This window comes from Sminthopsis crassicaudata, chromosome 6 (assembly GCF_048593235.1).
Source record: "Sminthopsis crassicaudata isolate SCR6 chromosome 6, ASM4859323v1, whole genome shotgun sequence".
Lineage (NCBI taxonomy): Eukaryota > Metazoa > Chordata > Mammalia > Dasyuromorphia > Dasyuridae > Sminthopsis > Sminthopsis crassicaudata.
Genome location: NC_133622.1, coordinates 180,745,027 through 180,847,537, shown reverse-complemented (window position 1 = coordinate 180,847,537; position 102,511 = coordinate 180,745,027). Strand labels below are relative to the sequence as shown.

At 41.6% G+C, this 102,511-nt stretch overlaps 1 protein-coding gene across 7 annotated transcripts; it reads left to right on the top strand.

Annotated features, from left to right (window-relative positions):
* The first annotated feature begins 37,660 nt into the window (after nt 1–37,660).
* Nucleotides 37,661–102,006, top strand: SLC7A2 (solute carrier family 7 member 2). 7 transcript variants are annotated; one of them, XM_074275709.1, is made up of 12 exons: nt 37,661–38,024; nt 78,989–79,379; nt 79,780–79,935; nt 80,466–80,631; nt 81,965–82,092; nt 82,378–82,600; nt 85,810–85,949; nt 91,489–91,591; nt 92,026–92,207; nt 93,725–93,891; nt 97,472–97,580; nt 98,574–102,006. In XM_074275709.1, the coding sequence occupies exons 2-12, from the start codon at nt 79,004–79,006 to the stop codon at nt 98,711–98,713; spliced, it is 1,890 nt and encodes a 629-aa protein (XP_074131810.1). In that variant the 5' UTR covers nt 37,661–38,024; nt 78,989–79,003; the 3' UTR covers nt 98,714–102,006. The 7 variants fall into 7 exon arrangements, with proteins under 7 accessions (XP_074131810.1, XP_074131814.1, XP_074131812.1 ...); XM_074275713.1 differs by lacking the exon at nt 85,810–85,949 and adding an exon at nt 86,210–86,346 and having other exon boundaries at nt 37,850–38,024; XM_074275711.1 differs by lacking the exon at nt 37,661–38,024 and adding an exon at nt 68,261–68,279.
* Nucleotides 102,007–102,511: the final 505 nt, after the last annotated feature.

Here is a 102,511-nt window from a genome sequence, read left to right as displayed (position 1 = left end):
GCCAAAACACAATGTCAGCATTCACACTTGCTCCCCAGTGAACTCTTCTGAATGTTTCCTGGGCCCATAAAAATGGAAAGATCTACAGGCATCTAGTCTAGCACATACTTGAGCCAGGATTCCTTCTACAAGATAGAACAAAACTACTGGTTGCCCTGGCTTGGTTTGAGGATATCCATAGTCCCCATGGGGAGCTTACTATGTACCACTCATCCCATTAGACTTGGTCTAGAAGTCTTTCTTCATCCATATCATTCTCTATCTTTTTTCTTCTGAGTCCAAGTCACCAAAAATCAGCTCTTTATTCTCAGAAGAAAGCTATCCTGTCCTTCTCTTCTCCAAGTTCAAAAAATAAGACTATATAGATGTGCATTTCTAGTCACTTTACTTTTATGATCCCTCTCCTAAACATTGCTTGGCTTCTCAATGTCCATTCTGAAAAGTGACTCTTCAGATGGGAAACAATTCAAATGAGGTCTGGGTATGGAGTAAGTGAGCAAGATTCTGGCTTCTCTTGTTCTAAACCCTTTGCCTTCTTTAGTGGAACTTAGTATCACTTTCGAGTTTAGTTTGTGGTTACCATATAACATAACAGAATCCTATTGAGTAGGCAATTTAATAAAACCCAAGATCTTTCCTTCCCCCTTAAACTGAAACTATTGTCAGTTATTACCATTAATTCAATTAAGTGAACATTAAACAACTACTATGTGCAAAGAACCATGTTGTAAGGTCTAATGATGAAAGATCACATTACTGCCCATCCTCAAGGGCCATACTTCTCACTGGCACTTATATTTGCGCATTTATTTTAAATTTAATTCAAAAATTTCACATTTATCATATCTCATCTTGTAATAATATTTGTCATACTGGTTTAGCTCTTTGAAATCTTTTTGGATCCAAAGTCTTACATCTAACATATCACCCTCTTATTTAATCCCTCTTAACTTTGAGTCAACTGAAAATCTGATGAATATACTATTTGTGACTTTATTCAAACTACTGATAAAAATATGGAACAGGACAGGGTCAAGAGCAGAATCTTGGGACATTCTCCCAGACACCTCCTGACACTACGATATTGAATCATTAACAATTACTGCTTGAGTCTGGACACATTCCACAGGTTTGAATCTATTTCATGGTGTTATCATTTAAGCTCTATTTCCCTAACTTCTGCAAAAGAATAGTATATTTTATCAAAAGCTTGAATGCAGGTAAACTATATCTTTAGCTTTTCCTTCATTTTTTAGTTTAATAATCCTGTACAAAAAAGGAAATGAGGTTAGTCTGGCAAGACCGTCGCTTGCTGAAGCTAAGCTAGTTTTTTGTAATCGCTGCTTTCCATTCCAGAAATTCACCAACCAACCATCCTTTTAATGACGATCTCTATCCATTTTTTGAAAATAGGGTCATTTTCACATCTCCAGTCTTGGGATATGTTGTCCATGGCCTTGCCTTATGACATAGACTAGCTCACCAATCACACGTTCCTGATATTTGTGGATCACGGAAATAGTTTGTCTGAGTCACTCAGCTTGCCTTCCTCAAGGGCAATACCCGGATACCCACTTATGATCTTCTTACTATTCTCTGCTCGGGCAATATTTGGGTTGTGCCATTTCCAGTGAAAAACAAAATAAAAGTGGGACAACTTTGCTTTCTCTTTGTTGTTAAGATTTCTTTATCCCTTCTATGTCAAGAACAGATCCTACTTCTTCGTGAATTCTCTGTTTCAGGGGTAAACTGTTAAATGTTTAAAACTGGTTCCCCAGAAAATTAAACACACACACACACACACACACACACACACACACACAATCACACACAGATGTGTAGGACACACTTTGAAGTTGAATAGACATAATCAACCTTTTCTATAGCATCTTAAATCTATACAATTAACAAGCAATAAATCAGTTCCAGTTTCTTAGCATTTTCTGATTTCTGAGATGTAAATGCTCACTCTGAGAATTTAACAATTGCCTCTAGATGTATTCTGATGGAAGTGGATATCTTCAACATAAAAGAAGATCCAACTCACTTCCAGTTGATCAATGATGGACAGAAATAACTACACCCAGAGAAGGAACACTGGGAAGTGAATGTAAATTGTTAGCACAACTGTCTATCTACCCAGGTTACTTATACCTTCGGAAGCTAATAATTAATGTGCAACAAGAAAATGGTATTTACACACATATATTGTATCTAAGTTATATTGTAACACATGTAAAATGTATGGGACTACCTGTCATCGGGGGGAGGGAGTGGAGGGAGGGAGGGGATAATTTGGAAAAATGAATTAAAAAAAAAAAAAACACAATTGCCTCTAGAGTATGAGCAGGTATGAGGACATCACTGTGTTTCTCTCATGTAGCTACAACAAACAAACAAAGGCTTTGTTTTCCTTGGCTTCCCTTCTTAACCTCAGTTCTTCTGAACTTTAGCATGCCTGACACCACTTTTTAAGGGGCTCCATATTCTTTTACCCAGCCTCATTTCCATCTCTTGTACATTACTTTTTAAAATCTAAGTTGGTGAACTCCCTGGGCATTCAAAGGGTCTTTTCAGACAAATCCCATTTTTCTTCTTTGAATTGTTTTCCTTTTTTTTTCCCCCTTTAGAATTCCATTCTTGAACATCTCTCCAGACCTCCTGGGCTCTCTTCCCCTGAAGCATTTTTTTCCCCTTGTGATCTTCCTCTGTTCTCTTTTAAATCTACTTTCTCAAAATTGAGGGTTTATGTCATATGATGACCTGATTTCCTCTCCTTTCATACAACCTCTAGGAAGAAGAGGTCACTTCTCCCTAAGATCTCCATGATTTCTATTCTAGGAATCATTTTCTTCCTGTTGGTGAGAAGCAGATCTAAATGATAATTTCTCCTTGTTAGATCCTTCAACTTTTAAAAGTTGAAATTATCCCTACTTTAAGTCAAAAATTTATTAACTGCTCTGCCTTAGATAGAGAAAGAAACTATGCTTCCCATTACTACTTAATCATGCTTTTATACAGGTTTGTGTTGTTTTTATCAAATTCCTCATCTCTTTTTTCTTTCTGTTCAGGTGGTCTCTAGTAAAATCAAAAAACAAATCACTTCTGTTATCTCTTCTTTGACTTTCACCCAAACATTCTCTGCCATGCTTTTCTCTCCAGTTCCTGAATTTTTTGCTGTTTCAATAGGACAATTTGACATCCCATAACTGTTACTGAAGTTTTAGACTATTAAAATTTAAACTATTAACGCTTAAAACTTCACTAAGACTTTTAAGGCTCCTGTACAATGTTATTTCACAATCTCTCTTATTTATTCTATCTTTATTTGTGAATAAGGTTTATCCATCCAGAGCCATCATCTAGTCATGGGATTCATCCAGTTAAGTCTCAGTCATATCTAAGAATTCTGAGAGGATCCCTAGTGTCTTTTGTTTGCTGCACATATGTGTTTGTGTATAGGCATTGAAATTGTTCATTTTACTGCTGGCTCTTTGGATTTATTTCCTGTGAACTTCTGGTATCCCAACTATTACTCTTTTCCTCTATTTTCTACGGCATCTTATTTGGGGGATATACATGGACTGGCTTCTCTCTCCCCTAGCTATTTTACTTTAAAGTTTTTTTTGAGGACATTTTTCAAAGTTACTAGAAAATACATATTTATCATTCTCTGTTAGCTATACTCCATTTCTGGCTGGAAATGGAATATCATCTTGATATTTTAAACTGTAGATCAGAAGCCCAAATCTCAATTCAGATGCCACTTTCTTTTTTTAGCTAGATATTTATATCTAAAATTTAATCTGAATAATTAATTAATTAAATTTTAATATTTCTCTTCTTGTCTTGAGTGGATTGATGATAGCAAGAAAAATACATCTAGTATTCCTGTGGTCTCCAGTTTCTTGATGAAAATCATGTAATTGTTGGTAGTACTTTTAAATTTCCTTCTGGATGTGTTATTTATGCTCAGGTTATATTCATAAGAAGTGAGCAGTTGTTATCTTATTGATATCTTGGATACAAATCCCAAGGATATGATAGATTTCTCTGATGTTATCAGGTGGACAAATAACTGCTCAGTGTCCCGAGAAGGAAATTAGTACCTACCTTTTCCTTCTTCTGTCATTTAGTGGACAGTCTCTTACCTGATACTTCCGTGGTTTTCTTCTATCACTTTCAGGAGGACAAACAATATTCTTTCTTCTCAGAGCATCTCTTTCTCCTCTTACTAAGAGCCTCAGATTTGTTTTTAGTTCTGATTACACAGCTGTTTTGTCTCCTTACCCCTTTTCCTTTCCCCCCAGTTTTAATTAGTTGCCAAGGCTTGAGAGTTCTCGATCCACTTCCTCTGTGACATCTATTCTGTTCTCTCTGCTCACACCACAAAATCCCTAGGTCTGGTCTCCCTTCCTCTCTCGGACAACAGTCATAGCCTCATAATTGGATGTCCACCTTCCAGTCTTTCCTTCACACAGCTGACAAAATAAAGTTTCTAAAGCAAAACTTCTACATCATTGCCCCATTAAAAAAGTCAGTGTTACCTCTGAAATAAAATACAAACTGAGTCAATAAGTATTTTTAAAACATGGTGCTCATTTGGAACTATGCCCAAAGGGCTATCAAACTCTGTATACTCTTTGATCTAGCAGTGTCTTTACTGAGTTTGTATTCCAAAGAGATCATAAAAAGGGAAAAGGGCCCACATGTGCAAAAATGTTTGTAGCAGCCTTTTTATAGTGGCAAGGAACTGGAAATTGATTGGGGAATGACTGAATAAGTTGTGGTATGTGAATATAATGGAATATTATTGTTCTATAAGAAACAATCAGCAGGAATACTTCAGGAAGTCCTGGAAAAGCTTACATGAACTGATGTTAAGTGAAGTGAGTTGAACCAAGAGAACATTATATACAGCAACAAGAAGATTATGTAATGATCAACTGTGATGGAGTTGATTTTTCAACCATGAGGTCATTCAGGTCAGTTCCAATAGACTTGTGATAGAGAGAGCTATCTGTAACCAGAACAAGGACTATGGGAACTGAATGTGGATCACAACATAGTATTTTCACTTTTCTTCTTGTTGTTTGCTTGCTTGCTTTTACCTTTTTCATTTTTTCTCTTTTTGGACTGATTTTTCTTGTGCAGTATGGTAAATGTGGAAATATGTTTAAAAAATAAAAATAAAACACTGTGCTCTAGACACTGTACTAAATACCGGAGATATAAAGACATAAATGCAGTCCCTGCCTTCAGGGAACAAAGTGTCTAACAGGAGTTAGCAAGTTGGTACATGTAAGAACTGAAGAGAAAAATCTTCTGTAAAAGATGGAGTTTGAGATGAGTCTTTGAGAAAGCCATAGAAACCAAGAGGCTTGGTGAGGGAACAGGCAGAGGGATGGCTGGTGCAAACATGCACAGATGGAAGATTATTTTGTTTAAGAATGTCTAAGAGGGCCATTGTCACTGGGATGATGAATAAGAAAAATAGGAGAGTAGGAAGGGGCTAGGCTAGTAAGAGCATTAATTGCCAAAGGGAAGATCTTAAATTGGATTCTAGTGGTAACAAGAGAGTGACTTGAATAGAGCAGTAATGGGTCTTACCTTTTAGGAAAAAACTCAGTAACTCCTTGGTAACCAAGAGTGAAGGGATGGATGGTTGTGAGGAGAGATGAGGCAGGGAGACCCATCATATTCCAGGACATAAGCATGTAAACTAGGATTTGCAAGTGGAGAGACAAGGATAAATACTTGAGATGTGTTGTGAAAGGAGAAATAAGATATGCCAACAGTTTGCATGGATTAGGTGAGTGCAAATGAAGCGTCAAGGACAACTTCTGGCTTGTCTGGTGCAATGGGCCTGGAAATGTCTAGGCGAATGGTGGTATCTTAAACAATAATAGAGAGGTTCAGAAAAGGGTAAGGTTTGGGAGAAAGTATAAGGAGTTTTGTCTTGGATATTTGGGTTTGAGATGTCTATGGAATACCCAGTCACTCTGTTTAAGAGGTCTTTAAGTGGAATAGTCCAATGAACCCATGGGAACTGATGAAATCACTGAATGAGGTGGGGAGAGAAGAAAAATGGGGTCCAGGACACTAGAATAACTTAATAAATTAAAATTTATTCCATAAATTAAAAATAAAATAAATGAGAAAACCCCCCTGAAATTTGGGACTTTCTCTTGGTATCAGAGCCCAACTTTAACATAAAGTCAAGGAATAGGTTTGAAAATGAGCAAATAACAACACCGAAAAAGAATCTGACCTTTGAAGCTTCTATGGTGATACTGGAGATTAAAAAAAACAAACAAACAAATCCAGGAGAAGACAATGAAATCAAAGCAGCTCTATGAAAAGCTTTAAAAATAAAGTGTAAATTTGTCTTGCATGTTGGAAGAGTTAAAAAAGGCTTTTCTCTCCCTCCTGATTCTTTGCTTTAATTGTGCTCTTTAACTTGCCTTGTTATTTTTAATCTCCCCCCCCATCCATGGATCCCTCCCTTTGCTTCCCAGAAAACCCAGCCCTCCCAGCTATTTCTTTATAGAGTTTGGAAGGTGCTATACTTTTCATAGTGTATAGATAATGTTGACAACAACAGTATTATGATGTGAGTTGGTTTTTAGAACAAAAAGGACTTTCAAAATCAAATAAAAAAAAGTAGAAGGCAAATTGGGAAAAGACTTAATGCTTCCTAGCTGGTGTGACCATGGTGAGACACTTAATTCCAATTGTCTCAGCAAAAAAAAAAAAAAAAAAAAAAAAAAAAAAGGAATAAGAAGAAGAAGAGGAAGAAGGGGAAGAAGAAGAATAAGAAAAGAAGAAGGAAGAAGAGGAAGAAGAGAAGAAGAGAAGGAGAAGAAGAGGGAGAAGAAAGAGAAGAGAAGAGAAGGAAGAGAAAGAAGAAGAAAGAAAGGGAGAAAGGGAGAAAGAAAGAAAAAGAAAGAAATAATGAAAAAAGAATTATCAATTTGATAAAAGAGGCCACAAATACTGAAGAAAATAATACCTTAAAAACAGTATAGGCCAAATAGACAATAGGTCACTGAAGAAAAGAACTTTTAAAAAGTAGACTTGAGCAAGTAGAAAGAAGCTAATGTCTCCATGAGATATCAAGAAAAAATCAAATCAAATCAAAAGAAGGAAAAAAATAGCAAAAAATGTGAAACATCTCATAAGAAAAACAACTCACCTAGAAAATAGATTGAGGAAAGATAATTTAAGAATTATTGGAATACCTGAAAGTCATCATCAAAAAAGGAGACATCATATTTCAAGAAATTATAGAGGAAAATTGCCTGGTATCCTAGAACCAGAGAGTAATATAGAAATCAAAAGAATCCACCAATCATCTTTTGAAAGAGATCCCAAAATGAAAATTCTCAGGAATTTTATAACCAAATTCCAAAGTTCTCAGGTCAAGGAGTAAGTGTTGCAAGCAACCAGAAAGAAACAGTTTAAACATCATGGAACCACAGTCTAGATAACACAATTTAGCAGTTTCTACATTAAAGGATTAGAGGGTTTAGAATGTGATATTCTGGAAAGCAGAGGAGCCAGGATTATAACCAAGAATCACCTACTTGCAAAACAATATAATCTTTCAGAAGAAAAATGTATACTCAACGAAATAGAGGACTTTTAAGCATTCCTAATGAAAAGAACAGAGCTGAATAGAAAATTTGACTTTCAAATATAACACTCAAGAGAAGCATAAAAGGGTAAACAGGAAAGAGAAATCATGAGGGATTCAGTGTTTAAACTGTTTACATTCCTACATGGGAAAATGATACTTATAATTAACTCTCAAGAACTTTATTACTGTTGGGACAGTTAGACATATACATAGACATAAGGTATGGTTGTGGGTTGACTATGATGGGATGATACCTAAAAAATAAAATTAAGGGGAAAAGAATGTACTGGGAGAAGGGGGAAGGGAGAGATAGAATAAAGTAAATTATCACACATAAAAGAGATATGAAAGAACTTTTACAGTGGAGGAAAATGTAGGAGAGATGACAGGCATTTTTTGAACCTTACTCTCATCAGAATTGGCTCAAAAGGGGAATAACACATACTCCACTAGATATAGAAATTGATCTTATTCTCTAGGGAAATAGAAGGGGAAGGGAATTAAAGAAGGGGGTTACTGATAGAAGGGAGGGTAGGTTGGGGTAGATAGTGATGAGACACAAGTATATTGGTGGCCATGGACACATCACTTTCCTTTTCTGAATTTATTTTTCTCATCCATAAAATGGGGATAATAATGGCACTTGTCTAAAGGACAAATTTTTAGAATAAAGTGAGATGCAATGCTTTAAATATTTTGCAAATATTAATTTGGCAAAGAACCATGGGCTATTATTTAGACTCCTAGCTTTCTCTGGTCTCCTGAAAATAAATGATCTCTTGCTACTTAAATAATTCCCAGTTCTCTGCCTAGGACCATCCTTTACTTTTGCCCTATTGATATTTGTGTCTTCATTATCTGGGGAAACATCTTTTCCCTGTTAAGATCATAAGATACTTGAGAAATCTTGGCCTGGATCAATTTTACCTTCCTCTTCCAAACCAGGCATGAGGTCAGGCCCTTGTATACAACATATACCTAATAAATGTTTGTGCCAAAGTTAGTGGGAAGAGGACTACATGGCTTTGTAGTGCTTGCATATATTGGACCTCTGGTTAGAGAAAAGACTCCTACTGAGGCCATGTGCTCAGAGTCACCCTGTGAACCAGAGGTCAAAGAACATCATTTGCTTACTTTCTGTGATGTCTTTGAGCCAGAAGCCAGTTACTGTCCACAGACCTGCTGCTTAGGATCAGAGTCCTGCCCATCAAGTCTTCTGGGAATTCTTGGGCCATTCTCCCCTTTGTCCTATCCTCTAAAGAGGGAGGAAGTGGCAACTAATGCTCCCAAAGCTCCCTCCATCCCAGAATTTGTCTCAATGTCACCAGTCTCTGTATGGATCTCACTGCTTACAGTTGAACCTGAGTACATCAGCCGGGACTTCTTTCTCAGTCTGTCAGCAGCTCCATCAGACCAAAAGTGGGCTGAATATGTGGTTCAGTTGAGATACAGGAATCTTTTTGGAGCCTGGAATTTGTTAAGTGGAGCAAAGCCTCTCTCTAGGTACAATTCTGGATCTGGATGCAGTTGGAGCCCACTTTCTACTGGTGGCCAGGGATTTCCTCAGATTTATCTGCTGAGTCCCAAATTCTTCTGTCTGAAGGAGTGTGAGAGCAGTGGAGAATTAGAGTAGAGAATTAGAGAACACCAAGAGGCAGGCACAGTTAAGGGTCCAAGGTTTCTGCTGCTACTAGAATGGGGATCCCGGAGATGTGAATGAGTCAGGAGAAGCAGAAAGCTGACCAGCACAGCCCAAGTAAATGTCAGGGGATGCTGAGAAGCATAGACCAAGCCTGACACTGAGCTGGGCAGGAGGGAGCCCCTCATATCTGATCAACAAAGGGGCCAGAGATATGGATGCTGCTGAGAACAGTGGGTGGGAATCATTGCTTCCTGCTTCTCCAGCCTTGTCTTCAACTGGCTCATTGTTTCTGTGTCTGGTGGTCTCTGTCTCGGGCTGTCTGTTTCTGTTTCTGTCTATATCTCTGTCTCTCAGGAGTTTTTCTCCCCCCATCCTGGTTTCTCAAGCACTTTCTTTGCTCACTACTTGAATGTTGTTTTTAAAACTTTCATCAAAGATAAAAAAAATGTGGCTAACCACTGCATTACTGATCTCCATGTTTCTACTCAGACACAGCTGTGTAAAATAGGTAAGCATAGGGGAGAAAGAAAAAAGGGAGATCTCTATATTGTGACATGAGAAAGATGCAGACAGAGATAGTGAGAAAGAAACAGAGAAACAGAAGCAAAGCAGGGAGAAGAGATTCTTTTTTTCTCACTGGACAGGTATTGAGCTGAACAAAAGAAAAAGTGATTCATATTTGTTATGGCTTTTCCAAATCAGAGAATGGCTAGACATAAATGAGTCAACAATGTGGGGGAGAGGAAAGGAGGATTTGTAATGAAGCCTTTCTCAGATAATTTGCCTCAGGAACTTCGACTTCCTTCTGTTCTTTTTGGCTGGTGTCACCCAAAGCATCAAGCCTTTAAGCATGGAGCCCCATTTCTCTCTCAAAGATATTGGGGAACTCATCACAAGTTCTAACTCCAAGTATGCTCAGCAGCTTATAATCTAGTCTAACTCTCTCTACAAATATGTCTTTCAAAGAGCATGATTGAGAAGGTAGCTCCATACAGTAGACAGAAAGCTGAACTTAGAATCACAATATCTGGATTGTAACCTGGGTCTACCTTAGACATCTGTTAGCTGTAGGAACATGGAAAAATTGCTTACTATCCCTGGACCTCAGTTTCCTCATTTGTAAAATGGGGATAATAACCGTCATGACTTGTTTGTCATGTACTTTAGAGCAACAAATACAAGCCGTTTCTGTACACAGTTTAAGTTAGGTGATGGTGGAAACCCAGTTTAGTTAAGACAAGGTGTTCAGCCTCAATAAGTCCATAGCCTAGAAGACAATTACTTACATTGTTGGTTGGTTGTTGTCCATTTTTGAAGAGGATCAAAATTATACCACCAAGTTGGGGTCAAGGCATGGTGTATCCAACCAAGTATAATCAGACCAATATGAGCTCAGAAGGCTCTATCACTGAAGAGGCAGAAACAATCCATATAAACATTTGGAGTAAAGATGGTACTAAATTGGTACATCTCATGTTTCTTTTGAGCTACTGCAATTCTACGTTACCCTTAGAGTGCTGTGCTTTCTTTGATGTGGTCATGCATGCTGGGCAAGCAATCCTGTGCTAGTCTCTCCCATGTCTTACAATTGATTCCAAAGTTCTCCAGAGACCTTAAGGATATCCTTGTATTGCTTCTTTTGACCTTCTTGTGAGCATTTGCCTTACATGGGCTCTCTATAAAATAGTCTTTTAGGCAATTATTTGGCATTTGAATACTGTAGCCAGCTTATTAGAGCTGTACTCTCTATGTCAGAGTTTGGTCTGATGGATGTGGCCATCTTCAACAATGAGATGAACGAAATCAGTCCCAGTAGAGCAGTAATGAACTGAACCAGCTCCACCCAGCGAAAGAACTCTGGGAGATGACTATGAACCACCACATAGAATCCCCATAGAATTGTCTGCCTGCATTTTTTATTTCCTTCACAGGCTAATTATACACTTTTTCAAAGTCCTATTTTTTTTTTTTTTGGTACAGCAAAACAAATGTTTGGACATGTATACATATATGGTATTCAACTTATACTTTAACATATTTAACATGCATTGGACAACCTGTCATCTGGGGGGGGGGGAGAAAGGAGGAGAAAAATTGGAACAAAAAGTTTGGCAATGATCAATGCTGTAAAATTACCCATGCATATATCTGGTAAATAAAAACTATAAATAATAAAAAAAGAAGCGATTCAGTTTTCTGGCATGGGCTGGCAGACTGTCCAGGTTTCACAAGCATACAACACTGAAGTCAACACAATGGCTCTGTAGACCTTCAGTTGGGTAAGTGGTCTAATAACTCTCCTCTCCCATACTTTCTTCCAGAACCTTCCAAACTCTGAACTAGCTCTGGCAATGCTTACATCAACCTCATCATCTATGTATACATCTCTGCAAAGTATAATGCCAAGGTAAGTGAACTTACCACAGCACTCGACATTTCTCCACTTGCTATTCCACATGTGGAAAATGTGGTGTATGGAAAAATCTCTTTTTTCTTGGTGTTAATGGTGAAGTCAAAATTAGCACAACAGAGAATTGATCCATACTCTTTTTGCATCTCAGTCTCAGAGGTGGCATTGAATGTCTACATTGTAAAGGTTTTAGAAAGGAGCAAAGGCAAAAAAAAAAAAGGTGAATGTGCAATGAGGTCCATACCAAGATGATAGTCAGAGGACACATTTTAAGTGGGTCTTTAGTAGGAAGAGGGTCTAAAGATCTTTCCCTTCTTTATTTATTACTTCTTTAGAACTTATTTAGCATTTATCTATCATGTATATATGAACACATACATACATATATATGCCCTCTCAAGTTCTACATCCTGGTCATTCTCTTCAGACTGACACACTGCAGGGGCAGTAGGCTGGTGTCTTGTTCCCATCTCTTCCAGATCCTCCCTTTACTTCTTTTGAGTTTCTCTCTATCCAGATTCTGCTAAATACTGTTGCCCTTACTCCCTCACACTCATATTATGAGATTTACACAATTAGCCCAGAATCCTACTTTTGGAATTTAAATGTAACCCTTTTGTCAATAAAAAGACAAATAATATTATCACAACAATTAATATATTAAAATCAATTCATAAATAATAAAATTCATAAATACACATAAAAACATGGGTTATACTTTTCCACTAATGTACTCATTATATAGGGTGGGGTCAGCATATACTTATAAGGAACTGGAAGAGAAGACCCGGAGAGGGAAAACCCTATGAGCTCAGATCAGTAACTCTCCCAGCTTGGACTACAGGATTTGCTGCTGTTGATCTACTCGGGAACATCTTTGCCATCCCAAAGAGCTTCTCTGCTACCCCACCCCAAACTTGACTGAGGAGCATAAAGACTTTTGGGACCGTGTATTAATAGTCTTCATTGATACTTCCCCTCTAGTATATAGAAAATGGACTAGAAGGAGAGATGAAGGAATAAAGGCTTCCTTTTAAAAAAGCTTTTTATTTTCAAAACATATGCATAGATAATTTTCATCACTCAACCTTGCAAAACCTTATGTTGCATATTTTCCCCTCCCTTCCCCCACCTCTCTCCTAGACATCAAGTAATCCAATAAATGTTAAACATGTGCAATTCTTCTATATGTATTTCCACAATTATAATGCTGCACAAGAAAAAACAGATCAAAGAAAAAAAATTGAAAAAGAAAATGAAATGCAAGCAAATAATAAAAAAGTGAAAATACTCTATTGTGACCCAACTTTAGCCCTCTCATTCCTCTCTGGATGCAGATTGCTGTCTCCATTACAAATCTATTGGAAATGGCCTGAATCACCTCATTGTTTAAAAGAGCCACATACATCATAATTGATCATCACATAATTTTGCTGTTGCCATGTACAATGATCTCCTAGTTCTGCTCATTTCACTCAGCATCAGTTCATGTAAGTCTCTCCAGGCTTCTCTGAAATCATCCTGTTGATCATTTCTTACAGAGCAATAATATTCCATAATGGAATAATGGCTTCTGATTAGCCAATATAGTTGTTGAGAAGGAAAGACACAAGAGTTCTTTAATTTTATTCCTAAGATCTCATCTGACCCTTGCTCAGACCCTATTTACTTATAGTTTATACAAAATTCTAGCATGGTTTGCCTGTCATAGCAGTTGAGATGATACCAGATGTAAACATACTGACAGAACAAACATTGATAACTGATAGAATGATATGAGAAAGTCAACAGAAACATTGTGAAAAGATAACTCCAGATATTGGTGATATATAGATACTTGTGTTCATTTAAAGCCAGACCAATCCTCCCTCTATATACCAACAATCCCACAGGCATACATATTTTTTCCTCGTACTTTATGGTCTTAAATAAATGAAATGTAATGATGTAAATGAAATGATGAAATGGCGAGTACTATTGTCCCATTGAATAGATGAGAAAACTGAGCTTTAGAGAGTGTGGCTACAGAGCTCTGAAATATTTGAATTTTTCTGTGAGCTTTGCCTGTGCATTCCTTAAGACGCTAGCACTATTCTCTCTCTTTTTGAATTTATCTTTTAATTTTTAAATTAAAATTTTTTTCTGGTTATACATGTACATCGTTTTTTTTTAAAAACATATTTCCTTATGAATCATGTTGGGAGAGAAAAATCAGAATAAAAGAGAGAAATCATAAAAAAAACAGAAAAAAAAGAAGAAAAATGTGAGCATAGAGTTGATTGGCATTCAGTCTCTATAGTTCTCTCTAAAAGAGAGATAGCATTTTCCATCCAAAGTTTATTGATTTTGTTTGTGAAATCTGTTTTTAATTTAATGTGATCAAAGTTGTCCATTTTACATTTTATAATTTTTTTTGGCCATAAATTTTTCCCTTCTCCAAAGATCTGATAGGCAAATTATCCATTGCTTTCCTAATTAGCTTATGATATCACCCTTTACACCCAAATCATGTATCCATTTTGATCTTACTTTGGTATGAGGTGTGAACAATAGGTCTATGTCAAGTTTCTGACATACTATTTTCTAGTTTTCCCAGAAATTTTTGTGAAATCATAAGTTCTTATCCCAGAAGCTGGATTTTATCAAATACTAGATTACTGTAGTCATTGATTATTGTGTCATGTACCATTCTTTTACAGCACAGAATAAAAATGAGTGCTCAGACCAATGATACAATGACAATGAAAACTTCAAATATAAATCAAATTAGTGAATGATTTGTCTAGTTTATGCCTTCATTTCTTCCTCCCACATTTCCTAGCTTTGTTTATTGATTCAAAGTTTTATTTTTGCTTTTAACTAAAAAAATTCTTCCTTGATTTTTGGATTTCTGTTTTAGTGTCTGAATTTTAAAGAATTCAGTTTTTTAAATACTAAGTTAAGATTAGAAGGGAGTCAATGAAAGGCAATCTTTGCAGCTAATTTCTCTGATAATTTATCTTATTTCTAAGATATATAAAGAATTTGTTTAAATTTATAAGACTGAGAACCATTCCACAATTGATAAGCGGTCCAAAGATATGAATAGACAATCCTCAAAAAAAGAAATCCAAGCTATCAATATTCATTTGAAAAAAATGCTCTAAGGAACTATTAGAGAGATATGAATTTAAAAAAATTCTGAGGTTCCACTTCATATTCATCAGATTGGCAAAATAAAAAGTGACAAATACTAGAGAGCCTGAAGGATGAAGGAATGCATTGTTGGTGGAGCTGGGAGTGTGCAACTACTCTAGGAAGTGATTTGCAATTGTCGCAAAGTTAGTAAACTGTGCCTGCCATCTGACCTACCTGTTTCAAGCTCTATACCCCAAATGATTAAAAAAAAAAAGGAAAGTGACATATATATATGTATATATATATATATACATATATATATATATATATATAAAGATATTTATAATAGGTCTTTAGTGATAGCAAAGAACAGAAAATTGAGGTGTTGCTCATCAATTAGAGTACAACTAAACAAGTTAGGATGAGACTGGCAACTAGGTGGAGAATAAGGTAGAGTTAGGAAAAACTGAGTTCAAATCCAATCTCAGAAACTTACTAGTTATATGGGTCTGAGTAAGTCACTTTAATCTTTCTCTGCCTGTTTCCTCAATTATAAAATAGAGATAATAGCACTTACTTTTGTCTCCATACCTTCTTTTCACATCTATCTCCTTTTCTTTCCTTTCATTGAAAGCTAGCATGGTAAAACAGATGGAGCATAAGATTTGGGTTCAAATCTTACCTTTGAAAGGTCTTTGGACACAGTGAAGTGGAGGATGGGCTGTTGATTCCTTGTCCAATTGAATTGACTTGTATTAGTTTATGCCAAAATTCTGTTGATGTTGGCTTTAATATACACACGAATGAGCTTTATTAATTTACTTTCAGGTGTAGCTGACACTCATGACTTGACCCAATGATCAATTTAATGGCAAGACCTCGTTCTCAGACTCTGCAGACTAAGGCTCTCATTCCATGCAGCTGCTAAGATAAATGGGAGCATCCTGCCAAGAGTCTTTCTGTTACTGCAGTCTCTTTTTTCCCCTCGAAGAATCTCAAAGGTTTAGAATTATCACTAAAATGATCAGTTACTATGGTGACCAGATTTTCCAAACCCCAAGTGTAAACTCATGGTCTGGCCAGAGACCTTCCTCTCATTCCTTTCTTGAAATTAGGACTGCCCCAATAAATTCAGGATGTTTGCTGGGCAGAGATATATCTTCAAAACAGAATCCTCTTTATAAATAATTTAAAAAATAAAACCCGAGAACCAAATCAAATGAACCACATTGCATTGCCTCACCTATTCTTCAGAAAAGATAAAAATATTTGTAACTCTGAGTTTTCCAAATGTTTTATGAGGCACTGGAAACTAGCCAAGGACAGCAAAGCATATGGGGATTAACAGTCATTGGATGGAGTAGCTTCCAAGATATGGGAAAGAGAAAAAGGAAAAAATGTTTTAAAAAACCACAATCTTTTTGAATATCTTGGAACTTTAATCCCTTCAAGGTCAAAAATTGTCTTGAGAATCCGGAAACACTCATGCTATTTATAGTGTCCAGAGTCCAGTGGTCAAATGTCTTTCTTATTCTTTCTTGCTCTTTTGTCAGTAACAAGCTCAGACATTTTAAATGCCTCTAGAATGTAGGCCAGCCAGGAAATGTTCTTGTCACTTACTTAATGCTTACCTATTAAAGATGTTGTTCCAAGGAGCAGTATATTGTTTCCATGTAATCAGCGGCAATAGAAAAAGTTTATGAATTCCAAAGCCAAACCATTCTTTTCATATTAGGAAAGGTTTTGGGATCCATGACAAACCCACACAGAGATCAAGTTACATTTGCTAACAGTGTATTAACAGTGGCACATCCACGTGGGCATACAATTGCACACTCAGGCACATGTCTCTCCTCAGGCACAAAGTGTGACAGAGCTGCCTTTTAAACACAATTGGAAATACACTTCCAGAAATGTCCCAGGGAGAACGTGACTGGAACATGCATGAATCACCAGGAGATCATTTCTATTTTTCTGCAAATTCTGCAACAGCAGAGCCCTCCACCCTTCACTCTGGGGCTGCTGGTGTGAAGGTGCCTTGTCTTGTTGCTAAGGATCAGAAGGCAGAATGAGAGGCTCCTCTGTGCTTCCCAAAAGGTTGGTCTTCATCACCTTGGAAAGTGGCATTTCGGTTTTGAGTCACTTTGCCCGTTTTTAAATAATCAATTGGTGGACTAGATTCCCATTGAGGTTCCCTGACTGTCAAGTCATTCTCTGATTCTGTAATCACAGACTTTTCACCCCTTGGAAAGAATTTCTCCCTATTTACGTCTTGTTACACACCTTGTTTCTATCATGCAGGAGGCATCCTGGAATGGAGAAGACATGAGAACAGAGGCTTTGTCTTTAAACAAATTATGCACAAGAAGGAAAAATTTAATGCTAGTCCCTATCAGTTTTCTCTCTCTTCTAATTAGCATGTTCATCAGCTTAAGGTCATATATAAATGAAAATTCTGTTTACTCTTTTTATTATGATTGTGTAAAAGCATCCTCTCAATATAACAGAGTGATTTCCATGATCATCCACAGCTTCCTCTTCCCATCCTAATCTCTTTCTGTGTCTCCTTGAAATGACAAAGCCTCTCAGCTGGAAAACAGACAACTATTTTGTGGGCTGAAGGAAGGCCATGATTTCATTTTACTGATCACAGGATTTGGCACTCATAGGAATCATTGACATCATCTGCTCCATTTTCTTGTTAAATGAAATAATATTTCTAAAAAGCATTTAGCGCAGTGTTGGCACATAGAAAGAGCTATATAAATGTTTATTCCTCTTTTCTCCCCTCTGCTCCTCTAGTATAAGCTCCCTTCCCCTCCTCTACCCTTTCCATTATTGAAGCTCAGTAAAACAGCCTGTTGTAGAGAGTTGGTTTATCGAGAACTTGCCATGTGCTAAATGCCAGGGATGGAAGTACAGACTAAAAGAAGCAGTCCCTATGCCCTTGGAGCTTACATTCTTTTTTTAAAAATAAAGCTTTTTATTTTTCAATACATATCCATAGACAATTCTTCAACATTAGCCCTTGAAAAACCTTGTGCTCTAATTTCCCCCCTTCCCCTACGCCCTGCCTTTGATGGCAAGTAGTCCAATATATATTAAACATGATAGAAGTATATGTTAAATCTAGTATATGCATACATATTTATACAATTATTGTGCTGCACAGGAAAAATCAAATCAAACCAGTAAAAAAGAAGCAAAATAAAATGCAAGCAATCAACAACAAAAAGAGTGAGAATGCTATGTTGTGAACCACATCCAGTTCTCACGGTTCTCTCTCTGGATGTAGATGGCTCTCTTTATCACTAAACAATTGGAACCGGTTTGAATTATCTCAATGATGAAGAGAGACACATCCACAAAGCTTACCTTCTAAGGGGGGCAAACTATCACATAAAAGGAAGCTAAAAATGGATGCTGGTGAAGGTGGGAGACTCATACAGAAACCAAGAGAGGAATGAAAAATGGCTGGCTTGGACTCTTCCCCAAAAAGCAGGTGGTGAAAGGAGCTCGCCAAAGAGAGAAAGGGGCCTAATGAGGAAAGAGATCTTTCAGGGTGAGAAAGCTACTGAGTCAGAGAGTTCGATGTGGGTCTATGAGAGAAAAACATGGGTTTGACTTCTTTCTTAGACACTTATAAATGTCACCTTAAGTCACTTGACTTCCCTCAATCTCAGTTTCCTCAACTTCAAAATGGGGAGAAATCTTTACCACTCCCCTCTGTGTCTCTCTCTCTCTGTCTCTCTGTCTGTCTGTCTGTCTCTCTCTCTCTCTGTCTCTCTGTCTCTCTCTCTCTCTCTGTCTCTGTCTCTCTCTCTTTCTCTCTGTCTCTCTCTCTGTTTCTGTCTCTCTCTCTCTATTAATATCTATATATAGGTATAGATACATATATATATATATACATATATATATACATACATATATATATACATATATACATATATATATATATATATATATATATATATATATATATATCTATATATATCTATATATATCTATGTAGTAGAGTGGAGCAGCTAAGTGGCACAATTGAATACTGGACAAGGAGTTAGGAAGATTCATTTTCCTGTTTTCAAATCTGGCCTCAGATACTTACTAGCTATGTGATGCCAGGCAAATTGCTTAAGCCTGTTTGTCTCAGTTCCCTTATCTGTAAAATGAGCTGAAGAAGGAAATGGCAAACTACTCTGGTATCTTTGTCAAGAAAACTCTGAAAGAGGGGCAGCTAGATGATGCAGTTCTTAGAGGACTGGGCCTGGAATCAGGAGCACCTGAGTTCAAGTTCGGCCTCAGACACACTTAATGCTTACTAGCTATTTGATCCTAGTCAAGTCACTTAACTCCAATTGTCTCTCGAAAAAAAAATCTCCCCCAAACCACTTTGAAGTGTCAGACATGACTGAAAAATGAATAAACAAAATATAAAGAGATGTATATTTACCTATACACACACACCCTACTTTGTATCTGAAGAAATTGAGACATATATGTATATATATTCATATATACAGATATGTATTTCACAACAACTTTATGAAATGAGATATATTTACATACCTATAGATAGGTAGGTAGCTCCATCTATAGTTTTATAAAAAAAACAATTTTTTTACTGAAGAAACTGAGGTATATATATATTTCCTTAAATAAAAATATCATTCTATCTATATATTTACATAATATACATATATATCCCACTTTGCACCTGAAGAAACTGATATATATATATATATATACATGCATATATATGTATACACAACACTATGAAATGAGATGAAAAGACATAGACATATATATATATATATACACACATATACAGATTTATCTATATAAACTCCCCATTTTGCATCTGAGGAAATTGAGGCATATATATCAGTTTCATCAGATGCAAAATGACATTCTATCTATCCACCTATCTATATATATAGATATATCCAGAGGATTGTTGTGAAGATTAACTATGATAAAGTCTACAAAGTATTTTGCAAGTCAGTCTTTGGGCATTTGGAGCCAATATATAGGATTTTATTATCTTGTGGGACATTTCATGTGTAAACTCCCTTCTTTGTTTTTCTCAAGACATATACATAGATAATTTTCAATATTCACTCTTGAAAAACCTTGTGTCCAAACTTTTCCCTCCCTTTTCCCCATTCCCTCCCCTAGATGACAAGTAACCCAATATGTTAAACATGTGAAATTTTCCTATACATATTTCCACAAGTATCATGCTGCACAAGAAAAATCAGATCAAAAAGGAAAAAAAAAAAGAGGAAGAAAACAAAATGCAAGCAAACAAAAAAGTGAAAATACTATGTTGTGATCCACATTCAGTTCTCACGGTTCTCTCTCTGGATGTAGATGGCTCTCTTTATCACTAAACAATTGGAACCGGTTTGAATCATCTCAATGATGAAGAGAGACACATCCACAAAGCTTACCTTCTAAGGGGGCAAACTATCACATAAAAGGAAGCTAAAAATGGATGCTGGTGAAGGTGGGAGACTCATACAGAAACCAAGAGAGGAATGAAAAATGGCTGGCTTGGACTCTTCCCCAAAAAGCAGGTGGTGAAAGGAGCTCGCCAAAGAGAGAAAGGGGCCTAATGAGGAAAGAGATCTTTCAGGGTGAGAAAGCTACTGAGTCAGAGAGTTCGATGTGGGTCTATGAGAGAAAAACATGGGTTTGACTTCTTTCTTAGACACTTATAAATGTCACCTTAAGTCACTTGACTTCCCTCAATCTCAGTTTCCTCAACTTCAAAATGGGGAGAAATCTTTACCACTCCCCTCTGTGTCTCTCTCTCTCTGTCTCTCTGTCTGTCTGTCTGTCTCTCTCTCTCTCTGTCTCTCTGTCTCTCTCTCTCTCTCTGTCTCTGTCTCTCTCTCTTTCTCTCTGTCTCTCTCTCTGTTTCTGTCTCTCTCTCTCTATTAATATCTATATATAGGTATAGATACATATATATATATATACATATATATACATACATATATATATACATATATACATATATATATATATATATATATATATATATATATATATATATATATATATATATATATATATATATATATATATATATATATATATGTAGTAGAGTGGAGCAGCTAAGTGGCACAATTGAATACTGGACAAGGAGTTAGGAAGATTCATTTTCCTGTTTTCAAATCTGGCCTCAGATACTTACTAGCTATGTGATGCCAGGCAAATTGCTTAAGCCTGTTTGTCTCAGTTCCCTTATCTGTAAAATGAGCTGAAGAAGGAAATGGCAAACTACTCTGGTATCTTTGTCAAGAAAACTCTGAAAGAGGGGCAGCTAGATGATGCAGTTCTTAGAGGACTGGGCCTGGAATCAGGAGCACCTGAGTTCAAGTTCGGCCTCAGACACACTTAATGCTTACTAGCTATTTGATCCTAGTCAAGTCACTTAACTCCAATTGTCTCTCGAAAAAAAAATCTCCCCCAAACCACTTTGAAGTGTCAGACATGACTGAAAAATGAATAAACAAAATATAAAGAGATGTATATTTACCTATACACACACACCCTACTTTGTATCTGAAGAAATTGAGACATATATGTATATATATTCATATATACAGATATGTATTTCACAACAACTTTATGAAATGAGATATATTTACATACCTATAGATAGGTAGGTAGCTCCATCTATAGTTTTATAAAAAAAACAATTTTTTTACTGAAGAAACTGAGGTATATATATATTTCCTTAAATAAAAATATCATTCTATCTATATATTTACATAATATACATATATATCCCACTTTGCACCTGAAGAAACTGATATATATATATATATATACATGCATATATATGTATACACAACACTATGAAATGAGATGAAAAGACATAGACATATATATATATATATACACACATATACAGATTTATCTATATAAACTCCCCATTTTGCATCTGAGGAAATTGAGGCATATATATCAGTTTCATCAGATGCAAAATGACATTCTATCTATCCACCTATCTATATATATAGATATATCCAGAGGATTGTTGTGAAGATTAACTATGATAAAGTCTACAAAGTATTTTGCAAGTCAGTCTTTGGGCATTTGGAGCCAATATATAGGATTTTATTATCTTGTGGGACATTTCATGTGTAAACTCCCTTCTTTGTTTTTCTCAAGACATATACATAGATAATTTTCAATATTCACTCTTGAAAAACCTTGTGTCCAAACTTTTCCCTCCCTTTTCCCCATTCCCTCCCCTAGATGACAAGTAACCCAATATGTTAAACATGTGAAATTTTCCTATACATATTTCCACAAGTATCATGCTGCACAAGAAAAATCAGATCAAAAAGGAAAAAAAAAAAGAGGAAGAAAACAAAATGCAAGCAAACAAAAAAGTGAAAATACTATGTTGTGATCCACATTCAGTTCTCACAGTCCTCTCTCTGGATGCAGATGGCCCTCTCCATCACAAGACTATTGGAACTGGCCTGAATCATCTCATTGTTGAGAAGAGCTATGTTCATCAGAATTGATCATCATATAGTCTTGTTGCCATGTATAATGATCTCCCGGTTCTACTCACTTCACTCAGCATCAGTTCATGTAAGTCTCTCCAGGCCTTTCTGAAATCATCCTCCTGATCATTTATTATCAAACAATAATATTCCATAACATTCACGTACCATAACTTACTCAGCCATTCTCCACCTGATCGGCATCCACTCAGGAAACTCCCCTTTTTGATGCAGAGGAGATAACCATGTTTGTATATTTGGGCAGTGAGAATAAGTGAATTGTCCCAAACCCCTAATTCCCAGGCAACATTTGTAAGAGGCAGGGCATGAAGTCACTTTTCCCTTACACTAAAGTTGGCTCTGCGCCCACTACACTGTGTTCCCTCTCTTGCAAGCCCTAAAGCACCATACAAAGGTTGGTTGTTGTTTCTCTTATACTCTTTAAGCTCAAAGAGGGAAGTGGTTTGGTTGTGGTCACACTGCTAGAAGCAGGCGCACTGGGACTAAAGGCCAAGTCCTCTGGCTCCAGGTCCAGGGCTGCTTTGGTCCCATCACATTGCGTCTGCCATGAAGCAATTCTCATGGGTCCTTGGGGATTTGACAAGTCAACAGTGGAAATGACAGGGGTGACCTCTAAGAGCTCACGTTGTGAGGGGGCATGGGAGGCAGTAGCGCCATGCATGTGCCAGGTCCCTGGTCAATGGAGTGGGCATGAGGTAGTTAGAGTTGTCCTAGAACTGCTGGCCCACTCCCTTTTAATACCACCTGGCAGCAGCGCCCGGCCGCCAAGGCCACCTGGGGCAGAAGAAGGAGCTATTTACTTGGACCTCATAATATCTCTCTGTTTCAGCCCTGTGGGCTGACGGCTTTCCAATTCAGCAGAAAAAGCCTCAAAGCAAGTCTGGCATCCTGCAGGGAAACAGTTGGGTCATGGAAAATTCCTACCTGAAAGCAGCAGACTGGAGCTGTTGGCCAAGAGGTTGGGCTGTTGGAGTCACCATGGGGGACGGGGCACTGGGAAGAGTTCAGTCTCAGCTTTAAATGTAGAAATGACTGTGAAGATCAGCATCATGTTTGCGACCTGGCGCTGATGCTGTATTTTATTATTATTTTTTTTTTTATTTTTTTTTTCCTGAGGCTGGGTTTAAGTGACTTGCCCAGGGTCACACAGCTAGGAAGTGTTAAATGTCTGAGACCAGATTTGAACTCGGGTCCTCCTGAATTCAAGACTGATGCTCTATCCACTTCGCCACCTAGCTGCCCCCGGCTGATGCTGTATTGGTACATAGATCATGCATTTAAAGTCAGAGCTGGTCCAGAGGGCAGGTGTATGCAGGGCAGTGAGCAGGAGCTTCTCTAATATGGAGAATTCCAGGGCAGCATCTCTCTGCTTCCTCAGAAACGGCTACAGATGTAGAGTCTTGTTTGATCTCCTTGATCCCAATTTTTCATGGTTTCCCCTCACAAAAATAAATCCATCTTGTCTGGTCCTTCTTTTATGTCACCTGCCATGTAGCTCCACCTAGCACTTCCTCCTTCTATTCTTGTGGTCCATTTAAAATGCCCTTAAATACACCTCATTGGAGATTGTGATTATTCTAATTGGACATAAGATCTGTGAGGTTCTACCAAGGTTCCTCTCCTTCCAACCTCAGCCTAGCTGTCTCTTTATGGCAGAGGGTCTTACCAACCTGGGAAGGCAGGGAGAAGCTTTACTAGCTAGACCTCTGTTCTGATTAAACTGCTGAAGCTATATTATGATGAAGTGTTGAAATATTGATGGTTTAGTGGAGTCATTAAACACTAAACCAGGATACAAATGGGTTTCCTGCATTCAACTGGATTTGTGGGCATTATCAAATGGCAAGTTCTTTGTCACAAATGAATTCTGCAAGAAGTTGTTATACAGGGGTGGCTCGGTGGTGCAGTGGATAAAGCACCAACCCTGAAGTCAGGAGGACCTGAGTTCAAAAACACTTAACATGTCCTGGCTGTGTGACCCTGGGCAAGTCACTTAACCCCAATTGCCTCTGCTAAAAAAAAAAAAAAAGTGCTATATCGATTTCCTTTGAAGAAAATGGGGATGGAGAAGGGAAGGTAGCGGACATGGGAGTCATCTTCAAGTCCTTGACGTGCTGCTAAGAAGAGAAGGGATGAGATTAATTCTTCTTCAAAGAAAAGAACCAGAAGCAGTGGGGGGGGGGGGGGGAAACGAAGATACTAGGAGGTAGGCTTATGAACTGGACACGTCTCAAAACAGAACAAACTGCTTCCAGAGGATGCAGCCTTCCTCTCCTATGATGATCTTCCTCTTGACCCTCGCTTCTCAGGTATGTCAGAATAGAATGGCTTTGTGTATGGGTTGGACTAGCTAGCTCCTTCAAATTCTCAAATTCTGAAACTCTATCTGTGAAGAATAGTGTTGGGAAATTATTATCAGGGTATTTACAAGAAAATATATGTATATGTGGAATTTTTTTTCCCCCACAGATTTTTAGTACTAGGAATTTTAAAGCCTGGAGGGACCTTAGAGAACTTTCAGGCTAATTTCATATTAAACAAACACATAAACAAGTCAGCAAACAAATGAATGAGTGATCAAACAAGCATGCAAATGAATGAATGAAATAAGTAAACAAGCATGAAAACAAACCAATAAATTCAGGGAATTGTCCAGTGGTGGTATCAGAAACTGAATTTCAAGTGGCTGAGAAGAGTTAGGGGAAATGAAAGGAAATGGACACAATGAATAATAGAAAACATCTTTAGGAACTTGACTATGAAAGAGAGATATAGAATGGTAGCCCAAAGGGATGGTAGAATCAAATACAAGATTTTCAAAGAGCCGGGAGGTCTGGCCATATTTGTAGTCTGTAGAGAAATTAAAAAGTGGATCAGGAGAGATTGAAGTTTAGGATAAGAGGGAATGATCAAAGGGACAAGATCCCAGAAGAACTGAGAGGAGAACAGAAGAAAACTCCAAGTGCAATATGTTACCTTGACAAGAGAAGGTCCACCTCTCCTTCAGAGAGTAGAATAAAGGAGGAGAAAATGGAGAATGATGAGGATTTTTGTGACGTGGAGCTTGTGACTCCTGGCATTCACCATCTTTTGGGTATGAAGAAGATGCTCTGCTGAGACAGTGGGGAAAGCATAATGGAAGGTGTACCAGAAGAGAAGATTCCTACTATCCTGAGATTATCATCCTCCATGTTGTGCCCATTTACTGTGAATATTCCCCTTTGCTCAGTCCTAAATTCTCTCAACTGTTTCCAGTCTCTCAGTGATCTTATTAACTCCCCAAAGTTTGAGTATCATTCTCCATAGAAGATTCCCAAAGGCAAAGGGATAGCCAATCCTCCCTCTTCAGAACAAGTCCAACCCAAAATATGAAAAACAAAACAAAACACCGGAATTCATTGATTTCCCACCTCCATCCCATCCCACCCACTCATTCCTCTTTCAGATTTCCCTTTAGTTATCTAACTTTGCAAATTTAGTGTTATCCACCTCATTCACTCTCCCTAATCCCACTCAACCAATAATCACCAAACTTTTCCTCCACAACTCTCCCAGATACTCTTTTCTTTCTAGTCACATTGTGATAATTTAATTTCTCTCTTTATATCAAGCTTTGCTTCACTTGGGCCTGGTCATCGCACATCTGCCAAAGGGATTTTTTAAAGATGTAGATCTGACCTTGTCATTATCCTGTTCAATCACCTCCATTGGCTCCCTATTACTATTACATTATCCAATATCTAGTTTTCTCTTTGTCAGTGAAAGTTCTTCCCAATCCAGCCCCATTCTTTGACATTCAGCTAAACTTGTCCAGTTGATTTTTTTCTACGCGTAGCACATAGTCTCTTGTCTCCATATATTTGCATTGATTGGGAATGCATTTTCAGAATGTCCTCCCTCCTCATTTCCATCTCTTGGAATTTCTGGCTTTTTTTTTTTTTTTTAAACAAATTAGCTCAAGTACCACCTTCTGCATGAAGGCTTCTTGCCCTTTCCCCGTCCTCAAAGTTATTTTGTGTTCCTTTTGCATGGGTTTAAAATATCCAAAACATATGTATGTTAGCATGGGAGCAACTTAAGAACAGGAACTGTCTTACTTTTGTTTCTCTATTTCTAGTGCTTGGCCAATACTTGATTCTTAATAAATTTTGTTTCTTTAACTAGTTGACTAGAGGGCTGATAGATGACCTCGACAAAGATTTGAACCATGATTAGCTGCCTCAGAGGAAGATTGGTTTCTTGAGTGATGGTTGCTAAGGGATATTGGGAGCCAGGAGGTAAGCTAATGACTGTTCCTGGTTCTACCCCAAAGCTTTGAAAAGGAGGAATCCAGAAAGGACAAGGAGTATTCAGCATCAGAGACAGTGGACAGGCACTCACTGCCTTCTTGGGGAGAGTAAACTAGGTTTCCAATAGCAAGAGATGAAAAGAATAGGATGTGACAAGATCTAGGGGATAATTTAATAACATTGAACTCTACATGGTTGAGGACATCTAAATGATGGGGTGGATAGAATGCTAGAGCTGAGGTCAGAAGATCTTGGCTCAAATATTGCCTTAGGTACTTACTTGCTGTGTGACCCTGCACAAGTCACTTAACCTTTTTTGGCCTCAATTTCCTCATCTGTAAAATGACCTTGAGAAGGAAAGGGCAAACCACACTCACTTCTTTGCCAAGAAAACTCCAAATGGAGTTATGGAGAGTATAATACAACTGAAATGATTGAACAGCAACAATTACATTGTAAAGGGAAAGAATGTGAGTTGTGGAGGGTTAGGCTTAAGGTGAATAGAGGTAAGAAATGGGAGCAGGCATTTCCAAAATATATAGAGAATTGACTCTAATTTATAAGAAATCAAGCCATTCTCCAATTGATAAATAGTCAAAGGATATGAACAGACAATTCTCAGATGAAGAAATTGATACTATTTCTAGCCATATGAAAAGATGCTCCAAGTCATTATTAATCAGAGAAATGCAAATTAAGACAATTCTGAGATACCACTACGCACTTGTCAGATTGGCTAGAATGACAGGGAAAGATAATGTGGAATGCTAGAGGGGATGTGGGAAAACAGGGACACTGATACATTGTTGGTGGAATTGTGAATAGATCCAGCCATTCTGGAGAGCAATTTGGAACTATGCTCAAAAAGTTATCAAAAGTTATCAAACCCTTTGATCCAGCAGTGTTACTACTGGGCTTATATCCCAAAGAGATCTTAAAGAAGGGAAAGGGACCTGTATGTGCAAGAATGTTTGTGGCAGCCCTCTTTGTAGTGGCCAGAAACTGGAAACTGAGTGGATGCCCATTAATTGGAGAATGGCTGAATAAACTGTGGTATATGAATGTTATAGAATATTATTGTTCTATAAGAAATGTCCAGCAGGATGATTTCAGAAAGGCCTGGAGAGACTTACATCAACTGATGCTGAGTAAAATGAGCAGGACCAACTACAATACTATATGATGATCAATTCTGATGGACGTGGCCCTCTCCAACAAAGAGATGAACCAAATCAGTTCTAATAGAGCAGTAATGAACTGAACCAGCTACACTCAGCGAAAGAATTCTGGGAGATGACTATGAACCACTCGTAGAATTCCCCATCCCTCTATTTTTGTTGGCCTACATTTTTTATTTCCTTCACAGGATAATTGTACACCATTTCAAAGTCTGATTCTTTTTGTACAGCAAAATAACTGCTTGGACATATATACATATATTGTATTTAATTTATACTTTAACATATTGAACATGTATTGGTCAACTTGCCATCTGAGGGAAGGGGTGGGGGGAAGGAGGGGAAAAGTTGGAACAGAAGGTTTTGCAAGGGTCAATGCTGAAAAATTACCCATGCATATGTCTTGTCAATAAAAAACTATAATTAAAAAAAGAGAAATGGGAGCAGGAGCACATTTTATTTTTTAGTTAGTAACTTGTTTTTAATAGAATCTTCATTTTCTAATATGAGTTTCCCCTCAAAACAAAGATATGAGAAAAAAAAACAAGAAAAACCAAAAAGGGAAGAAAGTGGTCTAGCAAAATAACTAAAGCATCAGTCAAGTTTGACAGTATAAGAAGTATACCATATATGGAGATTCCTATTTTTTTTTTTTTTTTTTTTTTTGCTGAGGCAATTGAGGTTAAGTGACTTGTCCAGGGTCATACAGCTAGGCTATGTTAAGTCTCTGAGGCCAGATTTGAACTTAAGTCCTCCTGACTTCAGGGCTGGTGCTCTATCCACTGCACCACCTAGCTGTACCCTACTATGCAAACATTACTTATAAAGTTTACATATATAATACATACATACACATGTATATATTTTATATATAGCTTACATATAAATGTAATTTATATATATATGTATATGTATATATATATATATAGAGAGAGAGAGAGAGAGTTTATATATGGTATATATGTGTATATATATATAGAATGAAGGCAACTATTTCTTTTATTTCTTCTTCTGGGCCAACCCTGATTATTATAATTACAGTGTTTTGTTCCAATTTTGTGTTTGTTTCCAGTTACATTACTGTAGTCACTGTATATGTTGTTTCCTTGGTTCTGTTGGCTTCATTTTGTGTCAGTTCATATAAATCTTCCTATGTTTTTCTGAATTCTTCCTATTCATCTTTTTTTAAAACAGAACAGCAATATTTCATTGCATACATGCATCACATATTTAAACTGTTCTCTAATCCACGGACATCTGTGTTTTCAGGTTTCTCTGTTACTAAGAATATACAAATGTACATACATAATCTGGGGGGCTTTTGTAACTCACATGGAGTACAGTATTTCTTACAATAATAATACAAGTGTTTCTCCCAAATAAGGGGGACCTGATTACTTCTCTTGGGCTACATGTGGGAACCAAGGCTAAAAGACTGAGCACTTTGGAATAAAACAGCAAGTCTTTGGTCTTCCAGATACAACAGAGGGAAAGGAGCAGGGAGTGGTCACTGAATCAAAAAGAGTCTCCCATTCAGTAGAATTTACTGGGTGGGAGGCAACTTTGTCAGTTAATAAGAATTTTATTAAATACCTGCCACATGCTAGGGACTGTGCTAGGTGCTAGGGATCCAGAGAAAGATAAAAGATAAGTCCTTCCCTGCTAAAGCTCACAGCTAATGGAGGAAGCAATATGTAAACAATATAAACATAAAGAGCATAGGCAGGCTAAATTGGAACTAAGTAGTAGGGGGAAGGCTTCTCAGTCAGTGACAGCTGTGTTATAGAAAGGTGGTTTTGTTTTTTTTTTTTTTTTGTGGTTTTTGGGCCTTATTGGAGACATCAGGAAGGATGATGAGACCAAGCTTGTTTTCATGCCTTAAGTATCTCATGAGAGCATCATAAAAATGAGGTATGTCTGGGCCATGTTGGAGACTGGGTCAATGGGAGCTCTTAAGGTTTTTGTGTTTTTAGCATTACTTTTACATGGAAGAAATAAATCATTGCCTGAAATCTGATCTGCACTGTTTACTGAGGACCTTTCTGCTCCCTTTTGGGATGCCCCTGAGCCTAGACATGAGTGAAACCTTAGCTGTGAGTCATTTCTCCCAGGCCTCCAGACTGGGGCTAGAAAGAGCCAGAGCATAAGGGAAAGGGGCTGAGCCCCTTCTGCAGAACCCAGGTTTCCCGGACTAGAGCCCAGGGTAGCAATCAGGAGCCCAGAAGCTGAAGGACTTCCTGAGAGAAGACAAGTGTCCTAGTCCCCCAGCCAGTGGTAGAGTCTGGACATATGGCAAAGCGTAAAATTAGAGAGTGTTTGGTAAGTTGAAAATATGGTTGTTGAGCAGTAGAACCCAGATTCAGCCACAGGTGAGCCAACCAATCTCCCCTTCCTGATGCATTGTTTATTACAGACTTCAATAGTCTTTCATTATCATGTAAGAAACATATATGAAGGAGAGAGAGAAAAAAAGAGAAAGACAGAGAGACAGAGTGAGAGAGAAAAAAGACAGACACAGAAGAGAGAGACAGAGGAGAGAGAAGAGAGACAGACACAGGAGAGAGAGACTGAGAGATAGAAAGACACAGAGACACAGAGATTCAGACACACAGAGGCAGAGACAGAGACACATACATAGAGAGGGAAATAGAGGGAAGGAGAGACAGAGGAGAGAGACAGAGATAAGGAGAAGGTACAGAGATAGAGGAGAGAGAAGAGAGACAGAGGAGACAGAGACAGATAGAGACACATACACAGAGACAGACAGAGGCAGAGACAGAGAGACATACACATAGAGAGGAGAGAATTGAGAGAGAGAGAGACAGAGAGAGAGAAGAAAGCCAGAGACAGAGGAGAGTGACACAGAAAGAGACATACAAAGAGACAAAAGAGAGAGACAGAGACACACAGAGACAGAGAGATAAAGGGAGATGAGGGATGCAGAAAGTGAGAAAGGAGAGAGAACAAAGAGAAAGAGAAATAGAGAGAGAGAAACAAAGACTGAGACAGAGACAGTGAGATGGAGAAAGAAAAAGAGACATACCCACAGAGACAGAAAGAGACTGACAGAGAGACAGAGAGATAGAGACGGACAGAGAGAAACACAAAGAAAAACACTAAAATACATCCCTTTTAGGGCTGGCCATGTGTTCTAGGTAGGAGACAGTGCCATCTCGTGGCAAGTGTTAGATATTACAGGGTCTCTGAAAGGCCTTGTGAGTTGGGCAGGGTTTGGAGACTCCCATCTGTGTCAGAGCCTGGAAAGGAGTCAGCCATGAGGGGAAACCTGCTTGGCCCAGACAAGCGACAGGGCGCCTGGGCAGCTGGGATGCCGCCCATCACTAAGCCAATGGCCTTTATGGGGTCCGCTGCTTCCAGGAAGCACACTCTGGTGCGGATTTGTGTAGCAACTACTCTCTATGGAGGGACCGAAATTATAGAGGAAAGAGTTGGGAGGGGGAAGGACGTATTCGTTTGTACTTTATGATATCTTTTTGTTAAATATCCCTTTGTTAAAAGGAATGGCGGTTAATTGTGTATCTCTGATATCAAGAAAATAGTAACTCATCTATGATATGAAGGAGATGATAATGAAGAGATACTTGGATGATTGATATTAGCAGGAATACAGTGGAGGGGGCTTGAGCCAATGGCATTAGGATTCTCCTCTAAGAGAGCATTTGGTTTTCTCCCAGGGCTGAAGAGCTCTTCCTGGAATTGTGTATTCTTCGGCATATTCTAATCTGTAGAATTTCTCTGATTTCCGCTCACTGTTCTGCTTAGATAAATAGGGTTATTTGGTGCTCGGCATGTGGTAGGCACTTAATAAATGTTTGCTGAGTGCTTGATTGTATAAGGGTTTAAAATACTGCATAAAGTATCTTCCATTTTGTCTAATTCTTCCCCTCTCCCCCCTCCACTTAGGACAAAACTGAATAGAAGAGAATGGAGAGGTAGTTCATACAGCTTTAGACCCAGCCTTGGCCATAGGAAATGACCTAGAGGACAAGCCAGGAAGGTGTGAAGTTGGATAGACCCAATATCATTCTGTTGGCTCTCTCCAATCCCATAATGGCCTTAAATTGAACAATCAAACCTGACATGTATGAAATGAGATACAGGCTGTGGAGGCCTGAGAGTAAGGACAGATAAGACAGTGTCCTGGCAAGAGGAGACATAAGGTCTCCACAAATGCCCCAGGTATCAAGGGAATATGGACAAGAAGTGCAGAGATTCAGCCTTCTTTCTAGGATGGCTGTGAAGAAAATCAGAGCACAGATTTAGGAAGATCTCCCAGGTCCTTTAGTCCTAGTCAAGTCAAACATTTTCTCTGGCTGCCTTGGATTTTCCCCCACTCCCAGACAGTGAGGGAATCCTCCATCTCCTGTCTTCCCTCGAATGTCAGCTAAAATCCCCCTTCTTCAATCCTAGTGTTTTCCACATGTTGATTATTTCCATATACATCTCATTTGTATGTAGTTGGTTGCATGTTATTTCTTCCATTAGACCAAGGGCAGGGACTGATTTTTGCCTTTCTCTGTATCCTCGGCACTTGGTACAGTGCCTGGTACATAGTAGGTGCTTACCAAGTGGCTTCTTGACTTGACTTTTACTCATGGCAGTCCTTTATATACTAAAAGATAGCTCTCATTGTCCCTCCATTCCTTCAACTCATTCTTCCATGAAAAGGACACAAGATCCTCCGCCATCTTGGCCTTCCTCCTCCGAGCTTCACTGCAAGCCCAAGAACTGAATCCAACACATTCACATACTCCAGCTGTGCTGTGACCAGAGCAGAAGTAAGGGGATCTTCTCAACTCCCCAAAGCCACTAACTTCTCTTTGTGAGTCCCAGCCTACTCAGTTACCACACTATTCCATGACTCCCCTAACATCATTTTTCTCCCCAAAGCATCCTTCCTGGAAATGTGATTGGAAAAATACTTTGTATCTCCATTTCACAGGTAATCATGGCCACACAAGTAGTGTTAGAGAAGATTCTAAGGCAGCTTTCCCACTTTACCAGCTTCTATCAATAAGGAGCTAAGGAGAAGGAAATCAACCAAATAATCAAACAATAAACATTTATTAAATGAATATCCTGAATCAGACACTGGACTCGGTGCAAAAGATAGAAATTGAGGGCAGGAGACATCTCCAACCTCAAAGCTAGAGTTATCTACAAAATAAATACAGGGGCAGCTAGGGGGAGTGCAGTGGATAGAGCATCAATACTAGAATCAGGAGGATCTGAGTTCAAATCAGATCTCAGATACTTAATACTTATTGGCTATGTAATCCTAGGTAAATCACTTAACCCTAATTGCATCCCATATATATTTGGACACTCAGGACCACACAGTGAGCATAATATAAAATTAATATAATATACATACAATGATTTGGGCTGAAAATGGGGAGGCACAAAGGCTCATAGATATTATCTATGGCCTTTTTAAGCAAAAGTCTTCTTTAACAGGTCTAGGTTTGATGGAGGCCATACCCATTCAATGATTGAGGGGAGATAGCAATCAATAAAAGTAGTCTTTAAATGCCCTTCGTTATTGTATCCTAGAGGTGATTGGGAGACACCATTCAAGCTTCTAAAGTAGAGAAGTGACTTGAGGGGACCTGCACTTTCAGAAAGTTGGGTGGGCAGCTATTTGGAGCTGAGACTGTGGAGAGGAGAGATGAAATGAAGGGAGACCGGGGAGAAAGGGAAACTGCCACCATCTAGATGAGACAGGACAAGGTGTGGCTGAAGCAACAGAGAGAAGCGGATTCAGACAAGAGATAGCAAATCTGTAATTGAGAATGACTGGCTGACTGGAAGGATGAGCTGCTCTTGACAGAAATAAGGAAGTAAGGAAGGATGAGGTGGGAAAGAATCCAAGGTGACGCCAAGGTTTTGAACTGCAGCTGTTGGTGGTTTGGGAACAGGGAAGTCTAGTAAACTTCTACCTGGTAGGGCCAAAACCCCAGGTTGTTTATATGGAATGAGAATCTAACATTAGAAGCTGCAGCTAAGAGTGAATCATCCCCCTCTGGGGCTCCTGTTCATTCAGGGTTTGCATCTGGGATAGGCAAATTAAAGTACTTCAGGGGTTTGGAAGAAGTTATGGAATCTTGCACCTGTGAGCACAGGTAGGTTTCTGCCCAATTTGCTTACATAGCTTTCACACACACACACACACACACACACACACACACACACACACACACACTGAATGTGTCCAGTCGCTCTTGGTCTTTCTGTAGGCTTTGAATTTCTAAATCATTCCCATTAAAAGATAGTCATAATGGGTATTTCAGTGAATCCTGTGACCACAAAACCTAGGACCAAGGCAGATACAGGATACAATATTCTTACCCATCCACATACAAGACCTAAAGAATGTTTCTTTCTTTTTTTTCTTTTTTTGCCAAGGGAACAGCAATAACCTCAAAGCAATAACTCTTTTCTCTATGAAAAAAATAGTACACACTTTAGCCAAATCTTTGTTAGCTATGGAAAGAAAAGGAGGGGATGGTCAGAGGAGATAAAGGTATATTCAGGGGGGATATCCAAGTGAATGGGAAGCAGAGTGCTGAGTGTTTGGTGGTGGTTGAGAATCAAGAAAAGGTTTAAATAGAAATGATGTTCTTTTTGGACTGTTCTGCACAACTATTCCCATATGCAAGGAGGAACTGGTTGCTAGCAAAAAAAAAAAGTGATGGGAGCTATAGGAGAAGAGGCCATTTTTTCATGTTGAAAATGATGAAAAATGGAGAATTACAGGTAGGTGAGGTCTGCTCAGGAAGAGAGAGATGAATAAGCAGGGAACTATTAAATTCAGTGTCTCTGTTTCCCCTATGGGATGAAAATAAGCTACAAGTAATTAGCACTATATCTTATCAGATATTTCTAAAGTCAACCATAGTCCAGTCTGTGTGACCTCCATTGTGAAATTTCCACACATGTCACCTTATTCCTCATATCAAAAAAATGATCATCCTATATTTCATAAAGATGTGGTCAATATACAAACAGCACCCTTTTGGGTGAATATTTGTCTGATTTCAATGGACAGGGCTCTTTTTTGCAATGCCATGAAATGTCACAGAGACATTTTCAAGCTGCCCTTGCCCAGAGAACCATGGAAATAATGGGTCTCAAGTTTGTGGAGCACTTCAAGGAGAACCAAGCAATGCATTACTACCTTGGCTGGAAGCTTCAGTAGCTTTCCTCGACTGATCAAGTCAGATGGAAATGTGTGGCCTTGAAAGCCCCTCACTATATGATCTCAGGATGCCTTTCCAAACTGACCACTATCCCCACATCTTAATGGGATCTTAGTGTAGAATGTAAGACCTATAGAGCAAAGTTTCACTCACCTTTGTGTCTTCATATCCACAGGTTAGCACGTAACACTCCCAGATCCTAGGAAGCACAAATAAATGGTCAAATGAAATAAATCTCACAGGGAGATCAGGAACAAGAGAGCCATTTTCAAGAGATCAGGAAGAACGGTGTGTTCAAGGAATCATGGCAAAGAGGAGCTGGGCCTGAAATCCAAGTCTTCTGATTCCCAGATCAATGCTTTCATTGTCCTGATATTTTGGGTGAATGAGTTTATGTGAAGGATGCTCAAAGCCACAAAAGGTACCCTTGGACTTATAAGGGATCTGGATGAAGTGCTTTCAGGAGGGACCAGCAGAAGGGAGAGCCATTAACTAAGCTAAGCTAACAAAGCTAAGAGTGCTGCTCACTGGAGATGCCAAATTTATAGATCTGGGAGTCTGGACGTTATCTCTCTGAGTCTCCTCATCCTGTGAAGGAGGAATGATGAGCTCAGTAGTCTGGCAGACACAATATGATCTAGGAAATCCTAATTTGTTGGAACAGGAAATGATTTTGTGGTAAGCACTGTGAGTAGGTAATCAGTCAGAGTGGATTCTAAAGCAGAAACATGGAGGAAGCTCCTTTGCAAGTAAGGTAGTTTTGAAAGCATAGCCAGCACTTATAGTTTACGATAAGCCTCAAAGATCAATGAGTTCTATACATGGATTACTCAGTGCTTGACAGTTGCGCTGCCCCAGAGATTCAGGAGGCAAAGGAAAGATGAGATGGTGTTGAAGGATTTCAAGCAGGAACCCCATTTTGTCCTATGGGGTAAAACTGAAGGGAGGCGGACTGGTACCTATTTCCATTCTGTCTTGGAAGGCTGCTGCTTCAGTAGCCCACAAAGCTACAAAACTCCAAGCTGTAACCCAAAGGATGAAACTGTATCCCCAAAGGATGAAACTGCTTCTCTCATAAGCAGTTTACTTTCTTTCTTACCCACAGTCATTGAACCCCTTTTCATCGTTTGCCCTCTGGAGAGATCCAGCAAATTTCCAGCCCCTCCCTCTGAGCTTGGGATTGGTTAATAAAACAGATCTCTGGAAGAAAAGGTTTGGCTAGCTGGGCTCAATGTAAAAAGTCATACTTCTGGGTTTTAAAAAATTACATATACAGATTCGAGGGGGCTGGTTAGTCAGGGGGTGTCTGAAAAAAGATCTGGGAATTGATTGGATTGCATGCTCAAGGACCGATCCCCTCCTGTTAGGAGGCAGTGGAAAAAAGTTCAGGAAATCTGGGTTGCGGGAAGAGGGGCCAAGCCCTCCAAGCAGAGGGAGACAGTGCTGCCACTGTAGTCTGTTCTCCTCAGAGCTCACCTGGAGCAATGCCTTCAGATCAGGGTGCCACAGCTCAGGGTGACCCTGAATAGCTGGAAGGACACTGGGCTTGCATACAGTATAGAGAAGATGGAAGGGGAATGGGACCTCGGGCTCCACTGCATGAGGGGCTGTGGGGGGAGGGATACTCATGAGGCTAGGCTTCTTGAATTTGGCTTTGGAGAACAGAACCAGGAGCAGTAGCAGGAAGCTGAAAAAGGCCAAGAAACGCTTCCTGACTACTGGAGCTGTCAGCAAGTAGCCTGGGCTGTCTGGGGAGGTGGCAGGTTCCCTCCTTTTGGAAGCCTGGATTCCCATTTGTCCAGTTATGCTATAGTAGGGATTTTTTCCCCTGTTTGGGGGTTGAACGGGGAGATCGATGACGTCCCATGTCACTCCCTGATTCTGGGATTCTGTGACTTGATCAAAGTGAGGGCCAGAAAGAAGGGAGGAGTCCAAGGTTTGTAGAGGGAGTCAGGAGCAGAGGCGGCCGGGGACTTCACAGGCTGCGGCGGAATGTCTGACCATCACTCATTTTGGGCATCAAGAGTGACTGTCCCACCGGAGCCAGAAAGAAAGGAGCCCTGTTTTGGGGGTGGGGTGGGGTGGGGCGGGACTAGGGGAAGCCATCCCCAAGGGCGTGGGCTCCCTTCTCCACATAGCAACTCTTCAGGCAAGGCCTCTCCCTCAGACATGCCTCCCCCTCCCCTCCCCTGCGAAATGTCTAAGGGGGTGTGTGCTGAGATGAGCTGGGCTCCCCTGGGCCAGGTTTGCCAGAGATGCCCGGCAGAGTGGCCAAAGCTCTGACGCCAGGGTTCCCCCCTTTCCAGACGGGGCTCCAGATCTTTGGATGAGACCAATCGAGGGGATGAGGGAAATTCAGCGCATCTCTAAGATGGGCCCGGCTCTAAACCCGAGGATCCCGGAAGGGCAGCCCTCCCCTCAGCCCCTGCGGGCTGGGGAGCTGCGGGCCCCCAGGCTGAGGTGGACAGGGGATATTGGACTCCTATTCCCACCAGCCCAGGGCTAGAGCAAACTGAGCTCCAGGAGGCAGCGGCAGGGGTTGGGAGGGGGTGTCCCCAGACAAGTGGGAGAGCGGAGGAGGAGTAAGTATGGGGGGGGTGGCTTTTCCTCCCTGGGGCGGGGCACCAGGAACGGGGTTCTTAGGGAAAGCGGGGGGTGGGGCCGAGTGCAGGGTTCTTTCGGGCCCAGCCTATGGCCGGTTCGTCCCCGCCCCCTCCCCCCCCACCCCCAATGGTTCCCTGGATCTCGCCCACCCGCTGGCCTGAGCCCCACGCCGGCGCCGAGGCCTCGCGCACACTTAAGCACCCGCCCTCCAGCCCTCGGGCCGCACTGCCAGTCAGCCGGCCCGGCCGCGGTCTGTCCGTCCGTCCGTCCTCTCCTCGCCTCTCCTCCAGCTTCTGCTTCCAGCGCTCCGGCCCGGGGCAGCCAGCCAGCCAGGGAGGAGGCAGGGACCACGAGCTGCCTGGAGCGGGCGGTAGTTAGGTGAGTCTGGCCGAACTAAGGAGAGGGAAGATCGAGCTCGAGCCGGGGGCGGCAGGGCCGGAGGACTGTGAGCGCGCGCCGCTGGAGGGGGTGCGGGGGACGGTCTGCCCCACTGCTCCCGGGAGGGGGCTACCCTGGAACCTGGGCCAGTCCCCTCGCTTCCCTCCCCTCCCTGCTCCGTCCCCGCGGCTCCCGGGCGCCGCTGGTTAAATATAGCCTTGGGCTCGGCTAGGCTGGGGTGGGAGGCGGGAGCCCCTCTCCCGAGCTGGCAGGCAGGGGTCCATTCCCTCGGGGCACGATGCATGCAGGGAGGGCCTGGTTTTAGGGGGAAAGGAGTCCGGAGGGCCTCGGGGTTCCCGCTGAGAATCCTCGGAGGCGCGGAGAGAGTTCGTCCCAGTGGCCGCGCCTGAGTTCAAATCCACGCTCTTTTCTTCGCACACACGTCACTGCCCCTCCGGGTGCCTCAGTTTCTTTATCTGTAAGTGGAAGGAGCTAGACTAGACTCCTTAGAGCTTCCAAGCAGCCGTAGATCCGTCAGTCCCCGTGTATCGATTAAGCACCTGCTGGGGACAGTGGAAACCAAGAATTCCTCTGCCTCTTCCCTGCTGGAGCTCTCTGTGTATCACAGAACCCCGCAACTTTCAGGGGTGCGACTACTATCCCGGGGACTAACAGTGTTGAAGTAGGGACTTTTCTCGCTGTTACAGCCAGGGGAAAGGGAGCTCGAATGGAGAAGGCTAGACGCCCTTCCCATGGGTTGATACCTGGATTGAAATTAATAGACCAGTTGTCTCCATCCCTGTTTGGGATTCCAGGCACAGTAAACGCTAAACAGTGAGTAAGTACCCGCAGAGTCCGAACAGAAACTTGTGCTTGGTTTGGGGGAAGGTAGAATTTGGAAGAAATCAAGCTCAGAATCCTCAAGGGCTGTCAGGCTAAAGGAGGTTCTACTACTGGAAAGCCCAGCCTCCTGGAGGCTCGTTTCCTCCTCTCTGTCTGCCTCAGAATCATGCCCAGGATCTAAAGGGGCTTTGGAGAGCCGGAAACTTTAGAGTTTGAAGAGCCCCTTGGACAGATGACACTGGGGAGACATGGAAGGGGCTGGTGCATCCAACAGAGCCGGAGTGCTTCCAGGGCCATTGAGAATTGGGGCTTGCAGTTCCAAGGGTCTTGTGATGGAGAGAGCATCTGCATCCACAGAGAGGATTGTGGGGACTGAGTGTGGATCACAATACAGTATTTTCATTGTTGTCCGTCTGCCCTTTGTTTTCTTTCTCATTTTCCCCCTGTTGATCTGATTTTTCTTGTGCAGACGATAATTGTGGAAGTATGTAGTTTAACATATATTGGATATAGGTTAATGGGGGGAAAGGAGGGAGAAAAATTTGGAACACAAGATTTTTCAAGGGTGAATGTTGAAAATGATCTATGCATACGTTTTGAAATTTTTTTTAAAAAAGGGTTTTTTATTTTTGTTTTTGTTTTTTAAAGAGAATTGGAGCTTGGAAACAGTAAGGGCTGGCAGTGGTAGGAGTTACAATAGGGCAGATTTAAGAAACCATTCCTAACAGCTAAGTAGACATGATTGGATTGGGCATCCTTGGTTGTGAGTGGGCACTGTCCTGCCATGAGATTTTTTAGTGAGGTTTAGGGGACCACTGGCTAGAAAGAGCCATTGGACTCTCTTTCACTTAATTAGTTGTACTGGGGTTCACTAAGAAATGCCCTTTTGTAGAACAGCCTTCTCTGACAGACCTCTTTCATAGGGACTTTCTCCTCTCCCACCCCCACTGGATTTCTAACTTCATAGAGAAAAAAAGGTGGTATAAGAGAGCTTTGGACCTGGGTTTTATCTCCAGACTCTTACTAGCTATATATCTTTGGACAAGTTATTTGCTATAGCTGTGGTTCACTTGTTTCAGTCATGCTCAATCATGTCTGAATCTTCAAGATCCAATTTGTAGTTTTCTTGATGAAGATACTAGTTTATCATTTCCTTTTCCAAATCATTTTACAGATGAAGAAACTGAGAAACAGAGTCAAAGTGGCTTGTGCAGGGTCATATAGCAAGCAAGCGTTTGGGGCTGGATTTGAACTCTGGAAGATGAATCTTGTCTTATTTTACTCCTCTCTTTGGAGGGATTTGGACTCATTTGCCTCTACTCCTTTCTAGCCTAAAGCCCTCTTTTCAGGCTCTAATATAACCTTTGCTTCTTTCTTCCTTGATATTGAGTTCCCCACTTACCCTGGACACACATACCAGGCAGGGCTTGCTAAAGGTTGTTACTGTTGCCCCTGGGATACCAAGCATTTGATCCGACAGGTGCAGATTTCTTCATCCAGCTGCTGCTGCTGCATCCTGCATCCAGGATCTAAATGTTGGGGGTGGGGTGGAATCCAGCATCACTTTGGTGCCAAATGGTAAAGAGGAGAAAGTTCAGCTATGTATGTCCTTGCCCATTTCAGATGTCCAAACTTTGGACTGGATCCTTTCTGTCCTTCCTAGTCTGCCCAAGCTGAAGAAGCAGCCAGCAAGAAATGTTCCTTTCCCTTTCCCCACCCCCAGCCATCAGAAATTGCTAATATTTTCCAGCCAGGAATGGTATAAGCTCTAGGAGAATCCCTCAGACTTGATGTGAGTAAGGGAGAGTAGCATTTACAGATGCCTATTATAGGTCTTATTTGATCTTCACAACAACCATGGAAGGTAGGTCCCCAGTTTGCCCCTCACCCTTTGCAAATATCCTCTTCTTGGAGGTGATTGTCCAGGGTCAGACAACCAGTGACTATCCCACCCAAGATTTGAACTTGTACAGCCTCCCTAGGCCCAGTTCTGTTAGTCAGACCATCATCCAACCACCTATTGCGGTAGGCACTGGGGATGCAAAGAAGGCAAAAGCCATGTCTGCCCTCAACGAGCTGACAGTGTAATTTGACAGCTTGATGTAGTGATAGAAGGCAGATAGGTGGTGCAGTGGTTAGAACCCTGGGCCTGGAGTCAAGAAGTTCAATCTGGTCTCAGATACTAGCTGTGTGACACTAAGCAAGTCATTTCTCTGTTATTTTCTAAAGCTAATTTGCAGAGAAGGTTCCAATCTGCCTTGGAAGAGGAAATTTCCTCACCTGGGAGTCCCTTTGCCAATGACATCACGAGAGGCCTCTTCTGTTGGGCAAAAGGGCCAAGGGCTTAAAAGGTTAGGGTCAGTTCTTCTGTGGACACTCCTTGGGAAAACAGCTATCACAACCCTGTTTGCCTTTTGCATTTCAGACTTTAGACCAAAGGGCTAGGGCTAAATCAAAATAAAGCTTCCTATCTTTCCTAAGTCAAGTACAAAATAAGCACAAACAGAGCTCTTCATTCCTCGACCCATCAGCTTCTTTCCCTGGCTGGTGGAAGGAGCCCTAATCTTCATTGGACCTTTTGGTTAGACTAGAGCTGGGTCAGAGGCTGTCCTGCTTTTCCTTGAATAAAATCAGTGATTATTAGAGATTAACAGAAGTGCACTATGACTTCACAGGAAATGGGATTTCTGTGGGTCTTGTGTCCCACCTGTTCCGTAGAAGAGCTTCAGGCTGACCAGCACAGAGATCAACAGAGCACTCTCCTCTTTGGATTCCATAGAAAGACCCATAGCTTCCCTCCTTTGCTTGCCTCATCTGAGGGATGTCTCCTTGGAGAGCTGTGTTTCTCTTTGGCACTGCCAGTCCTTGGAATCAGGCCGGCCCTTTGGGGAAGAAAAGACTGTACTCCTACTTTGGGGAAACAAAGGATTTCTTTCCTTTTTGCTCCTTTCAGTTAGAACAGAGAAACAAGCTCATGGTTACAGAGTGTGTGTGTGTGTGTGTGTGTGTGTGTGTGTGTGTGTGTGTGTGTGTGTGTGTGATGGTGCTCAAAGTTGTACAGTCTGCCTCAAGAAAGGCTACTTTTCTATATATTTTCCAGTGACCTAAGATTTTGCATTTTCCCATCTAATCAGTGGGTTTGGGTGTTTATTTTCTCATTATGGAAACTAATTTGTGCTGGAGATTGACTAAATGTCAGTCCTCTTTTCCATCCTAATCCTTGTGGGTGCTTTGCTCATGAATGGCTCCCTATTGCTTTTCAGGGATTGCTTAAACTCTTTAACTTGCCTTAATATTGTATCTTTCTCCTTCCCAGTAGAATATAAGCTCCTTGAGGGCAGGGACTTTCTTTGCCTCTTTAGTTATTCCCCATCCTTTGCATGGAGGCTGGTACATACTTGGTTAGTAAAAGTTTATTGATTGATTGGATTAGATAAGAAATTGAATTGTATTAGTCCTAGATCCACAAATTGACTATTAGAAGGGACCTTAACTGAAGTATAAAGCACTCATAGGAGTATAGAAGAAGATGAAATGTAGAAATGACTACCTATATAGTAGATAGAAAATGTGGGTGAAATTCTGGTCCCCTAATTCCAAAGCCAGAATTTCTCTGCACCATAGATGGCAAATAACCATTTGTACTCATGCCCTTTGACACCACATCCTAGATTCTTGTTTTGGCAAACAGGGTATGGAGGTCCATATGGTAGTGCCCACTTCTGGGGATACATATAGTACCTGATGCCTAGGAGAAGATTCTAGCTGCTGGTCCAGTAGACTTGCCACATGTTGCCATGTTTCTGGAAGGGGCTCAGGACTAGGGGATAGTAAGTAACCTTTGTCCTGGTATATTTCACCAAATGAGTATTGATTAGGTACCTGCTGTATGCTCTTAGCCTAGAGTAAGTGGAAACCCTGCCCTTGGAGATCTTGTGTACCCCAACTTCTGGGGAGACTGTAAAATTCAGCCAGCTTCCCAAAGCACACCCCAGGATCCTTTAGAACCACAGACTGGGTTGGCCCATTTTTAATGCTCCCCTATCCCCTGGTTTCTGGTTTCCTTGTCAGTGTTTCTGATGGAATATCTTTGACTTTGGTCAAACCTTTGGGAAACCTATTTTAAAGTCAAAGAATCTTTTAAAAGATCAATAGTGTGTCAGTTACTCCTAAATGGAATAAGCTTATTTATTTATTTTAAAATAAATCCATGTTTCCCAATATTGATTCTTCTTAGAAGTAGGGCCCGGATTTCCCTGGTCTTCTCTGCAAGCTTTAGGGAAAGCACTCATTGGATTCCAGGCCTTGAGCATAACAGCTACCCAGTCCAAGCTCTTCATTTTACAAATGAGCTTCCTCTTGTAAGAAGGGTCAGTCACAATTTGAATGCAGAACCTTGGACTCCAAAGGCAGTGTTGTTAGTGAGTGGGAGCTTCACTGAGAGAACCACTAGTCCTGGTATAAAGGTGGAGAGAATGGACTAACTTCACTGAGGAAGGGCTGAGATGAGAATCTTCCATGCTTCCTCTTCTGGGACCGTTGCAGAGGGTCTCATAGATGTGAAAAGGCTTTGTTTGAAAGTAACAGCACATTTAGGGATGGGTCAACATATCCCAAACTCTTAGGTCTTTCTAAAACTCTATCCCAAGGACAGATATGGAGCAAAAGATACTGAATGTGGAGGCTTCCTGCCTTGAAGTTGACCACATGTTTTACCTTGGGCATGTCACTTAATTTCTTAAACCTCAGTTCCCTCATCTGTAAAATGGGGATTATAATACTTTTCGTTGCTGTGGTGATTGTGAACTTTGACAACCTGAAACTGCAATGGAAAGGTAGATTCTTATTACTATTATTAGTTATCGAGTGACCTTGAAGCTTACTTCATTTCTCTATCTCGTGACTTGCTTTTGTTTCAGTGTTGACACTTTTTATCCAGAGATATTTACTGAGAAACTGTGCCATTTGACTGTTTGTAACTTTCACCTGGCACTTTTACCACCTTGGCTTTTTCCTTTTTCTTTTTGAACCTACATATGACATAGATTAATCCAGGTTGGGGTTGGGCATATGATCCAAGGTTCATCCAAGGCCTGAGCTTTCCCTGACACACACTACCCCTCTCCCCCTTTTTTGTACATCAGTATTCTCCCGGTGATGCTTGCCTGGCTGTGTATCAAAGAACACCATGATCCCAGAAGAATCCAAAAGATGCTTGTTGAAGCTGCCAGAGGGCAGCAGAAATGGGTCTGGCCCAAGGAAGGAAGCTACTCAGTCCTGCCAGCTATGACCTGGGGTGAAAGAAACCATCCAGGAAATGTGTATTTAGAAAATAAGGGAGAGGTAGGCACAGACAGCAGGAAGGCTTGAAGGGTGGATGGTCCAGAACTGCCCACTTAGAGGCAAAGCTTGGGCCTGTTGGCAAGTTTTGCCCATGAAAATGGAACAAAATAAAAAGGCCAGCTGGGCTTCAATCTGAATCACTGGGGGGAGGGACTGTTACTTGGCAAACTATAATAAAGTATTTCATGAACCTATTGTATAAGTTTTGAACTAGTTCCCTGGGTGATGATAGTTCCATTAAACCCCAAATGAGAGAGGCAAGCCAGGTAGCATTTTCTTTAGCCAACATTCTCATAAAGTTATGGAATATCTTCCTAATTCCCTAATTGTATCTTGTCATCATAGGACTGGCTACAGGACATGCCTTTGATTGACCCTAACTCCTCAAGAAGCATCTTTCAAAATGGGGATATGGAGGGCTGGTTATCATAAAGTGATAGGAGTGCCCCCCAAAAAAATTTTACAGAGCTTTGGAGGTGTTGATCGAATCATTTCTACTCATTTCTAAACAGACTTTTTCATGATAGAACTTATAATTAGGCAATCACATGTCAGTGTGAGGTGAAAGAAGTTGGTCAAAAGGCAATTTATTATTAATTAACCTACTAGGTGCTAGACCCTAAACTAAACCATAGAGATACAAAGAAAAACAACTAAGACTTAAAAAGGATTGCCTCGTTTGCTTACTCTGTTGGACATTGGACCTTTTATGCATGATAACTATACTTCCTTTCTAGCCCTCTTAGTGATATTTTCCACTTGGAATGGACTTCTTCTCTAGCAGCCAACTTTAGGCCCATCCTTGATCAGTAATTTTCAACACATATCAGACAAGTAGTCATCCAACTTTTCCCTTCATTGAGGTAGATAACCCATTCACTTAGGGGATAGCCTCATTATTAGGAAACTATTTAAGCCTAGATTTGGTCTTCTACAACCTCCCCACATTGAACTTGGTTCTGCCCTCTGGGGCCAAATGATCAAGTCAAATCTTTCCGGAATTGGATTCATATACAACCCTGTTATTTGGACAAACTGCCTTGCTCCATACTATCCTACTACTCCTTAGTTCCAACATAGTCCTTTGCTCTCCCCTCTGCCTTGCCCCATCACTTAGGATAACTTTCCTCTTTCTTTCTTTCTTCTCTCAAATCCAGCTTGTATAGTCTTTTCCCAACTATCATCCATTTCATCCAATTCTCCCCCAATTCTCACCTAGCACTCTGGTTTGCCTATCTGTTGTGGCCTGTACTGTTCTCATACGTATTACTGATCTTTAGCATCTCTTCCCCCATCTGGACCATGTATCTTTCAGCACCTTGGACAGAGACCAGTATTCAACAGGTGCTTCCTGAGTATGGGTTCTGTTGTATTCTAAGCTAGCTCAGCCCAACTCCACCCCTATCCCCCCATTGTCCTGTGCCCTCCAATTTAGTGAGGGTGAAAGAAACTGAGGTGAACATTCCTCCTACATTACTTCTTATCTTACAGTCATGAAAACCTAGATCTAATCCCTGGTCATGCTCTCCAATATTGAACCCTCTTCTTCTTGTGTCCTAGCTAATGGATCAGGCAGAGGTTAGCAAGCTCCCTGCTCCCCCAAAGCCTTTTTAGATCTTTCCTCTCCTTCCTTTCCTTGACATGGCTTCCTTTAAGATCCACATCACTCTGCTGTTTCTGCCAGACTTTATTTTAGTTGTTGTCCTCTACCCACCCCCATTTTACCTCCTTTATCAAGATAGTTACTGGCCATCTTTTTTACTTGCCAGTTTCTCAACTCCCTTCTCATCTCTGCCTTCTTCCATATCTTGCCTGCAAACCCCTCTGTCACTCAGAAGTTCCACACCCTAAATGTAGGATTCTGAAATTCTCCTTTCTGGTCACACTGTACTTAGTGATCATCCAACAAAATGACCTGGGGTACATCTCCTAAAAACATTTCTTTTATGACTTCCAATCAGTCCACTCAATCCATCTATCTCTCCTGTTCTGACTTCATTCTTCCCTTCAGAATCTTAGTTAAACTCAACAGTCATTAGTAAGTCCCTTCTCTGTGCCAAAGCATTGTTCTTGAGCCTTCAGTACCAGGGATGCTGGTATTGAAGATAATGATAAGAAATAATGTAAAACAGCTTTGCCCTCACTGAGCCTATTTTCTGCTGGACAGAGCAAACATTTAAATAACTAAACCAATGCAGTATACTATGAAGAGGGAAGGAGAGGAAGTATCCTATCTGGGTGATCAGGAGAGTCCTTCTCCATAGCACAGAGCAGAGAAGAAGGGAGAGCATAGAGACTATATTCAGTTTTACTCACATGAAGATCTGCCTTCTGTTCCTCCCACCCCCTACAGCAAAGCAAGAAAAACACAACCCTTGTTATAAGATTATTATTATTGTTGTTATTATTATTATTATTATTATTATTATTATTATTATTATTATTAGTAGTAGTAGTAGTAGTAGTAGTAGTAGTAGTAGTAATTACTATTTGAAGAGAAGGTAATACAAGTCAAACCTCTCCCAAAGTCACACCTAGGAAGTGACTGTGATTTGAATCCAGGGCCTTTTGGGGAGATTCTACCCATCATGTTTACAATGTGGTAAGCACATGCTCAGGAATGTTGGGGAAGAATATTATAAAAGAGCCTTCTTATCGTAGGAATTCTTGGCCATTTGCCTTCCTGGTTGGTGAGTGGTTCTGTAACGGCCCATTTGTTGCTCAAACGCCTCCATCTGGGATATTTACATCTGTGATTCAGCCACGAGGAAGGGGTGGGGGAGCATAGTACACTCTGATCTGGAGAGCTTGATGCTGGAGTAGGATTTGTGTGTGGAATTATTTATCAGTGTAGCCATTGTGAGCACATGGGTATGCTCCAGAAAAGCAGCTATGAGTGGGGACAGAGCTCAGTTGTAGTTGTCAAAAATAACACCTGAGCCACTCAGCTTTCCTGAAACTTGTAGCTTCATTTCTAAGGGAGGAAATGACTGAGAGTGTTTTTGTGCCATCAGAAAATTGAGGCTCTTATGGGAGCAATTTACACTTCTGGTAGATGGAGGGCAGAGTCCCTTGGCTACCTCAACTGCAATTCAGCAACACAGCATTACGCACCCGTTATAGAGATGAGGAAACAAAGGGAGGGATCTTCCTAACTAGAGAGCACTATCTTGATATTGCAGGAGGATCAGACTTAAAGTCAGAGGTACCTTCTAGAGATGGCAAATATCTTATTCTAAATACTCTATTCCATACTCTAAATACTGTAGAAGAGTTAGATCCCTTTGGATATCTCCCAACTAAACATGTCTAGTACTTCAACCAACCTTATTCTGGATTTTTACTGTCCTTTTTGTCTTCTCTTGGATGTCCTCCAAGTTTTGTAAAAATCCCCCTAAAAGGGGTGCCTACGGGGGAATTAAACACCTTATTCCAAAGGTGACCTGAGCTTGACCCTCTAGATGATTTATAGATTAAGAGCAGAATCCAGCCGGAGTCTCCCAATACCACAGAGACCTTCAATCTCTCTCAACACAGCTGGTTGCTGGGTAGGACTGAGTTTTGAAACTCATGGTCTACCTATAGTCTAGATTTTGATAAGCAGAGACCTTTTGTTAAAGCTGCTATTCTTTATGGGTTAGATAATTTTGTTGTTGTTTCTTCTAGACGGGGTTTAGTGACTTGCCCAGGGTCACAAAGATAATAGGGGTCAAGTATCTGAGATGGAATTTGAACTCTGCTTCTCCTGACTCCAAGGCTAGTGCGCTATCCATTGCACCACCTGGTGGCCCTGGTTAGATTATTTTTAAAAATAATTCTCAGTTTTCAAAACTTTTGTCGGGAAGATCTTGCAAGCAGTTGATTGGGGCAGGGGAGAAGAAAGGAATCAACAATTAGTTTCTGTGCTTGGGGAATCAATTAAAAGGCCCACCTTTGGGATGGGTGCTTCCCATCCAGTAATTTGGCTCAGTTCCTGCAAAGAGGAAGACTAGAAGGTGCCCACCTGCATTGACAGTGTTTCCTCACCTAGTGATACGGAGATCTGAGCCCTCTCCCGATCCATTCTCCAAAGTCTTTTTAAGGGTTAAGTTTCCAAAAATGGTGTTTCATCCCCATAAACCCGGGTTAACTCCAATGATCTCTTCTGTCTCATATCAATGTTTGAATCTTTTCTTTCTCTGATGGTGTTAGGTAACAGATGGTTTGCACTTAGTTCAATGAACCAAACACACAAAAAGCAGACTTTGCATAAAACTTTTGTGGATAATGCATTTTATCCTGGTGAATAATTGATAGCCTATTTACATTATTCTCATCTTATTGACTGAGGCCTTTGAAGTGCCAAACATGGCACTGTGTGGTCACTTCTAAAATTAAACTTTCGTAGCTTCTTGAAATGTTTTCCTGAGCCTGGTCCCAGGGCCTAATAGGGAAAGCGTCTCACTGCCCCAGGGTACTGGCAACCATGCTGCCCTCTCCAGGGTCAGAAAATTTGGTTCAAATTCTGGTCCAGTCTCAAGTGTGAAGTTGGGCAAATCTGTCTACTATTCCGGGCTGCAGATACTGCTTCTTTAATAATAATAATTATAATTATAGTAACAACCCACTTTTTCTCTCCCCTTTCTTCCCTTTCCTAGCCTCCTCCCCCCCTTGCCTCCCTTCTCCCATTCCTTCTCCTCCCTTCCTTTCCCTTCCTTCCTTCTCCTCCCTCCCCTCCCCTCTCCTCCTCTCTTCTCTCCTCCTTTCCCCTTTTCTCCTTTCCTTTTTTCTCAAGGCAGGAATGAAATGGGGAGAGGACATTCTTCTCTGATTCTCTCCCCTTCGTTTAGGGCAAGGCTTCTTAAACTTTTTCTACTTGAGACCCTTTTTGCCTAAGAAACTTTTACATGACCTCAGTATTATAAAATCAAGCATTTACTGATAATAAATTGTAAAGAAATTTATTTTAAAACGATACACATAATTTTGCCAGTTATTAAAAATTAAAATAAATTTGCATACTAATTTTGATGTGTTTGTTTATTTTTGCATAAGAAATTAAATCTTGATGGATTATTTGGTACCTTTTACTCTTGCCAAGTTTTTCACAACCCCCACATTGAGTTACATGATGCTATAGGGGGTTGTAGTCCATAGTTTAAGAAACTTTGGCTTAGAGGACTTAGGGGGTCACAGCCAGAACTTTGGATTTACAAGGACCTGGGTTGTTGTCTGGGCAGACTGCTTGCTTGTATAACCTGTGACAACCCCCTGTACATCTCCTTGGCACGCTGAGCAGCTGGACTAGCTGCCCTTCCCACCTCTCCAGGTCCCATGCAGCCCTATCATTTATGACCCTCTGATCTTGGTCTCTTAGCTCTCCACAGCCAGACCCCCAAGTCTAGAAAGGAGAACTGGTCACAGAGCCCAGCGATGTGGGTGCTGGTGACAGCTGCCGGCCACTCAGGGTACTGCGGCTGGTCATGCTATGGGGGGAGAAGGGGGTTGCTAGCTATGTGGTCTTTAGAGTAAAGATCCCCTTTCTGGTTTTCATCCTCTCACCCACCACCCACAGCTCCATTGAGATCCAAATTTTAAATCCTTTGTTGGATGTGTTACTGATTCTGCTCTTGGAAAATCTGGGCCAGTGGCCAGAGAGTCCTTCTGGACTGTCTTTGAGCAAAGGGAAGTCCCCTTCTTGAGTTCCTGAACCCTGAGGTGTCGTCGTGTTTGAAAAGCAGAGCACTCTGACTGCAGCTGGTGCAGTTTGCAGCTGGTAGAGTAGAGTTTGAGTGCTTGGAGGGAGAGCTGAGATGGCTCAGAGAAGATCCTAAAGCAGTGGTCCTCAAACTTTTTAAATAGGGGGCCAGTTCACTGTCCCTCAGACTGTTGGAGGGCCGGACTATAGTAAAAACAAAAGCTCTCACTCTGTCTCCGTTCTTCAGCCCATTTGCCATAACCCTGTGGGCCACATCTACGTCCTCAGCGGGCCGCATCTGGCCCACGGGCCGTAGTTTGAGAACCTCTGCCCTAGAGCATCCTTCAATGTCCTAGGGAGGCTGAAATGCTGGAGAGAGAGCTTGAGATCCCAGGTCTAAATCTGAAAGGAACTCAGTCCCACACTCATTTTGACAGCTGATAAAACTGAGGCAATGAAGGAATTTGCCCTGTGTTTGGTAGTTTCGGCTGGTATCAGATGGAAGAGTTGAAGTACATGCAATTAGTGTGTTATTTACAGCTTGTAAGTATGTGTGGGAATCTATAACTTAATCTCTATGTCAATGAACAAACATTTATTATGTGCCTACTATGTGCCAGGCACTGTGCTAAGTCTCTGTGGTGGAATAACTTATATTCTAATGTTGAAGACACATGTAAATAAATGTAAAGTAAGCTATATATAAGATAAATGGGGGGGGGGAAATTAATGGACAGAAGGCATTAGAGTGTTTGGGTGGAGCTCCCTTTGACAGATGGGATTTTAGTTGAGACTTGAAGGAAGCCAAGAGGAAGACATAAGGGGGAGAGTGGCCAGGTATAGGAAATAACCCGAGAAAATGGAGTTTGAGAGGCTCTCATTCATTGAACAGCTAGGAAGCTAGTGTTACTGAATTAAAGAGTACATGTAATAATAAGGTACAAGGAGACTGGAAAATTAGGAAGGGGAAGGGGGTGAAGATCTCTAAATGCCAAACAGAGAATTTTGTATTTAGGCCTGGAGGTAATAGTGAGCCCCTGTTGTTTATTGAGTTAAGGCAGTGTTATGGTTGAACTCTACAGAGAACTTCAAGTGAGAAAACTATCTGTACCAATGCAACTTCCCGTCCTTGGAGACTGGCCTAACCTGGCCAAAGGTGGGCTCATTGAACCAAATGTCCCTCTCACACCTTCTGCTCTTGTTTGCCGGGCTAGTGTGTACTTTTACAGAGGTACTTACTGCTGTCCAAGGCAAGGCTTAACCTTTCAGGGGAGGTGTGACTAGTGATAATGGATTCTCATCGAAGAGAAAAACATCCTGGACTTGGCTAACAGAGCAGATATAAAAACAGAGTTGTTTTTTTTCCAGTTTTGAAGACAGAAATCTTATTTAACTCAAATAAAGCAGGACAATAATGGCAGAACTCTGAGTAGGGAGTTACTGAGACCATGGTTTCAGCCCCACCATTTAGTAGCTATGAGACTTTTTCCGTATCTTCTTTGAACCTGTTTCCCCTATAATGCAAGGAGCTGTCACATCCAAGCTTCCAAGACTCCTAGTATATAAAATAGTCAAAGACCCACTGCCAGGTTCTGTACCATGTGTGTGATTTTGTGGTTTTTTCCACTACATATGCTAGTTCTCTCCCTGAATAGATGGTGGGCCTTTTACAGACCAGGCTGGTGAGAGACTATGCCATATGGGAACGAGGCAATTTGATTTGAAGGTGTGACTAACTGTCTTCAAGTATGGGAAAAGGCTGTCCCATAGAAGAGGAACTGTACTTCCTGCAGTCCCTAAGGACAGATTAAGGAGCTGTGGGTAGAAATTAAGAAGCAATTTTGGCTTGATGTAAGGGAAAAACTAATTAGTGCTGTCTCAAGTAGAATGGACTTCCTTGGGAGGTAGTGAGCTGTCCTCCCTTCAAGGAATGACTGGAAGGTTCTATATCCAGTGTCTGGCAGAGGGGGACCCTTGGTCAGGGGATAGTTGCCTTCTAGGATAGATGCCATCCAGCAGCGGGCTTCTGGGACTGGTTATAGGACCTGGTGATTCCAAGGGAAGGGAATACATCTCCTTGGAGCCATGATTTTCTTAGGGTGTGTCTGCCCGGGAGCAGCTGGTCACCCTTCTAATGGCTTGCCCCTGCAATCATGGCAAAAACTTCTTCATGTACAGCAGGAAAGGGAGAAATGTTCCCATGTTCATTGCCAAGACCAAAGCACAGGGACATGGGACCAGCACATAGTGACCTCAATTCTCAAAGTCTGGAGAGGGGAGAGAGAAGAAAGGGAGAGGGCTCAGCAGGGGTTGCTGCTTTGGGGGCTCACCCAGCACATATGTGGAGATCTCGTTCGTGACCCTCCGATCTGGATGACAAGAATAAGAAGGAAACTTGAAAAGCACGTTATTGATGGAAAGCAAAGCGTTGGAAACTTTGGGCTTTTCATCAGGAGAGCAGATTCATTTCCACTCAGAGACCTGAATTTCACAGGATTCTAGATTTAGAACTATAAATGTAAGAGATAATCTAGCCTCGATCCTCAACTTTGCTGATGAGGAAACTGAGGCTCAGAAAAGGGACTTAATTGTCAGTGGCCATACAGCCAGGGCTTTTGGACCCTGCTCTTCTCACTGCCCCAGCGGAGCCACATCTTTCTCTGTTTCACATAGGATGTATGTGTGTCTGGCAGGTATGAGTTCTCCATCCCAGCCGGTCTTTGGATCACTCACAGTAGAGCTTTCCCACCAGGCTGGCTGGCAGAGCAGCCCTCTGTATGTTTCCCATCCTATAAATGCGCACAGATGGGGGAAGGGGGTGATGGAAGGAGAGACGGGAAGTGGCGAGGCAGAAAGAGACTGGGAAATAGTACACACTCACAGCTGTCAGGGGGAGGTTGCCCCAGGCAGCTGGCCTGCTCCAAAACCACTTATCCTGAGAGATTTTCCAGAAATCTTTCTTTTCTCAGAGGATTTCTGAAGGGAAGGAAATGTGCCTTAGCCCCAGATGAATCTGGGACTGGGAAGGAATCTTGATGGATCAGCCAGCCTAGCCCCTTGTGAGCAGGCTAGAAGAGGAATCACTTCTGGGAGTCCAAAGAATCTGAAGCTTCTTAATGGCGTAGCTCAGACCACATCACCATCTCTCTTAGCTTTCCTTTTCTTGCGCTCACAGGTGGATCAACTTTACAACCCTCTAGAAGGGGGAAGAACTAGTTTTGAACTATTTAGGACCTTCCTTTCCCTTACTCATAAAGGAGACTCTGAGGAAGCTGGTCTACTAAACCTTCCTGCCTTGCTTTCTCCCTGTTCTCCACCCTACTCTCTTGGTTCCTTGGAACCCCCGTAGCCCTGAACTAGACTCAGGTGAAGGTTGCCTTCCCTGCCCCGGTGATTACAGCCACTTAAATGCCATTTTCCTTCCACATTTTTGGCGTTTCAGGTTGGAGTAAGTCAGGGCTTTGTTCTGGCCTGGCAGAAACCATACTATAGGCACGTGAGGGCAAGGTGGGATGGGTGCTGGGGGTAGCAGTGTGACCTTTCTTAAACCTGTGCAGAGGATGCTGGGAATGAGATATGAGGAAACAGGGCTCTGATCATGAAGCCACGTTGCATCAGATGAACCTTTAAACTGGAGGGGCGATTGCCAAATGCAGAGGTGTTTGATCTGAGGAGGGGGTCTGGGATGAAGAAATGTTTCTGGATATTTCAGTGTCCTCAGGGATGCATTCTTGCTCAGGGGCTGCCAGCTCATAAACGTGCCTCTTGGAGGTTTCCCTTTATGACAAGCTGGACTTAGATACAATGAGCTACTCTCTCAGCTCACTGGAGAACAGGTTTAGAACTGGTAAAGGGTTTTAAGAGTCATCTCATCCTACTTCTTCATTTAAGAAATTATCTTTAACTTTCCTTTTTAAACTAACAAGTATTTTCTTTCCCTGATTTTGCACTTAAAAAAAAGAAAAGATTTACACACATGTATTGTATCTAGGTTATATTGTAACATATGTAAAATGTATGGGATTGCCTGTCATCAAGGGGAGGGAGTAGAGGGAGGGAGGGGATAATTTGGAAAAATGAATACAAGGCATAATGTTATAAAAAAAATTACTCATGCATATATAATGTCAAAAAATTTATAAATAAATGAAATTTTAAAAAAAGGTTAATGTTAAGAAATATATCCATGCATATGTTTCAAAAATAAAAAGCTTTAATAAAAAGAAAAAAAAAGAAAAGAAATGAAACTATTTATTGCTCACTGACATGAAGGGCTTTCTTGGTCACTAGATTTTTCTCAGGGTTGGGTTTGAGATCTGGGACCTTCCACATAGACTCTCTGAAGGTGCTAGGGAACATTCTATCACTTGGCTGGCATAGGAGGTGTTTGAATTGTGGTGTTGGAGGTGGGAGCCCTGAGTGTAGCCCCTAGGAGTCATGGGACCTGCTGCTGTGTTGGGCTCCCCCTCCCTTGCTGAGCACTTTGGGTAGACATAGAAATCAGTCGGTATCTTCCTTAAATGTCTATCTTAGAGTACAGTTAAAAGGATGTAGTCACTCTTGTCTTTCATAAAGAAGCAAATTCAAGTTTCTTTCATAGGTTCATGGGACCAAAGTTTAAGAGCTGGAAGGAACTTTAGCCATCACCTCCTTTCCCAGAGGAGGGCATGGAAGCCCAGTGTCCCACCACCACTTGGTGGCAGACTTGGGGACCAGAATCTAGGTGTCTCCATTGCTCAGCCAGCACTGTGTTTCTAGGATGTGGGTACTTCTATAGACCTCACTGCCATTTCGATGCTCTTGGGCTTGCAGGCAGTCACTTTAGGGTTGGTCTTTACCTGGCTAATTATGGGAACAATGGTTCCCATCCAAAAGCAGAGGGAGGATAGATAGATGGATAGATAAATGGTTGGATGGATTGTGATGTATGGATAGATAGGTAAGTAGATAGATGGATAGAAAATGTATAGATGATAGACACATAGAAACACAGATGGATGGATTGATGGATAGATAATGTTTCAGGATCGGGTGGCAAATTGTTTTTTTTAGCTGATATATGAACAAGTATTTGAATGCTGTTGTTCTTCTGGTGACTTTGTGACTCATGTGAAGGGTAACCACCTGGTGACAAGACTCACGGTCCGGGTAAATAGGCTGGCTGATGTTCAACACAAACCAGGAATCAGGCAGGAGGATAAGTGTAGAGGACCATCAACCCTTTGGGAGTCACCCTACTCTACCCGCCTTGGAAAATTACAGGGAAAGGGAGTGAGCTCCCAAGGTCATCCCAGTAGGAGGGTCATTGACCTTGAGCTGAAAATAGATCTCATGGTCATCTGATGCCATCCTGTCCTTCCACAGATGAGCAGACTGAAGATCTGAGATGAACTGGCCTGTCCAAAGTTAAACAGGCAGTAAGCATCAGAGGCGAGATTTGAATCGGGCTCTCAGATAGCAGAGCCCATGGTCTTTCCAATGTCCCATGCCAAACCGCCAAGCTATCAACTAGAATTCAAACCCAGGCTGCTTATTTTGCTGGTTAGGCCCCAAGACCTTTCCACTGGATCCCGTTTTTATTTGTTTGGAATAACAAGGATGCACACAGACACCAAGAGCGAGTACTATAGCTGAACCGAACAGAGCCACCCCAGCCCCTTCCAGACCCGGTGGGAGGCCGTAGAATGTGTTCTGCTTGTAGAAAAGGGGCCCGGCCCGGCCTGATAACCATCAGGGACTGAGCCCAGCCGAGCCAAAATCTCAGCAACTGGAAACACAAAGGGAGGAATTTGCAGTGGCTGACAGAACATGATCTGTTTCGAATGCAGAAAAATGAGCAAAACCATGAATGCCAGATGTTTTAAAGTCCAGGATAGACAGGGCTAGTTGGAGGAGTCAACAGTAGGACGTTGGGTGTGTTTTAATTTACTACAGATAATTCAATTTAAGAGCTCTCATGTAGGGCTCCGGGGGAGCCAGATGCAAAGGTGAGAAGAGACCATTGGCTGTCTGCAGGTATGGGGGGCATATAAGAGGGTCCTGGGAGGTGGGGGTGGGGGTGGGGATAGGTACAGGACCCAAGGCTCTGGTGGGAGAATGCAAGTGTGACCCCCACAGGAGAGATGAGCAAACTCAGATCTCGGGTCAGGGAGCCAGTGAGGGGCAGGGCCAGGAACCTGCCTCAGGGTGCTTGAGCCTTCCTCTTTAGGGAAGTCATTCAATGAGCCTGGCCAGGCCAGGTTTGACAATATAGGTGATTAATAGGACTGTAGGTTTATTGAACCAGCCAGCATCTCTGACGCACCTATTATGCTCCTGGGCCTTGCAACTCCTAGGTGAGGAGAGAGTATGTACACACACAACAATGTATGCATATGCATTCATATGCATATGTAAATAGGTGTGTTATATATGTGTACATGCACATATGTCCATAGTGTAAAGTGCACATATAAACCACATAGAGGGGAACTTTGGTGGCTGGGCTGAGGCAGGACCAGGAAAAGTCTTGCAGAAAAAAAGGTGATTCCTAAGCTGAGTCTTGAAGGAAGCTGGGGATTGGAGGAGGAGGAAGAAGAAGAGGAGGAGGAGGAGGAAGAGAAAGAACACTCCAGAGAGCAGAATCAGTGTCTTGGGCAGAAGGAGAGGCAATCAGGCCAGAGGGACCAGGATTGATGAGGTGAAGAGTTGGGCAGGCTATAAAGGGCTTACCTGCTGAGGACTTCGTGTCTGATCCAGGAACCCAGAGGTACTACCTCGTCCAACCCCCTCGTTTTATGCAAAGCTAGGACCCAGTGAGGAGGCCTGCCACAAGTCACACATGCTCAGAACTTAGGGATAGTGTCAGTTCTCAAGCCTGCACGTGGCTTTCGATCTCACCCCTTTGCACCTTATCATGCTCCTTATTTGGGATGGACCTGAATGAGGATACTTTTCTTTGGGCCCTCCTGTGGTTTCACTTCTTTTTTAAACATTTTATTTATTTTTAATACACAATGCTTTATGAACCATATTGGGAGAGAAAAATCAGAGAAAAAGGAAAAGCTATGGGAGAGGAAAAAAAAAAACAACAACAACAAAAGTGAACACAGCATGTGTTGATTCACATTCAATCTCCAGGGACAGCTAGGTGACACAGTGGAGAGAGCACCAGGAGGACTCAAGTTCAAATCTGATCTCAGACACTTAACACTTCCTAGCTGTGGGACCCTGGGCAAGTCACTTAGCCCCAGCCTCAGAAAGAAAAAAGCACGTTCTATCTCCATAGTTCTTTTTCTGGATGCCAATGGCATTTTCTGGCCCAAGACTATTGGGATTGCTTAGAACTGTGGTCTCACTTCTGCTGCTTCTCCAAGACTAAAGGAGGCTTAGGATGGCTTGGTCTGAAAGGCCAGTGTTTGGGAGTTGCCACATGAAGTCATCTTGGGTCAGTGGAAAAACTTTTGTCTCTTGAACAAATATTTTCATTCCCTGTCCTCAGTTTCCTAATCTGTACAATGAAGTGTAAGACTTTTCCTTGTCCTGTGTAAAACGTGAGGTTTTTTCCTAGCTCTTTTCTAGATTGCTCCGACTGTGTGACCCTCAGCTTGTTTTCCAGGCTCTTATTTCATTTGGAAATGTCCCCAATTCCAGTTAATGGGAAGTAGAATTATTCCCAGTTTTTTTCCTCCGGAAGACCTACACTAGAGCCATGGAGCTCATGTCCCCATCAGAGGATGTCCACTGATGGCTAACAAATAATGCTCTCCTCCAGGCCAGGGCTCCATTTTCCATCAGGAGCTCTGCCTGACTTTGCCTTCAGAGAACATCTCCGCCCGCTGGGGTTCCCTCACCCCAGCCAATCACTTGAAATCTCTTCACCTGGAAGAATGACTCAGGTTTGGCTACTCTCCCCTCTGATTGGAGGGCTGGAGGGTGGAGCACCAAGCTCCTCCCCTAACTTTCTTCCTCATGGACTCCCAACTTTTTCCTGATAACTCCCTAAACCCAGAGCCATGAGCATGCTGCCCACCTCTCGTCCCTCTTGGCTTCCTTTGTACGTTGATTTCTCCCATTGGATTGTAAACTTCTTGAGGGCAGGAAATATATTTTTCTTCCGTATCTCCAGGATTTAGCACAGTACAAGGAACATAGCAGGTGTTCAACAAATCTTTATTGAATTGATTTGAATTAAATCTTGGATGAAAGGGCTGGCTCTTACGGAGGATGAATGCATTGCACTGAAGTCATGATACCTTTCCCCATTCCTCAAATCACTCAAACCCAACTCTGCCCTTTGAACTTTGCTTTGGGTTGACTACGTAGGTTTAAGAGCTGGGAGACATCTTGGTGATCTCACTTTACAGATGAGGAAACTCAATCCCAGTGAAGGAATCTGTCCACGTCGACTCGATTATAAATAGCCCTGCTGGGATTCCACCCCATACCCGTTGCCACTAAACCAGCATACACAGCAACACCATGGTACTCTTGCTAAATCATTACGCGAGCAATAAATCAATTTTGTTTCCATAGCTTTTTAAAGATTCAAGAGCCCTTTTCTCCCAATAACCCTGACAGGGGAGGAAGGACACATTACCGAATCTTCAAATTGAAAGGGATTTTTGAAGCCTAACTGCATCTGAATTAGGGAATCCCCTTCCACAACCAGTAAGCATTCATTTTACCTACTGACACCGATACCTGGCTATCCAAAACAGTCCTCTTTGCTTTGCAATTTTAATTCTTAGGAAGTATTGTTGTTCCATTTCAGTCATGTTCAACTCTTTGTGACCCAGTTTGGGGTTTTCTTAGGAAAGATAGTGGAGTCATTTGTCGTTTCTTCTCCAGTTCATTTTATAGATGAAGAAACTGAGGCAAGCAGGAATAAGTGACTTGCCCAGGATCATACAGTGTCAGAGACTGGATGTGAATTCAGATTTTCCTACTCCAAACTGGGTACCCTCTCACTGTTCCACCCATCTACCCCTCTATCAAGTCCAGATATTCTTAATTATAACCACCTTGACCACTCCTCCCCGCCTTTCCCATTGCTCCTTGTTCTGTTCTCTGGGACCAAACAGGACAAGTTTTATCTCTTTTCCATATGATCATGTAATCAAACAGCTGATGTGTCATAGATGATGGCTGTGAGCCATCTCTCCTTCAGGTCCCATTTCCTAAAATATAATGCTCAGAACGGAATTCCATCCTCCAGATGTGACCCGATGAGAGTAGAAGCACAAGATTCAGTTCCCATAATGGCAGCTGTTGGCTGCCACATCTCACTGCTGCCTAATGTTGGACTCACACTCAGCCAAACTCTCCAAACAAGTGTTTTTTCCATGATTTGTTGTCAGAAATTGCCACCCCCTGTTCTTTTTTGAACTTGTGACCTTGATTTTTTGAACTGAGGCATTAGGCTTTATATTAAATTCATCTTACTCAGTTCACTCCATTATTCTAGCTTGTCAGTATTCTTTTTTTGGATCTTGATTCATCCAGTACATTGTCAAATTAGAAAAGCCTGAGTGATTGATCAAATACAGAGCCAATTATATATATTTTCAAAATATCCCACTGACAGCAGCCTCTAGTACTTCTTTCCATAGATACAATTTTTCCATAAGAGATTTGGTCAAATATTTCCTCTATAGCAGTAGTTTGCCAAATTTTGATCTTAGGACTTTGTTATGCTCTTAAATTTTTTTTTATGCTCTTAAATTTTTGAGGACTCCCACCCAAAGCTAAAACATTTCTTGCTATCTACCATAGTAGAAAATAAAACTGGATTTTAAAAATGCAATTCATTCAAAAATGATAAACTCATTACTACACTTTAACTCAAATAACATTTTAAATGAAAAATAAAAAAAAATTCAATGAAAAGAATAGCATTCTTTACACATTTTTGACAAGCCTCTAATGTCTGATTTAACATAATCCAGTTGGATTCTTACATCAGCATCTGCATTCAATCTTTTGGGAATATGCTATTTTGGTTGAAGTCTACAAAGACAGTCTGGCTTCCCATGGATATGTCACAAAAAAAAAAAAAGGAAGAGGTATTTTTAATGAAGAATGTTATAGCATTATTGTGAACATGGTTTTGACACCCTCCCCCTCAGATTCTCTAGGACTCGTGGATCCTCAAATCACTGAGAAACTCTGAACTATATATAGCATTACCCTGATCTTCTAGTTCAGTCTGTCAAAAAAAGGAAATAAAGATGGCTTTGCTTAATCAGTGCTTGATGATCCAGACCCCTTCCCTTTCTACATGTTCACAAATTATCCCTTTTATAACTTGTTCCCAGGCTTTTGCCAGGAGTAATAATATCTCCATTTTAGAGATGAGGAAACTGAGGCTCAGACTTCATTCGTCCCTAGTTGGTAGCAGAAATCTGAGGAGGTGGAGGAGCTGGCGACAGACACATCAGCCTGCAATTTTCCTGTCTTGCTTGAATGTCAGGCTAGATACTATTTCACCCCAGTTTAGCGTGCCTATCTCACAACAAGACTATGCATTGGCAGATCTCCATCTGCATCTGACTTGGTGTGCTAGGATATTTTAACACATTCCTCCTCAGAGCCCTTTGCTTCCAGTCTGTCTACAGTATGGGAAACTTCTTTCTAAGGAAGCAAGAAGAACTCCAGGGTTCTCTTGTTGAGGATTCATGTGATTCTCATAAATAACCACCATTGGAAAGGAGAAAGAGGTGTTTGTAGTCACTGGGCCCCAGGTTATCCTCCTTTTGAAATCTCCATCTTATTGGGACTTCTGGGGTCTTTTATGGGAAGGACTCTTGTTGACCTTTACACTAGATATCCTCTCAGGGCCTCCTCATGATGGAGAAGTAGCTTTAAAGCTTTGAAGTTGTTGGTGATCTGGGACCACCTGCTAATATGCAAATATGTCATGGGTGGGCCCCAAAATGGATCCTGGGTCTCTTGTCCAAGGATTGGATTTTAATTCAGTTCTTCCTTGCTTACTGCAGGGGCTCTATCCCCTGCTGCTCACTTTAATATCCTTAGTTTCTGATGATGGTCTGAATTAAGTTATCTCCTCCTTCTCCCTCTCAGCCTACTCCAAAAACTGGAATGGAATTCCTCCTTCCCCAGCTTTCTGGGCCCAGGTCTATTCTAAAGCTTTTTAAGATTTCTAAGATTTTGGGTGATGGTCTAAATTAGGTTTTCTCCTTCTCCTCCTCCAAAATGAACTCCTCCTTCCCCAGCTTTCAGGCCCCAGTTCTACTATACTATAAGCTTTCTAAGGTTTCTTAGATTTCTAAAATTCTAAATTTCTAAGATTCTAAAAACTTTCAAGATAGGCTTCTTCTCCTGGAACCCTCCCCAGGCTAAAGGGAATAGAGATGGCTTTGACTCCGTAGGGCAAGCCCACTGTGAGCCTGTCGTTCCAAAGGGTTTTAAACTGCCAGGGCTGAAGCCCATCTGCTCCTTGTTTGCGTCCAGTTCTTGGGCCAATCACTGACCTAACTTGAAAGAGCTTCAGTTTCTTCATCTGTCAAAAAGGAGCTAATCCCACATGACTAATTCCCTGACCTCTTGTCAAGTGCTTTGTACAGTGCCCCCAAAATGGGTTGTACCTTGTAACTATTGCACAATAGCAATATGTGATTGTGTTTTTTAATCTATGATCTCTATTCACAATTATCCTTATTCTCTGTACTCTAGGTTAGAAATGCTTCCCTAAATGGTACTACTGGTTGGATATGGGCAGTCTCAGCTGAGGTTTCAGTGGCAAGAGGGTTTCTGTGACCTTTTTGACCCTGCTCTGTTCTGCCTAGAATAAGAATTATGTCTCCTTGACCAGCTAGACCTGTTTCCTTGACCTGCCACTAGTCACCACATTGAACAGTCTCCCATGGAGGCTTCTTCTACCTGGATGGGACTTTCCTTTCAGTAGCTATTGACAAGCAGAGGGGGAATTATTTGTGGGCAGGTACATACTCTCATGGTGGGTCCATTTTTTAAGATTTCACAGTGCTGCCTTCATGCCCAGATATCTTGGAAGTCTCTCTTTTCCTCTAAGTGCCTTATACTCAATAACTTTAAACCTTGGCTGGTGAGGTGGCTGGGAGTGGGCATGGGTGTGGACTACATTCTGAGGCTTCAGTGAAAACAGCCTTATTGGTAAAAAAAATATATGCTGGTTTTAAATTTTTACTCAAGAGACACATGTAAGTCCTAAGCTCTGACATAGATAGCCACTCTTTAAGGTGAAGAAAGCATCTTGATGTAACTCTGGGATGAACTGTCTCAGGTTTTTTTTTGACTAATGAATAATGAAGGGGGGGGGAACTTTGTGTTTTGTAGGAATTCACTTTATTCAACAGATTCCTCTCAAAATTACCATTGTTTCCAAGACTGAGTGGCTTTCCGGTGGTTTGTGTCCAGGTTCTGAAATAAAATCCACATCGGGAGGCCTCTGGAATTGTTGTTCTTCAAGCAGTGCTTAGTCCAAGGATTGCCAAATCCTCTTTCTTGCCCCAGCTCAAAGCTGTGCAATATTCTTATTCTTTAGAGTAAGAAACTAAAACTCAAAGGGAACCCCAAAGCTGGTAAGTGTTGAAGGTGCCGGACTCTGCTCCAATCCCAGGAGCTATGGAGAAGTCAAGTACATACGCAAAGACCCAAAGGAAATGGGGTAGAATGCATCTAGGAAAAGCAGTGTCTCCAAAGTTGGAAGAGAAATTTCAATAGGGTGCTCAGCCTTCTTGCCTATAGTCAGAGGCTGATTTTTTTATTTCTCTATTGTCTTTTTTTTTTTTTTCCTGAGGTAATTGGGGATAAGTGACTGCCCAGGGTCACACAGCTAGGAAGTGTTAAGTTTCTGATGGCAGATTTGAACTCGGGTCCTCCTGACTTAAGGGCTGGTGCTCTATCCACTGCGCCACCGAGCTGCCCCCTTCATTGTCTTTTTAGAGTTAGAAAGGCTATTGAACCGTGATATCTGACATTTCTATGGGGGAGATGCAACTCGACTCTAGTATAATGGAAAGAGCACCAATAAAGTGTCAATTGTATGCAGATTCCTGTACAAAGACAGATATCGGCAGTGACTGGAGAATCCAACATTTAGTACCCTCAATGAAGATGAGCAAGAATGTGGTCACTATTGACTCTGTGCCAGGCCCTGTCCTTGGTCCTGAAGTGGGGGTGACGGGTAGTACAGAGATCTCTGTGCCAACAGAGAACTTTTAATTTCAGTGGAAGAATTCTAGCTTATGTCCACAAAGAAGGCTAGTGGCTTGAACTTGCCTAGGAGGAACTTTAACTTTAAACAAACAAAAATCTTTAAACCTCCCAAAATCTGGAATATTAAATTCTAAGAAATGAGAATCCAAGGATTTCAGTCTCATTTGTACTCTTCATCACGGAGATCACTGAGCTGAAAGAGACCTTATGGACACAATATTGAAAGACCTAAGTTTAAATCCTCCTCTAGACACTTACTAGTCTGGGGTCTATGTAAGTCACTTTTATATGCCTCAGTTTCATCATCTGTAAAACCAGGATGGCAGCCCTCCCTCTCGTGATTGTTAGGAACAAGTGAGCTGATATTAGTTGGGCTTTGTAAACTTTAAATGTTAGGTAAGTGGCAGTTGTTAGTTTTACAGATGGGAAAACTGAAATCTAAACACTGGAAGACTTGCTGAAGATCACACTGCAAGTATGTATTAGAGGTAGGATTCAAACCTAGTTCTTTTTTTTCCTCCCACTTGAAGGTGTGAAGGTGTAGTACTGTGTGTCAAATTTTTACTGAATTGATTGGACAGTGGTCACTATGACTATTGTGCTGGGAACTTGAGCCTTCTAGAAGTAAAGGGAGAGAGAGAGAGAGAGAGAGAGAGAGAGAGAGAGAGAGAGAGAGAGTGTGAGTACATATCTATGAGTATCTGTTCATATGTATGAGTATTTCCATATATGTAGATATATATATGTGTGTGTGTGTGTGTGTATGTGCATGTGTGAAGTAGATGAAGATGTCTTGCAGCAAGCCCAATGCACTAGGTTATACTTGTCTTTGACTCATGACCCACTTGGAAATTCACCATGGAGAGCAATCAGGGTGAAAATCTAGGCTTTGATTCATAAAATATTCCCAGTGTGTGGTGCTAAAAGTGGGAATGTACAAATGGCAATCTGAGAGACCTAAGTCTCCAAAAGGAAAAGTATTCTCTGGCAGAAAAAATTGAGGGATGGTGTAAGATGACTACAATGTTTTGTTTTTACCTTAAGAAATTATGATTATGAATATTGTCCCCATTTCACAAACAAGGAAACTGAGGCTCAGAAATGTTAAATAACTACTTTTCCACTGTCATAGCTGGTATATGTTCAGAGTAGAACTTGAATCCAGGTTTTTCCTGACTTCTCAAACTAGAGCCCTCCCCATCATACTGTGCTTTAGAGTCACAAAGAGGGCATGGCTTTGTTTGTATTTTTTTTAACTTTTGCTGTTAGATATTTAACATGTATTGGACTACTTGCCATCTAGGGGAAGGGGAGGGGATAAGTTGGAGCAGAAGGCTTTTCAAGGGTCATTGTTAAAAAATTACCCATTAATATGTTTTGTAATAAAAAGCTTTTAAAAAAAAAACTTTTGCTGTTAGGGTTGTGCTATCTATGAAACAGAAGTAAGAAAACAATGTATGTTATTTTAACATAGAATCTTTTGGCTTAAAAGGGGGCATGGAAATGCCATCAATTTTGGAAATAGGGTACCTCAAGGGAGAGGATGTTATGTGGCTCCAGCATGTGGTTCATTATTTTCTCCTAGATCACTGTATTTGGATTTAGGCTTCCTTGAGTGGTTAGAAAGTTGAACAACTTCTTTTTCTTCTTTGCTCAACTTTTCAAGGCTGTTTCCGGGGCTCTGTCTCCTGTTCCCCAATAAAAGGGAGCAGGATCCGTTTCACTTTCTCCTGTCATTTGCTTTGGAAAAAATACGTTACTGCCCAATCTGAAGCATCTATCCCAGAAACATTTACTGCTGGGTTTGTTCTAGCACTGCTCACTTCCTTGATTTCCTTGAAACTCCAATTAGGGTCCAGGGAGCTCTTTCTGTTCTCTTCCCCCACAACTCCACCCTGCTTTGCCCTCTGCTTCCCTCCTTCTTATGGGTGCATGTTCCTTTCTCCTGAGAGATGTCTATCCTGATAGAATGTAAGTTGGATAGGTGGATGAACAGACATTAAGAGGCATCTTTAGTCCTCTTAGTTCTCTCTCTATGGCTGTTTAGGCTTACTTCTTGAATTACCACTCTACAGCATTTCAAAACTTGACATAGTCAACACACTACTACAAGTAAATGGAGGTTATTTATCTCAGTAGCTTTCAATTAGAATCCAAGTTGGACTTCTCCTATAACAATGGTGAATATAAAAATTTTGTGTCTGGTCTGATACTGATAACAAGTCACTGCTCTTGTCCAGTTGTTTTTTCAGTCATGTCTGACTCTCTGTGATCCCATTTGGGGTTTTCTAGGCACAGAGAATGTAATGGTTTGATACTTTCTTCAGTAGCTCATTTTATGCATGAGGAAACTGAGGCAAATAGAATCAAATGACACAGCTAAGAAGTATCTGAGGCCAAATTTGAACTTGGAAATATTAGTTTTCCTGATTCCAGGCCAGTACTGTATCTACTATGCCATTTAGCTTCCCAGTAAGTCACTGGACAGAGCTAATGATTGTTTTATCTTTTGAGGACTCTTGTAAGATTGTAACAAATCAGTGTTTTCCCTTCCTCCTTTCCTCCCTCTTTTTCTCCCTCCTTTCCTATCTCCCTTCTTCCTTTATTCCCTTCCTCCCCTTTTCCCCTTCCCTTCCCTTTTTTTCTTTCTCCCCCCTTCCCTCCTTTCTTTCCCCTCCTTCTCTTCCTTCCTTTTTTTCCATTTTCTTCCACAAAGTGACTAATATATAAATGTTTTTACATCATTGAACATGTATAACCTATATCAGATTGTCTACTGTCTCAGGATGGGAGAAGGAAAAAGAAAAAAAGGAGAGAATTTAGAACTAAACATTTTTAAAATGTTGAAAACAGTTTTTACATGTAATTGGAAAAAGACAATATAAATTTTTAAAAGAAAATTAAGACATGTGGAACCGAAAAATAAAATAAAAATAACTAACAAAGGGTAAGTACAGTGGGATCTTGTATTTTCCAGATCTTTTAGATAGTTTCATGATTATAAAACTATGGAATATAATTTGTGAAAGTTTTCATATTTCTTTCTTGTGCCTTCATCAATAGTGTTTTTTGGTATCTAGGTAGGTCATTCTCAAAAATTTTTGTAAGGATAGGAAATGTGAATAGAGAATGTGAATTGTTCTTGAAAGTCTCCTGACTTTTAATAGGTATTAATTATGTCTGATTTTTTCCCCTTTTCTGTTTCTTCTCCTTTTGTGTAGCTCGAGAATAGATAGACCAAGCAAGCAAGTAATCATTTATTACACACAAATACGCACACCCATCCAAGGTTACACAGGTAGTAAATGGCAGAGCCACATACTTGTGATTCCAAATCTACCACATTCCACCACACAAATTTGCCTCCTATTCTCCTCCTCCTCAGTAATGTTTTATAAATTAATTCATATGCTAAATTGACTATCCCATCTCTCCTTATTAAGGAAATAAAATGATTGCTGGGCTAGGGCTCTTTTGCACTCTTTTATCCTCTTCACTGAGGCATTTGCCTTATGTTAGTAATTCACCTTCCATAGAAAATAATGCTAGTCTATATTAATGTCTGTTCTTTTGTCCATTTTTCATTTTTCAATGTCAACAGATTAGGTTGGCACTTTTAGAATAACATGTTTTTATTATGTTTCTTCTCTTGATTTGTCTCGACATTGATCTTTGCTCAGTAACAGGGCATTTCCTGTCCAGATATAGTCATTGGTTTGTTATGTTTCAAGCTTGCTAGCAAGTTTCTTTTGAAGAAACCAATCACAATATTATAATTAGGAACCTTCTATGTAGTCCATGATAAGCCTTTGGCTTTTCTTTCAAGTTTATTCTTGGCTATCTCCTCCCATTGGGATCATTAGAATAAATACAAATTTAGTTTATTGAGCTCTTTTTTTGAATTTCTCTAACTTTTATACCTTCTGTAGCTGAAGCTGGTTCCAAATTGTTTTGAAGGCTTTGTAAACACATCATTAACCATGCAACATGGAATGATCAAAGCACCCATGAAACACTGTTTCTAGTTGTTTTGGATAGATGATAAAGAGCTATTGTCATCTCCTTTGTTCTCTCCAAAGAGAGCCTCTAGGTCATCCTTCAACTTCTGTCTTTTGATTTCCTATAAAGCAAGCACTTCAAGATTGATCTGATTTGTATTGACATATTTTGTTGTGTTCTATATATTTCTTTTATCCTACTGTCCTTCTATGGATTATCTTTGCAAACATCTTTCCTCAGTAGAAAATATTTACTTGTGTGAGTGTATTGCAGTGGGATGGGATAGAAAGAAGATTAGAGAGCAAGAAAGGAGCAGTTGGCCAAGAGGTCATCCCCTTCTGGCTCTGAAGGTCTGTGGTCACCCATCACAAGCTACAGAGATAGCTACTGTGCTATTTAGAAGATTAGAGGAAAGTTGTCTCTATCCTGAGGTCCCATGATATTTTCTCTCACAAAAGACTGAGGCTTGCAGAAGGGAATCAATCTGCCCAAAGTCATAGATCCAACTAATAGGATAATGTAGTGAATAACAAAAAAAATAAATAAAAAATACTGGGTTCAAAATCCAGCTCTGCCATTTAATTAGCCATGTGACCTTATAAAAGTCACTTTCCTTTTCTTGATGGACTTGGTTTCCTCAACTGAAAAATGAAGGAGGTTGGACTGGATGAGTTATAATTTTCTTTCGACCTTGTGGCACAGAGACCATGTTGGATTCAAAGTCAGAAGCCTTGGCAATTTTGAATCCCACCTCTACTATGATGAGACCTTGGGCAGATTTTTTTAAAAGTTTGGATGAGAGGGTCTCAGAGCTCCCATCCAGGCATAAAATTTCCTAGGTTATTAAAATTATGGGGCATTGACCGAGACAGCTACAGAAGAATCCTTATGGGAAGCACATTGAGAAAGCGGAAGATGTATGAAGAATTCCTTAGCAAAGTTTCTATTTTAGAGTCTCTGGACAAATCGGAGCATCTCACAGTAGCTGATGCATTGGAACCTGTTCAGTTTGAAGATGGGCAGAAGATTGTAGGGCAAGGAGAACCAGGAGATGAATTCTTCATTATCTTAGAGGGTTCAGCTGCTGTGCTACAGCGTAGGTCGGAGAATGAAGAATTTGTTGAAGTAGGACGATTGGGGCCCTCTGATTATTTTGGTGAAATTGCACTTTTGAGGAATCAAGCCAAGACAGAGAGGTCTGTACTCTGGTTATGTGGATGGAGTTTCTCCCCTCCCCCAGTAGTTTAATTTGATAATGGATTATTTGCCTTTCATTTGACCACTGTAGATATTTGCATCCATGGATTATGATTGGTCAGGTTAGTGGGATGTGTTCAGGAAGTATGAGGCAACCTCCCTTCAGAAAGTGATGAAACCTGTTTTTGCTGCTCTGGTGCAAGGACCTTCTCTGCAATGAGGTTTTGTTGAACCCCCCACCTATAAAAATCTCTTAAACAAACGGCCATTTGTTGACATAAGATAAATGAAATAAAGAAGTTAAACAGTGCACAGTGGGAAGGGGGAGGGCCAGAGTTTGCACAAGCTTTTGAGGGTCATCTACTTTTCATAATTGCACTCCTGCCTTGTCTGAATGTTACAACTTTTAATATGTAGCCTAGACTTTAAGAGAGAAACGGTAGGGAATTGGATACTTGGCTGGCCATGGAGTGAGGAAGATCTGGGCTTGGATCCTGCCAATGACTATAGTAGTTGTGCAGTCATTGGCAAATCATTTCTTAGTGCCCCAAGCAACTTTCTCTAAGGCTACATTATGGAGCAGTTGCCAGTCTGTATGAGTGAAGAGAGTTTTCATATTGAGAGAGCTTTGGACTGATGACATCATAGGTCTAGAAGCCAAACCTAGATGATAAAAAAAATTATATAGGAAACAAAAAACTTTCGAAGAGTGGATAGACTCTAAAGTAGCTCACAAAAATTTGATTTTGACTAGACCCCCAGTAATCCAGTGAGAAGGAAAATGGTGAGAGAGATGTGGAAAATGAGATGACTACGTAGATAGCTCTCTAAGAAGCTCTGATTTCAAGATATTATGTAATAAAGGAATAAGAATCATCCACCTCCCCCCATAAGTGGTCCAACCTGGTAAGAATACCATAAGGAAAGAACTGAGACTTGTGGGAAATGACTGAGGGAGGTGTCCAAGGGGACTTTGAAAGCTCTGTTTGGAGTAGGAAAGAGAACCAGGGAGGGCTGAGACCCTCTTGGAAAAAAGATATGTTAGGAAAACAAAAAGGAAGAACTAACGATGGCTTTTAAAAATTGGGGGTAGCACAAGACCACAAAAAGGAAAAGATCAGCACTCCAACAGATGGACTCCCTCATTTTTTTCCATTTTTGAAACTTAATCTGGGCAGAAATTCTAATATTTTAAAGCATAATAATGGGGGGAAAACATTAAGCTATGGACTTTATCATCCTTTCTAGTTACTCGGCACTAACGCTATGCCAGGTACTAGATTGGGGATATGGATAAAAGGAAATTCTTCTTCCTTCAAGGAGTTTACATTCTTCTTGGAGGTTATAATATATAAATCGGTCAATATGTACATATATATTTATGTATGTTTCACATCCATATAATACTGTGTGTGTGTGTGTGTGTGTGTGCACAGAGGGGGGCTTCTGATGACTCTTAAAAATAAGGGAAAGTTATGTGGGCAGGAAGAGAGAAATCCAGATTTTTAATCTCTCTCCTGATGATAAGGGAAGCCTACATTCATTTAGTTCTTGCTTCATGTTACAGTCCTACCTCTTGGATCTAGTGCAAAGATTTTAGAAATCTGGGATCTGACCCTGGATGTCAATGAAGAGAGTCATTGGTTTGAGGGAACCAGCTAATTCACAGCTCAGGTGCATCTGGGGAGAGGTAGAAGGTGATGTTGAGACCCACTGAGAGGTACACTACCCCCAAGCAAGAAATGAGGGCCGCTGTTTAGTAAAGAAAATGTCATGGGGCTTCAGGGTAGCTATCCCAGGGTAGCACAATAGCTATCCCTGTAGCTTGTGATGGCTGATCACAGACCTTCAGAACCTCTTGGCCAACTACATCATTTAACAGAGAAGGAGACTGAGGCTTGCAGAAGGGAATCAATTTGTCCAAAGTCATAGAGCCAACTAACTAACCCATTCTTGATTAATTGCGCTATGGTTCTATAGGCCAGGCACCCTGCTTACAGTTATATAAAGGAAGCAATCCTTTCCCTCAAGGAATCGACAATCTATCTTGGGACACATGCCCATATAGTTGTATATAAAATCTACTGTTTGTCTCAAAGTGAATACTAAATAATTTGTGAGGGGAACAAATGCATGGGCAGGGAGCAGGGTTGGGACAAGCTTTATGGAAGAGGTAACGTATGAGATAAATTATTTTAAAGAACCAGGGGAGTCTTAAGAAATGGGAGTCAGGGACAGCTAGGTGGTGCAGTGCCTGAGCACCAGCCCTGAATTCAGGAGGACCTGAGTTCAAATCTGGCCTCAGACACTTAACACTTCCTAGCTGTGTGACCCTGGGCAAGTCACTTAACCTTAATTGGCTCAGCAAAAAAAAAAAAAAAAAAAAAAAAAAAAAAAGAAGAAGAAGAAGAAGAAGAAGAAGGAGAAGAAGTTGGAGTCAGGAGAGAACACATGGGGGAGCAACAGTGCAGAGGTACAGGGAAAGAGAGCACATTGGCTGAGGGACAGTTTAACTGGACTGAAGGTGAGTAAAGAAGAGAAATATTATAATGCAGCTGGAAAAGTAGCCTGGGGCTGGGCGGTAAAAGACTCCAAACCTTTCAGAGGCCGGTCTATTTGATCTAGAGGTGATGGAGTTTATCAGGGGGTTGACAGACTTAGACTTTTGCTTATGGAAAAATCGATTGGCAGAAATATGAAGAAGATGACTTTAGAAGGAAGAAAAAGAGGAGACCATTTAGGAGGCTATTTGCCTTTGTCTAGAGACAGGTGATTCATGTCCACCTACTCCAGAAAAGTGGTAAGGAGGTTCATGCAAGAGATATGGAGGTCAGATTCAGAAGCTTCAGGGATTACTTGGATGTGTAGGCTAAGGGAGAGGCGAGGGAAAAGTTGAAGGTGATACCAAGTTGAGGGCCAGGTAACTGGAGGGATAGGGATGTCTGGAGGAGGGATGGATTTGGAGAGAACAATAATGAGCTCTGCTTTGAAAACACCGAGTTTGATTTGTTTTCGTGGGACATTCAAATCAAAATGTCCAATAGATATAATATCTATTGGTGATGGGGAACTGGAGCTCAGGAGAGGGAGACCAGGATTGCATAGAAAGACCCAGGAAAATTAAACTTGCCAAAACTTCTAGGGTCAGTGTGACATTGAGAGAGATAATTGGGATAGCAGAACAGTCCCCCAGAGTACATCCACACATGGTGTGTGGGGATATCCAGGACATAGATGGAAGGATGCTGAGAAAGAGCAGTCAGATTGGAGGGGAACCAACAACGTGGTTGTTATGAAAACCCATGGGAGAAAAGTTTATCCAGGCCATGGCAAATCCTGTCGAGGTTTCCTGAGGGATGAAGACTAAGGAAGAGGGTGAGATGGGGTGGGAAAGGGGAAAAAAAAGTGGTAGAGAGATTTAGCAACTGTGAGAGATCATTGGAAGAGACAGAGAAAGAAAAAAGAGAGAAAGAGGAATGGGGAGAAGAAAGGAAGAGAACGGGAAGGAGGATAGGAAGGAAAGAGAAGGGGAAGGGAAGGAAGGAGAGGGAAAAATTAGAGGAAGGGAGGGAGACAGACAGACAGAACACACAGAGAGACAGACAGATACACAGAGAGACAGACACAAAGACAGACGCACATAGAGACAGATACACACACAGAGACAGACACAGACAGACAAATACACATACACAGACAGACAGACACAGAGATAGGCAGACAGAGACAGACAGGTGGACAAAAATAGACAGACAGAGGGATAGAGAGACAGAAAAGGAGACACACCCTAGTCCCATGTCCATATAGTAGTTGGAGAGGGCCGAGGTCACTTATGCACAACCACCCAAATCCAGTTACGTACAACCATACAAATTAACAGAAAACAAACACAGATTTGCGTGTGCCCTGTGTGCCCCTACCTCAGGCTGTTGTCTCTTTGTTGTGAACCTCATGTGTGCAGTCTTACTTCTGCTGATCTCACTCTGAGTCACTTCATGCAGGTCTCTCCGCATTTTTCTTAGTATTTTTAATGGCATTTACAACAGTATTTCATGCTAATATATTCAGCTGATCTACAAACAAAGAATTGTTTCCTGGTGTTGGGTTTGTTTTGTTTTATTTTTATTTTTATTTTTTTAACAAATACATTATAACTGAGTGTTTTGTATGGCTATGAAGATTTATCTACTGATAAGTTCTTTTTGTCATGTTTTAATGTAAAGTCCTGTGTGATTATCACTGGAGCAAAAGGTATGATCAATTTTGTGACTCCTAATATGTGTTGTTAGATTGATTTCTAAATTATTTGTATTAGTCTGCAATTCTACCAATAATGTATTGAGTAGCTGTTTTCCTTACAATCTTGCTAATGTTAAAATTTCACAAGTTTATTTTGCCTTTTTGTTGTTGTTGTGCTATGTTGAGATTATTTTGATCTGTATCAACTTATTAAGAAATGAGTCTTTTTACATAGTAACTAATCTTATTTTCCTCACAATCCTCTATTTGTGTTCTTTAATTACTGAGAAGTGTTCATCTTGTAGTATCTGTTCATTAGCTTTAGCTGACATGTTTGATACCACTAGTTTTTCCTTAATCTTCATTTTAGAAAAGAATGTGTTTTGTTATGTAATATTCTTCTATTTCTTTGAAAATATTCCTCCTCTCTCCTTAGGACAAATGTAATATTCATTTTTCCAATTTGGGGATTGAAAAATTCAGTTTTTACTATGTTAGATTGGTCTTTTCCTTCTCATATAAATGAATAAAATGCCTTTGTTATTATTTCTACTATTTAACCCAAACTTAACCAACTACTCTAAACAAGTCTCAGAAGCATGTATGTTTTCTTTTATTTGAACTTTATCTTTATCAAAAAAGGAAGTTTTTCTTGTAGATTATTTTGTCTCCCATCTTCTACTCTCCTTTCCCTATTCAGGTGCTTTTGTTGAGCCAACACAGTACTTTGCAAGTTCAGATATTGTTAGCAACTTCTCTGTTTGGATAAGAGAAGCATGCTTTGCTTTATACATTTTAATTTTTTTGACTGATAGGGCCAGCTGGAATTGAAACATGAGGGTTAAGTCCAGTTTGGGTTTCAAATGTCCCTGTTGCCTTGAAGTGCTCTACTGAGTTTAGCCGGGTAAAGAGAATGCTAAATTCATGGACCATTCTTTTTTTAAATTTTTTTTAAATTTAATTTTTTAGTTAGGCAGTTGGGTAAAGTGACTTGCCTAATGTCAATGCCTGAGGCTGGATTTGAACTCAACTCCTCTTGACTCTAAGTTCAGTGCTTTATCTACTCTACCACCTTATCTGCTCCTGGGCCATCCTTTCTAGTGTAATTTCTCTGATTATCTCATCCTTCCATTTAAAAAAATCTACTGGGATTTTGAGTACAATTGCTGGAATTTCTTTATGATGGAAGCTTGGATTCTACCCCTACTATAATGTTTGATGGAGTTTAACAATACTGTGTCTAGGTGTATTCAATCTTGGAATCTCCATTTTTCAGGTCCTTAGAATTCTGGTTGCATGTTTTCAGGTTCTGAGAAGTTTTCTTTGACAATTTCTTATTTAAAATATCTCTAATTTTCTGGAAAGTTGGGAAATTGCTGTTTGAATTTCTCTCCAAGTTGATGTTTTTGTTAAACATTTAATAAGCACCTGCTGAGTACTGCCAAACTGCTGGTGGATACTGCCTTGTGATGTTTCCCATTATGAATACTACTTCATATTCTTTCATTTTTGTTGTTAGGTGATTTTCTGCATCTCCTTTTCCTTTAATGCTTTGCTTTGGCTGTCATGCTGGTTTCTAACATAGGACATCAGTTGTCAATTCCATTGATCTTTTGGGGTTTTCTCTTATTCATTATTTCTTTCCATTGTGTTTCAGATAACTTAATTCTGGTGGAGTTTTTTAAACCTTTCCACAAACTCTTTCTTCATCCGACCTTGATGTTTTCTAACTAGTCTTGAGAACTTTGGTTGGTATATGGGGATATTTTGCAAGATTGCTTCTGATAACTTAAAATTTTCATATGTTTAAAAAATATATATTGGCAATCTTAATTTTGCTCTCAATTCTATTTTGGTTGATTTACATTTCTTTGGGGTTTTTAAGCTGTTGTTCTTTTTGATGTTATTCTTTCTTAGTGTTTGAAAATTATAAGCCACCTATCTTTCCTTGATCTTCTCATTCCTTCATCAGGATCAAAAAGAGTTCTCTCTACAATGCAACTCTGCATTGTATTCTGCTTACTAGGTCAGGGAGGGGTATCCTATATTTAAGACTTATTTGGTTCCCATGATTCAGATTCCTCCCTTCCCCTTCCTCCAATCAACAAGATATTATTGTACTCATTTTTGTGCTGGTTTGAAGAAGTCAATACAGGTTTTCTAGGATGAGCCTAGAGCAAGAAAAAGCCAGATTCACCAATTGTGAGCTGTGTGACTGAGTTTGGTGCTCTCATCTGCTAACCTGAGTTTGCACAGGCCGTGGCGCAGCACCTCGGATGCAGGATCTGCTGTGTGGGCTTGAATACAATCTCTCAGGTTGTTAGTAACATAAACCCATTGCCATGTGACTTCAAACTCCTAAGCTTCACATACTTGCACTCCTGCCATAGTCTCATGCTGAACCTTGTGAGAATGTTCCTCCCACTTGTGTAAATCATGAGCCCTCCTCCCTAACTGATCTTGTGGGTTTCTTGCCCAGGTCTTTCTGTAGATAACTTGCACAACCCACTGAATGTCTTTGGCTGTCCAGCTGTCATATTTCATTGGCACCTGTGCAAGAGCTGTGTGCCAAATGAAATTAGAAACTTGTATTTGAAGCACACTGTAGCTGGGAGTCATAATTAAAGAGACGCAGCCTGGGGGAAGTGTGAGGGGCTTTTTCTGCTTGGAAAAATGTTTCTAAATTTGAGTGGGAACCTTCTCCTTACTTAAATTTTGAGATCCTCATGCCCTCATGAGAACAAATATTACCAATAACAGCCAGAGTCCTTGGTGGTTCATGAAATATCATCTCTTCATTGTCCACTTGAGAAGAAATTGAGACTCAACTAGAAAGTCTTGGTGGGGGTGAAAGGAAGTTTTCTAGCTCAGGCCTGGACTCCCCACTGTATTCTGCTGCCTCTTAGTGTTTTGTCTCACTGTGCTCAATAGTTTGAGATGATCATTTCTCCATCTGATAACTGAAGCCCCATGGAAGAATAACTTGCCTTTATGACACACAAGGAGGCCACGATGAGTGAGGGCTCTCTTTCCTCCCTTCCTTTTCATTTAAGCTTTTGTTATCCAGTGAACATCCATCTGAAAAATAGAGTGACTCAAGTGAGCTAAATTCCATAGCTGTTGGGCCCCGGGATGGCCAAGGCTAAGGAATAGAACATACGCCTCCCTGAAGGCTTTGTCACATAGGGTTTTTGGGAGCTCCCAGCGCCTCGTCCAGGACCAGCTCATGGCAAATGCTTAGCAAATGCCCTTTAAATACTTGAATCAGATTTTTCTAAATCTGTCCAGGAACAGAGACAGCTATGATGCCATAGAAAAGTAGTGTGAAAAGTGTGAGAAAGTCAGCTGGGACCTTGGTAACCTCAATGAAGCTCACAGTTGTGGGCTCAGTCTGAAATTCCACCCACCCACCCCCACTTTGTCCAGCTGCTCCCAAGTGTCTTTCCCTCCAAAAAGTTTCCTTGGCAGGCAGCCCCCGGGACAGCTATGGAGCCATAGGGGGCAGTTTGAAATTTTGCTGGGAGAGGTCAGGACAAGGAAGAGGGAGGGAGGGGGGATTGAATACTCCATCTTGGGAGTGAGAGGAACTTTATACCTTCTTCTATTCCAATCAGCTTCTGAGCCAATGAAATTAGATTTCATCGTCCTAGCTTGAAAAAACCTTGGCTCCAGCCTTTTTGAAAGTCTGTGATAGATTTAGAGAGAGCTCTAGATCTACCAAGGACTCCTTTCTGGGCCAGATATGTCTACATCATAAATTTAAAATAGGATGGGACCCTCAAGACCATGGTTTTCAGCCTCCTCATTTGATGCATGAAGAAACTGAGGACAGAAGAGAAATAGAATTTGGGCCCCTCCCCATCCATGTCTTCTTGGAAAAGTCTCTTAATCTCTTGGTTTAAGTTTTTGTGGGTTTCCCAAGGTTTTATGGGTGGGAAGAGTCTGAGCTGAGCTTTGGACCTAGGGCCTCTGATATCAAATCCAACATTCTTTCCCCTGCTCCAAATTCTTTGGTTTTGAGAAATGTTGGCGGCTGCATCCCAGGGCTTGGGACCTGCTTGGAGAGATGCGATCTCGTTCCAGTCTCCTCCTTTGACTAATTGCTCTGGGATTGAGATGATCATTTCTCCATCTGATAACTGAAGCCCCATGGAAGAATAACTTGCCTTTGTGACACACAAGGAGGCCACGATGAGTGAGGGCTCTCTTTCCTCCCTTCCTTTTCATTTAAGCTTTCGTTACCCAGTGAACATCCATCTGAAAAATAGAGTGACTCAAGTGAGCTAAATTCCATAGCTGTTGGGCCCCCGGATGGCCAAGGCTAAGGCATAGAACATACGCCTCCTTGTTCATTTTAGGTTAGTGGGCAAGCTGTTGTTTTCTGCCCAGTAGAGAGAACACATGTGTTGGCACTGGTGGAACCTGCTGTATGTTCCTATTTACCCCTAGGATTTACCCCTATTTATCATAGCAGTATGTGAAGTGGGGAAAACAGTCAGGGCAGAAGGGAAGAGTCCTGGAGGTGAAACCGTGCAGGGATCAGGGCACTCTGCTCTGCTCTGGGCCCCTTTCCCTGTCCAAGTATCACTAAAGATTTGCCCTGGCTACAGAGGAAGCCCTTTGGGCCAGAGCTGTTATGTGCAAGCAATTGGGGCAATCCAGGAGCAGGACCAAGACATGAGGAGAGACCGGTAGGCCCAGAGAGGTGCATTGTGCTGTGATGGGGAGGCAAGAGGCTTTAGGAGACTTGAGGCAGATACTGGGGAGGCTTACAGCCAGTGAGGGAACAGAGATATCAGGGGGAGGCAGCTCAGCTCAGCTTGGGATCCTGTGTTACCCGTGGTTCTCGCTGGGACATGGGTGGCCACGGTGAGGTTTTCCCCCACTAAATGCACATACATCCCTGGGTGACTCTGGCCCAGGCTTCCTTATGTAGGACCCTTGGGAGTAAAGGGATGCCGAAGCCAGGGAGCACTTTGGGATATGGCACTGCAAGCTGAGAAATCCCATCAGGTCTCCTCTCCCACCTTGTGCTGTAAGCAGCAGTGAGACCCTGGTGTCCTGTTTGGGTGTCAGCCAGCCTGGGCTCCATCCATCCATCCATCCATCCATCGAGTAGGTTGGAAAGGAGACCCTCTTAAAGAGATTGGCTGTTCTGCTATTAAATTCATAACCTGAGCTCCATCCATCCATCAGGTTGGTTGGGAGGGGGGTGACTTTTGCAGGGTTTCTCAAACTCCCACCCTCCGGCCAGATGAGCCCCTGAGGACATTTATGTGCCCCTGCCGGGTTAGGGCAAATGGGCTGAGGGGCGAAGAGAGAATGTGAGCTTTTGTTTTTATTATAGTCCGGCCCTCGCACAGTCTGAGGGACAGTGAAGTGACCCCTTATTTAAAAAGTGTGAGGACCACTGCTTTAGAGGATTGATTATTCTACCATTCAGAGCCACAGCCTGGTTCCACCCATCCATCTATTAAATTGGTTGGAAGATGGGCGACTTTAAGATGATTGGTTGTTCTGCCGTTCAGAGCTCCAGCCTGGGCTCCATCCATCGAGTAGGCTGGAAGGGGGACGGCTTTAAGGAGACCGTCCAGAGCTGCAGTCTGGGCTGGAGGGCCTCTTGATGGTCTCCACCATAGATCCTACCTCTGGTGTAGACGAGGACTGGTTTCCCTGAGCGCACGAGCTGCTCGTTTCTCCAGCTGCAGCAAGCCTGGCAGTGCTTTCTTGCAGCTGCCCCTCTCCCAGGGGCACAGGAGGCCTGGAAGTGGACACATCCCAAAGCCAGTGCCTTCCAGGGGCGTGCCCTTGGAGAATTAAGCAGCATGCACTCCCTGGCCACACCACCAGGTGTCACTGCCAGCTCAAGCTAGCAGCTCTGACTTCTCAGGATAATGAGCATCCTTGGGAAAACATCACTTTCTTGCAATGGGCATTTACAGAGCCCAGCACCGTGGATAGAGCCCTAATCCCTGGAGTCCAAAGACCTGAGTTCAGATTCTGCCTCAGGCACTTCCTAGCTGTGTGACCCTGTGCGGGTCTCTGCTCTCCTCAGTTTCCTCAAATGTAAAATGAAAACAATAATAGCACCACCTCCCGTGATTGCTGTGAATCCAATGATCCTACTATGTGACAAGTGCTGAGCACAGTGCCTGGCACATAGGGAGCACTGACTGATTACTGCTTGGTAAGCACAGTACTCTCGCAGTGATGAGGGGTGGTCCCCCATTGTTGGAAGCTGCATCCCCCTTGGTTGGCTTTGGGTGGATTAAAGTGAAAAGATTTGGAGATTTTCTCCTAAAAATTGGACCCTCTGGGTCCCTGCAGCCCCATCCTCCCTGGATCTTCCCTCCATTCTCCCTCACATTCCTTTTTGCCACCTCTCCCACAAAGCTTTCCACCAGTGTTTGTCTGTTTGTTGAATGACTGAGTGACTTAAATCTGCTTTTGGCCTTTGCTTTTCCCATAGATCACTGCATACAAGATGATTCCCTGCGGATCCATGTTGACCTTTGCCCGATGTCTCATCCGGAGGAAAATTGTGACCTTGGATAATCTGGAGGATTCCAAACTCTGCCGCTGCCTCTCCACCGTGGACCTGATTGCCCTTGGGGTGGGGAGCACCCTCGGAGCTGGGGTCTATGTCCTGGCCGGGGAGGTGGCCAAGTCCAGCTCGGGGCCCAGCATTGTTTTGTCCTTCTTGATTGCAGCCCTGGCCTCCGTCATGGCTGGGCTTTGCTACGCGGAATTTGGGGCCCGAGTCCCCAAGACAGGCTCTGCATATTTATACACTTATGTCACTGTGGGCGAGCTGTGGGCCTTCATCACAGGCTGGAATCTCCTCCTGTCTTACGTTATAGGTAGGTCTGGACCATGGGCCAGCCCAAGAGCCCTGGGCCTCATTTAAAAGCTTTCTGTGTGCCAGACATTAGTGCTAAGTCTGGGGAATCCCATCCTCAGGGAGCTCCCATTGGGGAGGGACCCAATCTATAAACAGCTCCATGCACGAGGATTCTACCTCATCCCTTGAAATGGGGACAATCCAGAGCTCATGGGAGGAAACTAAGTCTCCCTCGATAAGTCCCACGGTGCCCTGGAAGTGGCCGGCTTTGCTTAGTACCCATGAGCCACGTTCCCTACTTGCCCTTCTAGGAGCGGCCCTTGGCTCTGGTCCGCCGAGGGAAGCCCTGTTTGTTTCTTTCCAAGAATGATTCCTGGTGCTAATTATACGCCCCTCATTTCCAAACTATTTTGGTGAAGGAACCTCCAGCGTGGCTCGGGCGTGGAGCGGGACTTTTGATGAACTGCTCAACAAAGAGATCGGCAGTTTCTTCCGGACCCACCTCAGCATGCATTCCCCAGGGCTCGCAGAGTACCCGGACTTTTTTGCCGTGTGCCTCATCCTTCTCCTGTCAGGTAAAGTGTGGAGTGTTGGAGAATTACTTGCAGACTCATTAAGCCTCTGTGTGTGTGCTGGCCAGTGGGAATACCAAAGCAAAATTGAGAGAGCCCATGGTGAAGACCCCATGAATGTGGAGAGCAATACCCAGCAGGGGGCCTCTAGCAAAGGGGGGCCTCAGCAGGAGTTGCATGTTGATGGGCATTTGAGGAATTAGGAATTCTAGGAGACAGAATTGAGGAGGGAGGATGGTACAGGAATAAAGGCGACATAAGTGGGGCATGACTTGCCCTGTGTGCCATCTATTGGGCATCCCGTAGATTGGGAGAAGGAAGTCCTGTACAAATTGGCATCTTGGTGCTAAAGAGATTTCTGAGCTTGTCAGTCTGTTGGCTGTTCTGGGCCCATTCTCGATGGATGGCTGCCCTCCCTGGATGCATTCCTTTCCCCAGAGCACCTGGGGAAGAAGCCACCCCGGGCATCCCCAGGCCCCTGTCCGCCAGACCACCCCCGCCTTTTCTTATCATGCACCCATGTCTTTCCACAGGCCTCTTGTCATTTGGAGTCAAAGAGTCAGCCTGGGTGAATAAAATCTTTACAGCAGTTAACATTCTGGTTCTGATCTTTGTGATAATTGCGGGGTTTGTGAAAGGCAACATTGCCAACTGGAAGATCAGCGAAGACTTCCTCAAAAATCTCTCTGCCACCACCAAGTAAGTGGGTCCTTCTCGGCTTTACGGGGCAAAAGCCCAGCCCATACCTAGCTCCCATGGGCTCTTGCAAGGGGGCTTTGTGGGACACTTCCTTTGGATGGATTTGAACTCAGGACTTCTTGACCCTGGGCCCAGAGCTCTATCCATTGGGCCAAAGGCAGAATATATAGAGGGAGAGTGATAATTAATAACAAAGACAAATATTAGGAAAGATGTAAAGAAAAGAATCACAGATTTGTAAGAAGTGTCATAATGTGGTAGGATGAACAGTGAATATGGGGTCAGGAAAACCTTTGTTTAAATTTCATCTGTAAAATGATAATAGCACCTCTCCCTCAAGTTTTAGGACAGCCAAATGGCCACCTATTGAGTGTTTTGACACTTAAAATGATATCCAAATGTAATTATTAGGATAATTTAGTAATTATTTAGGATAATTATTAGGATAATCTGGATGTGTCCAGTTCACAATGAGAAGAATATCGCTCGCATTTACTCCTTTTTGTCCCTCATTCATTCCACTTGGGGAGCGTGATGTTTAAAAAGGCTTGAGAGAGAAAATTGCTAGATAATTTAACCATCTCATTTACAATGCCAGCATTTTAATAAAAGGATGGCCATGTGGCTGTCTCTTTGAGACCAAATTCAGTCCTGGCCGCAGACTCACAGTATTTACATCCTTGAAAGAGGAGGTGATTCCCCAAGCAGTCAACTCTCATAACTTAATTAATGAGAGAATGACTATTACAGGGAGGGACTGGACCTGATTATGTCATTTACACCCAGCCTTGGGTGATCTAGTCAAGAAATTCATTATCCCCCCCAAATCTGAGCAGTATTCTATGGTTTCTCCACCTAGATGGTGGATAGAGGAGAACATGAGCTCCTTCAGAAACTGAGGACTTGAAATAAGGATAAAAGAAAAGGGAAAATCTGAATCCAAATCACCGGTTATCAATAATCATTTCTCTCAGGCGTGCACCTGAGGCCGGCCTGAACTTCTTGGTCATATTCCCTCTTGCTGAAGGGATCCAAGTAGACAAAAGGGAGGGTGAAAAATATCCTGAAAATCAGAAAATGAGGTTAAAGTTTCTTCACCCTTATTAAGCATGCTTAGTGTCAGTAGATCAAGTAGGCTCTGACTTTAAACCACGGCTCACCAATATTGGCAGGTCCCATAGAGGCCAGCCCCTAATTTACAGGGAGGTAAGTCGAGGCACAGAAAGACTCAAACAGATTTTAGGGAGATTTAAGCTGGGAGCCCAATGTCACCCTCACTTGGGTCGAAGAACAGGGGTAAACTGTCCTGTGTGTCTTACTTTTCCCTCTCTAGAGATTCTGAGAATGGGACAAGCACCTATGGGGCTGGCGGCTTCATGCCCTTCGGCTTTAAGGGGACTCTGGCTGGAGCTGCCACTTGCTTCTACGCCTTCGTGGGTTTCGACTGCATCGCGACCACTGGTAAGAAGCCCCCTTGGTACTTGCCCGAGGAGACAGGGCACTCTGGGGAGGCTGGTGGGGTGTTCCCTGGGAGGAAGGGCAAAGGCCCTGGATTCTGCCTCCCAACCTCAGACTTTACCATGTGTCCACAGGGTGAATGATGCTGGGTCCTGTGCCCAGTCTCTTCTGCCCTCAGCATCCCTGGGGGTGGGATCAGCCCCTGCTGAGTGCCAGGGTGAACCAAAGCTGGATAACTGAGTCTTTTCTCCACCCACTCTCTCCTGCCTTTCCTCCCCGTTTCCTCAGGGGAAGAGGTCCGGAATCCTCAGCGGGCCATTCCAATCGGCATTGTCACTTCCCTGCTTGTGTGCTTCATGGCGTACTTTGGCGTGTCTGCGGCTTTGACCCTTATGATGCCCTATTACCTTCTGGATGAGACCAGCCCCCTCCCTGTAGCCTTTGAATATGTTGGCTGGAGTCCTGCCAAGTATGTGGTGGCCGTGGGCTCCCTCTGTGCTTTGTCTACCAGGTATGTGCTTTGGGGACCAGAAATCGGGACTCGGGGGTGTTTGGAGTTCATAGATCTCCTAGGCTTGGGGGGGGGGGGCTTCCAAAGACATTTGGTGCATTGCCCATGGATGGAAGAGGCTGCTCTGACAGGTAGTGAGTTCCCCTTCACAAGAGGTATTCAAGGTGGGCTTGATGGGATAAACTCTGAGGGGACTGCAGGTCAGGATCTTATTCTAGCCAATTTGCCACATACAATAGCAGTAGAAGTTTCAAGTTCAGGGTGCTTTTCCTGGCAACTTTCCCACATAATATGTATGTATATGTTTAAGCATTAGATGGTTAGGGTCCCCATCAGTAATAGATGGTCTAACAGGGCCTAGAGTGGGGTATGACAACATAGACCTCCTTGGGAAAGGGGAGAGTTGTCACAGGTGGGGAAGGGGATCCTAGAGGATGCAAACCTTTCTCATCTTAGCACCCTAACTTCTAGCCCTTAGAGCATTATTAAGCATCTAGCTCTGTTGGGATCAGAGCAGGCCTGCCCACAGACCCTGAAAGTCTGGACAGAGCACATGGCATTGAGGCCCCCACTGTGCTCTGAAGTTTAACACAGTCTCGGCTGTCCAGTGGAGGTGGGCATCGCAGCCCTCTGCAGTAAAAGGGTCCCAGCCAGCTTTATGGTTGCTCAGGCTCTTAACATTACTTTTCTTTTGTGACCCTGTGAACTGATAAAGATTTCTGATCCAGATTTGAGGACGGGGGACGGGGCTAACTACCATTGGCCATTATTCAAAACTACTGTTGCCCTAAGAAAAAATATTTCTTTTTCCCCTGAAAGAGAGGCAGGAGAGTGAGTGGTGGAAGTGCTAGCTGGGAAGACCTGGATTCAAATCCCAATTTAGACACTGAGTGTCCCCTGGCAGGTCAGAGTGCTCTGCACACACCTTTGTCCTTAGCTTATTTTCTCAGTGACAGCAGTCTCTGGATTTAATTGGGGAATAACTGGAGGTTAATTGCTTTGTCAATATAGCAAGATGTTTTTAGGTAGAGTCCAATTACCTTGCATTTTGGGAAGGAAGGGAGAGCCTTGAAATTATGCTGGGCTGGGATACTGAGGTGTTGGGAGGAGGGAAAGCTCTAGAACCTATGGAGAATCCCAAGAAGATTTTTGTTCTTCAGTGCCAGTGCCACCACCCTAAGACCCTGTCCCCTCTTGCAGCTTTCAGCCAGGCCTTCACTTGAAGGCTTTGCCGATGGTCATCTAAATATCTGCTGATATAGCTCATCTACACTGCCATCATTCTAATTTGTGGTGGGGTTTTTCAGTGTCAGTGTGGCAGGGCAGCCTCAGTCTTGTTTTATTGCTCTGAAAAGAGGATGGAATATTATAGGATGGCATGGAAGCTAAATAAAGCCCCGGAGAAGTCAGGAGGGAGAGCAATACTGGCTCAAAGGCTCTCAAATGTTCTGGTAGCCTCGGGCAAGGTGGAGGAACTCCAGGGAAGACTTTCCTCGACTTCCCTTCCTCTCCACCCACCATCCTGTTCTCAGGCTTCCAGAGTTGCCCACACAGAGAAAAGAATGTGACCCTGAGACCTTGAATCTGCCTTGCGGCAATGGAACCCTTGAACGCAGGTCAATGTTGCTTTGGGGAGTAATGCAGCCTTGGCCTTCCTGCTTTTTTAAAAATTTAGCCCAGTTTTCTTAAGGCCTGAAATTGAAGGAACCAATCTCCTCATAATCATTAAAAGTAGTTTTCAAAAGATAAGAGATCACCTGCTGAAGCATTAAATTAAATCTTTTTAACCTATTAAATTATATCTCTTTAAATCAAGAGGTTTTCCTTTCTTCCTTCCTTCCTTCTTTCCCTTTCCTTCTTCCTTTCCTTCCCTTCCTTCCCTTCCTTCCTTCCCTTTCCTTCTCTTTTTTCCTTTTTCTTTCTTTCCTTCCTTCCTCCTTTCCTACCTTCTTCCCTCCCATTTGTCTTCTTTTTATTTCTTTCTTTCCTCCCTCCATTCCCCCCTCCTTCTGTTCCTTCCTTCCTTAAAGTATTTTAACCATTATTTCCATCTTATTGATTCTCTTGTAATCTGTAAAATATACCCCTGAAAAGGGGCCCATGGTTAAGAACTCCTGCTTTAAATTGTGCTATCCCACCATGTTTGGGGAGATGGGAAAACTGATCACATGGATAAATGAAGGATTCAGATGATTGAAAAAGCTGATCTGAGCCAATATCTCTTTTCCATTTTCCCAACATCACCACTGACCTGAGCAGCCACCCACAGCTTCTCATCTTCTGCTCACCTGGAAAACCTTATTCAAAATCAATTGTAGAATTATAAATCTAAAGCTGAAAGGCACCTCAGAAAGTATCTAGTCCTTCATTTTACAGAGGGGGAAACTGAGGCCTGTGGGGTCCAGTGTTTGCCCAAGGTAACACAGAGTAGTAAGTGACAGCCAGGATTTGTCACCAAGTCCTGTTCTACATATACACGGCTTCAGCAAAGGAAGATGATTAAGAAGCAGCTACAGATTAGCTTATTAAGTACACTGGAGATGTGGGTTTGAATCTGGCTTGTGCCATCCTTTCTTTGCTCTGAGTTGCCTCAATTTCCTCCTGCTAAATGAGGAGGGGGGGATGGACTTAGGTCCAGTTTATTCCAGCATCTTCTCAGAACAAGATCTAGGGAATAAATTCCCTGGACCTCAGTTTCCTCATCTTTAAAATCTGGGAGTTGTACTGGATGTTTTTTGCTAGCTCCCTCTCAGTTCCAAATAATTGATTAGATGCATTTTTTTCCTTTTTTGTTCATAGTAATAGCTGTTAATTTTTCAAAATACATGCAAAGGTAGTTTTCAGCATTCACCCTTCTTGATGTAGTTTTTATGACTGCCAAGCAACCTGATTGCTGTTTTTGGAAAAACACAGTTGGTGGTGTTAGGGTTTCTTGAGCATGGGCGAGATATTGGCTCAACACACTTGACTTCCTAATGACAGAAGGTACAGCGGGGATAGCAAACTTGTGAAAAAAAAATTTTCTGGAGCTTCACACTCTTGTTGGCAAGAAGCCCACCATTGGCAACCTAATTGGTCCCTTGAACATGTCCCCACTGTGCCTTGCTGCAGGATTCTACTCTGAGGAGGGGGACGGCCAGGCTGGACTTGGACTCTGCCTCTGTGATATGATCTTGCTTGCTTTCCATGTATGTTTGCTTTCCATCCAGTCTCCTTGGATCCATATTCCCAATGCCGCGGGTAATCTATGCTATGGCAGAAGACGGTTTGCTTTTCCAATTCTTAGCTAAAATCCATCCCAAAACGAAGAGCCCACTCATTGCTACTTTGACATCGGGTTCCGTGGCAGGTGAGATCCAGTTGACTTTTGTATGGAGAGGGGAGCCTTTGACCAAGGACATGGGGGACAATTAAAAATGTAGATGTGGTCTCTTTGGCCAGCGTTGCTTCTGCTCTGAAAGGTGATGATAACATGTGGTTGTATGTTTCTTTATAATCATGATATTTTGTCCAGGTTTTCCCATCATCCTAAAACCCACCCGAGTGGGTCCTCTCCGTGTTTCCACAATGGAATGACATGTCCTTGAATTGTGCATTTTTCTATTTTAGTCTTCTCGGCTCTATGTTTCCTTTGCCCCGAATTCTCTTTGCCATGGCACGGGATGGCTTACTGTATAGATTTCTTGGCCGATTAAGTAACAGGCAGTCTCCAGTTGCCGCCACATTGACAGCAGGGGTCATCTCTGGTAAGCTTCACAAATCCAGGTTCCTTCAGCATTTACTGCTGTGATGCATGGACCTTCCCAAGAGGGTGCATGCTTGCTATGCATGCAGGGGAAGAGGATTTTTGACAAATGAATGAGATGAGCATGGACAGTTGCAATCCCCTGCAGCAAGAAATCTTGGTGGTGGTATACTTGGCATCCATAAATGACTTAACCCTTAGCGAGCATGGTTTGTAGCTTTTGAATTTTTTTCAGCTTTTCAATGTCTTTTAAAAAAAAGTGACTAAAATGGCAAGTCTTTCTGGATATCAAGTATTAGGAAAAAATAATCTGGAGAAATCGATCCCCTGGAGTTACTCACCCAGTTGATTCTCTGAAATGTAATTCAAGGCTAATTATTTAATTATCTAAAATTAAGCAGGAAAATTGGTTCATGGTTTTTCTATTGGTTTTGAAATGATGCTGTGAAATTAACCCAGCTTAGCATCTAACACCCTCCCCCATTGATCCTTATTTCCATAAAAACACGCCAGGGTTAGAGTAGTCCTAAACTTTTAAGTTTTTTCTCAGAAACCCCACAGGACTTGACCCTTTGTTTCCACTTCTTTGGGGAGATCCCTGGGAATGGATGCCAGACAGGGAAAATCATCTATCCTATAGGCCTTCCTACTCCCATGGAGGCTCATTGGAGCTGTCTGAGAAACATTGTGCTGGCTGGACTCTCCAGCCACGGTGGTCCCAAGGCCACCAAGGAGTCCAGGCTCAGGGAGGGGCTGATAAAGAGTGTGTACCCCATAGAGTGCCACGGTGGGAAGGAGAAGAGAGCTTCATGGCAAGAGTGAGTCACCTTCTGGGCTTTCTGCCATGTCGGTATATTAGCAAGGTGTCAGACAGCCAGAGACAACGTCTGCAAAAATGTCCCTCCCATGAATTAGACTCCCCATAAGCCACAGTCAACATTTGCACACTTCTAGCAGACACATCCCACACCGACATAGAGAGGACCACTGCAGCATCATGGGCCTTGGAGCTGGAAGGGAAGGTATCATCTGGCCTAATCCCATCTCTTGCAATCTGGGCATCTCCAGGAGCATGCTCTTCCTATTATTTCTTTCATTTTTCCCATGGTAAGTTTGGGAGCACCTAAAGCTGAGAGGGACCTTTGAGGCCATTCAATCATATCTTGCAGAGAAAGAAACTGACACCCAGGCAAGTGAAGTGAACCCAGAATTCTTGCTCCAGAACTAGGAGGGAGATAGGTTAACTGCCTCATTTTACAGGAGAAAGGCAGGGAGTCCTAAAGAGATCACGTGGAGATTATTGTCCAGCACACATTGGTGAATAGATCCAGTGGTTTATGAACACAGCAGGACCAAGGGAGCTTCTGCTGCCAGCTGGGCACCCCTAGTGATGGTCCACCAGCATCAATGGGGCCATTTAAAATGTTCAGACAGCTTAGCTCTTTGGAGCCTCAAGGGTGCCCAGGGTCACAAGGCTAATAAAGATCAGTGGTGGAGATTTAATTCAAGCCTACCCTGACCCCAAGTTGCACACATTTTAGCACTACACTGCCTTTCCAAGTTAAACTAAATGTAACCTTGCTAAAAAGGACCTTTTGTTTGAAATCACCCATTGTTTGGTAACCTTTTTTTTTAAACAATAACACACAACTATGCAACTTGCTGGACTGGTTAACAATTTTAAAAGTCAGTTGTGATTTCCTAAAAACAACATTCAACATATGTTACTGCCTCATTGGTTCCAATGACTTCATCTTTCCTATAAAAGTGATGTTATACTTTTTCTTTTTTTTTTTTTTATTATATATATATATATATATTTTATAATATTATCCCTTGTATTCATTTTTCCAATTTACCCCCCCTCCCTCTATTCCCTCCCCCCGACGACAGGCAATACCATACATTTTACATGTGTTACAATATAGTCTAGGTACAATACATGTGTGCGAATATCATTTTCTTGTTGCACAATAAACATTAGAATCCGAAGGTACATGCAACCTGGGCAGACAGATATTAGTGCTAACAATTTTCATTCCCCTCCCAGTGTTTCTTCTCTGGGTGCAGCTACCTCTGTCCATCATTGATCAACTGGAAGTGAGTTGGATCTTCTTTATGTTGAAGATTTCCACTTCCATCAGAATACATCCTCATACAGTATTGTTGTTGAAGTGTACAGTGATCTTCTGGTTCTGCTCATTTCACTCAGCATCAGTTGATTTAAGTCTCTCCAGGCCTCTCTATATTCCTCCTGCTGGTCATTTCTTACCGAGCAATAATATTCCATAACCTTCATATACCACAATTTACCCAACCATTCTCCAACTGATGGACATCCATTCATCCTCCAGTTTCTAGCTACAACAAAAAGAGCTGCCACAAACATTTTGGCACATATATGTCTCTTTCCGCTCTTTAGTATTTCTTTGGGATATAATCCCAGTAGTAGCGCTGCTGGGTCAAAAGGTATGCACAGTTTGATAACTTTTTGGGCATAGTTCCAGATTGCTCTCCAGAATGGCTGGATTCTTTCACAACTCCACCAGCAATGTATTAGTGTCCCAGTTTCCCCACATCCCCTCCAACATTTGTCATTATTTGTTCCTGTCATCTTAGCCAATCTGACAGGTGTGTAGTGGTATCTCAGAGTGGTCTTAATTTGCATTTCTCTGATCAGTAGTGATTTGGAACACTCTTTCATGTGAGTGGATATTATACTTTTTCAACAATAGGCAAATTCATACCTCACTCAGGAGGAACTTTGACCTCCAATGAAATTGCGATCTTGTTTTTCAAGTTAATGTCACAGAATTTTCCATGTATATGCCTTGAAAAATAAAAAGCTTTAATTTTAAAAAAAAGAAATTGCAAGCTTGGAGCCTTAGCATAAATAAAGAGAGGAGTGGGTTTTGCCACACCTGGAGGCAGAAGGAGAAAATGGATTGTTTCCTAGAAGTATATTTGCCTGGTGAAGACTTTCCCAGGGAGTTAGCTTTTCCCAGGACTAGCTTTAATATCCCAATAACACTTTGTTTTTAGGTATGTCACAGGGCCAGTGCAATAAACTAAGATTGGCTCCAGTATTTCAGAGTTTAGTACAGAAATCATGTATATTCTGAGCCACCCAGGGCAGAGCTAGAACTAGCACTTTGTGAGAAAGTGTGTGTGTGTATGTGTGTGTGTGTGCATGTACCCACTGGTTTTAAAAGGCACATTAACTTAAGATTCCATTTCCCTCTTTCTCTGTACCCACTGAAAAGATTTTTTTTAAAAACTAAAGACAGACCACCCTCATCCAACCATCCAATTTGCAGGAGTATGTTTTGGTACCAAATTGTTTGCAAATCAAACCTATATTTCCAAATCTCTCCAAGATCTGCATCAGATCCTCTCCATCCTTGTGGTAGACCAAGGAAGAAGATATGTACCCTTTTGCAAGGTCCAGTGGTTTGCCTGGGAATATTTTGGGGCAAAGAGTTTGGGTACTAAGTTGTTCATTAACTGGGAGTAGGGGGTTTAAGCTTTCTTTTCAAGGAGCCATTTCTCAGCATGGTCCTTGAAGAGTTTGAGGAAGCAATATGCTAGTTTCTCAAAGGACCAAATTCTGTGCCCTAAAACCAGTAGGGAAAAACCTGCAAAAGGAGCTTTACCTATCTCAGATGCAGAGATTATCTTCAGTAGAAAGTGTAGTTGAAGCTGCCATCCCCTGCCACTCAAAACATCCCAAGGAAAGATGAAAGACCCCGATCTGGCAATCTTGTGATATTCATGAAGTTCTCAACTGCACAGATTTGTTAATTATATATTTAGAATATAATTCTAAAAGGAAAGTCCTGTCAAATTTTGAATTTGTTTCTGGTCTTGTAAACACTACTTTTGACCATTAAAAATCTGCCAAGTTCTCATTCTCTCCACGTCAGGATTTGTTGTGATTGGAGAAGAATAGGAATTTGATCAAATGCAATGGAAGAATTGTGCCCTTTGTTGAGTGGCTTATTTGCTCCGGGAGCTAGTGCTAAGGAAATGATTACTCTATTCTTAACCAGTTAGGTAACTTTGGGCAAGCTACCGAAAGGCTCGGTGCTTCAATGTTTATCCTTCATAAAATAAGGATAAACTCCCTGCCCAGTCTACCTAACCTATAGGATGTCACATGGTGTAATTCGAATTGGATTTTGGCAAGAAAGAACCTAAGGTTTCAACTCTAGCCCTTCATTTTACAAAAAGAGAAACTGAGGCTTCATGGAGTTAAATGTTGAGTATTCTGTCTCAACTTCTCAGACCTCAGTAAAAAAATTCATCTTTAAAATGACAAGGTTGGACTATATGTCTCCAAAGACCTTTCCAACTCTAACCAGAATCCTGGTTATAGCCCTAAAAAAGTCAGTTTCTCTCCATAGACCTCAGTTTCCCCCTCTGTATAATAAGGGGGTTGGGATGGATAGGTCCCTTTCAGCTCTGAGTCTTGGATGCCTATTCCATCACAGAGTCAAGTTCAGGCTGAGATGGACAGTTAGCTCTCCTAGAACATGATTGGTGACTGGTGAGAAACTGGAAATGGAACCCTAAGTTCTAGTTGGCCAGTTCTAGATGGAAAGTTCAAGACAATGAGTGTTTCCCAGCATCGTCCAGCAAGGTGTTTCTTACCTTTTTTTAGCCTCTTAAGCTTTTTATCTCTTTACCTTCTTTTTACTACATTTCCTGTGTGATCCTGGACAAGTCACCTCTTCTCCACAAGCCAGAGTACCTCTGTATGGTGAAGGTGGATTGGATTTCATGATCTCTGAGCAGACCTTTCAGCTCTAGCATTAGAGTCCTTTATATGACCCTGGGCCTCCCATCCTCATCTCTGTAGTAAGGTGAGGGATTGGGCCATCTGAGAGGTGCTTGGTCAAAAGCATTCATCTTCCCTCAGTTTCCTCTTCTATAAAATAATTAAGTTGGTCTAAGTGATTTCTTTCCAGCTCCAGCATCCTACAATACTTTGGTTTGTAGTTATACACTATGTACACATATACACAGACACATACCTAGGCACATACACCCCTTAAACTCTGCTGTTCCTAAACTAACAGCCTTTAGTGACAATCTCGGGGCTTTGATTTGTTATATTGACTTCTCTCTATTTCTCTCTGGACAGCGGTCATGGCGTTCCTCTTTGACTTGAAGGCTCTAGTGGATATGATGTCTATTGGGACCCTCCTAGCCTATTCACTTGTCGCTGCTTGTGTCCTCATCCTCAGGTGGGTTCCTATTTCAAAGTCTCACCTTATTGCTTCTTCCTTCTCCTCCTCTTCTTCCCCCTCATTGCCCTATTAGGAGTTTTGTTTCCACGCAGAGATCTCATGCTAAGAATCTCTAGACTGGATTAGCTTGAGTATGTAGAAACAACAGGGCATGTCTTTCTGGGCTGTGTGTTCAGTGGTCTTGTGATTTAAGTGGGGAAGAGGTTGGGTTTGGAGGTGGTTTGACTTGTCCTAACACATAATGGTGTGTGACCTGAGGCATGTCGCTAGAACTCAGTATTGAGATCCAGAAAGCCATTGTCACAAATCTCAGAGCATAGGCTCATATCCTATGATCCCAGAAGGGATCAGCTGCAGTCACTTGTTCTAGATAACATGTGATGGAGGGAAAATTGATGGCATGTAATGATACGATCTGTCTTTGGGAACAGGTACCAGCCCAGCTTGACTCACCAGAAGACAAAATGTTGCCCAGAGAAGGAAGCCTTGACCTCTGGTGCAGCTGCAGACCTGCTGCCAACACCTGGGAACAGCAAGCAGACCCTCCTCAAGCCCTCTCGGTTGCCCACCCAGCAATCGGCATCTCTTGTTAGCTATTTGGTGGGACTGCTAGGTGAGTCCTTCCCCAAATTAGAAAGAGCTATGCTCCACCTTAACTAGCCATCTTGATTAAGTAACTAGCCTAGAGTTGGCAGGAAATATCTTTGAGGAGAGTGGGGCTGGTCACTGCCACTATACGATGGAGCCAAACGGTGGAAGAAAAAGCACCCTTGGATGGTGCTGGGAGTCTCATACTAGTTATGGTACTGCCCATGTAGAAAGAAACATGAGCTGAGGGTACAGAAAAACACTCCCTGCCCCAGAATCTCCCTCACAAGCTCTCATCTTCTCTCTCTGGTATTTTGCCTCCCTTTAGAGTTATTGATGGCTATGTGGCAAATGTCCTTCCCAATCCAATGTAGCCACCATTGTAACAATACAAGATGCTGGGTAGTTAAAGCCCAGGATGGGTTATCATGAGATCTTTGAATATTGAAGTGAATAGAGTATCAAGAAGAGCAGATCTGGGGCAAGAGAAATCTTTGGGGAGTAGAACAGTAGTCACAGGGCAGAGCAGCTCCCTATCACCCTAGTGTCTTTGCCAGCATTACTGAAAGAGAACTGGATTAATTTAGAATCAGAGGACCTGGATTTGAATTGATCATAACCAGGGTTCTTCCACTTTTTTGGCCCCTTATTTCTTCAGCTATAAAATGAGAGGCTGGAATTAGATAATTGATCCCTAAGATCCCTTAAAGGGTCTAAATCTGAACTCCCACAACCTCATGTTCTATATTCTGTGGTTATTGTGTGATTCTCCAAATGCCCTTTTTCTCAGAGGACAAATATACAACTGACTCTTTAAGCTTCAGCATATAAATCCTCCTCAGCAAAAGCTCTAGTACGAGGAAGAGACCACTCTGACCATCTGTGGAGGAAAACCAAGGTTGAAAAGCAATTCTTGGAAAGCCCCCTTTTTCAAATTCTAATATTTCCCAAACCATGGTAGACCACAGCCTACGAGGGAGTTAGACCTAGAATTGAATAAACAGAAGATGGAAGAGCAGAAATTTAAAATCAGCTAAAGAGATAATAGAAATCTCCAGCTTCTGTTAGTGAAATTTGCCTTCTTTTTCCTTTTTTTTAATGAAAAAAAATTAAGTGATTTTATCTATATATTTAACTTTATATTTGGGAGCTCCTTCTACCAATACAAATTTGGACTCTGCCACTTAAAGAATCTTAAATCTTACCTCGGGTATTACTACAATGGACTTATAGCCAGAAATTCTAGATGGAAATTCTGTCTCAAATTCTGGATATCTGATAACCTTGAGGCAAGCCATTTCACCTCTGGGCTTCTCTCTAAAATGGACATAAGAAACTCCAATATTCCTTTCCCCTATAAATCTAAGACTCTGCGGGTCAGAGGCAGGACACAAATCTTCCTGACTCTGACACTGGCTTTCTGTCCAGCTTAAGTGCTTTGCCTCTAGACAGTGATCAAGGGGTAGTACTGGAAAACTGACCCTTTATATGACCCTTGGTCTGAGCCATAATCTCTCCTTTATCCCTGGGTCTGGGGTGAAGCATTCCTGGTTCTCGGGCTCAGCATCCTGATGACCTATGGGATTCATGCCGTTACCAATCTGGAGTCGTGGAGCATTGGTCTTCTCTCTGTCCTTGTCTTCCTTATCATCAGCATCATCCTTGTCATCTGGAGGCAGCCTCAGAATGAACAGAAAGTGGCTTTTATGGTAAGTGCTCAGAGCCCCAACCCTGATGGAATATCATTGAAGAGTTGGAAAAAATGGTAACCTGTGAAAGGAAGGAAACTTAAATGACCACAGCTTATGAACAGTTTAGAAGCCAAGGATGGTCAAGCATTGAGGGGATCTGGAGGTAGACCTGTTGGGCCTCTTCCTATTTCTGTGCTCCCCTCCCTAATTTCTGATGGACTAATCTCCACTCCAAATAATCTGATATTCATCTTCTGACTCCTTGTTTGTACTTCCAAGATTCCTGGAGCATAAGAATTGTTTTTTCATCTCCATTTCATTTCTATTATTCGTTTCCCTAGTATGGAACACAGTGCCTCACAGAAGCATACTCTTTAATAAACGCTTGCTGAGTATTGAATTGAACTGAATTAAGCCAATGTCTTGGACGCCTCTGATAGGCAAAGTGGTATTCCAGTCAATAAGCATCTATTAAAGCACCTACTATGTGTCAGGCACGAAATGCTGGAGATACAAAGAAAGACAAAAACCAGTCCTACCTTCTAGGAGCCCACAATCTAATGGAGCAGAGAACATGTAAACAAATTTGTGCAAACAAATGATATATAGGATAAATAGGAAATGAATGAGACAAAAAAGATTTTAGAACTAACAAAGGCATGGTTTGTGCTCTCAAGGAGAATTTATCTAATAGTAACCTTTTTTATTCCTTTTTTTATGAGTGGTCAGTTTTGTTTCAGTCTCATTTTTATTCTGTCTTTGCTCTTTAGATGTAACTTTATTGCTGTCTCAGAAACTGGGGCCAAGTAAAAATCAAATGTCATAATTTTCTATTAAGTAACTTCTTTGTAAAATAGTCTTTGGGATATGGAAAGTATCCCTAAGAAAATACTCTTAGAGGGTTAAGACTCATCTTAGGAGCAAGGTTCTTTCTTTCTTTTTTTAATTTGATATTGTATTTTTCCCAATTACATGTAAAAACAATTTTAGCATCCTTTTTTCAAATTTGAAGTCCCAAATTCCCTTCCTTTCTCTCTCCTCCTATTTCATTGACAAGGCAAGCAATTTGATATGTTATACATGTGTAATCATGCAAGACACATTTTCATATAAATGAAAGAAAACACAGGCATAAAAATAAAAACAAGAAAAATAAAGGCTCTTTCTTTGGATTTGGGCAGCAGCACATTTCATCATAAATCTTTCAGAATTATCTTGGATCATTGTGTTGCTGAGAACAGCTAAGTTATTCACAGTAGACCATCATGCGATATTGCTATTACTATGTACAATGTTCTCCTAGGAGGTTTTGGTCATTTCACTTTGCATCAGTTCATGTAAATCCTTCCAGTAATTTATAAGACTGTCCCTCCAGGATCATTTCTAAATAATTTGATACAGTAGAAAAGACTCGATTTGGAAAGGGGACTTGAATTCCAGTCCTGAATGCCTCCTTTATGACATTGAGCAGATCCTTTTACCCCTCCAGATCTCACTCTCCTAATCTGTAAAATGAAAGGATGAAATATTTAAGTTTTTGCTAGCTCTAAATCTATGGTTGGTAGAGAGGATCCCTGCCCCAGATAGGCCTACAGAAGGATCCATCCACCTACTTACTAGCTTACTTACAGCTAGCTTTTTTAGAATAGCTTTTATATTTTGAATATAATGATTTCTTATTACTTCAGTGGCCCTGGCTCCCTTCTTCTTTCCAGAAGGAGATCGTTCTTGGCTAGACCCTTCTCTGGATCCTCCTTCAAGGATCTGGCCACTGTGCCGTGGGACCATCTACTTCTGGTTATTTGACTGTTGGTAGATGTGAGGCCAGTGCTTTATCAACCAGCTGTTTTGTTGGATGCCCAACTTATTCTTTTCTCCAGTCACACACTACTTGTGTCCAGGGCACTGCTGTTCCACACTGTACTCTTCCTATCATGACCTATAGTTCCATGGCCAGAACAAGTCAAGTTAATCATCATTTTTATGCCTACCATTGCCAAGCACTGAACCAAGGGAGCAAGTCTCTAAATCAAGCATTACTGCGAGCTATTTTCTATTCTCATCTCCATTCTCATCTAAAATCTGGACTTGTGACCTCATTGATAGAGGGATCTCTCAGAGGAGGAAGCAGCCCCTATCAATGCAGGTTAGCACCTTTTCTGCAACACATTTACTGAGAGCAATGAGAATTTAAGGATCTCATAGCCAAGAGATGTCCATTTTTTAAAAGCCGTATTTTGTTGATATTTTGTTTTTTAAATCACCAGTGTTTTCCTCAATAATCTTTCCACCTCCCAGAGTCATTCCATATAATGAATTTTTTTACCGACAAAAAAAGAAGGGGGAAAAATCAGTGCAATCAATCTATACATTTAAAAAATACTGAAGATCTGTACCATGTGCAATAGTTTTGAATTTTCCATCTCCATGAAGGGATGAACTGGGTCTCTCTTCTCATATCTCTTCATTCAAGTCACTTTGGTTTTTATAATTATGTTCATTCATTTTTGGTCCTTTGGTCTGTTCTTGCATTTATATTGTTGTAATTATACATTTTCTTGGCTTTATTGACTTCACTCTGAATCAATTTATATAGACCAATTTATAGAGATGTATTCATCAAACATCATTTCTTATAGCACCATCAATATTATACCATAATTTGTTTAAGCCATTCCCCAATTGATGAGCATCTACTTTATTTCTCGTTCTTAGCTATCACAAAAGTGCTGCTATCAATATCTGTGAACTTTCTTCTTAATTAATAATTTTCTTAAGTATAAGCCCAATAATAGAGTCTCTGATTCAAAGGGTATGAACATAATTCACTTTATTTGCATAATTCCATATTGCTTTCCAATTGGTTGTACCATTTCAAAACTCCACAAGCAATATATTAATGTACTCATCTTCACAGCCTTTCCAACATGGACTTATCATTTTTGTCATTTTTGCCAATTTGTAGAATGTGAGCTGAAAGTTTAGCATTGTTTTGATTTGCATGTCTTTTGTTTTACTGATTTGGAGTATTTTTCCAGAGAATGTCAATTTTAACAGATGATGAAAGTGACAACGTACTTGTTCTGTGTGACCTCTGAATATCAGAGTGCTTATGAAGTTTTGTTGCCTTGACTATTCTTTTAATGTAGCCATAACCTCTCTGGTGGTCTTTCCCTGTATTAGTTTCATGTGTCTCCATATCTCCTTGGACTTTTCATATGCGGTAGCAGGCAAATTATAGGAAGAGAGCACAATTAAGGCAACTCTTGATTAATGGGCACATTTAGTTTCCTGGGAAAGGTTATTTTAATTATGGTAGACTTTTCCCAGGAGGCTCTGGATGCTCGTGGTTGGCTTCTGGAACCAAAATTTTGGATCTATTAGATTGAGGAATGGGAATAGTAGCTACAGGAGACAAGAAATTGTGACTCGAGCTCTGGAGACGCTGGAAATTGTGTGTTAGGACAGAAGATACAACTCTAGGGAAGGAAATCTCCTTTCCAAATGGGGTTGGCTTAAACAATGGGAAGAGGTGACTTAAATGGAAATAGCAGAGCCTTCCTGAGTATGGGACCTAAATCTGACTCTCTGTCCTTAGGTTCCCCTGCTGCCATTTTTACCAGCACTTAGCATCCTGGTGAACATTTATCTCATGGTCCAGTTGAATGCACAAACGTGGATCCGATTCAGTGTCTGGATGGCTATAGGTAAGTATCTCCCAGCCAGCAACAAAGCCCTCAGATTGGTGCTAGTTCCATTCCTACCCCGCCTCAGTGCTTCTTCAGAATCTGCAGGATTCTTTGGGGACTCTATGTTGTAGTGAGGAGCTCTGATTATCTTGTGGCTGGTTCAGAGAGGCCATAAAGGCTAATGGAACATCTCCCCTCTGTCCTACCTTCCACACTTCTTCATTTATACAACAGGGACCAATGGCTTCATCTGAATCACTCTATTTGCCCATTTCTAAAATGGGAATAATAAATCATGCACCATGAAATAGATAGGGAGGTGCTGGACCTGTGATTTTATTGGTATACCAAATTCCAGAGGAGGAAACTCCCTCTATTAGTGCAGTTTGCTACCTTCTCTGACATATAAAGGCTGTAAAAGGATGCCCTAGGTTCAGAGTATATCAAAGCAGGACCTGAACCTAAGTCTTGTTGGCTTTTTTAGTGTCTAGGCCAGCCTGCCTCTCATGAGGAAAGCATTTGCAAATCTTTAACCACTGCAGAAATGAGATGGGGGGGGGTTACAGGAGCACCCCCTGCAACAAGGTTAAATTGCAGTGAATGAGTGAGTTCAGCGAGTTAGCTTAGCAACTAAATTAAGAGGAAAACAAAAGAATTGAGGATAAGATTGGGATGTATGAGGATGAGATTGGGGGCAATGGAGAGAGCACTGGCTATGGAGTCAGAGGACCCGGATTCAAGCCTCACAGCTAACGGTTACTACCTGTGTGACCTTGGACAGTCAAATTCTCCTCTTGGGCTTTAGTTTCCTCTGTATACTGAGGCTGATGGACCAGATGGTCTCTAGGGTCCTTCAAGTTCTAGAACTAGAGCATGTGGAGGCTGGGGCAAGAAGAAGTTTCATTTCACACTGGATGACCTGCCCTAAAGGAGAATGGACATCTGTGGTTTGGGGACTACTCCAGCAAAGGCAAGAAATGCCAACTTTTTTGTCTTTTGTCTTTCTCGAAGGTTTCCTGATTTACTTTTCTTATGGCATCAGACACAGCTTAGAAGGGAGCCGGAGGCATGAAGATGAAGGCGTATGTTCAGAGAACATGATGGGGCAAACAGAAGAAAAACGCCCTATTGAGGCCAGCAGCCTTACATAGGGAAAACTCAGTGTCCATTTCTTTCTTCTGGACCGGACAAGTCAGTATTGATGCCTGTGCACTCTCCGCTGGGCAACATGGCCCCAATGCTCCTTATGTCTTTCGTTGGAAACCAGGACAGGATGTTTATGCCAGGTTCCATTGTCCTCGGTCTGCTGCTCTTCCCTGATATCCCCTCTCTGATGTTTGTGCCTGTGGGCTGTGTGAGCCTAGACAAGAGCAATGCGTCTGGGGACCAGCCACTTCCTTGAGGATCCTGTCCTCGGGGGACAAACCCAAAAATAAATGGGAGAGGGGAGATCACAGTTGCACCTCGCACCTTTCGGCACATGGAAATTCTTGCTGTTTGTTTTATTTTGTTTTGTCTTGTCGTGTACAATCCTATTAAGGTATTACCAGTGTTAGCCTTTGCTGGGCAGCCCGTGTGGAAACTGGAGGGTGTTGAGTAGCAGGATGCTATATGTGTACCTGTCCAGTTTTGTGCCTCACACATGTTGGGGATGGGTTCTACCATTGTGCCTCTCTGCCTCTTGGGTCTTGTTCCTTTAAATTGACAGATTGACTGTCAGTGTTTCCATCTGTCCCTCTTTGCTCATGTAAAAAGACAGCGTTGGGGAGCAGCAGAGTAGGAGCAAGGACAAGTATCCTCTGCCATTGTTTTCTAAATGCCAGCAGTAGATCCCTTAAGATGAGCCCCCCCAGTAAAGAAATGTTTCTAATAAATTAGTAAATATGAACATTTGCTTCAGATTTATAATACACTGTAGACATAACATTCCATAGCTTTTGATAATTAATTCAACAACCATTTCTTAAACGCCTACTACTGTTATGGTGGGAAGAACACTGGATTTGGTATCAAAGGATCTGGCTTCCAATCTTGGTTCTATTGCTTCTAAGCTGTATGATCTTGGATAAGTCCTTTGCTATCAATGGGACCCTTCCATAGTGGAAGGAGTTAAACTCAATCACTGAGAAATCTAGCTCTAACTTAGCTGTCCTATCACCACTGTGTGCTATCCCTATCAAAATTGAGACAGGAAGAAAAGCGGTAGGGAGAATTTGAGCAAACAAACTATGGGCTCTCCCCCTAGAAAGTTCAGGCACCCATCAGCCTACCTTGGGGTGAGAGGCATAGGATACCTGATATTTGTCAAAGTTTAACTTGCTGTCCCTCTTCTGGCCAAACCCACTGTTCTGCTTTGATTAGGATTTTCTCTTGTTACAGCTCCCCTGCTGCCCAGAGACTTCATTTCTACTCTCTTTGAATGATGAGGGAGGGGAAGGAAGCAAGTAATAAGAAAAGGCAAAACTGCTCCTGAATTATTCTGCTCTTCTTGGGTAGTCAAAAGCAGCTAAGCCCAGTTGGAGGGTGCACCTCTCACCCTGTTTCTTTTGGAAACATTTTGAGGTATATTTCTTCTTTCCTTCTATTTTTTTTATTAAGTATTTCCATCTGCTACATCTGTAAATCAGGGGATTGTTTTAAATAACTACATGTCAACGCTGGTAACAGCTACCACCTTTCTGTCTCCTACCAGGGGAAGGGTACACACAGATGCTGGGGCCATGCTTGGTTAGGGCCAAGGGATTAAATAAAATGAGTCTCTGAAGATAGCTGGGCCTGATGTCCAGACCTATTTTAAGAAGGGCTTTGGGAGCAGAAATGGGGGCCTAATTTCTACAGTATGGGTGGGCTATTACTTACCAAGTCAATGCTTTTCTTAGTGGAAGAAGAGATGCACTTCTAGAATCTTCAACATTGGGGATGGCAGGGGAGAGGAACAGTTAGCATGTCCCAGAGGACTCATGATCCAGTGGAAAGGGTTCAGGAATGAACAACTTGGGCTTGCCATTCCTATTCCTGGAGCCCCACATTTCTTGATCCCTTAATTGGTGGGTGGAGAGGGAGAGGAAGCCATGAGTTTCTGTTCTCTTAAATTACAGACTATGGTTCTATTTTGAAAAGACAAGAACCCTGACTCTCATTTTAAAACCTAACTTGGGATCATAAGACCCTGGAAATCTGGTGGATGGGATTTCAGAAGCCATTTAGTCCAACCTTATTTTACAAAGGAGGTTGGGAAAAGCAAAATGACTTATGACGGCTGATGGAGATCTCTTTCTCTAAAAGTCCTTCTCCACAGGAAAAAAAGGAACTGAGAGACTTAAAGCCTTCCCTTGAAACCCTCTCTTAATAATTAGATGTAGAAATATATTTGGCAAACAGTAGACAGCTCAGCCAAACCAATAAGGCCTTTTAAAAATGCACCTTTCTAATGAGAAATTTGATAATTATCAGCAAACATGAACATTTCCAATATACAAAGGACAGAAAAGGGGGATTGCATAGGAAGTTAAAAATCTCCTATGTATAGTTCTGTGGGGTTTTTGGTCTGCATCATTTGTTACAAGATACAATCAATACCCCTCATCTATGTCTTTTTCCACTGGAGTCCTTTTTAAAAAATGGAGGTTTCTTTTCCTATGTCACAGGATAGTCAATTTAGAGCTGGATGATCCTGCCTAGTCAGTCAGACCTTCCTTCAGATGAGGACAGTAGGGGGGTATGTATACATATACATACACACATGTGCCTATACACACACATATATATATATACGTGCAAACATTTACATATATACTTAGAAATCATAGAGTTAGTTGAGTTTATGACAGAGTTTCAGGGAATGAGATCTTAAGGTGGGTCAAAAATTCAATGTGGTGTTCTTTATTCAGTGTTTCTACAGAATGTTTTTAGATATTAAACTATTTTGAGATCCAATTTGATAGTGTATATAAGATTTTTAATGGTATTTTCCAGGAACAAGGTATTTATATGTTTATAGTATGAAATCAACTTTGAACTCAGAATTTGGAAACCCTTCTCATTGCCACTTGCCTTATTTGTCATCTCTAATAGGGCTGCCCTGCGCCATGTTCTCAGGGGGTCATGTTCACAAATATCTGGTTTCCAGCCATCTCTTCTGTCCTCATGATACACAGTGAGCAGTCACTGGATCCAGGGGTTTCATCTAAAATCAGCTGGTTTCATCTAAAGGCAATTGGTTTTCTAAGCTATTGATCCCAGAAAAGAAAATGTAATCTGCTAGTGCTCATGCTAGATCATCCCCTCAAAGACCCTCCTTTTCTTTGCAATGCAAAGAACATTCCAGGCAGGCGTTCAGGAGAACTTGGGAGTAGAGCGAAGGGTGGTTTTTATTATTTTATTATTGTTATTATTCTTTCTATCCTGTTTTGTGAAAGAAAAATAAACATGTGGTTATAATTCATTTGTGCTTTCCTTGTCTTTTTCTTCCAACCAAATAAGAATTGGAGAATAATACCCTCAAAGGGCCCTCCCTCCATATTTTGTAGTCTTTTTTCTAGACCAGAGATTCTCTCTGAAGAATTGAAACCACGGCCAAGATCATACAGACAGATTGGGGTAGTTCTTGGGCCAAGAATTCAGTTGTCCTGGTCTCAGTTTAAAAGAAACTTTTCCTGTAGTGGAAGGAGCTCCAGCAGAGCAGATTAAAACTAGGCTCAAACCCCACCCCTTCCATGCTCCTTGTGAGTCTTGGAGTAGATGACTTCTCTAATTTGGGTCTCAGTTTCCACCTCTGCAGGGCAGTTGGATGGCTCAGTGGATGGAGTACTTCTCCTGGACTCAGGAAGACATCTCCATGGGTTCAAATCTGGCCTAAAATAGCTTGTCATGTGACTCTAAGCAAATCAATTAACCCTGTTGCCTCAGTCTCCTCATCTGTAAAATGAGCTGGAGAAGGAAATGATAAA

Coding starts and splice junctions, on each gene's coding strand:
- SLC7A2 (XM_074275707.1), top strand. Junction 80,632..81,964: donor AATCTCTCTGCCACCACCAA/GTAAGTGGGTCC, acceptor TTCCCTCTCTAG/AGATTCTGAGAATGGGACAA. Junction 82,093..82,377: donor CGACTGCATCGCGACCACTG/GTAAGAAGCCCC, acceptor CCGTTTCCTCAG/GGGAAGAGGTCCGGAATCCT.